At 35.8% G+C, this 131,659-nt stretch overlaps 1 protein-coding gene across 1 annotated transcript; it reads left to right on the top strand.

Moving 5' to 3' along the window:
• The first annotated feature begins 17,782 nt into the window (after positions 1-17,782).
• On the top strand, positions 17,783-117,588 carry PTPRQ (protein tyrosine phosphatase receptor type Q). Its single transcript, XM_054632156.2, has 45 exons — positions 17,783-17,836; positions 18,306-18,417; positions 19,119-19,345; positions 21,383-21,452; positions 23,386-23,585; positions 24,918-25,167; positions 26,301-26,429; positions 27,173-27,319; positions 29,014-29,186; positions 31,540-31,753; positions 33,406-33,558; positions 33,671-33,850; positions 34,661-34,768; positions 37,224-37,505; positions 38,259-38,441; positions 39,114-39,215; positions 41,479-41,599; positions 45,268-45,428; positions 46,990-47,135; positions 54,011-54,164; positions 54,647-54,937; positions 55,189-55,464; positions 56,248-56,399; positions 57,544-57,685; positions 59,312-59,581; positions 69,322-69,654; positions 76,075-76,196; positions 79,907-80,093; positions 82,372-82,616; positions 83,235-83,301; positions 83,880-84,038; positions 85,255-85,477; positions 85,883-85,956; positions 91,347-91,446; positions 92,229-92,357; positions 99,901-99,927; positions 100,582-100,663; positions 104,971-105,061; positions 106,454-106,530; positions 108,937-109,071; positions 109,188-109,313; positions 111,484-111,632; positions 113,450-113,585; positions 116,711-116,834; positions 117,121-117,588. The coding sequence occupies exons 1-45, from the start codon at positions 17,783-17,785 to the stop codon at positions 117,156-117,158; spliced, it is 6,921 nt and encodes a 2,306-aa protein (XP_054488131.2). The 3' UTR covers positions 117,159-117,588.
• The last annotated feature ends 14,071 nt before the right edge of the window (positions 117,589-131,659 follow it).

The raw sequence follows: 131,659 nt of genomic DNA, 5'->3' as shown, positions 1-131,659 counted from the left end.
TCTGAGATTTGGTATAGTGAAAACTTTGTGCTAAGTGTAGAAGCCTGGAAGAAAGCCAGTAATTTTTGTTTTAAAAAATCTGCAACCTGAAATTTAATTTTAATGTTGTTTTGGTAAAATTATTTAAAAATTATTTTACTGTGAAAATAGTAAAACCAAAGGAAACTCTATGTGTAAGAGCAGGAGTGGTAAGTGTCACACCACACATCACAGTGATAGAAAAATTCCTTTTTGCAGACTCTGTTAAATAATGGGCTACACAAAGAATTCAGAGTGGGATAGCATGCAGACTGAGGAAACACAAATCTGTCTAGGTTAGAGAAGCACTGTGACCATCCTGGTTAGTAAAGCACCAGGAATATATGCACTTTACATGTAATAATGTTTTGTTAATATGACTCCAAAGTCACTTCTCAAATTGCTCTAAGTTTTACACTATAGTGATATTCCTTGTAACCACCTGGGTATTTTAGAAATAAGGTAGTATTTGTAAGAGGCTGTCAGAAGCATTATAATTTTTCAAGCTGGAAAGAGTAGTAGAAAGTTGGTTTTTTAAGCTCTGATTACACAGAAAAGAGTCGATTGCCAGTTTGGGATTTGACTGTTAGTCAACTGTTTAATCATTCCATGCATTTTTATGTTTGTGGGAGTCAATCAGTTAAATGAACTAGATGAGAACCATGTTTTAAGAATAACAAGGTGTAATAACAAAATGCTTGTTTTACAAGAACTTCTTTCCTAAATATTTGTACTTAATTAGTGTGTTCAAGTGCTGTCTGAACATGTTTCAATCTGAAATGTCATTGTTGTCACCTGTTCTTATCCTATGAGAACTCTGAATTGTACTTGCACCAAATTGCACTTACCTCTGGAGTTCAAATATCATGGGACATACAGTGCAAGTTGCAGGATTTCTTTAAAATTTGAGATTTCAATTGCAGATTCAATTATTTTTGCTTTCTCATTTGTATTTGAAGCATTAGGAAGTTGAATCTCTGTTTTCAAAAAGAAATTTCAAAATTTCTATTTTTTCTCCAAGAGCCCCAGAACTTGAAATACTTGCTGAAAAGAAGCTGGGGCTATAACCTACTCAGAAGATTTCAGCAGCCTCAGGAAAACTGCCGAGCACTGTGACACTGATAAGAATTAGCAGCACTGTGAGCAGGATTAGTTCTGTAGCATTTGTGTTCTCACAGTTTCTCCTTCTTTAACCCTACTCTGATCTGTATCTGAATTCAAACCCTCTCTAAATGAGGGTGATCACTCTGTGTGATGCAACAGAGGCCCTGGAGGTGCAGGTTAGTGCATGAATGGATGGAGTGCTCTGGTGGCACCCTCATGTCTGTCCTAACATGGTGCAGTTCTTCAGTTAGGAAGTGCAAAAGGTGGCCAAACACTGCTTGCTTTGCTTTCTCTTGCAAGCCTTGCTGCAGAGGTTTGTGGTCTCCTCTGTTTGTCATTAACTCTAGTGTCTAGGAAGAACAGTACATAAAAAAGACAAAAAAGATATGCATTGATCTGTGCAGCATGTTTGAAATGGCAGACTATATGCATAAGTCCTCCTGAAAGACAAGTTCAAGTATTTCATACCATTGAAGATGTTCTTTGCTCTCTTGGGAAGTGAAAAATACCACAATATTTTGTTTCATTTTTTCAACACAACAAATTAATTGAAAAATAGGACTATTCTCAACAAATATAATTTTTCAATTTCTCAGAGAAATTAAAAAAATGGGTTTTTCCTCCATCTCCCCTCTTCTGAGCATCTTTAATAAAAGAATAAACAACAGAAGTCCTAAAATCATGGTGGTACCTCAACTTTTCTCCATTGGAGTACTTAAAGCCTTCACTTAGCCTGGAGGACCACAGACTTGCTATGTCTGAAAGCAGTCATGCTCTTTCAGCTCTGGAGAGTGCCCCAATGCCATGCCTAAATGTTCTGGATTTTGCATGAATCCCCTGGAGATGTTAGAATATGTTAGAATATGTTAGTGCTGTGCAGATTGAAGCTTGTGTCCCACTGGAGGGCTCTGCCTTGAGATGCTGTAAGCAGATTCTGCAAGCATCTTTCCTCCAAAATGTCATGTTGTGCCACCCTAGTGTTTGCTTCCTCTGCTGGAAAAACAGAAAGTACCTCAAAGGTACTTTGAGAAAGGTACTCCTGGAGTGAGGTGAGAATGAGTGTCCTAACAGCTGAGAAATCAGCAAACAGGAGAAGGGGAAGATAGACAGCATTTCCTCAGCTGATTGTGAATCTAGCCGTGATTTTTCAGCTAAATATTTTTGTTTTCAGACTCAATTTATGAGTATTTTTGGCTGAGTGATTTTTTTAAGTGAATACCCCTTTTAGAAAATTATGCATACAAGATTCTTAAGTTATTAGATTAATAATGATTTTTAAAGTCTTGTTTGTACAGATAAAGCATACTCATGTGGCTTATATTATATTATTATCTTGTAATCTTTTGTGATAGAAGGGATGGAATTTTAGATTGGAAACTTTATTAAAAATAGACATATATAATTAACTTGTATAAATTTAGTACATGATTTTTGAATATTTAGGAAAACGCTTGCAATGAGGGAAACCTGAACAATTTATAAATATAATCTAAAAATGTCTGGGTTTTACTTTCATGTATTTCAATCTAGGAAGAAGGTCAGCTTGTGTGGACAGATGGATCTCCTTATCTTCTAAAAGATGGTATCTCATCTCTATCAATGATACCAGAAAATCAAACTGACTGCTATGCCCTTCAGAGAGATCCCACTGGCCCAGACTATTTCTTCACAGGATTTTTCTGCTATGTCCAGCTACCATATATTTGTGAATATGAATGTAACTATATTTTTTAAATATTTTGCATTTATTCTTAAAAGCCTTGCCCTGATTTAATTTATATTTTAAAATACAAATATAAAAATAAAAGGGTTAATGATTTTAAATTTTTTCCATTTTTGATGCTTTTTTTCAGTACCTGTGGTACCAGAAAACTTCATGTTTGATGTGAATGATGTCAAGACAACTGAAGCTGTATTTGTGTGGAGCAGTATGGACATGTGGCTTAAGTCAGGCTTTACACTTATACTTAAGTACTACCTTGATCAGTGGAAACCATACATTCTGAACTTGCCTGTGAATACAACTCAAACAAAAATTGGGCATCTGTCTCCAGGCCTTCACTATAGTTTCTTATTAGCAGCAAGGAACCCAGAAGGAGCACAGACTAGCTTAAATCCAATTCTGAAGGTAGAAACAAGTAAGTTACAAAAATAAATATCTGTAACAACCAGATAACCATATATATTTTATATTTTCCCTTTAATTGCACTGTTTCCTGTATTCTCTGTTTATCAATATTCACTGTCACTGATACACTGTCAAGGTTGCTTTGTTAGATTTGCTGTAATAGTATTTAGCCTGCATGTAAATGTGTATTGTTAGGTTTTCAGGCTCTATTTCAAACAAACAAACAAACAAACAAACAGGTGCACTAAAATACCCCACAGTTATTAATGAAAGGTACGAGAAACTATTTTTGTATTTCTTTTTCTAATCTTATTCAACAGGGCCCTTGCACTCCCAGAAGTTAGAGGCTACATATGTTTCATCTACAGAAATACATTTAAAATGGAAGTCTCCACAGCATTCATACAGCATTTCTTTTCATCACTACCTGGTCAACATATTGGATACTGAAACCAACATCTGGGAACAGTTGCCAGTTGAAAAAAGCAAGACTTCAATAGTCATACAAAATAGAAAACCTTATCATCAGTATCAGTTATATTTACAGAACGTAGCAGAGAAAGGAACTCTAAGTTGCCATGAGAAGCCTATCTTAATCACAACAGGTGATGTGTTGTTTTCTAGTTGTTTTATTTCACTAGACAGTCTAAATTGAAAATATAAGGCATAAAGGTATTTTTAAAACCATGTCAGATTGTGGCTGTTGGGATATTCTTCAGAACCGTCCAAAATTGCGAAAGTACCAATCCTTTTATTTATTTATTCATTTGCCTACTTACAGCACATTAGTATGAACTAAAGAAGCAATATTCTGCTTGGGAAATTCTGATTTATAGTTTGACTCTCTAATTTCAGCAAAGTTAAAACATTACCATGATTTCTCAAATATTTTAGGGCAGACTGTGTCATCTTTTTACTCCATATATATCCAGTGGAATGGAATATGCTTGCAAAATGAGTCCTTATTTGTTATGAGAAAACAGAAAATAGAATCTGCTTTTAACAGCTAGTTGCTTGTGAACTATTTTATGAAATAATTAAATGAAACAGTAGGTTTCATTTTCACAGTAGTTGTGACATTTTAGAAGAAAAAAACAAACAAAGAGACACATTATTGGAAAATGATTGTAAAGTGATATAAGTTTGATGTGTGGTTTTATACTGACACCTTTTTCTTTGATTAAGCTGTCACTCCACCTACAGCTGTTTATATTCACCCAGAGGATGTAGAAGAAGAGAGTGTAATCCTTCACTGGAAGCTGCCACGAGAGTGTCAGGAATCCTACATTCAAGTGAAACCTAGTGCAGGCATCGGTGAAATGAAAAAGTTTTTATTAAGTAATAAAGAAGAACTAAAGGTTGATGACCTAACTCCTGGAATGGCTTATCAAATAGCAGTGGCAAGTGTGAAAAATGGAACTATGAGTGAACTGAAGACCATTCAATGCACTTTAAGTAAGAGATTATTTACGGTGGAAACTACAGACTGCAGTACATATGTTAGTCTCACCATTGTTGCTGTCATCTAATAAATTTTGTAGATCAAGTTGATTTGCTAAATAGCCAAGGATCAAAACTTAAATATGAAATGTAGAGATCCAATCCTAACTTTAACAACAAAGTTAACAATTTTTGCAAAGACAGTGCAGCCTTGGAAAGCTTATTGGTACTAGTGACAGCTGTGATGGAGATCACAGCTGGAAATCTTGCTCCCATTGGCAAAAGAAGCTGGGTGAATCATTGATTTGCATTGAAATGGGAAAATATTGGAAGGGTTGAAAGAGATTATTGATTTTTGGAGGTTCTTTAGTTGTTCTGAGAACTGTGAGAAACAATTGCCCTACCGTTAGTGAGAGGCTGCTAAGAAAGAATTAGAAGTAAAAAAAGCTGAAAATAAAAGTTTTGCATTGTTTCTCAGAGCATCCTTCCCATTGATAGAGAAGGGTTTATTGAAGGGTCTTACTTTATCAAAATGTTGAAATGCTTTTGGTGAGGTATAAATTTTTTGCATATGTGAAAGAACTGGGCAGGATTCACTTATCCATGTAATATATAAAGCCTGCAGCTGTCAGGGTATAGATTCATGAAACACTGCATTGTAATTTCTTTCTAAATGATTATACTATTTTGGAGGGTAATAGTCTTAATTCTTTTCCAGAATTTTTTATATAGGATTATATTTAATACCTCATTCACGGCACAGATGACAAAATTCTAGATAGGAGATTTCACAGCTGTCAGAGCCAACTGTAAGGGAAGAAAACTAAGCACGTCAATGTTGTATCCATCAAATACATCTCATTCTCCATGGTTATCTCCCTGTCCACAACTACAGGGACAACTGTATAGTTTTCCAGTTATCCTGCTTACTTTCTTGGTGCAGTTGTGGTTGAGAAGGAAATTCAAGTAATAAATAGTTAAAAAATCAGGTTGCTTATTGCTTATGGGCAATGACATGCTATGGTAGCTATTAATTTGCACTAAGCAAGAGTATTTCTCAGGGCAGTTGCTTCAGATGCATTATGTTGTTTTCACCTAATTTATTTTCAGCTGGTTTAATAAGTGGCAAATTTTTTTCCTTCTAGAGCCCAAGCCTGTTCAAATTGTAGTTCCTTATGAGCTCTACAGCAATGCTGTGGTACTGTTTGTTCGCATGCCTGATCTCGGAGTATTTGATGGCATATATGTTACAAGTAAAGAAGGACCTAATGCAACATTCATTTTAAAAAGTGATGGTAAAATAACAATTGAGAACCTTACTGCAGGAAGAGAATATGATTTCTGTGTCTCCACAAAAAGTGGAAAAATGTTGAGCTCCTTTTACCATATAAATGGTGTAAAAACATGTGAGTGTTTTAAGTTCTTATAAAATTGCACAATATAAATTCTTTTAAATTTTATTTTTATTTTAGTGGAATAGAAAAGACATGCTATTCAAAAATCATCTTGATATATTTATGTAAGCAATTTTCAGTTGTACTAACTGTTTTTTAAACCATACTATAAGAATCCCTCATAATTTCTAAACTCACTAAATTGTGTTTTTTGTATTGTGTATAACATGTCTAGCATTCATTTCCGTAACTTAGGCTGTATTAAATTATTATCCTTGTGGGAGACAAGATACATTTTGACCACTTATTTTAAACAAGTAGATGAGTATCAAAGGGGTTACTTCTGTGCCTTGAAATTATTAAGTTTATTCCTTCTGGTGCATCTTTAAGCAAATAATAAAAGTGTTCAGGTTCTCCAAGGTAATAAATTCATTCACAAGGACATTAAAAGAATTGTAGAGGACAGGACACCTTCTAGCAAGGCCTTTAAAAACAAAATTTTAATAGAAAATTTAAAAAAGTTAAAAAATATCTGCTGAAAATCTGTGTTTTTACTTTCCTATTTTTTATTGTATTTATACTTCCATAAGTTTTTCTTTTCCCATTTTATAATTTTCCTTTAAAATTCTTTTTCTGCTCTGTTTCTCTCAGATTAGAAATGTTATAAAAGGAAAAGGTAAGATAGGATCTAAAGAAGTAAGAAAGACGAGGAGAATGAGGGCAAGACAGAAAAAATTGTCCCCAAATAAAGAAAACCTTGAAAGCTGATATTTCTTAAAATGAAGTTTTAATAAAAACTTGGGGTTTAATCAATCTTCTGACAGCATTTCCTAAATTTAGTGGGAAGCTGCCTTACAAAACCTTATCTTGTTCTGACTCTTCTGGGGCCTCAAAAATTTGGAAGAAATAAAAATCCTGACACCTCACATGTATACAGCTTTCCCTTAGAAAAAGTGTAAATTTTGGTATATTCCAGACAGAAATGGCTGTGATGGGGATGAAAGAGATGTAGAGGAGAGTGGAAATTCTCCAGTAATGTGATCTGAATTGTACCTAACAAGACTATACTAATAAGGGATTAATTATATTTGTATTGCCTGATCTACCCAGTTTGGCTGAATCTTTTAACAAAATTGAGGTGCATTCTGACCACTATGGTAGTGCTATTGTGGGGATTAACTTCATCCTAACAACTTTCCCACCTAGGAGTGCCAGTTCTGTCCTCAGGGAGAAATGTAATTTCAACCTCAATTAATTTTAAGATAAAAACACAAGCATTTTTTCTTAAATAGTGGCATTACTGTATCTTTTTTCTTTCTCTATCTTTTTTCCTTCTCTATTTTGGAATTGCTGTGTGTCTGCATGCCTGAGATCAGATTTTGCCCTCTGTTAGTCTGTTACTGATTATCTTCCCTTTTATGTCTCCCCAGGAGATATGAGAAGTGTTAGACTGAGCAATGCCTGGGATTGAACAGAGGTGTTTTATGTTCATCTCTAGGTCTGGCAGCTCCCCTGAATGTTCGAGAGGGTGACGTCACTGACACTTCCATCCAGGTCTCCTGGGACCGCGCTGATGGAGATTTCGAGCAGTACGAGGTTACCTGTACTAACTGTGCAAGTGCTTTCAAGGTATGCTCTGTGGAGCACCACATGTGCATACACACCTCAGCTATTTTTCAATCTTCTAATAAGTAATCAGAGGCTGAATAAAGGGCTTTATTTCCCATAAAAAAATTGGATGTGCGGTTTATATACGATAAGCGAATTTCATAAGCAGTTCTGTGTAAACTGTACTTGGTTTTCTAGGTCCAGAAGGTCAAGCAAGAAGCAGCAACATTTTCCAACCTCATTCCTGGTAAGCTGTACAGTTTTGCAATTCGAACAGAGAAGGAAGGTTTCAGAGACAGTGTTTTTGTAACAAAAGACATAGAGACAGGTAAGACCACAAGGTTGTCAAATTCAGTTTGTTTTACTCCATCCATATCTCTTGCTTTCTTCTTAAATTTTATTTTTGTTTCAAACAAAGAAGAGTAACTCAACTACCTTTGTAATTTTCTCCTTATTCTCTTTCATTACTATTTTTCTTATTCTTTGACTGCAAGGGGCCATTAAGAATCTCAATATAGCTCCTGTGTACAATGAGATACTGATATTAACTTCATGTTGATTCAAGCAGCTCTACAGTCCAGTGGCTGGCTACCAATATTAGAGAAAACAATTTTTTTTCTTATACTTCTATTTAATGAATGCTTTAATTTTTCTCTTCTTCTGTGACTTTGAACACACACTTAAATGACCAGAAGTAAATTAGTTTTATTGTGTTTTCTCATTGGCCTCCCCTTACATCACAAGTACGTTTGGGATTTACTACATTAGGTTTTACTTTGGGTTAGGACATTTAATTCTCAGTAGTGTAGTTCTCCTCTATTCCAGTACTTCTGGCTGGTTGACACAGCCTATCAGGCTATTTGATCTGGTATGTTACAGTTTCCTCTAAAAGATCACTAATGTGAAAAAATCAAGTATAGTACATGTGATTGAAAAGGTTCAGCATATGTGATCAAAGATATGTAATGTTTTGCACTTAAGGAACTACTGAGTTTAAACTGGTACAGGAACAATGCAAAATTTTTTAGAGAACAAATCATGGAGAAGCAATTTTGGAGAAAGTAAATGATGTTTCTCTGTCATTTCCTTTTCAAGAACTAAGAACTTGAAATTAGAAAACAGAAAGTAGGAAAGAAGCTAAAGGAGATGGCTGTTTATTAAATTTGTAGATAAATTGCAGAACTTCTTGCTACAAGGCATTTTGTCTGATGATTGTGATCATAGGTTCAAGAGGCAACCAAAGATGTAAAAGAAAAATCTGCTGAGATTTATTACTTTGGTTCCTGAAATCCTTGGGCTGCAAACTGCAGTCTGGGAGACTACTGAAAGGAATTATCAGTCTATGCAACTCTTGCTTTTTCTGCAGGCATATCCTTTTGGCCACTGTTGAATAAAAGATACTGTGCTAGTTGGGACTTAGCTGTCTGCACAGTATGTTACCTCTTCCACTGACATTTCTTTTCGTAAAAATTTGACAATTTGGGAGGAACTCTACATCAGTGATGTCAGAACTGCTCTAAGCAGCATTACAGCCAGCTTGGCTCTGGATTTCCTGGATAACAAAGTCACTGTACATGTTTCTGCAGTGGTAGGGTTCTGTATGTCCTTGAGATAAGGACATACAGAACGTGAGTTCATTTATGTGGAGTTTTTATTGCTTTCTGATGATGAGAGGCCTGTCATAAAGAAATGTCTTTAAGATGTATTTCTGAATCAATGCATTCTGTTTTATTGTCACACAGCACCAAGTGCAGTCAAATATCTGAACTGTAGCAGAGACTCTGAATCAATAACTGTTACCTGGCCCCCAGCCCAAAGCACATTTGATGGATATGTTCTTTCAATAAACAGTAAGGTCTTCAATGAGAAGAAAATGTTACCTTCTGGTGTGAGGTATGATGATTACATTTTAAAAATAACTGACATGAACTCAAAGCATCTGTTTCTCTTGATATTTAAAATGAGTAGCCTGTGCTGTAATTTATATGTTATATGTATTTGATGGCTTAGTTGATATGCATTACTATGCTCATGTATTTTAAGAACCGCATTTTAAATCAAATTGCAATTCTCATATGATGTGTTTATGCAAAGAAGAGCAAACAAAATACTGCATTGAGGTGAGCACCAGCAGAACCTGTGTGCCCCTTTGGATATTTAATTCAATATTTTAAAACTTTCTAGTACTGGAACTTCCTTTGAACCAGAGTATAATGCACCCTATTTAAGCTTTTATAGTGCTAAAATGTTTTTTGACTCACAAGATACACACGTAATGTGTAAATAATATCCATAAAATTATAAATAATTAACATATGAACATACATATCTTTATAGAACCCCAAAGGACATAATCTCTTCTTTTGATCTTTGTAGAATGCACAAATTTGAGCATCTTCCACCAGGCACTGATTTCTTAATCAATATTGTGACAAACAATGGATTAAAAAGAAGTCACCCTACTGTCCTCAAGATTAGCACCTGTAGGTTCAGTTTATTAATGACTTTTCATAGTTTCAGATAATTCAGGTGTTTTCTAAGAAAAGCTATTCCTTATTATATCCATGCATCTTAACAATGACTGAATGAACTCTTTTAAGTTTTTCTTTTCAATCTAAACATCTTTGAAAGTGACTAATTATATAAAAGCTTTTTAAACACAGTTTCCTCTGCATTAAGTGGGACATTGCCACTAACTGCATCAGCAGTAGTGTTAACATGATAAAAATTTTCCATAAAAATTGACAAAGGTTGAATTTATTTCTGATTCTGTTTCTAGTATTGGAGGTGATTTTCATTTATTTGAAATTCTTTTTAAGTACAAAATGAAATCTCTTTCTGGATGGAACCATAAAATAATGAATTAAAACTATACATTCTGTAGATGTCAATTTCCTTAAAATAAATATAGATTATTTTAAATCTAAATTTTACATCCTCAGATCCTGATCCACCATCAGATTTACAAGTGTTTGGACAAGAAGAAAATACAGTCTATTTTTCTTGGAAACTACCAAGAGGAGGATTTGATATGTTTCAGGTGAGATGAGAATGAGAAGAAACAATGAAATTTTTTTCTTGCAATTTCTCAATTAAATTTTCATTCTATCTGTGATGCAAAATCAGTGATAAATATTTATTTTGATAATCCATGTAAGTTTTGGGAGGAAATAATGCTTTTCAAAAAGGTCAGCTAAATATGTACTTCCTATTACCTAACAATTAAAAGAAAATTAAAAAATTACACTTTTAATAGCTCTCAAAAACTGATTTTTCAACTAGTGTGAAGTAAAAAAGATCGCAGGTCAAGGGTTGAATGTAACTGCAATGTAATATTTTTTTCTTAGCTTTTCAAATTTGTAATGCAAATTAATTTAACTGAAGTCAAAAATAAAAAATTCCTTCCTTACAGAAGAATGTAAATGTTTTTATAGAAAGTTAAAGAATAATTATAGTTGTTTTTTTTTTAATATAGTAATTTATTAGACAAAAATGCAAACCTTGAATACTTGCCATACCCTTCTGGCCTTGGGCAGTAAGCAGTTTAGGGATTTCCTGAGTGAAATTAGATATACATAAAGAAAAACAGGGACTATTCCTGATTTTTTTTTGTTATTTATACTTCACAGTTTTGTTATGCCCTGTCTAAAAGAACTAGTACTTCCCTGTTCACCAAACCTTTCATGATTTATAAACTTCAATTTTTTCAATTTCTCATTATTCCTTATTTCAGTTCTCTGTCAATTATGATCCGCAATAGCACCTAAATAGCATGGATCATGTTTTACTATGACATGCAGCCAGTCTCTCTTTTGTATCCTGGCTTTTGCAGTCTGTCTTGTATAACCCTTAACATTTTGTAGCCACTGACCAGCTTATGGTCAACAAAACTTAATATATTGCTGTTTTAACACATCACTTGAATCAATATGGATTTCAATAATCTTTCACAGTTAACTTACTTGAATGGGATATTCTTTGGTATATAGCTCTACCATGAGTCAAAGTACTTTGTTTTAATGATTTACACGTTTTTTACCCTAGTGTTGCTGTGTCCAATTCTTTTCCTTCTGCTCTCCTGTGGCTTCAATTATATCCCTACCTAAACCTGAAATCTTAGTATCCTTAGGATAGTTCCTGGACCTTTCTTCTCTTTTCATTAGTGTAAAGCTGCATTGATCTCAATGGATAAGAGCAGCCAGTTAACCTCTCACACTATTTGCTGGTGCAGCCTGAAGCATATTTACAAATTTAAAAATTAAATTTAATGATCTTGTTCATGTTTTGAACCAGTTCCGATACACTTCTGAATGTGATAATGCTATTTTCGCCACTCTGTGGAAAATAATTGTCATCTGTAATATTGTTCTTTATGTCACTGTGTTATTGTTCAGCATCTCATAGAGCAAGCAGCCACATTAGACAGTGCTTTGTCTGTATAAATGAGCTTATCTTTAAATCTTTAATGAGAAAGGCTTTCGTAGACTGGTTGCTTAGTAAGGTGCACCTGCATAAAAGGGATCGCTTTACTAATCATTTAAAATTAATCATCCCTGCTCACCAACTTTCTATGCAATATATTGTAGTTTGTAAAGTGAAGAGTGCACAAAAGGTACTTTCCACTTTCCTAACTTCTTTATACTAGATGTAAATCTTTAATCTATAGCTTTGCTTCTAGCATCTTGCAGTGCTGTAATTCTAATAAAGTGATGACAGTTTCCAAGATTTTGTTTGTATAAACAGACACTGTACTGGTAAAATAGAGGGGAAATGGATCATTCCCCCCCAGATGAATAGCAGCTAACCCCAGTGCTTTCAGATCACTGCCATGTGTACAACATCCCCTTTCTGCTGGAAGAAATGACTAGTGGCAGGACAGGACTCACTGTGCAGGCAGCTGCAGCCCTACTTGGTCTCAGCATTAAGAGCCATTCCTGAGAAATGTGTGTTGTTTGTTGGAGGTGCTTGTCCAGTGCCCTCCTCTGCAGGGCAGGCATGGTCTGCATCTTGCCTCTCACTAGAGCAGATGGGAACGAGTCTGCAGGAACACTCCTCTAGGTCCACAGAAAGAACTGGTGCAGGAATTTTTTGTTACCTTAGAATTGTCTGGAAGGTCAGAAGGAATCTAGGAGTTAAGCCTAGCCTCTAGGAGTTAAGTCCCCAGATTTCAATGACTTTATATCTCCAACCCTTCTATTCTCTGCAGTGGCTCTTAACAGATGAATTTTCAAGGGATAGCAGTGAACAGAGTTCAGTGACTGATCCTTTGGGAGTCTTTTCAGAATCTCAGCTCTTAACAGTGCATGGGTGTGTTTTTTTGGTTGAATGGTTTTAGGTGTTTGGATTTTTTCCTTTGTTTTTCTATGTTTTGCTTTTTTTGTTTTGTTTTGAGGTTTTTTGCCAGAAAGATACAGAGTTAATTAATTGTACAGTTCATCAGTACAGCTGTGAGACTGAACAGTCAGGTTACACTTTATTGTCCTTCCACTAAGAGCAAAAACCTGTAAGCCTCAACTTCACTTTGCTTACTCCATCGACTTTTTAATATTAAAGTCATTGCTTTCACTTCTGGGCTATTAAGGAATGCTGGAGTTTCATATTGGTGGAACATAATATAAAGCTCCTTGATTCTTTTTGTATTTAAAATGTGGAAAATATTCTAAATGTTTTTATACTAACAGGTAGTTGCAATCTCTGATCATTACCTTTATGAACTTAAATGGTCTAACATAAAGAATTCTTTTGCTTTGATAGCTTTCATATTCTCTGATGAATAATGAAAAGCTGCTTACCAGAACTATTTATGACAGCAGAGCTGTAGTGAAAAATCTGACCCCTGGGACAGAATACATTTTTCAGTTATGGACAGTTAAAGGTTTGGATTCCTCTGTGGCTGTGGAGAAAAAAGTCATCACAAGTAAGGAAATACCTTATAAATTGTCCTTTTGAAAACCAGTAAATGTTCAGAGACATTTACATCATCATTTGTAACTGAAAAAGATCACAGAGCTCCAAATGAGACTTCAACTTTGGGAGGAAAGTTGTGCTTCTTCTTGTGATAGTTGTTTAAATAGGAGCCTTGTATATGACTTGCTGAATTGAGGTTGAGGAGTCTAGATATGCCTGGAAATAGCTCTTTGAAAAAAGCTTCCAGTTCTATGAAAGTGATATCTTGCCAGAATAGCTTCCTATACTTTTATAATTACCTTGAATTTTGTTTGCGATTGTTTCTGTATCTCCTAATTTCTTCCAAGTCCATGGTCTCAGATTATAGTACTACTCCTGTGCAAGGACACAGAATGTTTAAGACAGTAAGAGGAACTGTGCTTCAGAGAGCTTAACAAAGTTCAGAAACCAGTACCTTGCACTCATTTTCTGTCTCTGAGCAAACATGTATTTTCCAATGCTCCTGTGATACAACATAAAAAAGAGGGAAATTTATTTGTGGCATAAATTTAGAAAATATTTACATTGAATTCTGGGCTTCAAAAGAAGATAAAAAGAAGCTAGTTGTAATCAGAAAATTAATCAACTCCCAGATTTATAAATATGTATGTCACAGACCTCCTCTCTTTGATGGATGTTCTATGGCATGTTTGAACTATAACTCCTTAACTCAGTTAATAGTCAAGGAGGCTCTGCACTTAGTTATTCAAAGATAAGTGAATCTCTGAAAAAAAACCAGAACAAGTCCTGCAGATTCTTGTGAATGAAACATGCAGCAGAATATTCATTATCATGTTCCTGAAGATGCTTTTGTTCCTCAGATAAATATTTTCAAGAGGATTGTGGATGGGGCCTGAGTATGCCTAGATTATAGAAAGTATAATTTTATTGGTAAACCCTTAGGATTTTTTTCATGCTGAGTAATAGGCATATGTTAATTAGTATTTTTCATAAAGCTTCAAGCAAGATAAACTAATTATGTGGGGGATTAACTTTTTAGGGGGAATGGAAACATTTTTCTTTCCCAAGCAGCTGTGCTACACAGATATATGGAGGTCTTATTAGTGAATTATCTGTGATTGTAGGAATCTTCATATAATAAAAAATACTATTTAAAAAAGAAAAAAGGGATAATCCCTGAGACTGTGCTATTTACTCTGTCCCTAAGTGAGCAGATGAACAGTTTTCTAAAATTATGTGGCATACAATGTATTTAGAAAACTTCAGAGTGACCAAAATCTCTACTTGTGCTTACAAAGTGTTCCATTCTCATCCCATTGTACCAGTGAGCAATGTTACTGTTCTTAGAGAAGACCTCATAAAGTTGAAATTTTCTTCCATAAATTTCATAATGCACACAGGAGGTACATCCCCAGGTTTTATTTACCTTGTGCAACATAGTGGCACTGTATTCTATATATCCATACAAAGAGTTTTAAAATTTATATACATATTTCATGATGTTTTGAAGTCTCAAAACATTATTTTAGGTAAAAACTATTTATTTTTAAAAGCTGGTTTTGTCTTATTTTTAAGTACTAAGGATTAATCTTACCTTTATTAATCTCAATAATTTTTACCATAGAACCTGCTGGGATATGTGGTCTGATATTAAAAATGGTAACTACTTCCTCTGCAACTGTAATGTGGAATCCAACCAAGACTAACTTCACTTCTTATAAAGCATCTTTATCCAACAACACCTTTATAGAAAAGTTCAGGATTCCAGGAACAGTGACAGACTTCAGTGTTACAGACCTGACAGCTGGGGGCATTTACAATTTCACACTGAGAAGACTAAAAGGAAATATTGAAGGATCTTCTGCTTTCCTTGAATTTGTAACAGGTCTGTATGGTTTCCTGCTTCCTCTGCCAGAGAATGGTACCTGTCCCTAACAGTACATGTTTATCAGTGTTTATCATCTCACTCAAAATTTCAAGAGAGCCTAGGTGTAATAGTTTGCTGTCATCGTGGGCATTACTTACTAAGCATATTACTTGTACCCTATTCAAGCTGCACCTGTCAGAAACAAAATATCTTTAGCTGTGCTGCATTTCTTTTGACCATTTTTAGTATTTTGGATCTTATCCTGCAAAGAGATACACACAAGCTGAATTTTACCTTACAATTATTTCAGTAGTTTTTTTTTTTACAATGGGTGAAGTTAAACGCGTTTAGAAATGTTTGTAGAATTAAGATTTTAGATTGTAAACTACATTCAGAAATTTATTGTGGGTCTGTACAAAAAGGCCTCTATAAGCCTAAAATCCATCTTTAATGGAAGTTGAGATCCATGCAAATAATAAGACTGATGAAAGCAGTAGGACTCAAAACTTATTAGAGTATATTAAAAGGAAGAACTTATGCTCTCAGTTAAACTTGCACAACTCCACATATATTATTAATATTTTTTTTTGTTCTGTTAGTGTTAAAACCATGAGTAAAAAAACCCATACATATAAGACAAATACAGATGGAATGTAAAATCTGAAGTTAGTATTTGGATATATTAATATTTCAGATTATTTGATGAACTGGAGTTATCTGTTTGAAACAATTATGCAACTTTGTATAATCTGTGTAAAGGGTTCATCAAAGATATATAATCTTAGCAGATTTACAGTAAATAAGAAAGGAATGAAAATCTTTCAGAGTTGAAGCTATACATTACTCAGGCTGCACAGTATGATACTAATGTATAAACTACTAGAAGATTTAGTCTGAATCCAGAAGAACCATGTTAGAAAGGCAGACAGAGGACTGAGTGCAAGGGTGAATCTGAAATGAGGCAAAGAGCATCACTGACTGGGCTTGCTCTGAGAGATGAGCATGGGGAAAGCTGATAGTTATATGTGAATTCTAAAGTAGAAAGCAAACAGATGAACATGGCCAGAGATTGTAGAGATGAACAAATTATACAGTATTATATGTAGAAGACATTTTAATGATCTCCTGAAGAATTCAAAATCTTAATTTTTCATTCATTACTGATTATGAGGCTTAGAGTGAATAATACGCTAAATTTAAATACACTAATTTACAGGTGCATTTAAAAGCAGAAGAAAATGTGATGTTGTGACATGAGCAGGTGGATATTTGGCTTTAATAAAAGGAGTAGACTACCCACATTTTAGGATCTTAACTGAGTAGAGTTCATGGAATTACTGGGATTCCAAATACACGAAATGTAAAAAATAGTTACCAGGTCTGTGGCAAGCAGCAGGACAAACACTAGCTATATCTTGAATTTCAACTGTAGCAGTAGTAATGTCAGCAGTAGTGCTAAGTTTAAGGCTGAGGGCAGCAGAAACCCCAGGACTGTGCAGAGATTTTGCTGTTAACTGAACACTGTGCAGAGACACTTGAGCTTGCTCTCTGTGAACGGGCATCCCAGCACAGTTGAGAGGCCATCGACCAAATCCCAGAGGTAGTGTAGCAACCATAGGATCACATGCTGCCATATCCAGACTAATGCTTTTCTATTCAGTTGTAACTACTAATATATTTTAAATGGAGTTATTTAAGTGAATGTCTTTTATTTCACAATTCTCTTGCAGAACCTGCAAAACCAGAAAGTCTTAAATTCTTCAATGTTTCATCATACTATTTTTCACTGTATTGGAGACTACCGTATGGACTTGTAGACAGATTTCATGTGGCTCTTGCTCCTGATCATGCTTCTGTTGTTATCCTAGATCTGGGAGTTAGGGAGTATCAAGTAAGTGCTTTTATTACAGGACTTGCAGGACTGGCTTTCCCTTATGTGCTGTGCTGATGAGGAATTCAAGCTTTCCTCCTTAGCTGTTTAATGCATATATGAATGTGAAAGTATTAATGAATGAAAAATTGGTGGGATGGGAGCAAATTTCAGCACCCACAGTTTGCTGCCTAACAACAGGTAGTGAACTTACTGTTTTTTTAAAGTCTACTAGAAGGACACAGACCGTCATCCAAGGATTCATGAATACTTTAACAAGGGAAGGGCAGAGCTATTGAGTAGTACAGACTCATTAATTGTGTACTTGCCAGGAAGATCTCTGCTTAAATCATTAATGCAGGCAACATTTCACTGCTAAGCCATCAAAAAGATATAGGAGCACTTTTTGATTCTGCTCTCTGGAACATATAATATTAACAGAAATAATGGTTGTTCTGGACGTTTTGCTTTTGTTTTTCATTGGAACTGCAAAGACACAGGTATTTTATATAATTTCTTGCTAAAAAAGTTAATAATTATGTTTACTGAAAAGGATGGGCTAGTTTAAGGGTCAAAAACTTGTTTTTCAGGGATTTTTTTGTTCATTCTTTCAAAAAGGAGTTTTATAATGTTTCATACTTTCTTTGATAATGATAATACAGAAAAACATGTATAGAAACATTGATAGGAGATTCTGGGAGAAAATTAACTATTGATTTTATTGTTCTTCAATATTGAATGTTGCACACATCTTATGAAGGGCAGTTGATAGCAAAATACTGTACCTAACAGATGTAGAAATTTAGTTATGAATTGCTCAAAATTTCCTGTGTTTTTTTTGTGCTTTTTTTTTCTTTTTTTTGTAGGGATATTTTCTGTTTGTTTGTTTTGGGTTTTTTTTTGTGGAGAGAGGGATTCATTTTTGTGATTCTTCATAAAAGGCTTAAATAAAATGATGTCCTATTTTAGGCTGATTTTTCTAATACTCTTCCTGGAACAACATACAATGTTACAGTTTCTGCAGTTTCTTCGTCAGTCTATAGTTCACCTGCAAGTAGAACTGTGACAACAAATGTGACAAGTGAGTTAAAAATTACTGATGAAATTTTGTTCATTTTTTAAACTATGCTTTCTTATATTTGTTATGTGCACAGTAATGTCCAAGAAATTATAATCAGTTTTCAACAGTCATTAAAATTTTTCATCTTCTTTTACTATTTAAAAATACACTGAATTGGAAGGGCTCTATGAGAGCTTAAAAATTTACAGGCTTTTGAAAAATTTTCTGTTCTGTCATGTAATAATATCCAGACTCTGATTTACACCTATAGTGGTACATAAAGAAATGTTCAGAGCTATTTCCAACAAAATGTAGCCAAAGCAGATGTGCTTTTTAAGAGAGCACACTTTAATTGAGTGCTAGAATATGACAGATGTTAAATTGGCAGTAAACTCTGTTTTTTTAATAAAGTTCTTGACCAATACATTTTTTACATTCTTATAGAATAATGTTTCTGGTGTTCCAAAATTGACCTAATAATTTCTAACAGGACTGTAGCAAGAAAAAAGATTTTTATTCAGCAGCACATCAGTTTTCAGTAGTTTTATGAGGCTATGCTGGCAGATGATTTAATTTCTCTGTAGAATCTGTGAATGTGTCTCCACTCGCATGAATCTTAATTAAAAATTGGTTTACATGTGTGTGCTTGTGTGTGTACATATGTGTGTGCGTGTGTGTGCGTGTGTGTGCACATATATAATTTTTTTTAAATTTTTTTTCAGATCCTGGGCCACCTGTGTTCCTTGCAGGTGAAAGAGTGGGTTCTGCTGGGATTTTGCTCTCATGGAACACACCACTCTATCCAAATGGGAGAATTCTATCCTATATTGTTAAATATAAAGAAGTCTGCCCATGGATGCAAACAGCTTATACACAGGTCACAACAAAGCCAGATAGTTTGGAAGTTCTTCTCACCAGTCTTAATCCTGGAACAACTTATGAAATTATGGTAAAGGCCTTATAAACACCTCTCAGTATTTTGAATTCGGATTTATTGTAAATTGTGTGAGTTTATAGTAGGTTCCTGTAGAGTTTGCTGAGGGACCATGTTATTTACTGTTGCCATATAAAAAAATATATTAGCCACATATTTGTTTAGTTGAGTTTATTTGAGTAGTGTTTTTAAAATCTACTTAAAAATGTCCCAGTCAAACGTGCACTGAAATGTACCTGCTTCTAGTGATATTTGAATTAATATATGGCATTATGTGGTAAAACATAAGAAACAAAGGGTAGAATTTTTGCGCACATCTAAATCCTTCTTTATCTTCATTGACATTTAATCTTTCAAATTACTGGTGTACTTTGCATATTACGTGTAGGTTACTAAATCATCTCAGCCAGATCCAAAAAAGCATGTCTTCCATATATAGAACTTGTTTGCACTGAGAATAGGCACTCCTGATCCATCTCTGAACTCTTCAACAATAGATGACTTCAGGTGGGCAGAAATTAACTTCTCCTCTCTTGCCAGTATTTGCCAAGCAATTATTTGTCTGCTTTACTCTTTCATAAGAACCTTGGAGAGGTTCCTCTTTTCAGTACCAAGAATTTAATGAAATTATGTGTTGATTTGCTTCATTCCATTCTGTTGCCTTGAAGCTGCACATATGAGGTAGGGGTTTCCATGTCTGTCTGAATGCTAGTTTTGTTTCTGACCTCTTTCTACAAGAGCTACCTTGAGATGAGGTAATAAAAACAATGTTTAGGTGAGGACATAGTTTAAGATTTATATGGTGTAATTTAAATACTGTCAGAATTTCCCGACTGCATGTCAACCTGTGAAGATCTCAAGTCAATTTCCTCAGCTATTGCAATTACTTCATCAATTTCTAAGGATGTTTCAAGACTGTCCCTGTGAAGTACAAGTAGGTAGGGTTGGCTGTAGTCATGAGGTGGGTGTGCATGTGTTTGGGCGGCTTAGGAAGGAGCTAGCCAGTGACACAGGTTCTTCTTGTCATCCTAGATTGTCTTTGATGCTACCTTGTATTCCTTTACTGTGTTTGTCTGTTGTAGCTTTGTCCTTTTGTTTAATCTTTACAGTGTTTGAAAAGCACACTGTTTAGTGCCAAGAAGTGATTAGAGCAAGTTTCCCTTCCTGGCCTGAGGCCTTCTGTTTTCTTTTGTCCTTTGCTACCCTCTGTGTGCTCACCTCTTACCATCACTGTTGGAATTTTACTCATATTTACCTTTTGTTGTTCCTTTTATTTCTTTTCAAAAAAATAAGTTAGACTTCCTTCCTCTTTCTTGGTAAGTACTGGATGCCATGGCCCATCACTGAGTTGAATTGTCACCAAACCCTATATTGCAGAGCAAATGGGATTGTTGTTTTGTTCACCCTCATAAATTTTACCAAAGTTTTGATATATTGCTCTTCTGTGGGAAGACTTGTCCATGATTGTGAGCACTGAAGCATTTCCATCATAAAGTGCATCTACACTCTCCATGACCTATTGCCTTTCTGCAAAAACTCATGCTTTCCTTGGGGTTCTGCTTTGAGGAAGGTTGACCTGCTCTCACTAGCCTACAGGAGACAGAGAAATAAAAGGCAGCTTATTCTCCTTTTTACCCCTTTGAGTTATAGTAAGTAAAATAGGAGTGCAGAATCTGGAGTAAGTGTATTATGGTAAGAAAAAGGAGTGTCACTGATGTTATTCTTGTTGTATTCTTCTTCTTGCATAAAATACAGACTAATGAAATAGGGATCCACTTTTCATGTGTGGACATTCACATGTGGTTTTCTCAATTTCTTATGCTGTTACATACTTTTTCCCTTTTATTTTTTATATTTAAACATTGAGTATAAATTATACAACACAACTATAAAGGGCATGTTCATCTGTATATTTATTGTGTATATATTTATCTGTATATTTATAGATAAGCTAAAAGCTGTATCTCTGTGTATCCTCAGGATTTTCATATTCCCTGAAACTGTATATACTGTAGATTTTCTAATGTGGATCCTTTCTGTTTTTTCCTGTAGGTTGCTGCTGAGAACAGTGCTGGTATTGGAGTGTTTAGCGATCCTTTCCTTTTCCAGACTGCAGAAAGTGGTAAATTTAATAAAGCTGTCAATTATTTTGATTAAATTTGCTCTAATTTGTTCAAATAGATTTCCATGATGAAATTCATACTTGAAGAAATTCCAATGCATTTAGAACAAAATCCTCATTCTTATTCTGTCACTGAGTGAAAAAGTTTCATTTAGTTCTATTTGCTAACAGCAATTTAGGGTGTGCCCACAGGGGTGTTTGTTGTACACAAAGTCTGTTTTTCTTGGAGTTTTCCTATGCCAGTTTCTAGGTAGGCAGCTTCCAGAAAGCAAGGTCATAGCAGAGCAGAAATACCTATCAAGTGGATTCATCTGTTGTTGCCTGCAACAGTTCTAGGAGACAGACTTTGTTGTGGGATCATCTCTGCCATTGTCTGCTAAGTCAATCTGTATTTGTTTAGTGATGAGTTCTAAGAAGCTCAGCACAGAATGTACTTTATTAAATTTTTCTGTATTTTAAATTGATTCTGAGGGTAAAAAAAATCTGAAATGAAAATTTGATTTGGTGGTTTTGAAGATTAAAACACATAGTCTGAGTTTGCACAATCTTTACTAATTTAGTGTTTGTGGTCTCGCTCGTGCTCCAGGAGCAGTTGTGCCTTGGCTGATGAGCTTGCACCAGTGCACCTGTGAACCAGTCTCAATGGAACACAGAGCTTGTGCTGCCAAGGCAGTGACTGCCCATCTGGGTTTAGGCTGCTTTCTCTTTCTGCAAACTGCAGAGTGAGATATCTTTATTGATGGCAGGAACCATGACTCTGAACAAATAATGCAATAATTTATGAACCAAATAGAAAGAGGAGTAGTAAACTTGCCACATGGATCTATGTGAGATCATTATTCTTTACTATTTGTGTACTATTGCTGGTAAAAAACCTTATTTCTGTGAGCTTTATTATTTACTCATGTTTGACAGAGGACAGCACTATCATTTCTCCATATGAGAACATAAGATTTTTATTTTTGGAATAATTTCTGTCTACATTTTTATTAAACCTAAAATGCTTTACTATAAATGTAATTGGAAGGTTTCTTCAAATTATTGGTGAGTTATGTGTCATTGGTATAACATTTATACTTTTACTTTCCCAACTGTTTTTTTTGTTCTAATTCTTGCTTTGATGGCTAAGGAAAGCCAAACATCTTACTCAACATAAAGATGGGAAATTTAAAGTGAGAAAGTTAACCAAAAGATAAAATTATTTAAATATAAGGGTTGAATTTTGGGAGGAGGGGAAAAGAAGTGAAAGGTGTGGAAGAGATTTAGCAGGACTGAAAGCTAAACCTGCAGAACCTTGCAGAACCTGCTGCTGACTGCCACATGTAGGCAGCACTAAGACAGGGCCACAGGGCTTTAATTCCCAGGAGATTTCAGCATGTAAAATAGCATGTAAAATCTAATTTCAATGCTGCATCTCATTCCTTTGTGCTGTGATTAATACTGATGCTCTGAAAAAGGCCACAGAAACTGTCACCGGTACAAAGAGCAGCATTTATGCAGTAATAGTGAATATTCCAATTTAATTGAGTTACTTAAAGCTATGTGCAGCAGAAAAGATGACACAGGTAAAGTGAAATAAAACACACAGTATTATCAAATGTTCTTAACCAGAAAAAAAAAGAAAAAAAAAGGCAACTTTTTTCTGTTTCTGGGACTGTAGATGACTTTCTTCTAAGAAGAAAATTTCTAAGTTGACCAAACCAATTACTACATATATAATGAGACTGAAACACTTGTATTTCTCAATTAAACCAGACTGAAAAATAGCTAGTTGTAGATCAGCTACATTACATGTGTTTGTGAATGTTTTGTTATGTGTTTGCTTCAGAATTTGGAAGCTAGAAATTGCATTTAAAAAAAAAGAAGTATTTGCTACTTTTCAGTGCTGAGAAGAAAAGTTTATCTCACTGCTTTTGTTTGTTTTGTTTTCAAGCTCCAGGTAAAGTAGTGAATCTCACAGTTGAAGCCTTAAATTCTTCAGCTGTAAATCTGATCTGGTTTCTCCCTCGGCAACCAAATGGAAAGATAACTAGTTTCAAGATTAGTGTGAAACATGCAAGAAGTGGAATTGTAGTGAAAGATGTCTTGGTTAAAGTAGAGGACCTTCTGTCTGGGAGGTTACCAGAATGTAATGTAAGTGCTATAAACCTTCTAAATTAGAAGTAGACTCAACCCACAGAATATAGTTTTACATTTAAAACTTGAGACATAAAAATGTGGAGACTTACTTTTCAGAAAGATTCAAAAACCTTACAGATTTAGTCCCAAGACAGGATAAAATGGATGAAGAAGAGCCTTTCTGTTCAAAATATTTTAAATTGAATACTTTTGCTTGAAAAATTCAGTTTAATCAAAGTAAAAATGTTATGAAAGGTTAAGTTTGGCATCCTTTTAACAGAAAATCATGAAATAGAAAATTTCTGGTTTTTTCAGCTTTCAATTTTTTATCTCAGTGAAGACATATAGTATTGTTAATGTCTTATTTTCTATATAGTATGATATTTTTGATTTAGTGTGATATTTTTGTATTTTAGAAGTATGCTTTATTCTGTGTTGCACATTTCAATATATTTAAAATACTTCTTATACCAAAATAAAAACTGAACATGATTGGCAGAGTGATTTTCAAAAATATGGTTGCAGTCTGAATTGTTCTTATTGTTGAATTCAGACCTGTAACCATTGAATCCTTTTGGAATTTCTAGAAGAAAATTCTCTCTTCTTGAATTTTTTTCTCTTTTTCCTTCTTACTTTGAGCACAGTTTAGCAGTTACTGAAATGTCAAGACGTCAAGTAACCAAACTTTTTTTCCTTTGACCTTTTTTAAAAATTTCTTACACTTAGCGCTTTAACGAAAAGTGCAGTTTTAAATTACACAAGTTAACATAAATTTGGTTTCAGTTTTTATTTGAAAGATCATTTTAGGCATTGCAAATGTTCCTAACACCAGGCTGTTTTAATTCAGCTCTGAGAAAGCAGGCTGCCGCCTACTGAACCGTAAGCATTGGTCACCCAATGCCTGGGAACTTTTCAGAGTTGTCTCCTGACACAATGGATTAAGAAACTCCTGTCTGGTTTTATCCATGATGTGTGCATATATGTATGTTATGCATGTGTGTGCACATACACGCGTACAACATATATGTGATGCAAAAAGACCTCGCTAGGGAACGTTTTTCAAGAGACAGACTGAATGCTGAAAATGGAAACTGGGAATAATTAAATGATTCCTAGAGAGATGTTTCTGTTTAGTCAGATTTGAGTCTTCTTGAATAAGGCAGGAAATTCTAACAGTGTCACTAACAGGATGCACTAGCAAGTCTGCTTAAATTTGGAAGCTGAAGTACAAAAAGGAGAACCAGTTGTTCAGGGTAATTTTTTTCAAAGATGGTCAGCCTTTTTTTACATTTTTTACAATTATTGGTTATAGATGCACTTTATTATGCTTCTTATTTTTACTTATAGGATAAGAGTGAATCTTTTTTGTGGAGTACTACCACTCCTTCAACTACTTTTGGGAAATCCACAAGTCTTTCACAGACTACAGTGAAACCAAGTACAGAGGCAGCAAGTCAGATGAGCTCTGTTTGGAGTGAACCAATCAGCTTTGTTGTAACTAACCTCAGGCCATACACCACCTATCTTTTTGAAGTCTCTGCAGTTACCACTGAAGCAGGCTACATTGACAGTGCAATTGTCCGGACACCAGAATCAGGTATGTTAAATACATATGGCTCTAAAATGGCAATAAAGTTCTCAGATTTGTGTGGAAAACTTCTTTCTGCTGCAAGATACTTCTGTCCTAATCTGTCTTTATCGCTATCATGCTTTTGTATTTTCATGATTACTTAATTTCACCTGATGGAAACAATTGAAAATGCATATATATTTATGTATCTAATAATGTACAGTGAGTGAGAGTTCACTTGTTGTTAGGAGTCAAAGATACCAAGAAACTCAGGACAGATCAAATTTTATGAAAAACTGAGGACAATTTAAGAACTTCTAATAATATAATAATGGTAGAAGAATTGAAAATAAAGATGAAGGGTCATAGCTTTCAGGCATAATATTATAAAAGGATGTGTTTTCTGTACATAGAAATGCACTTGAAGCTTTTTTGCCTTTGTTGAGAAATAAGCAATAATGAGGAAAACTCCTGTACTTTTGTTGCCAATCTGCACCTATTGCAGAAAGTTGTTCAGTGCTGAAGAAATCTTTAAGCACCAGGTGAAGTTGATTTTTGATTACTTGCAATGCACTGAGAAGCTGGAATTGGAAGCAATGGTCCATGAGCAGCACTTTTATAATGGCTTAGGTAGTGGGAGCACTGTTAGCAGAGCTATACAAAAAAAGCATTCCAGAGGAACCGTATTCTGGCTTTCTGTTTGCTAGTACATCATTCTTTTGCTTGACATGATTTGATGTTGCTCAGTTCCCTTTCATACATACAAAATAGATAGCACTGTTCAGATAAAAAGAAATTTTATTTCCTCCTAGAAATGTTCAGTTGAATTGCTTTGATGGAATTTCAATAGCCTTAGTTTGCTGCTCTCTCAAGGGTTAATGAAATTTTGGTCAGCTTCTCTTCTAATGATTTCAGGGCTATTTTCCAGTTTATTTTTCACCTTTGTCTTTTAGAGATTATTTCCATACTATCAACTCTCTTGATACCTTCCCTGAGAATTACCTTAAATCATAAATTAAGTAATTTTAATGATATGCTTTTATGGCTGCCTTTCAGAATATTTCATGTTTATGTTTAAAATGAATTGTCTGTTATGGGGTTCTTGCACATCCTAATATAAAGTATTTTATATTCAAAGACTTTTTCCAATATTGTTTAAGTTCCAGAAGACCCACCACAGAATTTTGCCAAGAGCAACATTACAGCAAAGTCTTTCTCAGTAATGTGGGAGCCACCGACCATAGTAACAGGGAAATTCAGTTACAGAGTTGAGCTCTATGGACCATCTGGTAAGTCAGAGTTGATGTTACAATTTCTTTTGATTTTTTTGTGATTATTTCCTTACACATTCTTCTGGGCCTGCCAATCAAAAATGGATAGTCAAAAGCAGTACTATAGATTCCTTTCTGCTATTATATGTTTTAATGGTTTTTAGATTAATTTTAAGGGAAAAGGAAGAGCATGAAGTTATATTCACATTAGATATTCCTAGGAATGGATAAAATCAACTTCTCCTCATTTTTTCAGGAGATGCACAGGTTAAGCACAGCTGAATTGCTGCGCTCATATATCTAAATCTTCACTTTTTTCTCTTTCTGTTAAAGATTTCTCGAGAATGTTCATTCTCATGCAGTATGCAATCAACACTTTAAGTCTGTTTTAACGTTTTTGCATTTTTTTTAGTCTCAGACATACATAGATACAGAAATTATAGAACTGTCTGTAGTTAAGTAAGACCTAAGCATAAGTTGTATTCTAATGTTTTTATGGGACCACACAGGAAAAGTAAGATACATTTTTAAAAATCTCTTACTCTTAAAACTCACACCTCCTTGAAGTGGCTTGTTTGGTTGATTGGTGGGTTGGTTGGTTTGTTATTTTATTCTCCATATATTCAGCATTATTCCACTAAAGTTGATTCTTGATTAGCCCATCCCTGAACAAATCTGTCCTTTCATTTGTTCATCATACCAGAAAGCAGACATGGTCTGTTTCTCTTTTAGACCTAAAATCTCTTTGTTTTTAATTCCAGGTCATGTTCTGGATAACAGTACAAAAGACCTGAAGTTTGTGTTTAGTAACCTTGTGCCGTTTACAAGCTATGATGTGTACGTCAGTGCTGAGACGAGCGCTGGGGTGGGGCCAAAGACCAACCTCACAGTTTTCACTCCTGCGGATGGTAAGCACAGAGAGGCAAAACAAACGGATTGAACATGATGAAGGGCTTCAGTTGTCCCTTCAGAGCCTTAAAGGTACTTTGCAAAGGAGAGAATGGATGTAAGAGCCCTACAAGAGAGGAAAAGAAATCAGCTGAATATTATTATGACATTTATTTCTTTGTTTTTGTCAAGTTCATACTCTGTCAGTACATTTATCCCCTATCAAAGGCCTTCAGAGATTGTGAAAGAAATGTAGCGTCTTTCTAACAAAAGTTAATTTTAGGTACAGTAATTAAGTTGCAGGGCCCCCTCTGCCCCGTTAGATGGCAGCAAGAGGAAAAGAAAGTGCAGCCGAGATTCCTGCTGCTGGCTCATTCAGCCCCCTGTTCCTTATGAATCTCCCCTTTGACTCATCCTCACCAAATCCAAGATGCCGTCTGTGGTAGAGCCACCCTCAGCAGTGGGACAGGCCCCTGCAGGACATGCAGGGCTTGTCCCAGTACAGCCAAGTGCCTGGTTCTGCCTCTGAGCCCTCGCTCCTGCGGAATTGTGGTCCCAAATGGCCAACTCACCAGGTCAGAATCCTTGGCTGCACGGAAATGCAGATTTAGCTCACATATTTGTGAGATTGTGCAGGACTCTTGGTCAGCATTTGAGGATGCATGGAGGAAAAATTGAGAGTTGGTGTGTAATAGAGAGGCAGTTTCAAGATGGTTATTTCTGTCTTACTTTTATACTGCACAACAAAAATTTAGAAAATCTCTGCCTCAGGGTTTGCTGGCAATGTTTCTTGTCAAGATTTAACACTGGGAGGAAAACCTATCTTTATTTATTTATCATATTCTTTCCTGAATGGCCTTCTTTATGCAGCTCTCAGAGACAATTTCCAGAGATTAGCTACAGGTGCTCATCTTTTGTTGAAATGTACTGACAGAAACCAAAGGGAATTTTAGTGGGTTTGGGGTAGTTTTAGCATAACACAGAGTGTCTTATTTTAATGCCAAATCTAAAAATCCTCCTTATACAAGTCATTTCAAAAAAGTCTTTTATTGACCTGTATTAGGAAAAAAAAATTTATTTTTGTATCAAATCTGAATATCATTCTATTGAATATAAATGCATTTTACCTTTGGTGGTCCTATGGAAGTTACAATATAATTTAGACTGAAATTTTAATGAAAAAATTATATAAACTATATAATTTCTATCTATTATATATATATAGCTATATTTACACACATATCTAAAATATATAATATAAATAAAATTATATAAACCTTTTGTAAAAGGGAAATTAACAAGCTGCATCACATTAATTTTTTCCCACAGCTTTTTTACTTCATTCTTCTATGGCTTTGATGATTTTAGAGCTAACCTTTTATTTTCAAGAATACTTGAAAGTCCATTTAGGAAAATAGCAAAGGTCTCCTTGATTCCAACCAAGTAGACCTCAGTAGAGCAATCCTGGTTTACATCATATTAGTCTCTGACCATACTCATACATGTCTTATGTATTAAAAAAAGTCTGCATATTTTTAGAACTGTAAGTTGTTTGCTAAGAGAATATGTGAAGTAAGTCTCTGCCCTGCGCAGGGTCAACTCAAAAGATAAGGATGTAAAATTGGATTGTCTATTGTACTTTGTATACAGTGCTGAAAAACCTTGTAACAATCCCAAGTGTTTAATGAACTGAAATTTCTTCTTGGATATTTAGTCCCAGGTGCTGTATCAGATTTACAACTAGCAGAAGTGGAAGCCACATATATAAAAATTACTTGGAGAAAGCCACAACAACCAAATGGAATCATTACCCAGTACAGAGTTAAAGTGCATGTGCAGGCAACACTCGCCACTCTGGAAAACACTATTCTTGGGAACAAAAATAAGGTATTATTTTCTTTTTTTTATATATGGATTTTATGTTAGATTAAATTTGCTCTCTGCCTTATCTGACATTTACGGAATGAGCTAGCTCCCACTGATAAGTTGTCAATTTTTTAAAAAGCCATCTTCCTCAGTCCACTCTCTTTCTCTGACTGGTTTTCAAAATTATTCCAGTAATACTGTTCCCACAACATGAAAAATTAAATCATTCTGGTAAAATGATCCAGCTGCTGAAGGCATGAAGCCACAGCCCACAGTCCTTGAGTTCTTTGCAGCCCAGGGTGGCCAGACTGTTAACAGTAAAGAATTGAGTGCCTAGATTGATACACAGCCACTCAGTCAAACCTCCAGAAGACATGGGTACGAACCCTGTGAATTCAGCAGAAGTGTCCAAATGCTAGCTAAGTGTTTTACTAGCAAGGCAGACAGGCTTAGACATTTCTGCCTCCTTTTGTATCCTTAAATTCATGTGTGCGATGCTACATGCTTAACTCCATGCTGTGGTTGCATACTAAGGATATCTGTGCACATCTATGGGATCATATCTCTGAGGGGACTTAGGCTGTCAATCAGTCTAGCTTCTGGATTTAGGGTGCTGATGTGCTTTATGTGCTTAGAGCATCTCTGAGTATGCAGCACAGAACTGCAGACCCCTGGCAAACATTCAGCTCAGGATTTAATTCTTTCTGGGTAGGGCTTTTTGGGCTGAATTTTGGAAACAGGTGCTCAAAGTCTGCATAATTCCTTATTTTTTCAGGCAGTGATGTCTTTCACTGGATCTGGATCTAAGTTTTTGATGTAGGGCTCAAGGAAGGAGTTCATTTTCAAGTTGAATGATATACATTTAATAGAGCCCTGGAGTCAAATGTTAAATAAGGAGCAAGGGGAAAAAAAATTAGGCTAAGGATCCACTCATTAAACCAGACAGGCATCCTTGAAAAAGGAAAGCATATAACTCTGTAATTAAAGATTGTATCATAGTCCAGACACAGAAAATTAAAGTAGTGTGCACAAAAATGTTTTGGTGATGGAATTTCCTAATTTTTGAGTTCTTAGTGCAGTATCATTGCTGCTTTATCATAATTTATAGAATGTAATTTTCTAATTAAAACCCAAAGCAAGTCATAAACAACCTTCCTTTATCTAGAACCGCATTGACCACAGCTTAGAGCAGCCACAGGGCTTGAACTGACAGACCTATTGTGCTAATGGTACTCAGAAACCAATAGCAATAAAAAGCTGTTGTCTTATATGTGGAAAATCCTCAGAACCAAGAAGTATTTCCATGTGGCCTACTATTTTGCTAGAAAATGCTGGTGAAGATGAATCATACACAGTTTTTACCTCCTGGTCCTTAGGTGAGATTGATGCTCTGTCTGTGCCTGTTGCTAATGTACCTCTCGTTAAAGGAGTAAAAATGTGGCTTTGCCCTTTCTCTGCCCAGAGTCCATAGGGAAAGGACTAATGTGTATTAGTTACACCACTGTAAAAACATGTCTTTCTGGCAGTGAGGTGGGCCATATGTGGGAGTGGGGAGTGTTCCAGATGACAGCAGAACAATTCAGAGATGCTCAAGTCCTGGATCTGGTCCCAGATTTTGAAGGGGCACGAAGATCTGGTACTAACACACCATTTTGTACCTATGCTCTAGCCTCTCTCTCTTTTCTGCTTTTGTTTCTTCTCTCTTTGTTGTTCTTGCTCCACTTATATCTGCTGCCATCCCTTTCCAACATTTTTCTTTGCATCTTCTGTCTTACGGGCCCCTATATCACGTTACCTCCCCTACACTCTCCCTTTTCACATATATACACCCTTATTTTTCTTTCCCCTTTATTTCATCAGCTTCTGGTTTTCTCCCTCTCCTCTTATTCCCTCTCAGAGATTTAGTCAGCCTGCTGATCTTTTCCCTGAGGGACAGGAAGGACCATCTGAAGTCCTTGTGTTTTCAATGCCTGCTGCCTTCTTTCAGGACATAGTTAGTACAAATAAAATCTCCCAAGTTCAAATGTGTATCTATTCAATATAGCTCTAAAATTATAGCTGTAAAATTAAAGGCCTTACTTTAAAATAGCCACATTATTATAAAATACGTATTTTAAGAATTGTTTTTAAGAAAAAAAAATTGGTGGTGTTTGATTAAAGAATAACCAGAATGAAATGTTGTAGGCTACTGGCAGCTGAACATTTTTATGACAAAGCTTATATTTCAAAAATTATTCTAAAGATCAATAATGTTTGTATGCTAAAATTTATAGTATTTATCCGCATGTACAAACATACAAGCATCATTTCTATATTATATATAAATTTAATGATGACTAGGTTTGTGATTTATTTTTATATTTCTAATTGATAGTATCTGATTGACTCTTTGGAACCATACACAATAAATGAAAATATCAAACCTTCTTCTACCCCTTGGAATTCAATGGAAGCAGACAATGATTTATATGAAGGCTCAGCTGAAATGTTTTCCAGCATTCAAACAGCTTCCCCAGTAATATTTACAAGTGTATCTGGTGATAATTTCCCTGATATAAATGGAGCTACAGAACTACATTCTGCTTTGGGTAAGATATTTTAGGGTATTTTTCTACCTGCTTCTTTGTGCTGAAGGACCCCCATCACTGTCCCAGATATGATCTTTAGCACATGGTTCAAGCAAATTATAAATGGGTCATTTGCTGGAGTCAGATTTTTTTACTACCAAATAACCTTCTGAAGCAAATGGGAATGCCACACAGGCAGGAACTAGCCCCTTGTCACCCAGCTGACCTTCTTCCTAGTGAAAGGAGCACCCGAGAGCCATCAGCCAAGCTGCATAGACAATCAGTTATTACAGTTGCCAAAGCAGGTGTGATTGTCAGGGATTAACATATCTCCAAGCCCTTCAGAGACCTTGATTTTTCTAAGCCTTTTGACTAATAGGTTTTCAAATGTCAGTGAAGGTAAATAGGTCAAAAAGTTACAACTTTGCTGTATGGGTTACAAACAGGTGGAGATGACCCCATGACATGGTGATGTCATTAGTGAGTACACTTGTTCTGTATTATCAATGGACCACTGTTTCTTTACCAAGTATGGATATTTACAAATCATTAAGCAGCCCGCAGCTGACAGGCAGGGATTTCAAATATCACTCAAAATTTTTACAGTGTTTTGAACAGTGGGGAGAAAATGTAGGTTTTGTGTTTTTAAAATGATTTAAGTCACTGAATTTATCTAAATGCACCAGTATCTAAAACCAGAATTTAATCCTTTATTTTAAATGGCAGTGGATATTTTCTGTGCTATGTTAATCCTGAAGAATCTTTGTCGTACACAGGAAATGTACAGCATTTTAAATGTAAATCTTCTTTTTATGGCCTCATTCAGTTTGAGGTATTGAGTTGCTAAAAGATGTCTGTGCTACTGAAAATTTATTTCAGCCAGTGTCTGTTGCAAACTACCATCCAAGTATTGTTTTATAGGAGTTATTATAGTAGTTAAAGCTGTTGACAGCCAAATTTTCAACAGGGCCTGATGTTTTTTCAATGCCTTTATTTTAATGCCCTTCTCACTGAATTCTGAGCCTGATATTCAGGTATGTGAAGTGCCCACACCTTTTCATGTTGCACTGGCATAATGACTGTTTTTTAGCAGATGGTTTTGGCTAACACAGTTGGATTGTGGCTGACTTCAAACTTTATTTTGAGTGCACCGAACTCTCTTTGTGGGCATGCATGGCTTCATCATTCTACTGACCACAACTCTTCTGGTAAAAATACCAGCATGAAGGGATCTGTGAAGGCAGCCTTTCCAAGTATTGTTGTTCTAGCACCATTGGGAGGGCAAGGAAGATGAAATTTGTCTTTCTTGATTGAAACTATTTAAAACCCCTCAAAATCTCCACCAGTCTAGGAGCCGTTGTTCTGAAATCACTGGAGAGACTAGACCTTATACAAAAGTACCCTTTCCTAGCTTCTAGAGGATTACTCACAAACCTCGCAATTCTACTCATTTCACCTAAGCCAATCTATCTATTGTACACATGAAAAGGGACTCTTCTTTAGGGAGTTAAAAGGTTGAATGCAGACTTTTCTTTTTATTTTTATAATTGACATGTAAATTAGTTCTTTGAGAATAAAATATTTCGAGGTTGCCATGCCAAAGTGAGTTTAGAATGACTAAGAAATAAAATGACTTTACGAGTAAGCAACTATTTCTCTCCATTGACTCATAGATAATCAATATAACATCGACATTTTGGCTGAAGAACTGTCATATGTTATAAAGGGCCTCACACCTTTCACAGATTACACAATTAGTGTGTCTGCTTTCACTGCTGTTGGAGAAGGACCACCATCAGTTCTTACAGTCAGGACAAGTGAACAAGGTAAATTGCAACTGGTATTACCAAAGTTGACATATATAACTTATTTCAGTGAATGTTTGAATTTTTTTGCTTATTTATTTACTTACTGTATGTTCTTGTGGTTTTGTTTAAGTCCCAAGCTCAGTACAAAATATATTTTACAAGAATATTAGCTCCTCCTCTGTCTTGCTGTATTGGGATCCTCCAGCAAATCCTAATGGGAAAATCATTCATTATACTGTTTATGCCATGGAACTGGATACAAAAAGAGCATTTCATGAAATAACTTCAAACAACAGCTTACTTATGACAGGTACAGTGTCATTTAATTTAAAAAATATAAAAATATAAACTTGCAAGTACATTTTACAAACTTATTTTTTCTAATTTTATATTGTAGCCATTTGAAATATATGTGGATCAAATCTCACACATTCACACACATCCACACACACACAACAAAACTGCATATAAAAACAAGGTTGGGACACTACTTAGACTTGTCTGCTGTGGGGGAATATGTAGGGTTTGTGAGGTAGGAGAAGAGGGCTGGTTAAGATAAACAGTAATTTTTTAAATGGTACAAGCAGTAATCTGTGAAATGGATTTCTCCTTGAAATATTTGCCTTAGTCTCCTGTTTCCCCATAGGAAAATATTCCTAAATCATCAAGTCTTTTTCAGATTTGCATTTTTTTTCACAGTATTTATCTGACATCAATAACAATTTTCTTATTTTAAGAAAATAAAAAGGTAGTATTCTTTATAGTAATTGAAGCAAACACATTCCTAATAGAGTTTCACTTATCATTGATGCTAATCAGAATAATGCATACTGACTAAACCCCCATATTTGGATGTTGATATATGCATCCTTTGACATTCTTGATAAATTCTTTAAGCTATTTACAGGAAGCTGGCTGACTTACTTCAAAATCTGCTGATTTAACTGCATGCTTGTTTGACCGTCACCAAATAAACAGTATTGTACATATTCTTTTAGCATGTATCAAAAACTCTCAGAACAGTATCCAGTACTATAGTTTTATAAGTAGCTGTGACAAAATAAGTCAACAGTCTTGCTATGAAGTTAAGAGTCAAGATGTTTTAAATTAATCTTTCCAGGTTTAAAAAAGTACACAGATTATAAAATGAGAGTCACAGCCTCTACCACAGTTGGAGAAAGTGCTTTGTCTGAAGAGAATGAGGTGTTTGTGCGAACCCCTGAGGACGGTAATACACTGTTTGCAATGATTAATTTTCTGTACTGAAGTTTGTGTCTGTTCAAAAAGAAGACTACCACATACAAAAAAGGAACAAAGTGTATAGATAAAACCAGTGTTGAAATTATTAGTCTTCTGTCAGTCAGTGACTTCATTTAGACCATTTTTAGGTAAGTGCTAAAAAAATAATAACGAAAGCTGCGGCATGACCTGCAATCAACTAATTTTAAATGTGATAGACAAATGGAAGGAAAGCTGCCGAACTGAGGTTCCCTCTCTCAAAACAATATGTCCCTAGCACTCATCTAAATAATAATCTTTGTGATTCCATTTTATCGTCTTTTTATCATGTGTAAATTAGGCTGGTTTTGAAGCATATGGGCATTTCAACAATTCAGAGACCATATTTCTATTTGTAGGCAAAGATGCTGATAAAGTGAAGATTTTTTAATGCTGAATATAATAAACAGTTGTTTTTGTATAGGTTTTAATAATTTTAGGACTGCTCAATAATTTTAATGTCAGGTATAATACTACATTATAGAGATTTTTGAATCTTCCTTTCTTACTTGCAAGGCAGTTCCAACCCATGAAGGCACTGGGGCAAGAGCTGGAGTTGTCATTGGCTTCTGCAAAGAAAACATGGGAATTTGACTTGCAGAGCAGAGCCATGAATGTTAGTCTTTTCTTGTTTGCATCAAGTTTGTATTTTCACTGGTTTCAGCAGTTATTTCCAGGTTTACTGAAGTAATCCAGAGGGTGATTGCCCAATTGTCATTTATCCCTCTCATTTTCAAATGTACTATAATACAAGAAATACAATTGAGTGTCAATAAAGGAGAGAAAACAAGTACAAGATTAAAAATCATGGGTATTTATGAAGCTTAGGTGACTTGAATAACCACACAAAATATCAGATTAAATGGTGAAACTTAAAATAGTTGCAAATCTTTTAAAAATTATATTCTCCTATGCTTTCAGTATTTTTATGGAGGAAAGGCATATCACAAGAGAAGAAAATTACTTATATACGTATTTTTCTCTCTGAAAGCTTACAGTCCCTTGCCTGAAAATGTTAAAGAAATTTTTCTTAGTAGAGTTCCTCTGTTCAGAGCCAACAGCCAATTGTTCATTCATTCATAAAAGTGCCATGCAAGGCTTGAGGAAACTACTGAGAAACCCACCAAGAATTCTTACCTTTTTATAAGGCTATCCATAATTGTTTATCTTCTTCTTCTTCTTCTTCTTCTTCTTCTTCCTCTTCTTCCTCTTCTTCTTCTTCTTCTTCTTCCTCTTCTTCTTCTTCTTCTTCTTGTTTAGCTTTCCTAAAGTAATTCAGGCTGAGATTCATGTGTCCTAATTTTAGCCTAGAAACAGAAATTTGTTTGATTCTTGAAAGGAGAGATGCCTCCCAATAAAAGATTCACTACAACTGTCTTAGATAACTTGCATTAGGATGGAAGAAACTAGGCTGTTGCATTTAAATATTTTACCATGCCTGATAAATGGCAAAATACATTTAAATTAAAAATTAAGCGTCTTCACATGGGAAATATTCATATGGGCAGTCTTGTCATCCAGAGAGCAGTGATCTGCTACAGTTAACACTTTCATGTGCTCAGAAATCAGGAATGAAAGTGATTTGTGGGACCTTTTAGGCAAAAAAAAATCATAATGAATTCTGAAATATCTTCAAATGGGTATTTGTACACAAATGGAATCCTATGATCCTGAGTAGGTAGTATATTTTCATATGGATTTTACAGATTATTTCAGGGGTAAAGTGGTGAAGCCTTCAGAGGAATCAAGGTTGACATTCAGAGCTGATTTTATTCATAAGTGCAGCCCACTCATTTCTTCAACACTTCCATGCCTTATTAGCTCAGTGGAGTCACATGAGCTCATACATTGCCAATAGATTTAGCCACACACCATCCTGGACTGGACTTGCTTTGTGCATGGTCTTCACACCAGAGTGTGCAAGATTTACACAGGGTTCTCTAAATGGAATTTAGTTACTGTGCATGCAGGCCCTTTCTTGGTTCAATAGTTGCTTAAGTACTAAGGATGGTTATTTACAAAGAAAGCAGAGGACATTAATCCAAGTTTAAAGAACTGAATATGAGGAAGACAATGAGAGGATTTGAAGGACCAGTCTGCATGAGACTGGTAGAGAAAAGAAATTTTTTTTCTTAAAAAGTGCAGTTTCAGATAGATTTAGAAGTGGATGAGAAAAGAAATTCCAGAAAAGCTAAAGTGTGCTAAGTAATGCAAAAAGATGCCTAATTTTATGGGTAAAAAAGAGACATATCAAAATTAACTAAGGTAAAAAGTGGAAAGGCTTTGAGAAGGAGATTGAGAAAATGAGTGTAGCTCTTTTGCTACAGTTAGGATCCAAAAGGTTTATGATCTCAGCTGCATATTCTATTATTTGAAAAGGTTTTGTTCTGATTTCTGTGTTGCAGAACCAGATTCCCCACCTCAAAACTTAGAATTAATAAATGTAACTGCAACAGAAATAAATCTGAGATGGTTACCACCTGAGCAGCCTAATGGTCTCATAACTCACTACGAAGTTCTGTACAGTGATTCCAACAATTTTTTTATTAAAAATGCCTCATCTGCAAGTATATCACTAAGTGAAATGAAGCCATACACTCTCTACAACATCTCAGTAAGAGCGTTCACCAGACTTGGCTATGGGAATCAGTCATCTTTTCCACTTCTGGTCAGAACTTCTGAAACTGGTGAGTACTTTTTAAAAAATGAAAATTTTTGACAAGAAGTTGCTTTATGATAACCTTTGATGTCCAGGAGATAAGTTTCAATAATTTAAAAAGTATTTTCTTACTTTGCCAGGCAGTGAGTTTGAATCCCATTTTTCTCTTTTCTGTACAAAACAAAAGAGCAAGGCCAGGTGCTTGGTAAGGGATGGGGAGCCAAGAGCCCCAGGGTTCCTGGGCCAGATGAGCAGAGGCCTCACTAGCCAGGACTTGTCTCACCACCCTACTGCAAAGCACATGGAGCAGGCAAGGTGTGGCAGCCAGGGCCAATCTGGAGTGCCAAACACCTCCTGCTGATGCAGCAGGTCTGAGGTCAAGCCAGGAAAGAAATTTCACACAGGTTCAGTGACAATAACCAATGCAGAGAGAGCCCAGTGCCAGTGGGGCAGGCCTGCAGTGGGGGAGCCAAGCTGAGGCTGGGCTGCCGTGTCAGGCAGGGAGGGACTGGATCAGTGCGACCACGGCCAAGTGCAACCATGACAGCGATGAAGATGAATTAAGACAATTTCTATAATTTTTTTTTTAATGACTTTGTTGGTATTGTGTGTGTCTAAGTGGTTTTGATCTTCAAATTCAGCCTCTTTAAAAATGTATTTCATTAAAAAAATAGGATACAAATCCGAATATTTACAATGTGTTTAACTGAAACCAGTTTATAAGAATTCTTTCCAAATCAATGAAACTGACTGAAATCTTCTATTTTTTTTTTTCTTCTAGTTCCTGCTTCTGCACCAGAAAACATAACCTATAGGAACATCTCATCCATGGAAATTGAATTATCATTTTTTCCACCATCCATTCCCAATGGGATCGTACAGACCTACACAATATATCTCGTGAGGACTAATGGGACTGAGCAAAGAGTTATAAACACTACCCTTCTGACACTACGTATTGCAGGCCAGTATATAATGATCTGGAACTTAGGGCAACTGTGAGTTCTTCTGGGAAGTGTGCAACAGACAGAGATGTATTAGTTCATTGGTTGGACCTGATCCTTCTTGTCCTTACAGAAAGTTTTTTGCTCCCTGTCCTGAAAAAATAACTTGTGTCCTGTCATAATGTGGTGAAATGGGCCTTGAATGGTGGAGTCTAACATAAATTTCATTGTATTTTAGATGATTAAAGTACAAGGAACTTCAATATCATTGTAACAAAGGAAACCCTCAAGTCACCTGCATATCTTTCTGATCTTATTCTGGATAAAAAAATTCCTTTTCCACTCACCTTTGAATCTTTTCCTAAATTCTGTCATTATTGCTGAGGTGTGGCACAGGAATTATTGCTGGGAGCTCAGTACCCTCACTGCTACGTTTTCAGACTACAGCCAAGGACAAACTGCAAAGCATTCTAGGAATATGAACTATAAACTGCTAATTAGGGCTTTGACCCTTCTTTTGCCAAGCTTTTGGTGTTCCAAGCTTTCCCAATGCTTATTTCAGTCTCTAATGACACAGATCAGTGTGATAGGCTTATTCACCACTTCAAAAATACTTGCAGTCCATTAAAAAACTAATTTGTTCCATTGAATGGTTGTTTTATTGAATTATTCTTTTTTGTTTGTTTGTTTAGATTTAAATAAATATACAGAATATACTGTAGAAGTGTCTGCTAGTACCACAATGGGAGAGGGTGTTCGTAGTTCACCTCTGCATGTACTAACTGATGAAGATGGTAAGTCAGAACAGAAGTTTCAGTGCATCGTTTTCTACCTGCATTCTTAATTCACTCTTAAACTTCATGCCAGATATTTTTAAGTCTTGTGCATTTTTGTTGGCAGTTATATCTCTCCATTTCTATCTGTACCTATGTATCTACACACAAACATATTTATCTACCTATCCATCTATCTACCAATATATTTATCAGGACAAGCTGTATGAAATGCTGCAATTGCTGTGCCTGGACTTTTGATCTTACCAATATCTTATGAATCTGAAGTATCTTAGTTTACTCATACTATTTTAATCTAATACATGACATGGTAGAATTATTGTATTTGGTTTTTCAGTCATGTGAGAGCTGGGGAAAGGGAAAACCACAAAAAGGCAGTTTGGATGGTCCCGGGACATTTCTGTGGGGTTTCTTGTATTATTGTAAGCAGATGCACGTAAAGGTGCACATAGATAGATATGAAATTATTAATAATATGAAAATGCCCAAAGTCCATCATCTGTAGCACTGGACTTCCAAATTGAGCTGGGGCATGTGCAGGCTGAGGGTAGAACACAGTTGTTGCAAACCCTGCTAATTTTTACAGTGGGTCACAAACCAGCAGAGGAACCTTAAAATTATACTTGAACTATGAGAATACAATGTTGTAGTGCAAAGTTATCATTGGTCACCTTTTGAGTTTCTGCAGGGGAATCCTGAAAAAAAATTCATACCAAAAATCTTAACTTAGGTGCTGTGAATGACATTTTGGAAAAAGCTCTGTCTGTTCCTCTCCTTTGCTTCAGTAGGAAATCTCTGGGACCCTGTCTAAAGGGGCATTGACACAAGCAACTCAACAGCCACACTGTCAGTAAAAAAACTTTGCTCAAGAGTTGTTTTGCTGGAGCAGACCAAAAAGAGCTATATTGGATAAATAAATTTTTTAGAAGAGATTATTTTTATTTAGACCAATGTAGTTTCTATTCTTATTAAAAAAAAATCCCTGAATAAGAATTGTAGAAATAACTAGACATGTCAAAAAGATGACATTCGCCATATGACAGGTCTTTTATTGTGTAATCACTGAGGATAATATAACAAGTAAAACACAAAATATAGCTGTCAACATTTTTCACCAGTAAATACACTCACTGAATGCAGTGAACCTTTGTTCATGAAAAATATAAAATAGTTTCTTCTATAATATAAGGAGTTATAAAACCTTTATGCCAACTTTCAAGATAGTGAAAGGAACAAGAAGTGAAAAACAACAACATTTATAATACACCACATGTTCTGTATTCACAGGAACACAGTGTTCCAAGGTTCAGACCAAATGTTTCATAGATTTGCTAATAGTTATGCTCATATTTTCAATTTTCATGCATGACTACAGCTATGACCTGAATTTTTAGTGCATGATGCTCTTTGGTTTAATTTGAGAAAAACAAATATAATTCTAATATTACTTCATGGAGATGCACAGGGCCATGAATCAAGATGCAGAAAAAGATTCATTTCTCAATAACATGCTGATAATAAAGCAGTATAATTTATGCATGCATTAGCTATTTGTCCTCAGTAAAATTAATAACAACCTTAGAACAAAGACAAACGTGGTCTAACATTTTCATTTATTTACAATGTTTCCCTGCAGAGTTGGGGTCTGGTGTCATCTAGGGATCATCTTAAAATTAATTTTAAGGATCTCAGTCAATGCCTATCTTTTCATTTGCCCTTGTGACACGTTAAATCTATGAATGTGGTCCTTGTTTGATGGAGTGAATAGATTTTACTGCCATCTACTATCCCACAATTTTATCATCTCTCAATGCCATGCTTATCCACTTTTCCACCTTTTGGCACTTTGTATAATTCTTTACAGCACCTTCTTTTCCTCAGGGGAACTATTATGCTGTATTTTACAAGTGTTCATATCTATAAAGCTCCTGCTTTTATTAGAAGGGGAAAAAAATTACAGCAATGTACTTGGGCAGTAGGTGAATCACTGTGACCTGGCCATTGCTCTGTTTTCTCATGAAGTACTTTTTCCATTGAATCACAGAAACAGATGTTATAACAACACCATGCAAAATCTTCTTTTATCGTCTGTCAGAAAAAGGAAAAGAAGCTGTGCCTTAACATTAGCGGATGGATACTGTACCAGTGTGGTACAAGGTTAACTTTCTATCACAAATAATTCAAAGCCTATTTAAGGATGCTGTGTATCCCACCAATCCTAGCTGTTTAACAAGGTGTTGTGTCCTATTCTCTCATTTTACAGCTCCAAGTTCTCCTCCAGAAGCCCTCTCTGTAAAACAGTTGTTGGGTGTCACTGTGAAGTTGTCATGGAAACCTCCGCTGGAGCCAAATGGAATTATTCTCTATTACACAGTTTGTGTCTGGTAAGATTTTTCTGGAAGTACTTCTGAGGATAAATGTTAATCTGTAACCTATCAGGAATGTTAGGTTTTTGTTACACAATATGTTGAATACATGTTTTGGGAGAGCAAATATCCATCCAGCACTTAAAATACTGGACTTCTTTATATGAAAATTCAGACTAGCAAAAAACTGGGGGAACAATTTCAGCATTTCGTAAGCATTTCCAACATCTATTTCCAAAGGTTATGCTATAGTAAATGAACTCAGAATTAAACTAGAGCATAGTGCCTATCTCCATTATATTCTGATTAGGCCTGCTGCAAGGCAGGGTGCAAACCCATGCTGAATTGTCAAGGAGATTTGAAAAAGGCTTAAAATAGAGAAATATTGCCTCCTGTTATAGACAGTGAGTAAGAGCCATGTTTAGAGTTTTCGTATGTGCTATCAATTATGTCTACTGTTATACTTTGTATTTATTACATTGATACCAAACATATTTTTAACAGATACTTTTCATTTATTGTGTTCTAGTTTTTTCTAACTAACCATTTCTATTATTTCTTTTTACTCTTGCAATATTTTTTCACCTTTACACAGGAGTTTTGTTACTTTAAAACTTGCAGCTTCTGTCCTATTCCTTGCAAAACATAGTTTGGTCTAGCAACGTGACATCTCTTCAAAAATCTATAACTTCTCCTAGAAGTGAAAACGTTTTTTATTGATCACTTTTAATATATTGCATTTATGTTTTACCATTTTATTGCCATTGCTAAGGTGCAGGGAGCAAATACTAAAGTGCATAAGACATGAACTAGATGTGCAAATCCTCAGTTTTTATGGGCATACTGCTCTTGAGCTTACATTATTTTACTGTTATTTGGGGAGGGGTTTGGCCTCAGTTACTACTATTTTTTTAAAATGATAATTTCTAGTTAAGTTGATGATAAAGTGAAGAGGAGAAAGCTCTTCTTTCCAGAAAAGTTGAATTTGTCTTTTCTTGTTAGTTCTACTCTATTGGGAATGTCTGTTGCTCTTTAAAGTAATGACTGTCCTCATCCTAGGGAAGAGTTACTTTATGATAAGGGCTATGGTTTGGATGCACACTGTGTTCAAAGACATGAGGTTATGCAACTTTTCATTCTTATGTTCCCTTATAACTTACTGTTTTTATTACTGTAAGAAAAGATTTAGACAGAATTATTTAAAAAAAAGAAACAACTCTTAAATTATCCATATTTCTAAATATTGCAATTAAGCAACCACGCAACTTCTTGCTGTAAGCCTTGCCCATATTCTTTTTGCTCTGTCTTGTCTTTCCTTACTGTGCCATACCTAAATTTAGGCTTTAGGTATCATGTTAAGGCAAGGACATTGGAGAAAAACTCCCTTTGCCTTCACAGGGGTCGTAACTTCACTCCTTCCTTGGCAGGGAGCAAGACATGTGAAGGAAGGAGAGTAATTTTAAGTATTTAAAAGAGTTGTCTATACAGTTTCATCAAATGCCTTGCAGGGGGAGATTTGACAAGGCAAATTGTCATGCCATATGATTGCTGCTCTTGGGAGGTACTCAATATATTTTGGAGGAGACTGTTAATCCCAGTGCTTCTCAATGAAGCAGAAAGAAGGTTGCTACAGTTGTTAAATAAATGTTCCTTCACTTCATTAAATATTTTGCAACAGTTAGAGAGAATTTGGTAAGCTTTCTTTAGCTGATTTGGAGCAAGAATCCACAATCAATAGAATAGAAAGGGTGATGTTTGCAATGTTTTCAGTTATATTTCATGGAATTTGTCAGAGGACAAGGTGGTTTTGGGTGCTAGTAGGTAGTAAAGCAAATTTCTTCTTTCCTTGAGGCCAAAAACTCATACTTCTTAAATGTAATTTTTGAGTATTAAAGGTGCAATTAACAAAATTGCTGAACTTGTATGTATTATCCTTTTCTGCAATTTTTTGTGAGATACTTATTGACTAGGTCTATTTGGAGGTATAGATTTTTAAGACAATATGGTACCTGTCTTTGTCAAGTGGAATTATGCAATTTCTTAGAATCTGTGTTGTCTGCATTTTTGAAAAAAATGTGGTTTAAAACCTTATATTATTTTTCTTCAGTAAAATTTCTTGGCATAACTTATTCTGCTGGGTACTTCCCACTGTCTGTGAAGGCTGCACTCACTTTGATCAGTATTTTCTTATTTTTATTGCAATCTTTGTAGTTTCTAAACAGAAAATTAACTTCCCTTGAAATACTTCAAGTTTTTGCTCTTCTTTCCGTGCCTGGTTGTGGAAATGTTTTTGGCAACTCATATGTAAGAATGCAGTTACTCAGAGTAGAAATGTTCACAACACTAAGCTGTGGATTGTCTTCTTAAATTATAACCAGATACGTATTTCCATACTAAGAATACATTGGGCAAAGATCCAGGAAAAAATGTCTTTCTTTGTATAGAGTTTGATAACTGCAGCTGCAATCTCTTGTAAATTTTAGTGACTATTAAAATTGTCAGAAGTTTGGGAAAAATGTAAATGTTAACCTTCTCTGTTACCAAGAGTGTTTCCCATGTTAAGTGACATTCCACTCAAAATCTGAGGGTTAGGAAGGATTTTTTCTTTCATTCTCATACATTTTCTCATTCCAGTAGTTTTTTAATGTAACCTTACTTCAGATATATTAGATGGTGATCTTTGCTAATGGGACAGTCATTCAGTTATCAAAGGATGAAAGTCTAGTAATTTTGAATCACTTTTTTCTTTTTTTTAGTATTAGAAAACATTGTCATTTGTGAAGAGTTTCATGGTGATTTCTGGAGCAAGATTCTTGGTTTTAATTATCAAATTATCATCTCTGTATGAAATCCTATTAGAGACACAGGACACCTACTCATACAGAAATCTTTGAAGGAATGGAATGTTAGGTTTTTATTTTCCTACTATTTCTTTCTTAAAAGATTATGTTAACTTTACAAGGAATATAACACTTTTTGAATTCAAGTTAGCTCTTTCTGTTCCTTATTTTACTTTCTGATAATCATTTCATACCTATGCTAATACCAGTGTTTTATTAATGTTACATCTTACAGTCTTTCTAGGCGGGTTTTGACCTGACTGGAGTTCCATTCTGATCCTCTGCTACATTCCACCAGAATTAACTCAGCACCAGCTAATTCCTGTTCCATATCATCTTCTATTATTCCATTTATAACTTCAGCCTTCTGACCAATTTCACAGAGTCACAGTAGGGCATGCTCCCTGCTATAATCTTTTTATATTTTGCTATTCCTGTCCAGGGAGACAGTTTAGTTATGCCCTACTGTGTCCTTCCCAAGGGTACCACATAACCATTTGAAAGCAGTTAATAGATAGAAATACTTCTCCTTAATGTTTCATGTATCCATTGTCTTTGTTGATGTAATTAGCAAACATATTTCTGTGGGTTTTTGGGGTGTTATTTTTTGTAAGAAGCAACATGAAGAGCCCTACTGTGATGCCATGGTACAAAAGTTAGCTTTTCACCATAAAAGACAAAAATTTATCCTAGCCTCTTTTAAAAACCTAAATTGTTGTATTTAACACAGTATTACATTTTTCATTTTTGCTATAAATGCTGTAATTATACATATAGAGAGAAATGGTGTGTATATATAGAGAGAAATGGTGTATATATATAATTAATAAAATAATTTTTCTTTAGGAATAAAATGTCAAAGAGGAGTGTAAATGTAACAGAAACATCACTGGAATTCACAGACCTAGAATATAACTGTGAGTATAGTGCTTACCTAACAGCAAGTACAAGATTTGGAGATGGCAACATAAAAAGTGATACTATAACATTCAGAACTTCTGAAGGAGGTAAGCTTATATACAGTATGAACTTTTATTTTCATTCAGCCTTAAAATTCTGTCAGCCTTTTTTATGTTAATAAAGCCACTGAAGTAGAAGTGACATTTGACTTGTAAAGGACAGACATTCTACCTGTCTCTGTGGCTCTGTTTTTGTGTATACATGTATCTATGGCTCTATAAAATTATGATAGGTATTGTTACTAATTTACCGAGAAAAAAAAAATTCTCTTTAGGACAGATAAGATCCAAATTTCTTTCTAAACTTTGAAATAATTCATATTATTTTTGTAATATATTTTAATAGATCCTTGCTTTAAGCAGCTGTGACACAATTTCTGATAGGGAAAATACTTCTTAGAGTATCCCTCTTAAGTCTGAAATATTTTTAATTTGAAAATGAACACTGTCAGTGTATATTCCATTTTAATTATTTTATATTTACAACATGGAAAGTGACTTTTATATGATCATATGATATACTGGAAGTCATTTGGAAGTCATTCAGTTTAAGTTTTGTTTCTGGTTTTCCATCAGTCATATTGCTATAATCTGTTGCAAAACAGGTAGTATGAGTATGCAGGCATACTTTAGAATTGCCCTGCACAGATATCAACAATTCCCCAGTGCACAACCACTGGCAGGATAGCATCTATCTGAGCCAGACCTCCAAAATTTGTATACATCATCAGGTTGTAGATATTCACAGTTGCTGCTGAAACTGGTATGGGAATATAATTTTACTTTATAGGGACAGACTTTAAGGAACTGGTCCTGGGGTTGCCCCTCCAATTAATATTTTAATATTTTACATAAACTAGAGCAGCACAAAGCAAGAGAGATACATAATCATAGTGTTCAGTACTCTACTGCAAGTTCTGTAGAGCACTTTCTTGAATGGTGAGAAATATGGATTTAAATTCTCCTAAGCTGACTTAAGGAATTGAATTTAACTCTCCCACATCACTGTGTTACTGAGAGAAACCATATGCTGCTATTCTTTATAATGAGGAGGAGGGTCTAATGGAATAAGGCTTACAGAGGTCTTGCTGCACATTTAATAGGGTGAGAAAAGAGGAAAAAAGATAAATTATCATACTGTTCAAGCTTAAGTAACTGGTTTACCTACATGAGTTGAGAGCCTAAATTCTGTTTAAAATCAGAGAGAAAAAGGCTTTAAATTTAGCTTTTGTGAAAAAAAATCACTTTTTTTCCCCTACTAACTGTATTTGGAGTATAGACAGGTAACTCAGTCAACTTCTATGTCTACAAATTAGATTTTCTATGTGCACAAAGCAGTAAGTACAGGAAAAATTCTATAAGAAAAATCTTATCTGTTTAAAAATGCAGCTAAATACAAATATGATTGAAAAAGAGTTTTAAAAATTCATTTTATATACAATTTAAGTTCATTGTTTTGTGAAGCAGTTTCTACACCATAATCAGAAATACATTTAATTTGCCATAGTATGTTGTAAAATCTACTATGGTGGATGAACTTCTGGTATTAAGTGTAAAAAACCTTGAGGTACAAAAGCTTTAGGTATGCTAAAATTTAACATTTTTGCAGCACCAAGTGATCCACCGAAAGATGTTACATACAGAAACCTTTCTTCCACATCAATAATGCTATTCTGGTCTCCTCCTCAAAAGCCTAATGGAAATATACAGTACTACTCAGTTTATTTCAAAAACAACTCAGGAATATTCATACAGGTAAGCTTATTTTTATATTCTTTTGTAGAAGTAAATTAAATGTTCTAATAATTACTTAAAGATTAAGTCAGTTTTATAGTATCAATAAATTGGTTTTTCATATTTCCTTCATCATGATGTAGATTTTAAACTTAAAAAGACAGAAGTACATCTGTAATCATATGTTTTACATTGTGCATCTCACTGAGCATTCATATCATATAAGCATTAATGCCAATAGGTTTTTTGTAATATTCCATTATGCAAAGTTTTTATTTATATATATATATGCACACATGCACCTAATATACATACACACTTTGCATATGTTGTGGATAGACTCAAGACCCATTATATGGCACACCCTCAAGAGTGTTTCTTTTAGTCTAATCTATCAATTTCAGTAAATTTCTGTTTCTGTTTTATTTTTAATACATGTTGGTACAGTATTGAAAATATGGAGGTAATGTGGAAGTAGGGAATGCTTTTTTTTCACATTTTTCTTACTCTCAAAGGAAATTACTCTTTAGTATATTGAAGCAAAGATTGTTATTCTGAAGTTAAAGCTTAAAAGACAAAAGCTTGTAAATAATATTTTGGAGATACATTTTCATTTAGTTTTTTTTTTCCTGATGCTGATTTCATCCATAATTATGCACTGCACTTATTAATTGTATATAGTCTTTTTATTCTACTTTCTGTGAATATCTTATAGTACAGAAATATAACAAGAGAAATAATTTTCCTTTACAGTTTTTTGGTCACAAGTTTTACACATATGGAAGAAAAACAAGAAATATAAATTCATTTAGAAAATTATGTATGGAAAACAACCTTGACTGCATAAATTTATGATCAAGATATGTTTAGGGTGAGGTATGCACGTTTTTGAGGATAACTAGAAAAAATATTCACAAATGTTAGACATAGCTGTGAGTGAATAATTGCTGACATACTTCAGTGTATACACGTTTCTGAATTGTGTGCAGGTATGTAGTCACTGGGCTCTGCATTGTTTCAGGTGCAAGCAGGACTGTGCCATGAATTCACATTCTGATGACATTAAAATCAGGGCTCCAGTTCAGATCAAACCCTCTGTTTGCACACACTGCTATGGCAACAGTTTTTTTCTTAAATCTCTTTAAGAGATTTAAGATGTAAAGTGGACAAATTTAAGTGGACAAACTTTACGTCAGTGCATCACCTGAACCTGCCCATCCTATGAAGGACATTTCAAGGAATTTTAGAGGAGGACTATGGACTTGGACTATTCCTGCCTTTAGGAAGGTGTAACTCTGAGATGAATGAGTAAGGCAAAGCTGACACACTGAGAGAGAGAGAGAGAGAGAGAGAGATAGGGAGAGAGAGAGAGACAGATAAAACCCCCCAAGATGTGCCCAGGATTTTGGAAATAAAGGAGGAAGATAGGGAAGATGGAGCACAGTAGCATTGGCCCAGCAAGGTGAGGATCCAGTTTTATTATCATGTGATGTAGTTAGGCCAGGAAAAGATGGTGGCATGAGTGGAATGCTGCTTTGGCATATTATGTGTTGTCAGGACAAAAGTGCTGACAGTAGTTCTGTCAACTACTGCTGACAGTAGTTCTACCTCTGTGTGTGTAACCTACCATTTTCAACCTTTTGACTTTGATTTCTATTCCATCCCTCTGCCCTCAGAAGATAAGTTACAGCTGCTGTTGCATCTGTCTCTTACTGCCCATGGGATATGAGCATTAATCTCTTGAATCATGATCAAATCTTAATCTGTCTACTCCCTTTAACTCCTTCTGCCCTGCACATCCTGTCGGCTCGCTGTTTAGCTTGGCAACTACCAAATCTACATTGCAGTCCTAATCTGTACCTTGGCATTCCTATGGATGCAAGACAGATTTCAAACAGGTGAAAAAAAGCCAACTCATTTCTGTCAGGTATTTTATATTACTCCTTTTACAACAGAGAAATGCATGTGTGAAAGTCAGCCTGATATGTGACTATATATATATATATATATATATATATATATATATATATATATATATGATATATACAGACAGTTGTAAGCTGCATGAGTATGCATACATATAGCTTACAGCTTTCTGTAACTTAGAACTATAACCATGTAATTGCAGGGTCTGCTGCTAAGATTTGTATTGCACATATTTGGAAAGAAAGAATCCTTGGTTGAAATAATCTGTGTCAAGGTCACCATTCTGATTATATTTAACCAAACTGTATTTTCAGTTGGAGAAATTATACAGGAGAATTGAAAAAGTGTGTGATCTTTTCACATTTCACATTTTCACATTGCAGGCAGCCACTCTCTACCAGTCTGCATCTTTGTCAGGACATAATGCCAGAGGTCCAAGTCTTAAAGCATAACTTTTAGATGCCTGAATAAACACCCTTGCTAAAGAATATCAAGCAAATTAATATCTCCCAATGCTCTCATAATCTGAAATAGATACAGAAGTCATACTAAACTATTCTGTTGTCTCAATTTATCACTGTCTGTGCTATTCTGTTGTCTCAATTTATCACTTCTCACACATTCTCAAAATGCTCAGGCATATTAAAACCTAATCAACATAAACCATTGACTATTAATATGTTAAAACTAGGAAGTTAGTAATTGCATAGTGAAGCATTTTGGTTAGGGAAAAAATGCCCAAATACAAAAAAAGACCTGAGATAAAAGATACAGTTTACTCCTTGACATGATGCAGAAATTTGAGTTTTCTGTCAAAAAGGGAAAATTTATGTACCCTCTTCAGTTAGAAAAATAATATATAGTTTCTCTGCTTTACTGGTCTACATGAAAAATAACACTGCAGCTGTCCAGTCAGAAGGCCTGGGATGCTCAGACCCAAGGTTCAAGACCAGAATAGCAGAGGAAATATTTAGTGATGGAGATTAGATTTAAGGATTTTGGTAGATGAGTGGACTGTTTCTATGGAGATGCTGACAGTTGTAAAAGAAAATGTGTCAGAGAGGGAGGAATGGCTGGTAGCCAACTAGAATAAACCATCACCTGCATTAGGCTAGGTTCCAGTTCAGCATTATCTTTCATCTTCTGCTGTCATAGGTCTAGGGAAAATGCTACTTCTTGGTGTATTTACCCTGTCCCAGTGCAGTAAAGATATGACATGTATGCTGACAAAGAGTGCTTCCTTCACAGATGACATGACACTGTACCTCTTCTTCACCTCACTTCTCTGTAACACTGCTGGGTTCCTACAGTTCAAGATTTCACTCTTTGCAATAGCAGCTTTGCAAGTTTTGCTCCATGATGCCTTGCCTGGTGCTTGAAGCAATCATAGTGTCCATATTCTTAGTCCTATCCAGGAAATAAATCAAAGACTCAATGGAAGTAACTCTCATGGCTATGAATCTATGAAAGATATCTTTGGTTTGAATAATGAACTTTCTTATTCAATCTCTATATACTTCTGTTTTGATTAGCAAGAAAGTGGAAAGGTGCTAATTACAAGCATAAATATATGCTTCAATAAATTTCCCCAGTGTAGGAATTTCAGTACAGATGAAAGCTCTCCTGCTCTGACAGACCAGAGAGGGGAACCAGGGGCATGGACTGAAAAAAAGCCTATGATCCTTCTAGCAACAGAATATCTGACCCAAATCATCCAACCTCTGCCTCAAGCCAAGCAAAATGAATATGACTGGATATAGTTCAAAGTGAAATTCAACTTGGTCTACCCTTGGGATCCAGACAAGGGGTGCAAACAATGTACTAGAGTACTTAACAATAAAACATTTTCTTCACCTGTATGACCAAAGTAGGGATAAAAAGGGGAACGTCTCTACGATACACTGCAAATTTTTAAAAAGCTGGTCTCAGAATGGTACAGCAGACAAAAAGGAAATAACTTCCCTTAGGTTTTTAATGGAACAGTGAATATTCCACTCCTTGAAGGATGGTTTGGATAAGACTTCACAGTATCACCACTCTCACCTGATTTCCAGAGTCAAGTAAGTGATCCTCTAACTCAAACAAGAATGCAATACAATGAACCTAAAAAAGAAAACAGAACAGAGGTAAAAGCTTAACAGTGAAGAAGAGCATCACCATGTTTTCCTTATACAGCTAACTACAGCTTTATGCCACTGGAAATGTCTGCCACTTCCTGAGGTGAAGATACTAGTTTCTGCTGACACTTTCATGGCTTGAGTGTATTGCTTACACTTAGCTGCTTTTAATAATCTGATACTTTGCTATGTCAAAACTTCTTTCATGTATGGATGAAGAAAGGGACAGAAGGAAGAATTTCTTCAGCTGTAGCCAAAGATCCTAAGCTGTTTGCTTTCATCTACAGCCACAGTTAATTGTAAAACTTCCTAAAGTGTTCTATCCCCAGGGTACAATTAGTACAAGTTTCATCTTTTCTCAGTTTGTACCCACACAGCTCTTCCTGCTCACTGTTACTCTTAATTATGTGCTCCTTTTTTTCTTGATATTTTGGAATTTTCCTAATATTTTGTCATATCAGTAGTTAGAGATATCTCCTTGGGGTCCTCACAGTAAAGGAACTATGTCTTAAAATAGTTTTTGTTGACCCACCAAAAACCTGTTATTCACGTTGGTTCACTGAGTCCTTAACTGCCAGACAGCTGCCTAAATTGTAAAGGTCTTTTTAAACTAAGAGTTGAATTTTCAGCTGTTCATATCAATAAACTCCCATTAAATCTAGGATCAAAACTTGATGTGGTAGCCTTAAAACTCAGGTAATTATTTAAGATCTTATTTAAAAAAAATCTGATTATTACATGTTGTTATAAATTACTAACTTTTGCTAACAATAATAATAGTAACAAAAAGAGGGTATTAGAATGCTTCCTCTGGGCCAGATGATGTTTTCTGTCATACCCTGCTTGAGTATCAGAGTTTAACTAAATAACTTAGAATCTGATCCACTGTTTCCTGTATCTTAACTTACCAAATATAACACAAAGCTCTTTCCAGGCTTTTTCAGTTAGGTGTGCAGCTAGTATGAAATTCAAACTACTTTTAGAAAATGTCATATAGTAAGGTGGAATTTTTTGTATTTTGACTGATGTTGACTTAATCTATTGGGCAAAACTAACAGTGTGCTTATAGTCATTTAATGAGTGGATACTCACACATTAAATAAAAAAAAATTATACTCCCAATTTGTGCAGCTTCTGTTCTGCATTCCAAACAAAGGCTTAAGTTTTCATTGCCAAACTGTTTACTTATTTATTTTATGTCAGTACTAGTGACTGCAGGTAAAACTAGGTCTTCAAATACAGATATAAAAATCTCAGGGAAATTAATGAGAGTATCACCTATAGTTTTCTGCAAAAATAAAAATATTTTGCCCATACAAAAAATTGGTGAAGTGTTGCATTAGATATATAAATTGATATGTGACAGACATTGGTGACAGACATAAAGATTGCATACTGAACTATCAGTTTGCACAGTATGGATTCAACTGTGTGATAAAGCACATCACGGTGACTTCTTCAATAAGAACTTTCCTTATGAGAAATGTAATCAATTTTTCAGCGTGCAGTTTTAGCATTCCTGTGCTTATATGTGGTATTTCTAAATTTCAATACCCAAATATTTCTGTTGCCTTTCTCTTGCTTTCATAAGTTTGCTCTCACAGCCTCTTTTTTTCAGAAAAAAAATTTCCTTGAAAGCTAACTTGCATTTTAAAGTGGAGGGTGTGGGTTTGATCTAACAGCAAAAATAAGGGGCAGGCCAAATAACTGGAATTCATCAGGGGGTTGGACAAAATCCAGCTCATCCTGAAAATATTTCTGTGTAGAAAAGTTAGGATTTTTTTGGTCCTGAGAAGTGCTGTCCAGGCCATCTGGTCAATGCAGCAATGTGGCTGCTGGAGAGAAATGCTACTGGCTCTTTGAATCAGCACTGAAGATTTGACTTGCTACCCAATGCTTGAGCTGAATATGCTTATGGGCTAAATGACGTCTCAACAATTTTCAAACCATGAACCAAACTGTGTTGGATCATCTAAGTCAGGTTCCTGTAAATCAGTGGATGATTCAACACATTCAACTTCAACTGATTGAACTTATGTGGTATAGCTGAACTTACGTAAATAATGTGCTTTATATTTTGTCTTTTCATCTTCCAAAATTGTTATTTCTAAATAGCAATGGCCTCCTTAGAGGTGCTGATCTGAGCACTAACTTGCCGTTATACTCACAGTATTAATGACATTTTTTTATATAGTTCATAAGACACTGGGACTGGGTTCTGCTGCTATCTTTCAGTAGCACAGAGGAAAAAAAATCTGTTGATGCCTTCAGTTCAACATGAGTCCACTCACTATAGACATTTCCCTAGAGATAATGGCATGGTGTTACTGCAAGGGACAACTAGCAAAAGGAACAGTTTATCAAGGGGTGTGGTTAGATCTCTGCTACTGAAAGATTTAAGTTCAAAATCTACTCTCATAAAAATAGATTAAAGAGACAGATGTCCTTTGATTTGATTAACAATGATCAGCCTAGGCATGTGTGGTTCATGTAATCTATAGACAATTAGCAGATGCTGGTTTATTTTGCTTATTTTCTTGATGAAATATGGATAAACATACTGCAATATTACAGTTTTAATCCCTGAATTGGCATTCAACAATTACAAACAATAGAAGCCAATCATGTACTCTGTAGTACTTACAAGGGGTATAAATAGACATCATAAAATCAAGTATCTCAGAAAAAATCAGTACTCATTAGGAGTCAAAGCACAGGCTTATGTCTTCTGAGTGCTGTGGAGAATCATGTCTGCTGGTGGTGGTGGTGATGGCTAAATGGGGAACTAGAAAGAGAAATCAATGAATAAAAAGCATTTTATGTGGTAACATATTCTTTTATTTCTCTCTTTAGAATTTCACAAGTTATGGTAATGACAGCATTGTCAGTGTAGTGCTGGATGACTTGGCAAAATACAGCCATTATACTTTGTGGTTAACTGCAAGCACAGCATTTGGAGATGGAAACAAAACCAGTGAAAAAATAGATGTGTATACAGATCAGGACAGTAAGTTAATAACTTTTTTAGTGCTCATTGTATATCAGGGCTTTCATTAAATATTTATCAAATATTGTCTAACTTAAAAGTTATTTTACTGTTGGCAAAGTTAAAAAAAGACCATTAAATGTGGTTTTTGATGCTGCAATATTTATCTTTGCAAGGAAGGCATTTTGATCTGAGTCTTTCAAATACTAGAGCACATAGAACATGGAGCACAAGCCTCTGTGGATACGAGCAATAAAATTATTGTCCTAAGCTTTCATTAGGGCTCTTTTCCTAAAGAAATTTAACAGAAATGATTATTCATATATACCTTCAACCATTTTGCTCTTGATATTGAAACACAAATTATTTTTAAAAGTTGTAAAAAATATTGCAACTGACACTTTCAGATTAATTATATTTTGAGCAGTTATTTCTGGTTGGGGTTTGGATGTTTTATTACTGTAATCCATGCATTTAATTTTTTGCATTATTATCTCTCTTAGTCCCAGAAGGTTTTGTTGAAAATCTGATCTATCAAAACATTTCCTCATCTTCTGTAAATGTAAGCTGGCTTCCACCATCCCAGCCAAATGGCTTAGTCTTCTTTCATGTTTCTCTAAGTTTAATGCAACTGGGAACCAGTAAGATATTATCTTTCCTTACTTACAACACAAGCACAATTTTTGATGATCTGGAGAAATACACTGATTACATTCTGAAAATCACACCAGCCACTGATAAAGGATCTTCTGAACAGTATACTCTGAGTCTTCACATAAGAACTGATGAAGATGGTAAGACTTTTTATTAATTCCTAAAGAAATATATTAAAAAACCACTAATAGCTTTCTAAAAGAAAAAAAAAATGTTTATTTTTCTTGTTTCACTTAGTGTTTTTGTAATACAGTGACAAAAACACTAAGTGAAACAAGAAAAATAAAGTGCTGCACATTTCCATTTTAAGTTTGTGAAATAGAATTTTTCATTGTAACTCATATTTTTCTGAGATTATAGTTGTTTTTCTCTTTCTTATTTCTTCATATAGTCCCAGAATCAGCGCCTGTAATGAGAACATTTTCAAATCTCTCAACTACCTCAGTTATGCTTTCATGGGACCCTCCTGTTAAGCCAAATGGTATTATAATACATTATGATTTAAATTTATTTGGGCCAGAAAGGAATAGCTCATTCTCTACCACCAATAATTTTATCATTTTGGAAGATCTTCTGCCATTCACATTGTACAGCATTTATACAGCTGCCAGAACAATAAAAGGATCTGGTCCCTCTGCTGTGCTTCAGTTCTACACAGATGAGTCAGGTGAGCAAATTCAATTGTAAACAACTTCAAAATATCAGCTCTATTACAGCATCTATCTTAGATCTGAGAATCAGACCTGTTGATATGAAGGATTAATTTTCCATTAGTCTGTGAGTGAAGAGCTTTCAAGTGAAGGAAGCACCGCAAGGCAAGTGTTTCCTGAGTGCTCCTCCTCCTGCCACAGTGCACAAGAGGAGGTCACATTCTGCACAGGATTACAAAAATAACCCCATGAAGAAACATCTTTTGCCTTTGGAATGTGTTACAGTTTGCAAAGTGTCAGGGATTTTGAAGCATACAAGAGTACCTTTCTCTTCATCCCCCCTTGTAATTGAAAAATGATAAAACATGGAAATATTTCTGACAAATTCACACAGTTCTCCTGTACATGGACCTCCTCTCCCCTGCATGGTAAATTACACATCTTTTAAATGTATGATGAGTTGTGGTCCATATATGGGTGGAAGAAGCAAAGTGTATTGCATTCCTGTTATATATGTAATATGACTTCTGAGAAATCTCTTAGTTCTGACAGCAGGGATGTTTAAGTGATTAATAGATTTGTTAGATCTCTGAGAAGATCCCTTGCTGACTAAACATGTATTCTGGATTAATGGAATTTGTTTCATGTCAAAGAGTAAGAAAAAAGATTTAAATAGCAATGAAGTACTGTTAGCTTGAGTTCAGATACAAATTTTAACAAAAGTGCCTATGTTCTCCTGCATGTATTGTTTTGCCTGGAGTATTTGTGATTTGGTACTCAATAGCATTTCTCTTTTGCAGTGCCATTAGCTCCACCCCAGAATTTGACCATTATCAACTACACCGCCGATTCTGTGTGGCTAAAATGGGATCCAAGTCCCCGGTCAAATGGTGTTATTATGAGATATAATTTTAAGATTTATCAAAACAACACTGAAAAACTATTTTTTTGGGTATGTTTATAATTAAGAGTGTATAATCTTTTAAAGTATTTTTTCATGCTTTAGGAAAAAAAAGTTATGGCAAATATTTTAAATGCTTGTTATGCTCCTAGAATTATGAAGCTCCTATAAATTCCTATTTGCTAAGACAGTTTATTTTCCTTCCCATACCTGTAATTCAATTTTTCAAATTAAACAGGAAAAATTGTTTGATTTTAATGTGCTTTGAGCTTCTAATGTTTCATTAACAGTGAGATTTATTAATCTTACTTGGTATTTTAGTGTAAGCTTGATGTTAAAAAATGACAGAAGTTAGTTGCTTTGGGGCTATCTTTGTTTAACTATTTAGTACCTTATGGACTTTCAAGATTCAAAAATTTTTACCATCTTAAAAAATGGTAAGATATGTTCAGAGGTCTTCATTAAAAAATCAAAGAATAAGAACTGAGTAAATTGCAACTGAAGTAGATACTATATAAATGTTCAGGGCCAGGCTGGGTAAAGCTCTGAGTACCCAGTCTTATGGAAGGTTTCCTGCTCGCAGTATGGGGGTTGAGACTGCATGGTCTTCAAAGGCACCTTCCAACCCAAACCATTCTATGAATCTATAATTTTATGACATACAAAATTTGAGCAAGGCTTAAATCTGATTGCTTGGGTGGCCTCAAGGAATGTTCCGTGAACTGCAAAGGCAGCAAGCTGAGGTCAGGATTGCATCTCAAGCTTAGAAACTATAGAGTGAACCCTGCTCATCTGAGATGCTTGTAGAAGCTGCAGGAAAAGACAATGCTGCAGTGAGTGAGGTCTGGTGTAATTCCCCATTGTGGGAGGAAATGCTGGCATCATTCCAGTTTCTTCCATAATTCCTGAAAGCCGCTATGAGCATGTGAAAGAGAAACAGTGGATTCTACAGCCAGCTACCTTTGGAAACACATTCTTTGGGTAGTTTCATAGAAACCACCATAGATCTGTAAGGAAGTATAAGGTGCGAGGGGTTGTTGTGAAGTTGGAAATAGTTTTCAGTATTTGAAAGCTACTCAGAGTGGAAGAGGCAAAACTGTGGCTGTAAATTTTCTGTTCATTTCAGTAGTTTCAAGGTGAAGGCTACAATGTTTCTAGAGATGAATTGTGTACTAATAATATTTCCTTCCTTAAGAACATTTCAGGTTCAAACCATGAGGCAAACATTGTTGGATTAGAACCATACAGCCCCTATTTTATCAGTGTCTCTGCGTTTACCAAGCTTGGGAATGGCAATCAGTTCAGTAATGCTGTCCACTTTACAACGATGGAATCAGGTTAGCTAAGACTTTTTCTGAGCTGCAATTCTGACAGTTTTAAATACATTTATATTTGTTTTCCTTGTATGGTTGAACAAAAGTCTTCCTCTTCTCTCCAAACAAAATATAACCTAACACTAACTCATTGTCTCTTGCCTGTGTAGCACTGATTCACATTCCTATTGTAGACTAGGTTTGAAGTCTGATTTCGGAAGTGTAGAATTAAAAATGTCCTCATCTGAAATGAGAGGCTTACATGGCTACTATAAATCTTTTAATAGCAACACAGATAAAGGGAGGAAAATTAGATAGGTATCAGTCTTTGCAGATCAAAGCAATAATTCAGATCCCTGTGAAAATAACTGAAACATTAGCAGTATCAAAAGCAGCTGGATAAAAGATTGGCAAATGAACTGGAATTACATTAGACAAATAGAAATTTTTTAACTTTTTTTTTTCTTTTAAGAACTTATTTTAGGAAGGAAGCTAGCCACTAAAAGTGAAATACATAACATTCACTAAAGACAGCCTGTGGGTTTGTGAAACTGGCTGTTGTGCAAAACCAGTTTTTTTTGCACAACAAAACTTCTTTTCCAGGTCAGAGCAACCCCCCGACTTTGTAAGAGCTGTCAGTGCCAGGGAACAAGCATTGGTTAGGGGGCTCCCAGGTTCCTCTACACTGTTAGCAAAGGGAGCAGACCCCAAAATAAAAAGATCCCATATGATGACTACAGGTCTGCTAAGATCATGTTTCCAGTGAAGACTCTTTCCAGAACCAGTAAAGAAGAGTTTCTGCGGAAGAGTTTTACAGTTTATTGTACCAAAGAGTTACAACACTGTCAGAAATCTGGACCATCACTGAGCTGGTTCAGTTTGGCTGTTGGACTCCTGCAGCTGAATGGGGTGCTCTTCAAAAGCCATGGTCATCCGTCAGTTGTTTCATTTCAGACTGACATTCCATACTTGTCTTACTTTCTTTATTTCTCTTTAACCAATTGTTCATAAATAATTGCTCTATTTTCAAAGTGATTGTAGTATTTTCTACCTTCATTAATTTTTTATGAGTATTTTAAGAAATTTCTTTTGCTTCAACCAGCAAATAGATGGGAAACAATAAGTTGAAAGAACTGATATGAAAGCTCTGAAATCTGCCCAGTGACTTCTGTACAGAGAAATGTAATATATGGCCTGAAAGAAATAAGGCTGACAGATATATAAGAAAACAGATAAATAAGGAACTTCTACTGTTGATGCTGTTGCTATGTATATGTAGTAGGTATATAGAGTTTGTATACTGTGTATGTTATAGTACACTGTGTTTAAAAACACATGGGGGAAATATGAGCAAAAAGTTTTGTTGGGGAAACAAAACTGAAGCCCACAACTAGGAAGAAGCCAGATAGAAAGCCTCTTCTCTCTCAAGTACTAACAGCAGTCATATTCATAGCAGTTGGAAAGGAACCATCTAATGAGGACAAAGTCATAGTTTTGTTCTTTCAATGTGTTTTTTTATTAATTTGTCTGACACTGCAGTGTTTGACTCTTGCTATGAACACTGTGTCTGCTTCTCTAATGATACTGTTGTGTGATTACAGTTTTAGTTGCATGTGCATGTTAATCTTTGGTGCCTGTGTGTCCTTTAAGTGCCAGATGCTGTACAGAACATTCGCTGTATTGCAACGAGTTGGCAATCCATCCTAGTGCAGTGGGACCCTCCTGCTTCTGCCAATGGCATAATTACACATTACATCATAGCAGTCGACGGAAATTCTACAAATCTTTCATCTTCTGGTACACTGCATACTTTCAGAAATCTGCTTTCCAACGCTACTTATCAAATTAAAATAAAAGCTGCAACATCTGCTGGTGAGGGTGAAGAACAGATATGCAATGCCAGTACACTTCCAGAAAAAGGTAAATAATTATTCGAGTTAATTTTTTGCTTAATTTAAATGATGACTATGAAACAAGCAGGCATGGAAAAACTGCTTCAATACAGGCAGTTAAATCATTCTGTTGTTTAAATTTCTTTCTAATAAGGAATGAAGAGAAACAGGGCTTCCTCTTTGTCCTGTTATAGAACACACCTAGTGATGAGAATAAATTGCCATTTTTAAAAGCACAGCAAGAACAACTTTTTCTATGTGAGTTTGAATAGTTATTTCATTCATTTAGGTTTCTGTATAATATCTGCTTTGTTCCTAGAGTATTTATCATATTTGAGACTCTATGTCTGAAAAAATTTTTGGGAGTGAAATTTTTGTTGTTTTGCTTTTGCTAACTGGCAGTGGTATGAATTCAATGGCAATAAAGCTGTTCAGAATTCAGGAAATTGAGAAGAATTTAGCCTCTACAAGCAAACTTTGTAATAACTTTTCATGGGTAGGATTTTTTAAAGGAAGAAGGAAAATTGTGAGCTAAATCCAAAGAAAAATGTAGACAGGTTTTCTGGCATTGAAGTGAAAAATTTTCACCCAAAGTCTGTCTTCCTTTTTCTCTCCACACACACACTTCACACTTCACCTAATCTTGGCAGTGCTTTCACTTGACATGTGGAACATGGAGATGATATTCTATGCAAAATAGAATTAGTTCCATGTGAATAGCTGTGTACCTATCTTCTAAACTGAAAGTGGAGAGGAGCTCAAATCTGAATCCAGGAAGCAAAGGCCTGTTTCAGTCCTCCAGTCAGGGGTGATTGTTACTCTTGGGACTATTTCTTGGGATGTTTTTCTTCTTTGGTGATAGTTAAATATAAAAATTGAAAAAATATATTAAGCAATAAGCATCCAGATAAGATTTCATGTTTCATCTAAATTACAGGAGAAATTATTGAATTTAGTTTAGTTTTGTTTGTTTGTTTGTTTGTTTGTTTGTTTGGGGTTTTTTTTTTGTTTTTTTGTTTGTTTTGTTTTGGTTTTTTGTGTTCTCTTAAGTGAGATCGATTTATGCAATGGAGTTCAGTAGGTCTCTATTTCAGAAAAGCTGGATAATTAGAAAACACAGGGGTGGGATGGAGGAGTGCTACTGTACCCCAGAGGCTTAGAAACCAAACCGAGCTTTTGTAGTACTTTATTACTACATTTTTGAATAACTTTAAATATGAGTCGCAGCACTTGTATATATTTCAACAGAAAGAGAGAATTTTCTCAGATCTGGCAAATAATAAACACAAAACTCTGTGTCAGGAGCAAGGTTTTGGTTCAAATGACAAATGAAGGGGAGCAGCTCAGCTGTGCAGATTTGAGTCAGACATTGAACTTGGAGGAGCTCAGACTTACCCTTACTCTTAGATTCCCTGTTGCTAGCTTCCTGAGTGGCATGCACCTCCTCTGGGTCCCTCCTGTGGATCCCTCCACAAAGCCTTGGTCTTCCATTATGAGCTTTGATTTCCAAATTTCTTAAAATTAGACTTGTGGATGTGAATGTCTGAATGAATCTAGACCACGTCTGTGTTGTCAGCTGGACTACTGCTGCTTTGGTTCCAGATTAAATGGATGAGCTCCAAATGAGGACAAGCCCCTTGCTGGCATATTTTGGCCAGCATTGTGAAAATAGCCAGGGTTGTACTTTGATGACTGCCCCTCCTCATGATACAGTCTATCCCACTAAAGCCTGGCCACATCTGTTATTTGAACTATGATGTGGCATATTCATACACATTTCTGATGAAAATTTTCTACCTAAATTGGCTTCCTTGTCAACAGTTCCCCTACAAATGCTGCCAATTTGTGATCCCTGATAGTCCCCTTCTGTCCAGAACCTTGGCAATTTAAGACTTATGCCCGGTTCATCTGTCCTCTTGTTTGCTCAGAAACTTCTGTTCATCAGCAGGGCTCAAAATCCAATTTTGAAAAGGCAAAGGCATTGTTTAAGTATCAGACATGAGCATACTCTTACTCAACATTTTACAGTGTTGGCTGGAAATAATGTAGTGAGCTGAGCTGCTGTGTTCAATGTTAGATACATGTTCCTGCGTTTCTGGACATTTCTCAAATGCAGTCAGAACACTCAAAGATTTCTTTTACACCATGGCTGCTGAGGAGCCAACTCTCAGAGCCAGAGCAAGACTGAACCTGGACATGGAGTTCAGACTTTGAGATAGCTGCCTAGGAGGGATGTTACCCTCTGGTAACAGAGGAGAACAGGAGATTTCCTTGGATATTGGAGGATGGGGGAAAGGCTTCTAGCAGTGTTAAAGAAGCCTGACACTTCTTTAGAGAATTAACTTTTGAGAAAGTTGATTGTTGGGATTTCTGAGAAATTTGGGAGTGGATATTAATTAGTCCTTGAGGAAAGACTGCGAAAGCTGTGGATTAACCATGGGCTTTAGGGAGAGACTGGTAGTGTCCTATGGTCCATGTTATAAGGAATTGTGCTAGCAGGGGAAAAAAAAAACCCACTTTATTACACTCTTTATTTTGTAACATTTGTTTCATGTGTCTTATCACTAGGAGCTTTCCTAAGTGAAGGATTTATACTATAACACATGTACTTTTTGCCACAAACTCTGCACTGACCCTTTCTTGCTTTGTTGTTGCTTAGTCATATTTACAACAAACTAGTTATTATTAGGACATTTCCTTAGCTGTGTGTTTGCATGAATTGTTTTGTAGTGACTGGATACTAGGAATTGGAGATTCATGGATGGGAATGGAAACAGTTTTATAGCTGTTGTCAGCTTCTTATTTATGGTGGTCTAAGATTAGTCACAGAATATGTAGCCAGCACTGAGTCACTGACAATGCATTTATTTCTGACATAAAGTGAAATCGAATTTGGCTCAGTGTCTCACTGCATAGCATTTGACCTTTAAATTCTTGGCAAGATTGTTTGCCTTTTTTGAGGTAAATTTGTTCATATCTGGGTACAAATAAACATCAATCATGAAACTTAAATTTATGAGGAGATTAGTAGTGTTTTTTGTCTAATCTAGCTCCATTGTCATTGTCCACCTCTGCCAGATTGCAGTATGTTATAAAAGCTCTCAGCTTTGTAGTGATAGTATTAGTTTGTGATTAAATACATTATAAGGGATATGAAAGATACTATACTATTCATATATATGCATAAATGAGTTAGGATTTTATGACTGAATATATATCCTTGGATTATTTTCAAGATAATGCACTTATTAAAATGAAATTTCATTAAGGTTGAAAGAATTTTTAGAAGCAAGAGACAGCCATTAAACAGTAGGAAACTTCTCCAAAAGGCAAACTAAATCTGTGAATATTCAGTTAACTCACAAATCTGGGACAAGTGTAACAGTCATTCAGTTTACAATAAAAACAGAACAATTAAAAAAACACTTGAGGTATGCAAAGCTTGATTAATAAAAAGAAAACTGCTTCTGCTTTAAATATTTTCATTTAGATTTTACTTTATAGACTTTTCACTGTTTTCTGAGAATATTAATCATATTGATTGCAGTACTAAGACACAGAGAGTAATTTCCCCACTTCTCCCCCTTACTGCTAGTCATACCTGATATTATACCTGAACACAGTCTAAGAATAGGTTGAGGCCCCCACTGTACTCGGGTACAGTCCTTACCATTTGTTTTCTGCTAAACAGAGGTGCATTCATGATGACTTGAATTTAAAAGAAATATGGTTATGGCTAGAAATTTGCCCAAGAAGCACTTTTTCATTTAATTTGGTCTTCATTTTCCAGGCCATTAACTTGTAGCTTTACACAGAAGTATGCCTTCTGAATAAAGAAGAGTAGTGCCAAAAGGAATTGGTGATGGGAAAGTTTCTCAGGTCTTTTGGTGTGGAGGTGGCAAACTAGCATAATCTTTTGTTACATGTGCACAAAATGTCTTTACACTCTGCCCTCGAAAGGTTCTGGATTTGTATCTCCAGTATGCAGGTTCCCACTGGAAAATGTGGGCTTTTTTTAATCAAGACCTTTGAGAAGCACAAAGCATAGCAAGAGCTTAAAGCCTTCTTCACATCCAAGGAAATGCTGTTTCCTTCACCATAAATCCTTTTCTCAGGATTTGGCAGTTCATGACAGCTCTGAACTGGAGTTACATGATTTTCCTCATTAAGTAGTGAAGAAAATGACAGATGACCGTGATGCACTGGAAGAATATTTAAACCCATGCCCTCAAGGGGTTCTTAGGGCTGCAAGTAGGATGTGCAGTGCAGATGGTTTGCCCTGGTTATCCTGAGGAATCAGCCTGCTGAAGAGCCACTGTATTGGAAATGGCAGAGCTTCAGTGTCCCCTGTCACTAATGCAGAAAAGGGCGGTGTGTTTCACATGTTCAATCCCTCTGCAAGTTCACATTTTGAAATTGTATTAAAGTAAAATCATCCAGTAAAAATTTCAGAGTGAATTCTTTGAAACATTTCTTTCCAAGATGACTAATTTTTTTCCCAGATGTAATTTTCTTTATGTCATTTGGACTTCTTTACATCTTATGATTGGTTGTCTGGTCCAAATTTAAGTTGATGGCTTTTAGGTTGATGGAAAATCTTCACTAGAAAAATGCAGTATCACTTGGTTGCTGCCAGTGAAATTGTACTGGTGTGATTTTTATAAGAAGGTTGATAAACTAGATGATTCATATAGCTAAGGATAAAGGACTTTTTGTCTTTTTTTGTAGGGACTAGGTCAACTCTGCATTACTATATAAGAAATGGTGGTGACATATATGTACAAAGCTGTCATGGATAGCAACTACAGGTCAAACACAAATGTTTACTGAATAGCAGACTGTTTTAGTTTAATGGAAGGCTGAACATTTAAGAATTGAGTACAGGTAGCTTTTCACTACTCTTTTTTAGTTTAAAGAAGTGCATTTCTCTCTAGATTTGCATGATTTTATTTTTCAGTACTTAGATCCCACAGTTGGACACTGAGTTTTCTAATGTGCTAAGGGCTGAGAAACATGGTCCATAGAGGCTCTTTTAAGACGTGCTCTCAACTGTGCAATTTCCTTTAAAGCATGTCTGATAATGTCAGTCCCAAGTCATGGGAAAAATAGTCTACAGTTTTTTATATTTTTATGTTAGCAAAATAATTTGAGTCCTATTCATGATGTACTTATTCATACTGAGCAGGACTTTGTATCATGATGACTCCTCCTGAAGTTAGCATTCTATACTCAATTAGTATTTAGTATGATCAGGGTTATCAGCTTAACCCATGGAACTCATTTGTGTAACTAAGCTTTAAAAATTTAATGGAGATAGTCAGTAAGAATATTTCTTTTCAGTTATTTCTGTTTTCTGAAGACTTTTTTTGGTGTGTGCCCACTGCTGTCGGTTCTACTTTGTTCTTCACTTTCCTCCTATTGACGCTCTTAATTCCGCCCTACAGACTTCTAGGCTGCCGCAGTCCTTTTCATCCAAACTCCAGCTACAAGCAGCTGTTCTGTAGGCAGGCTTTTTTTTATTAACTTTGTTAGGAACTATGCCATATCATATTACTGTCTTCTCTTCACAGCCTGTGCAGCTGTAGTTGTTGCTTTCTACAAAAGTCTCCACAGAACGCCATAACCTCCCTTTTCTCAGTAGATTTGTGTATGTGTCCTTTGCTGCCCTCAGGTTATCTTTGCATTGTGAATAAGGTGTTTTCTACCAAGTGTTTTTTGTTAGTTTAAACCAGTTCTGCTGGCCAATTTTAACTTGATATGAGTCTTTCCACTCTGCTAGTGCTTTTTCTACCAAGCATTTCCTTTTATTTATGTTATCAATTAAAAACTTACTCCAGAGCAGTCCACCAGCTTTGGAAGGACTGATTCGAATTGTAGCCAGACAAGCATAGGGCTGAGATCTGCCAAACTAATTTCTATTTAGGTGTTTAACTTTCTGTCAACTTCAGTGAGAGTTCAGTCATGTAAATAGGTTTTAGGAGCTTAAAATCCCATGCGGATCTGATTTCAGTTAGTTTGCATTGAAATTTAGGAATCATATGAACAATGGGAGATGAATCTGAAAATACCTCATTCCTCTTCCATTCCAGAAACTGAATTCACCAGCATTTCATGGTTAGCCTCTCTGCCAGCTCCCTGGCTGGCTTTCAAAAGCTGAATTAGAAGCTATTAAATGGAAAATTAGGTGGAGTACATTGCACCAAATGTTTTAGACTTAGAAAAACTCCCTACTCCCAGAGATAGTTGAATTATAGCAAACATAATACAATAGGGAAGGACTGTGAGATATGTGATGAGACTTAAGGGATCCTATGTATGATTCTTGGGAAATTTAAACTTGGAATTAGGACGAGAATTTCCACTAGCCAATCAGAGAACAGTTCTCAGCAATTAGTTTCTTACAATACCACAGCCATAACCTTTCTCATGCCCTTTCTTTCAGAGCACCTTTCTGGAAATTTGGATTAATAATACAATTCCCATTAGGTACATATCAAATTGTCAGTGTATAAGAATCAATAATAAGTCTTTATACAGTTCCAATGTAACCTGAAATAATAATTGAAAAATATGCAGTTTCTGGCTTCCATAATTTTTAGTGTGAACAGTGATCACTTCATCATAGTTAAGTCATGTTTAGAAAATTTAGACAAGCTGCATGATTACTCTAGGAAGCATGGAATGATTTGTTCAAATCAGTACCATCTGTGGAGAGAAAAAGTTGGGGGAATTTTAGTCATTCTTGAGGAATGGAAATCTGATTCTCCATGCTAGAGTAATTGTAATCCTCTTTGTATCTGTAACCCAATAGCATAGCTGTCTTGAAATTGTCTCTGAACACAATCACCAAGTTCAAGAGACACTGTGCCACTGGGTGTCACTGCTCTTCACTGGGGCCCTAGGACCAAACATCTTTGATCTGCTCCAGTTTCAGGTCACATCTTTTCATTTGTTCCAATGAGTGATTACATTTATGTTTGATTTGCCTAGATAAGGAAAGAGACAAAATTAGCTGGATTTTAAACTGACTAACATTTAAGGCTCTGACTCCATTTCAAAAGTCTGTCTAGGGAATGAGAGAGAAAATTTTACTGTGAATTCTGCTGACTGACTCTTGATTTTTGGGTTAAAAATATTTTGTTTATATAGGTCTTCATAAACTGGAAAAAAGATGACAGAAAATAGTTATCCAAGCTTTTGTATCAAAGAAGAAATGCTTGTCTGATTGTCTGCTATCAGGATACCTGCAAGTTTATCTTTTAAAATGGTGGTTTTCATGTAGTGTTACTTACTGGGGTAATCCCAGGTGTTACCTTCAGCCTTGTGAAGATAATATGTATAGGCATCCTCAGCAGTAAGTTGGAAAAAGGACAGATAGAAAGAGAAACATCATTTCTCTGCCCTCCATTCTTCCCCCACTTTCAGTGAGTTTGTCTCTTTTCCAAATACAAGGAAGGCTCATAGAGGCTGGATTTATTAGAATTTTGTTAGTCTGCCAGAGAGCCCACAAATCAAAGCCACCACCATTTTGCCTGATACAATTTCTAGTTCTGTGAAAGCCAAGTGTCTTTTCCTTCTTTACTGCAAAATTGCTAACACTTGGTTATTTTTGATGTCATCATGCATGTTGAAAATAAGGGAACCAGGTATTCTCCTTAAGAAGGAAAGGCCACCATAGTGTCTAGATCATGGGCATTGCTCTTCCTTTGTCTGTGACCAGCTTCTTTAACCTGCTTTGTTTTAGGTGCAGAGACTGCAGTTGTGCTAGCCAGGGCTTAACCAGCTGCACATTTCAGCAAGTGAAAGTATATATTTCCACCTTCCTACTAACACTCAGCAGCTAACCAGTTACTATCTGCTTTATGACAAACCCTAGTATCTGTATTGGAATATAGCCCAATAGTTAGTTTTCTATTCTATCCCACATTTTATCATTATCGTATTTGAGTGTGTAAGAACTCAAATTTTTGCAGTATCTTAACAGATATTAACAGCTTACATTACAACAGAATAGAAGATTTATGGAAGAAAAATACAGGTATTTTCTACTAACCATGTAGTGTTTCTCTGCCTTTATTTTCCATAAAGTCAGTAGTTGAACTAGGACATTTCTTATAATTTACAAAAATAGCTAATACAGCTTATATAGTTTTTATGACAATATTGCAGTTATTTTTTTGAAAGGGGGTAAATTAGGTATTACATCCCCAAATCTGAGCAAGCAAGAATGGTACTGCATGTTTTGATATTTTTTACTACTTTCTGTACTTATATTCATGCTAATAGCAGCAGAGAAAAACAAGTTTAATTTTGATTTGGAGTATGGAGTATGGAGTATGATGATGGAAGTTGTCTTTAGCAAAGATTTTTTTAATATAGTTTGGTTTTGTTCTGTGTCTGGTTAGTGTGTAGCAAGATGGGGGCCTATGGGGCTGTTGCATGTTGGGGTGTTGGGTACTTGTGCATGAGAGCTCAGTGGAAGAACAAGAGATGGCCTATGGTTCTTTGCCTACTCCCTCTCCTGCAGACTCCACCTGCTTTGGGTTCATTTGAAGGGATTTTAATTTCTCAACCTTTTCATCAACACAGCTTTGTCTGATTCAGAATTTATATTTCTTGTAAATATCCATATTTAGTGGAGAAGATTTATCTTATTATATTGTGATACTTTTAATAAACAAATTGTTGCAGACAAAAGCAAACATCAGATATTCCCATAGGGCTGAAAGAAAAGAAAAAGGAGGGTTTTCTCTTCCCCAGTAACGTTGGTCTGGGATCCTTTTCCTCTTTATGTAAGCCTTGGGATTTCTTCAGTTTCAGTTTGAGGATGTATGATGTGTTTTTCTTTTACCAGTGATACCTCTTCCCCCAAAGACTCTAAAGCACTCTTTAAAGCTATGTGCACACAGTGATTTCTGAGCTGATTTTTCTGCACAGTTTTTTGCCATAGAGAGTATTAGTATTATCTTACAGAGTCTTAGAGATAATATTAGCTTTCTCTATGACTATGTGATATAGCACAAAACCATATGTTCAACTGGTCTGTGAAATCTGGGAGTATGCTGCTGACTCAATATAGACAGAGTAAATGTGTGTACATGCATATATATGTACATATATGCACTGCTTCTGTCTCATGGACGTGAATATAACTTCATATAAATAAGTGGAAGCAAAGTTTGTGGGAAGTTTATTTTTTATCTTTTATTCAGCTCTTTCTCTTAATGTTCTTGTAAAGCACTGCTATAATGCCAGACAAACATATCACATGTATTGATACTTCTCATTCAGAAGGTGAAAAAGGAGATTTACAAAACTTACCTTGATGTGTTGTGTGAGGATTTCATATATTAGCAAGAGAGACGGAGATACATGAGTATTTCTAAATAAGGGCTGAAGAACCCCAGTTAGAACGCATAGTAAAACATGCTATGTGTAGCATAGAAAAATAACTGTGTAATATTCCCTCCATTAGCTGAGACAGTGCCCCAAAAGTAGCAATAGAAATGTCACATCTCTCTACACTGGTCCTACATCCCATGTCTGCAAGAATTTTTTTTTTTTTCAAAAGCTATAGTAAACATATGCTACCTAAATATGTACACTGTGATTTATGCCATTGGAAATATTGCTTATTAAACATATTAATTTGAATCTTGGTCTTTAGATATGCTTATTAAAATATGTTTTCAACAGTGGAGAAAAGTTGTATAGTTGCAATCACTTTTCATTCGAATTAAGGTCTCTTACAAGTGTTTTAATCTATAGTTCCTAGTGCACCCAGAGATATTGTTTTTTCCAATGTGCAATCAACAAGTGTGACCTTGCATTGGAGATCACCAAAATCTATCCTTGGCTACTTTCAAAACTACAAGATTACCACACAGCTACAATCCATCCACTGCAGTGACTGGGAGGCTATGGAATGTATTGAATATGAGATGCATCAGTATTTACATGAAAATGTCATGGATGGCTGGATAGAAGACACAGTGTATGAACTGAAAAAATACAGATGGTACAGATTTGCTGTTGCTGCCAGTACAAATGTTGGTTATGGCAGTTCTTCACCTTGGATTTCAACTCAAACCCTTCCTGGCTGTAAGTAAGGATGTCTGCCATGTCTCATAATGCTATAACAATGTGATGTTCATTTAAATAACAAGAACTCTTGTTGAAGTTATTTCTTCATAGACCTATAATACTGGTGAAGTCAATAAGGATTTATAACTACTCTTGACCTACTATATATATATATATATATGTATATATAAATATATATATATAATATAAATTGTGTGGTAGGTATACATACCTAATACTTACTAATATTTCAATGTATTTTGTGTACTCTTTTATATTTACTGCTTAACCAACAGTATTTCAATCCTCATGTAGCTGTACTACATGTGCAGACTTGGTAAGTCTGAATTTTTGCTGGTATGAGTTGATATGCCATTTTTCAATACAATTTCACCTGTGGGGTGTGCCAATGAAAAAAGTATTCTTTTAATTCTTTGACTAAAAGTCTGTTCATTAAGTTGTAAAACTTTCCTGAAATGCTGTTGTGTGTTTTTGGCAATGAAATTTAAGCAATAGTTTCTGAGGGATTAAGATTTCTTTCTAAAACCATATGCACCTACAGAGTTTACTAATCAGAGTAGCCATGAAACATGTACAGGATTGCCTTGACACACATTAGAACTCTCATGCCTCAGCTGAGGATTTAAGTTTCCAAGTAAGAGAAGAGGTAGTTGTCATAAATAAGTCAGCACCAAATATTTGAGAGAAGGGGACATGAAACATAAATTATTTAGGCAGTTGTCATGGGAATATATTATCTTCCCTACCAGTTTGCAGCCATCCTAGGACAGAGAATACCTGAGATCTGGCCTCTGTAGAACAACTGAGAATCACCATGGATAGCCTGACTTAATCACAGCTCTAATCACAGTAATTTCCCCTTTCAAAATAATAATAATAATAATAATAATAATAATAATAATAATAATAATAATAATAATAATAATAATAATAATAATATAGCTACCAGGTACTTCAAGAGCTGTGTACCAAGGACTACTCAGCAGTCCAGATATTTGCCTTGTCCCACTCAGGTTTTTATAATCATGTGATGTGTGGACACTGTGATAGTAAACATCATAACAGCCTGATTTTTTTATAAAGCTCAGAAGTAGTCCTTTGGATTGAGAAGTGCTGGAATCAGCTGCAGAGTCATTCTCATGTGCACTTACTTTCTTTGTCTAGTGACTCATGAGGAAGCTCTGCCTGTAACTCAGTGCAACATTTTAAATTAAGGGAAAGAAAAACCCAACAAACCCAAATGGAGCAGAAAATAGATAACAGAAGTTCTCCACAACTTGAGCAACTCTTGAGCCAGCAGCTCTGGGGAGATTTCGTACTATCAAAATGATAGAACTCAGCTGCTGATGTATGCAAATACTTAAAAAAATTGTTGTGGAGTTAAAAAAAAGTTAGGGATTTAAACTGGAAGGGGAAGCAGATAATGAAAACACATATAATTGCATACAGTTAGGATGCTTTTTATGATTTCCTCTTCAGAGAGTGATGATTTGGTATAAGAGAGACTACTTTCCTATCCAGCCCCACTGAGAAGATGGTAGATCAAAGTATAAACATCTCAATAGACTGCATGAGCCCTTTCTATTCCAATTCAGTGCTATTCTCAGCCACAGGTCCTCTGTGTGTTCTATTAGATAGTTTACAAGTGGTGGGGTAGAAATTATAAAGGTTCCACCAGTTCTTCCAGCCCAGTGTCTGGGGCTGCTGACCTGTATCCGTGGTGATGGAAGTAGGCAGCAATGAATTTCCTGTGACTTAGGCTGGTGACACATCAGGAGATAAGCTGCCTATAAAACACACTGCTGTGGAGTCAAGGCAGAATGGCACTATTCCAAATGTCATGTCTGGGCACTGGTCTTTTTCTGGGGTAATGGCAATCAGCTGAGGAGGAAGAGGAAGACAAAGGTGACATGACACCTCTGAGTAGCCAGCTGGCAGCACTGTCGTGCTTCAGCAGTGCTAGGAGCCTCCATGAGCACTGGCTGATCTTTAGCAAGAGCAGGTTTCTAGGTACCTCATAATTTTCAAAGCCTAGTTTTTAAAATTGCTGTTAAAAATCCCCTCAGTTCTGCTCTTTCTTTTGCAAAGGCTACATAAGCCTATAGCAGGAAAGAGCAATTCAGAATGCACCAAGCAGAATCAGCACTCTGGGCAGCCTTGTAACAGAAAACAGGTGTTGATCTCCCTCTCCTTTCCCTCATGAACAGGGCCAAGCATCCTCTGGATTAGCCTGCTGATACACAGCCAATATACTTGGTCTGTTAGGGCTTAAGAGTGCTTAGCTGCTATGTAAAATACCCTGAGTACTTAGCCCATAAAATCAATGGGAGTTGTGTTTGCACATTTGAGGGCAGAAGTTAGGCACTGTTTCACTTGATTTTCAAGAAGTGCCTCTGTAAGACATTGTTTCTACCAAAGGTAAAGTTACCTTTGTTGTGAAATAATAGCTTAAGGATTTTTTTCTTCATAATTCATTGGGTTCTCAGAAATTTGTGTTTCTCTCAAGCCTAAAGAAAATATTCACCTATCATATTCAGAAGGTTATTTATTATCATATTCAGGAGGAGCATATAAGGTGAAAACTGTTAGACTCATTTCCCAGAATATAAAGAGAAGAAACCTCAAGAGCAGCAGAAATTACATAAAATAATTCCTAAAAGTTTTTTACAAGTTCTGAGGATTTGATTGTTGTGCAAAAGCAGAAATACCTAAAAATTCGGACTATCCAGGGTGTAAGGTGAGGATCTTAGCTGTTTTTTTCAGTTGTTCATTATGAAGAAAAATGTAAGGCTATAGGAATTATTTTCAAGATTCTCTAACTTATTTGCAAGTCTCAAACAAAAAACAATGTCAGTGTTCTGCACTGAGAGTGGTTATAAAGTTACTCTGAAAATACTACGGATTGCTAATGCAGCCCAGTTCTCACATCACACAGACAAACTATTCAGCCTTCCATCCTGCAGATTAATCTCACAGGAATTGTCTTACTGTCTCATAAAGTAGTGTGATGGCACCATTATTACTTAGCTGATTGATTGCCCAAGAGCCAAATCTATTCTACAAGATTAAATATTTCCATCATAACTTAGATTTATATAGTTACCAGCACAGAAGATCACAGTGTTGTATCACAGTAAGGGAAAGGACAAGAAATGTTTTCCATAGCTATGGAAACTTTGTTCCCTCACCCCTACACTTACCCCAAGTTTCACTATTACATTTATGAGGAGAACAAGATTGGCTGAACTTAGGTTTTCTGAGAGAGAAATAATCGTGGAGGGTCAGTGTTAGATGGAAAATGAATGACACAAAATGAACTGGCCTCATTTTGGATCTCATACAGTTACACAATGCAATGCTTTTTGGTCAACTGCCAAGTCCCCTAATGCCAGGATACACTGAGGTACAAAGGAAAATCCCAGATGTTTGAATGTCCCATGAAGGCCAGGACATACAAGCATGGGGCAGAGGGTTATGCTTCTCTTTTCAGTGCCTTCTTTCCCAATCCCTGCTGATACCCAGTTGCTTGGTACTATTAAAGAATGTTTCTGTGTGATGAAAAGTAATGAGATTTCACGTCTTGTTATGTGTTCTTTCTTCTGGAAAGCTTTGCCTGAGAGAATGTGTTTCTCTTTGTTACATTTCCTCAAAAGTAAATGTTTGAAAATAATTATGGGCTAATATAACTGTTCAAAACTACATAAAAATAACCTAGATGGTTAAAAATTAAATAACTGAAGCCCACACTTTATTTTTGCTGGGACAGGGAAAAAAAGGAGCTGATCCTAACCAAACTGGCAAGCATGAATTTCTGTTAGAAAACTGGAGTATTCAGTCTTATTTTTGAAGATTATGCTAAATGATGGGCTATCCAGACTTATCTTCAAACTAACACACTTAACTGCTGCCTTAGCATCAGGACACAGATGGATGGGAAAGATGACCCTGACCTCCATAAGACCCACATTCCTGTGCAAGGATAGAAGCATGATAATCAGGAAATGATGGTTATTAGTTACAGAAAATGCATTATTGTGAAAACCAGGAGAAAAGTGCTTATGAGAGGAAGTGATTGGATTATGGGGGAATGAGAGAATAAGACTAGGTCATTTCTCCAGAGTAAATTGCTGTGATTTATAAGAGAAAGGGGGTAGTGATATCATGGCTTCATACTGACCAGATTCATTTCACAAACAAACCTAAATCAGAATGCGGCAGTCATCCACTGAATCAAACACAGATTAAAAAAAGATGCTTTTTGTAAGACATAATACATGTCAGATACCTTTCATTTTCTGGTTTTCCCCCCAGTTATACAAGTAATTTCAGAAAAAATATTCCTACATTTCAGTATGATTTGGTTAATGTCTGATATTTTACTTTGCATAATGAAAATAAACCATGTATTAATATTTAGATGTACTTTAGACAAGTAACTAAATATAGCATACTCAATCAGAATTTTCTTGCAAATATCTACAAATGCATCAAATATAAACTGCATATGGAAATTAACCATATAAGTAACTGCAGACTGCATAATTTGTAGATGAGATTATGCCTTAAAATTATTTCACACCATCTAATGCATAACTGCAGAGTCCATTCCATTAGTTCTATAAAAAACAATGGAAAATGGTCATTGGAAACTTGGTTCGTATGAAAACTAAGGCCAAGAAGCTGTATGTATATATATATAAATATATATAATTTTATACTGTTTTTCAGAAATTTCCTTTTGCAATAAAGCTGATAAATATCATTGCCATAGTTACTAGAAGCATTGTTTACACTGAAAGGGTGTTTGGTAACAAGCCTGACATGCATTATCTGAAAAACAGAATTTGTGCTTTTTCTAATTTTCAGGGACAATGCTTTCCCTTATTTTGTTTTATCTTTTGTAGCTCCCCACTTAACAGCCAGCCTTCTCTGAGCACTCTCCTCTTTTGCCACCCTTCATGTGCGCTCACAGTTCATTCAGTTACACTCCATTCATTTGTTCCATGCTCTTCAGTATTTCTGGGGACTGCTTCCAATGGTTGAATTTGATCCTGCCTATAAAGTCTTGTATATTCCTGCTAATCCCAGCACGGGAATCTAATTCCTGTATCCAACATCCCAAATTCATTTTAGCACCTTACCTAATCCCAAATATTTCGCTTTTATTCTGCAACGATGGTGCCAAATTTTCACCTCCATAGTGCAAAATTTTATTATTTTCCTCATTAATCTTTCACAGATAACTGCAACAGCTACATACTTCTTTCCATATTCTTTTCTTTTTCCTACCCTGTGCTCTTCCTGAAGAACTAAGTAGCCTCGTACATCCTCCAATTTCTTTCCTCATTTAGCCCTCTTACCTAATGATTAATAGTGGAAAACTACATATTCATGTGTTAATCTTGTTTGAGAAAAGAGACTGCATCTTCTGATTAGCATAGGTACAATCGCTTTAGTAATTTTTTATAAGATACTGCTGACTGATATGGATATTTTTGTGGTAGATTGAAAAGAAGGCACAATGAAGTCAGGTTGTGGAAATACGCACAAATACTTTTTTGTTTTTTACCAGGCTGCTCAGGGATACTTTCCACAGTTGTCTTTTTTTTGTAGTGCATCCAAAAGCAAGGCACCCTGGAGCCAAGTTCTGTGATTATCTACAAATCTGTTGTCATTCTATTCCAAATTTCATTTCCATGAAATTTAAATGGTTATTATGAAAAAATAATACAATTTGCTGAGAATTGCTGAGTTGTTATTATGATTTCATAAATTTCTTTTTCATGAATAAGACATAGCTAGGTTAATTCACATATCACCTCAACAAATGGAAATCTCATTTCTCAATGTGAGCATTCTTGCCCTCTTGCAATTCTTACCACTTCTTTTGTTTGGGTTTTCTGTATTTTCTCAACATGCTAAGAATAAATTGAAAGGAAATGCAGAAAATTACTTCTACTTCTACTTTCTGATACTACTGGAAATTTTTTCTAGCATTCAGAATTTGATGTCTTTTCACAATTTCTTGTTCTTGGAATGATTCATTTGACATAAGCAAATATATTATACTTGACTATTTGTATAAATATTTGCATATATTATGCTTGTGTCATGTGAAATACTTATAAAGAACTTGTAATTAAATAACCGTATAATCTCAATTTGAAATGAAGTCATAGGCAGTCCATACTCTAGAAAAATTGTAGTGGTTATAATGAAAGATGTATTTCTAAATCACATGGTGTGACTTATATATGAGAAAAAGAGAAAAATTATAGTTATTTAAGCAGTGTGTAATCTTAATTGTGAGATAAAGTTTTATTTTCAAACCTCTACTGGCCATTAAAATTATACTGGGTTATTTTTTGTGCACTTTGTTGGCCATGATTCATTCACATACACTTTTTTTTTCTACAGCTCCAGATGGTCCTCCAGAAAATGTGACTGTTTTAGCTACATCTCCTCACAGTATTAATGTCAGCTGGAGTGAACCTGCCATCATTACAGGACCAACGAGCTACCTCATAGATGTTACCTCAGTAAGGCAACCCTGTTTTACTCAGTGCTTATACAGATGGCTGGGGATATCAATACCACAGCAATAGAAATTGCAGAACAGACATAATGGGTTGAAAACCATTTAAGTGTGTCTATTTCCACAGAAATTCCACATAAGAATTAATTGTACATTTATTCATTTATTAATAGCAGATAAAATAATTGGTTCATATTAAAAAAATGTGCTAATAAGAGATCTTGGAGGGAAAAAAGTGTATCTATAAATGCACACAGGAGAATAGTAGTTGAGCTTAGTGGAAGTGGACCTCTTTTTAACCATAATGACTTTTTCTTCTTCAAAGGAAGGAAATGTTCATCACAGTGATTTTACAAACCAGAGTAGAGAGCCTAGCAAAAGGAAATTACTTGCACCAAGTTACACAGCACCAGAGGGCAAACCTGAAAGTCAAGCTAGATTTCCCAATTTGCACTTGGCGCTCTGTCCATCAGATTAGTCCTATTTTGGTAGCGCAGTAATAACACTTCTTTTTCCTTGATCTTTATAACCAAAAAAAGCTGACATAAGAGGAAAACTCTGGTGGCTTTTCTCTTTTCATCCTCTACTGCGCTTACAAAACGCCTTAAACCCACCATTAATAAATCCCATTTCCTGCCCTGTGGCAAGATAGGCATCTTTCTAAGTTCAAGCCCATGAGAAGTAGAATATAAGTTCCATGTTCTGCCAGGAATTATACAGACAGGGCTGTAAGTGAAAATAAGAAGTAGCTTACCAGATGTTACCTAGGCAAAGTTGCTGTTTACAGTTTCAAAAATTTTTAATCATTCAGTTTGATAGTAGGAAAAAAATTTAAAGTCTACTTCAAACTATTTAAGGCCTTTAAACACAAAGTTAAGTTTTCTGAGAAGAGAGTAAGACTATGTGTGTATATTTAATTTTTCTGAATCTGTCATAAGGATTACTGATCTGCTAATATATTAATGCTGAGCTATTTCTGCTATAAAAATGTCTAAGGAGATCAGTAAAAAAATAGCAAATATTTTTAAGCTACTCAGAAAAGTTACAAGAGAGAGTAATGTGTAGTCCTGTAATCTTCTCTTCCTCTAAGTTCATTGTACAACATCCAGAGAAAAATCTGCTCAGTTCTGAACATGCTTAGTGCAGCAGTAGAATGGCAGGATGAAGGATGTATGGCAAGGGGAGGACTTACAGGGATGATTGCTTGGCCCAACGGGTAGGTCACTAAAAACTATATAGCAAGTTTTATTTCCTCTCTAATAAATTAAGAGAAGACTTCTTCCTTGTAAAAAATTCCTGTCATTTTTGACTAAGCATCATTTTAGTGCATCAGGAGGGGAACATTTCATGGTTTTTATAAAACTTTAAAATTAAGTTTTCAAAGCTTGAATTTTTTGGGATTTAATATTTTAACAATTCGCATTGAAACAATTTCCTCTCTGACTGATAATTCCAAAGTTATCAATTATATAATCCCAATCTACACTCTAAAAATATTATAAATAGTATAAATAAAAAATATTATAAATAGTATAAATACTATTATAAATAGTATAAATACCTTATCAATATAAGTTATAATAAAATTCCTGAAGGAAGATAATCTACGGAATGTTCTGTGTGAACTTGCCAGCATTTGAAAAGAACTTAAAAACTGTTTTAAATCTTCAGTTTGGAGGACCAATTTTTACAAAGTGAATTTTTTGGGTTTTTTTCAAGGCGTATTTCAGATAACCAGGTTTATGTTTATGGATTCCCTGTAATTAGATGTTGTCAGTCTAATGACTGGCACTACAGGTGCCAGTTCTGGAGAATGTTAGTAGACAAACCTCTTCCTTCCTAAAGACCAGTAAAGCTGTCCCAATCTTTTTCAGTGAAATTTTTAGTATATATTTTATTGTCCCAGTGGGAAAGTTTTATGAAGACTCCAAATTCCACAAACTTCCAGTATGTGTAATTTTACTTGTTCTTATTCTCAGCTGAGTATCTTTAAATATTTATAAAAATAGCATCATAGAACAGAATAATTCAGATTTCTCCTCTGTTATATACTAAAAGTTAATAAGTAGTATTCATAACTGAATAGGAATATTAGGATTCTGCTTAAATTACTAGGATGTGCCTTGCAGCTTTAAGGATCAGAAAAGATAAAAACTACTCCATTATTTTTCCTCCTAGTCATGTTTTAGTTTGTCGTACTATAATTCTGAATAAGTACTTCTGAATAAAATATTCCTGGAAATAGGTAAGGAAAATGGAACTTAACCATTAAAATTCATGGAGAATAGAAATAAATTTAATGATGTAGTGCTGTGATTGTACTTTAGCTGTTGGATAAATATTTATATGCCAGATTCTTGATAGTCAGAAAGAAGAAAATGTTTCAGCTCTTGATGGCCATCCCAGGAAATGAATGTCTGTGTAATTCATCAGAAAGTTTAGTTCAGGTTAATTCTCAGTGGGGATATATGCCTATCTGTCAAATAAATTGTATGCTTGAGCTGTTCTAATGTTTTATCAGCTGCATTTAATACAGATTTTGTTCAGTGGGAAAACTACTGTACAGCTACCTAATTCTCTTTTCAAATTACACACTGAAGAAACAATAATAAAAACATTATTAACTGAAGCAGTGGGAATATACATAAATACAATTTTGTAATTGATACTTGATGAAACACTAGAAAAGTACCCATTTTTTCCTTTTTCTTGTTTTTGAAGATACCATTAGAAGTGATTAATTGGATATGAAGTTCAATACAGGAGATTTTTCTACAGAACTACAGATTATTTGAGATGTAAAGATGAGAGGTGTCCACAATGTAATTCAACCTGTAGCCTGCTCTAACACAGAAACAAGTGTACCTAAAATATTCCTCAAGAATTATTCGTTGTCTTTTTCACATAATATCCAGTGCTGAAAATTGCTCAGCAACCCTCAATATATTATTTTAGCTTATAACTAAATTCATAGTCATGGTTTTAGTTACATTTTTAGGTATATCAATGCAGATTGTGTATTTTTTAATTCTTGTTGGTTTTTGTGTAAGTAAAATTTCTATTTATATTCTTGTGAGCACTGTAAATAGTGGTTAATCTTCAGTTTATTAACACCTTTTTTATATTTTAAAGTTATTACTAGGTCTCCTATAGTCCACCTATTTTTAGAATGAACCTTAAAGCTTTCCAGGTTTTCTGCTGGGAGGATTAATCCTTCCCAATTCTCTCATAAAAAAAGAGCTTCTATTCATAAATCCAAAGAAGAATTGCACCTTCCACTGTTGTATCAACATTATATATTGCTGCCCAAATTTCTAATTGTATTCCAAACAATCTTCTGATATATAGATGTTCATCTTCTGGATCTTTGCCTAGTTTGATGCCTGTTTCAGGTCACTATAATTGCCTTGGCCCAGTGTCTCCAAATTGGTTCCTGTTTGCTTGGGGTGAGACAGCACCAACCAAAGAGCCCATTCCCTTATCCACAAACTACATGAAGTGCCAGAAAGGCAGCATATGGCTTAGATGGGAGTGTATTCCCCAGCACAGCTTTGTACACTTGGGATCCAGAGACTCCTTGTGAACCCTTCTATATAACTACTTAGGGAAGTGGAAGAATAAAACTTAAATAAGATATTCACGTAATAATTTCCTGCTTTTGCTGTTTCAAGCCTTGTAACAACTTTTTTTTTAATATTTTACTGTTTTTTACAGGTGGATAATGACAACTATAAAGCTCAATTTTTGAAGACAAATGAGGAGGATAAAATCTTAGAAATTTCTGATTTGAAGGCATTTACAAGGTATTCTGTAGTGATCATTGCCTTTACGGGGGATGTTAATGCTGCAGTCCTAGAAGGCAAGCCTAGTTCCCCTGTAATTGTCTCCACTTTTGAAGCAGGTTTGTAATTTTTTTTCTACTTTATACAGATCAAAATTCACAGCTTTTCTTTAATTTGACAAATACGTGAGGACTTTAAACACAATGTGGGCTTTTAATACAGATTTGTTCTCACAATATTTTTTCTTTAATATTTAAAAAGATGTCAGACAACAAAAAAGGGATGGTTATAAATAATATTTACCTTCAGTTATGCTGGATCCTATCTTGCTCCATGTAAAATTTGGCTATGTGGAATACAGCCAACTAGATTACTTCTATGGGCAATGAAGAGAGAGGTTCTATCTATAACTTACTATATATATATGAGATACCTGTCTTAATCAGGGATGACTCCTTTGTGGAGGTACCTGTTAAGAGACTACTGAAAACTTCACACAACATCCTTGGTTTTGGTGCAAAATTTAAACATAAAAAATTAGGTGAAGTGAATCCTACCATTTATAAGAGGTATCTGTGCAGACTTGAGGACATTATCTGTGTATTCTCTGTGGAAGGAAGTTGCTAGTGAAGGCCCATAGGAAACACTGCTTGAGTTAGCTGTTCCACAGATTCTAAACAACCTGGAGTCTGAGCTAGATATTAAGGTGGCAGAAGTAGATGATGCTGTAAAGTTAGTCAGAGAAATAAAACTGAGATTAGATGTTAAAGAAAATTAGACAGCATTTGCATTTGCTTAGAAAGCTATAAATAGTACAAAAATATAAATATGTACATGGGGAAAATTTAGTCCTAACTTTACATACATAGATCATGGTTATGGTCTGTCTACTCTCTTTGCTGTTTTTGAATTGTTGTTCATTGTTTAAACCAGTAATCAAGCAAAGCACTAAACCTATTTTCTCAAGAGGTATTGAAGTTATGTTTCATTCAAACTAATTATCACTTGTGTATAAAACATAATTACCTCATCTCTAGAGGGTCTGCTGCAGAATAACTTTTTAGTTATATACTCAGGTTAGTGTCAGTTTTAAATGTACTACACTGTGACTTTTATTTATCATTTATCTTTCCTTTGATGTATGAAAACCCAAGGTCCCTATTGATATGATACTATATGTATATGTATGTGTATAGATTTGGATTATATAGATATAGATATAGATATAGATATAGATATAGATATAGGTAATCTCCAATGCTTTAAGTAAGATAAATTCTAATGATTTCATTACCTATTTCTATGCCTGGAAGATCATATGCTCTTGTGCTGTAGAAAAAGATGTGGCTATGTGGTAGCTGGGTCTATGCTGAGACAGACAGCATCCTGTGGTATCTTTTCTGGTAGCTCTCTTTCTTATATGAATATGTGATACATTAGGAGGTGCAATAACTTTGGAGAGGAACAGGTTTATTTTTTTCCATCTCATTTCATCTGGTTTGTACAGCTTAGCATATGGCTTTGTTAGGACCAGTTGACACAGACTTACTGCAGAGAAGCCTCAGTAAGCATTTGTTGTCTGGTATAAAAAACCTGGGAAATAGGACAACTGCATCTAAATCCTTGGCTGAGGGAATATGTTTACCTTCCATCGTTTGATTTCACTATTTAGAGGTCACGCCACATACTTGTCTGCTCAGGTACAGCAATAAATATTTAGCTGCCTGGAAAGAATGTTACAGCCTTTTCCTTCAGATAGGGACATTGGGAAAATGATTTATACCTTTGCTGTCTTAAGAAGAAGCTACTGGAATCAGCAGTTGACAAGATACTGCCTCCAGGAAAAATGCATGTTGTGCTTGTGTCTGGGCGTCAGTGGAAAAATTTTCCTAAAGATTTAGTTGTGAAAAGCAGAGACTCTTAGGAGCACAGTGGCTTGCTTATATGTTGGGAGGGAGCTTGCTGTTAACAGAGGAATACTCTGCTGTTTTCAGAAAGGAATACTCACTGACTCTTGCTTCTTGCTTGTCAACTTGTGCAAGGATTTGTCAGCCCCAGATGTGTTTTGAGGTATAATGATGCTTTCAGGCTTTTTAAATAGATAATGAGGAAAAAAATTTCTGAGTAGAGACTACTGAGTTTTACCTAATCATTACTTTAAAAGTTTGTAGCATTCAGTGCCATCATTAAGAAAAGGATTTCGGTAGATATTTGACTTTTTATTGTGTTTATGAATATTTGCACATGCACTAAGAATTAGAGATTTTTTAATTCAACCCAGAAAATATCAATGAAATAATACTGATATGCAAAAAATATAATTTTAATTTTTCAGGTTTTGCTCTAATAGTAATAGTAGTAAACTGATTAAGTGGATCATTGAAATATTTATTTCAGTGCCTGAAGACCCACCTAACAACATAACTTTTCAGAAGATACCAGATGAAGTAACAAAATTCCAAGTAACATTTGTGCCACCATCTGAACCAAATGGAAATATTCAAGTGTATCAAGCTATGGTTTACAATGAAGATGACCCTGCTGCCATCCAGATCCACAACCTTAGTGTCATTAAAAAAAAAGATCAGTCGGTCACTGCCATGATAGAAGGACTAAAAGGAGGACATACCTATAATGTCAGCGTAAGAACTGATACATTTGTTGGGCAAGGGGGGGGAGTATTTCTTTTTCTTTGATATAAGAATGAGATTAGTTTGAAACCTTGGCTGAATATGAGATTTTCATGCCAAGAATGTTAGCTGGGGTGCAAAGAGAGGTAAGTGTGAGGAACAAGGGGAGCAATGAACAGGATGGAGCAAGTGGGAGCAGGATGCATCACTGGTCTGGATGACCAGTTCATGTAGCAAAGCAATTTGTGACACATAGTTACAAGCACAAGACTAAATTTCTCTCTTAATTCCAGTACTGGCATTGCTCACTGGACATGAAAGGTCCAGTTCTGCAAGGGGATCTTGCTAGAAGTATGTGCATGAAGTACTTTGAAATAGTCAGAGGCTGGGACACAAGACAAGGAATGATCATTCTTTGAGTGAACTTACTTACTCCTTTTTTAAGAGTTCCGTCATAAGCAATGAAGTGTTACCACACTTAGGATTTCAAAGCAATATAAAGTAAGTTCTAGCCTAGTGTGAATGACAAAAGGAGTGTTTCAGCTTTTATTGTTGCTACAGATATATCCAGAATTGTCAAATATGAAGCTATTACAATACTCATTAAAACAAATGTTTGGTTTTTTTAAGGTGTATGCAATTAATGGTGCTGGTGCAGGGCCAAAAATTCAATTGAAAATAACCATGGATATCAAAGGTATGTCCCATAAACTATGCTGTATCTGAAATTTCTATAAATTCTGAAGAAATTGCTCTTCCACCTGTGATTACACAGCTGTGTGCCTTGAGCTAGTTTTTAGGGGATGCATAATGTAAGAACAGGAATGTATAATTGATCCCCTTGAATTTTAGTGTTCAGTTTTGCCGATCATTTGCTATTTGTATCAGAAGCATACTGTCAAACACATGCAGACTCATTGAAATAATCATATCAAGTTCAATATTTCAATCACTATCAGCAAACAACTTAGGATATGACATAGGAATAGCTAAGTATGCAGTATCACAGTTGTCAAACAAAGCTATTGATTGATATTAATTGAAAAATTAAAACTCACTCTTTTTATTGTTTTTTCTTTTAATTGAAAATTATATATGTAGGCATTTATCAGAATATCGTTTTTAGAGGCTTAAGACAGTAAGTGAAACATTAAGTTGTCCCTGAAAATATGCTGGAGATTTTTTTTGCATAACTCAGCTGTGTGCCTTAACAACGTACCTCCAGTGAAAATATTGTAAAACAGAACTCTGTGGTATATCTTTTCTTAAAAACAGAACCACCAAGGCCCAAAAAGAAACCAGCACCAGTTTATGATACCAATGGAGCATTACTTGTCACAGCTACTACAATTACAATCAGAATGCCAATATGTTATTACAGTGATGATCATGGCCCTATCAAGAAGATACAAGTTCTTGTTGTGGAAGCTGGAGGTAGCGTTTAATAAATTCCCTTGAAAACTGTTTTCAGGTTCAGGCTGTTTGTCTTTTTAATTTGTTTCTTGGGTTTCAGTAATTGCATTTTGAGAAGACAGACAACAAAGTCACTCTGCTGTGGCAACAGCACTAAGGGCACACAATACACAATACCTGTGGGCTGGGTACTGGATTCTGGGAATGCTTTCCAGTGAAGTGTCTTCCATGGTGTTTGAAGCCACCAATATTATTCAGTCCCTAATTTTATCACTACAGTTCTTTATTTTCTGTTTCCTTGAAAACCACCCCAGCATTTCACATTTGTGAGTATAAATAAATATGAGACTTTTGGGGTTTGGCACGGTTATTCTTCTGTTGCTATTAGTGTTGCCTGTAAAAGAAATGGAAATATCAACTGCAGCCATGTGCAGTTGATATTTCCATTTCATTATGGGGGCAGAGAGTTATATAAATCCCCTCTGCACGCTGTGGGTAAGAATGTTTATTCCCTTGTATGGGCTGATGAACATTTACGTGTGTGAACAGTGCTGTGAAACCTTTTGAGTAATTGCTTACCAATGTGAGTGGGAGTTTTATGATAGGACAGCTCATGGTCACGCTTACTTTACCTAAGAAGGACAGATTCCAGGTATTTAAATATCCTATTTTACTTGGTTTCAAAGTATAGAAGTAAAGTATGCACATTAAGTGAACACAAGTGTCTCACCTTCTTCTGAATTTGAATTTTAGCACTAACACTAATGACATTTAGTTCATAACTATTGCAGTGAAGAGTCTCTTGAACTGAAAGATAAATGAATACCATGCTAAGCCACATTGTGAAGATTTTTCTTATGAGCTGCTGTCTACTATCCACATATGGAAATCTAGTAATTTAATTGTGAAATAATCCTTTGCTAGCTAGCTAGCCATGCTCAGTTTCAAAGTCGAGTGTCTTGTGCAAATGATATCCTCTACAGGCAGAACTGCTATGTGAAATTGCCCCTGAAATTTTCTAGTTGTGATTCAGTTGGCTTACTCAGAGTTAACAAAATATGGATAGTGTGTATAGTAAGGAAATTTGGGTTTAAGTGGAAATTCAGTTATAGGCTTATTTGTGTAAATTGCACCGATAGCATGCTGAGCTCTTAAAAATTAATTTCCTATGTAACTTCTTCAACTGTAGTCTGGTTAGAATGTAAATTGTATCTATTATTTCTGTTCTTGGCAATAGCTCAGCATGATGGGAATGTTACCAAGTGGTATGATGCCTACTTCAACAGACCAAGGCCATATTTTACAAATGAAGGTTTTCCAAACCCACCATGCATAGAAGGAAAAGAAGACCTGGGTGGGAAAGAAGAGATATATGTCATAGGTGCTGATACTACATGTCTGATACCAGGCAGTCAAGACAAAATATGTAATGGCCCACTGAAACCAAGAAGGCAGTATCTGTAAGTACATTTGTCTTCATGTTTGTCCAAGAGAAAGATTTAAGTACAATATAGATTTATGCAAACACTCAAAACATATAGTTAAATTAGAAAAGGAGGAAAACTGATCATCATACGTATCCAATTTTTTTTACAAAATTTTCAAGGAAAAAAAGATGCTTATCGAGTTCTCAAATTAAATAAATCCAAATTTGAGATAAGTAATTCACACTGGGGTTTTTTATACATTTAAGACTTTGACACAGTTCTTGCTGTCTGTCATAATGTCACTTTTGCAGGTGAATAATGATTTAAAAATATGTTATACTAAACTTAAATATATTTTTTTTAGTTTGTAAGTGAAACCATATTTAAGAAAATGCACATCAACTTTATTTCATTACTTCTCCTGGTTTTCTTTCACAGATTTAAGTTCAGAGCAACTAACATTAAAGGGCAGTTTACAGATTCTGACTATTCTGACCCTGTCAAAACATTGGGTAAGAAGGCTGTAATTTACTAAAGTATTTCTCTAAAGTCTACACAATTCCATGGTTTGTTTTTTTTTTTTTTTAATACAGTGGTTTCCACGAAGTCAGTAATCTCTATGTTGTTGGATGTAGTTTAACTAGAATGACTGAAGAAATATATTCATTGCCTTGTAGGTCCTTTTGAGGTAGTCAAGGGATTCTACAGCCTGGACTGTTTAATGAAGAGGTAGTATTGACAGAGTTTGTTTGCAGAGATTCAATTATACCAATAAAAATGTTGCCAGGATAGTTCATCTTGTTTGGCAAACTGCCAGTAGCTGTTCTGTTTGTGCTGTTTCCTTCTGTGTTGGATGTAGAACAAGTACTGGATGCATGACAAATTGACTGGGTGGCCTGGCCCAAAGAATGATGGCTGAATGGAGTTCATCTGGCTGGCAGCTGGTCCCTAGTGGAATTCCCCAGGGCTCAGTATTTGGCCAGTCCTGTTTAATGTCCCTGTTGATGACCTGGCTGAGGGGATCTAGGACACCCTCAGTCAGTTTGCAGGTAACACCAAGGTTGGCAGGAGTGTTGATCTGCTGTAGGGCAGGAAGGCTCTGCAGAGGGCTCTGGACAGGCTGGATCAGTAGGCCAAGGCCAACTGGATGAGGTTCAATAAGGCCAAGTACTGGGTCCTACACTTGGCTCCCAACAACCCCATGCAGTGCTACAGGCTGGGGACAGAATGATGCCCAAGGGATAAAGCAGCTGGGAGTGCTGGTCAACAGCAGCCTAACATAAGCCAGCATGTGCCCAGGTGGCAAGAAAGCCAATGGCATTCTGTCCTGGATCAGCAATAGTGTGGCCAGCAGGAGCAGGTACAAGTATTGTCCCCCTGTACTTGGCACTGATGAGGTCACACCTTCAGTCCTGTGTCCAGTTCAGAGCTCCATAGTACATATTCCAAAAAACATTGAGGTGCTGGAGCATGTTCAGGGAAAGGCAATGGAGCTGATGAAGGGTCTGGAGGACAAGTCCTGTGAGCAGCAGCTGAGGGAGCTGGGGTCATTTAGGCTGGAGAAAGGGAAGCTCAGGAGAGACCTTATCACTCTCTACCTGAAAGAAGGTTGTGGCAAGATAGGTGTCAGTCTCTCCTACCAGGTAACAATCAATAGGACAAGAGGAAATGTGGTGACAGGGGAGGTTTAGATCAGATAAAAGGAAAAATTTCTTTACAGAAATAGTGCTAAGATTTGAGCAGGCTGCCAAGGAAAGTGGTAGTCACCATCACTGGAGGTATTCAAAAGATGTGTAGATGTGGCACTTAGGGACTGGATTTGTGGTGGCCTTGGCAGTGCTGGGTTAGCAGTAGGACTTGATGATCTTAAAGGTCTTTTCAAATATTGATTCTATTATTATATTCCAGTGAACTTAATGGCAGGTCGTTTGAGGGCATTTAGATATAGAAAAAGCTCCCTATGAATTAATAAATTAATATTGTCTAATAGAATCCATCTGGTTCTAAAGTCACTAGCAAATAAGCCAGCAGTTATTTGGTTGGAAATCAAACATAATTCCTTCTTGGCCAAGTTGATATACCCTCAAAACAGGGAATGGCTTCTCTTGTAGCAGATTGCAATAAGATCTGTAAGTTCTTTTAATATATTTGTAAGTCAAAAACTTAGCTCAGCCTTAGCCCTGACTTTCTGAAAATGGATATCAAGACAACTGGATGACTACCCAGAAGAATTTTAGTGGGCACATATTTTTCATTTGGCATTCATCTTCTGTGATATGAGCTCCCTTATTCATCTAATCAATTTTAGGAATTTGTTACATGATCTGATACTGAAGACCCTGAAATGCTAATTCATTACCTGAATATTCTGAAAGGATCTGCTACTATTTCTCCAGACCAGAATGCTTTGGAAAGTGCAACATAAAAGTTGTCTTTACATGTTCTGGGTTTAAAAGTTTTAAGCAAATGAAGCAAATATTTTTACCAGGAAGGGAAAGATAGTGTGTCCAATCAGGGAAAACAAATTTACTGGAAATTAGTCCGACTGTATCCCATCCTCTGGGTAATTTTCCCCTTTCTAACAGAAAAATCTGCAATACTTTGTGGCAGGCAGATAGTGTAATTCATTGCCTTATGTATTGTTACTGAAAACTGGCAACATTTTCTACCTTGTACATGATAAATAAGCAAGATCTGTTTGTATGCTGAATAAAATGTAGTAGGGGAAAAAACCAAAACAGGGACAAATTCCCCAGATATGAGGAGAAATGGGTCTCCTCATACCCATCCAATGCCTTCTGTGCTAAACTTTAACATCAAGCACTCTTTTAAGGCCAGATTACAGCATACTTTTGTCTGGTCTTAGCTTCTAAATTTCAGAGCTTCTAAATTTCAGAGTAATTCCATCTTATATGGAATAGATAATCAAAAGCTCTTTGCATGCTTTCTTACAAGTGTTGGGAAATCAACATCAAGTTGATATATCACAAGTGAGGCAGCTACTGCAGTTGAATGGTCCTGAAGATAGAGCACTCTCTTGACACATGGCATGAGGAACCTTGCCCAAGAGTTTCCCTAGAGAACATGCTTGGTTATAGGAACTTCCAGCTTGCTCTAGAATTATAATTCAGAAAACATGCCAAAAAGTCAGCTTTTATAAATCTTTGCAACCCAATTACTTCTACTGCACTCAAAACATCAACTGCTCTCCAGGATAAATTTATGCTGCCTGAAATCCAAATTGCAATTTGATTTTAAATCACTTAGCTTCTTTAGTAATAATCTCTGACATCTGTAGGTTTCCAACATTATACTTTCATTTTATGAGCTGAAACATTTATTTAAATTCTGGCAGATGTATTCATACCAGTTCAAAAAATCCTACATTACTCTGGTTTCTAAATCTACTGATATAAAAGATCTTTGATTTGAAAAATAAAGCAAGTTAATCTTTTGGTGCAATTTAATATTATGTGTTTGAAACAGAAAAAAATATAGAAAATCTTGAGAAATCATTTTGTGAGACATGTCAGATGCTCTTGTAGATAATAGGAATTTTGTTAGGGAGGAACACATAAGCAGAAGGCATGGAAATATACAGCTGCTGTAATAATGGTTTTTAATTATAGTAAAGGATGCATTTTAATAGGGCGTCCACCCACCCAATCATATTTGTTGTACCACAACCTTCCTCTTGACCCGGAGAGGGGGAGTTTCTTCTTCACAATCCATGACTCTCATTGCAAAGTTACTGTCCATGCTACAATGAAAGGTCAGCATTTTTCCATGAGATAATTAAGCTACAGTGATAAATACTGTTTAAACTTGTAATACATTAAGGCAGCTTGTAACCTTTTCGTAAACTCCGATGGTTTTGTAGATCACTGTGGGGCAACTTGTAGTCCTGTGTAAGTGTACCTTTTCCATGTTAAATATAAAGCTGATGAGACAGGAAATAATCAAAATGGGACTTCCTGACACTGTCTTTTGCATAGAAACTGACCTTATGGTATTTTGTTATTGCAAATTTTCATCAAAATGTATTGAGTGCAGCACTTCAGAATTAAATATCATGATATTCTCTATTTTGTCTCCTTTTCCATGCCCATGATTATCTCTACAGACATGCCTACAGAAATATGTTTAGTCCTCCCTGTTGCAAAGAAGCATGAGAAAATGTGGGGTTTTAATTCTTGGTTGGCATCCTACCAGCAATGTTTTTTTTGATAACATCTGCATTTATTGGACTGATGTTAACTGTACATTTTAACATAGACTTCAATGTTCAGTGCAAGAGGTTTCTTTGGATATTCTTCTCTTCTTTCACATTGCTAATACTTTTGCCCTATCACACTGAAGAGTGGCAGGAACATTTTCATTCCTTTTCTCATTGAAACATTTTTGTATGTACTTGCTTTTCTATTCTATTATCTTAAACTAATATTAAATTTTTTCTTACCTTGTAATGTCCAGTGTTGCATCTAAAATTTTACTAATGCAGTGGAAGGATTGTTTCAGGTGTTTTTCAAACTATACTGAGTTCTGTTGTCTGTCACTTCATACAGGCCTGATTTTGCTTATTCATGTTCGTGTCAGCCTACAACAATCTCACACTTTCTTTTGAAAAATTTCTACCTAGCCTACTGTTTCCTATTCTGTATTATTGTAGCTGATTATTCCTGCCTACATGTAGAGCCATACACTTGTTCTTACAAAAGTTCATCTCACTGTTTTAAGGTGACTTGTTCGGATAAATCAGGATCATTTTGAATTTTATTCACATTCTCTTGTGTACATCAGTCCAGATAATCTGTAATATACTCTCAAATCCAAAAATCATCCAAAAAGCCAAGACTATGGTGTTTCCCAGTGTGTCCTTATGAAGGTGTCATTCCTTGTCTGGGAAATAGTTTCATATGGCAGGAAGCAGTACATTTTCTCCTTCTCCTTGAGGCTAAACAGGAGCTAAGTTTTTCTACAGTGAACCATCAAGTGGAGGTGAATGTCAACAAAAGGGAACAATATGAGCAGTAGAATTCCCTTGCTTTTCTTATTTTCACTGTTGCCTAAGAGAAAAAGAGGGTGAGTTTCATTTGAGGTACAGGATTACAGGAAGGGTGGGAAGTTAAATGAGCCCCAGAAATTTAGCATTATATAAGTTCAGAAAGAGATCTAGAAACTACTAAGCTAAATAGTTTATCAATTTCTGAATGAGCTTTAATTCTCACCTGGAAGGACTGATTAAAATACTAACACCTTTACTTTTCTATCATGGAGGCCTTTATGATTACTTTTGATCTACTACTGGTGGTTATTCCTAACAACATCACCAATTCTCACATAAACCAGGAGCATGAGTTATTGGTCAGTGAGGAAGATTAATCCAGAATGTTCAGATCTCATCATTAGTTCAGTTCTTTCAGCACCCTTAAAATACCTCCAAAAATAGTATGTTTTACTCTGTGTCTGTGAGTGGCAGCTGCAGGTCTCATTGCTTTGGAGTTGTGTCTTCCTTTTCCACTTGAGGAGCTGGAGCAGTCCTGCACAGAGACTGAAGCAGGAGCTGAACTCAGGCCAGTGTTCAGACTGATGTTACTGCAGTATAGACTGACCTTAACCTGTTCAGCAGGTAAAACTGAAAAACACCAGGCAACACCTGCACATACAGCTGTATTAAAATAATGTGTTGGATAGACCAGCAATGCTTAGGAACCCTTACATAAAGTGTTTCTGGTTTTGTTATACTTTTCTTTCTGAAGCAGCTCTTCAACAAACATAAAATTGGTGCAGTTATACAGAGACTGAAAGGGTCTGTCTTTCATTATTCCCTAATTTCATACTGTCAGAAATCTAAAAATTCTGAAGAATCTATGATATTTTAGCTTTCCACTTTCTGTTGCAGGTGAAGGACTGACAGGAAGATCTGTAGAAGTTGTCCTTGCTGTTACTTTGTGTATACTTTCAGTCGTTCTTTTGGTGGCTGCAGTATATGCTTTTGCAAGGTGAGGTTTATATATCCTTGCCATAGCTGGTTTGAAAACACTCAAAAATAGTTTAAAGAAGAGTTGAAACAGTCCTATAAGTGCAACTAATCTGTAATTACAAAATGCTTTGATTTTTGGTTGGGTGGGTGTTTTTTTTTTATGTAGAACTTTAGGGAGAGACTCACAAAGAATTTAGTCCAGTGAGGGTAACCACCATAGATGAAGAAAATACAACTTCTCCAGAGGGTAAATCAGAGTGGTAGCCTTTCTTAACCTTCCAGAGCCACCTTTCTATTGACAGATCAGAGTGTCAGCTGGTTGTAGTTATTATGATGGCTAATACTATCTACAGCTGGGTATGAAGTAAATACTCTCAATTATATTTTCTGTCTTCCTAAAAAATTTATCAGTTAAATACATTGAGTTCGCACATGGGGAACACAAATTGAGTTTTAATTCAAATAGTGAACAAAATATCCATGTAAAGGAGCAGGATGTGTACTTCACACATGGTGCTAGTTTTCTCATTCATCAGTTCTGTTCTTACTCAGCTGCATTATTCAGGCATTAGCAAAGAATTTATGTAGGAAAACTAAAAGAATACATCATGTAGATTCTTTCCTCTGAATTTTAGGCAACATAAATTTGACTAAATTACACTGTTATGAGGGAGACAAAAAAAAAGCCAAGGAAGGATTCTTGGCAACCATTTTTCAGTTTCAGTCTGTCAAATCAAAGCACTGATATATGTTTCCTTAAATATTTTGCATGTGTATTTTTCACTATTATTTTCCATTTAGAATTCGGCAAAAGCAAAAAGAGGGAGGCACATACTCCCCACGAGATGCTGAAATTATTGACACGAAATTCAAACTGGATCAGCTGATCACAGTGGCAGACCTGGAGCTGAAGGATGAGAGATTTACACGGTAAGCATACTCCTTAGGCAAAACAGTAGCCCAGAGGGTCTGTAGCCATGACCCCTTTCTGACCTTTGCTTGTTTGGAAGTGTTTGTGCTGTTCTTATTTACACAGGTCACTGAGATCCTTTTTCAAAGAATGACCTCCATCCTCAAGACACTTCTCACTAGCTTTTAGAAAATCACTTAATCTTAAGCCCTTTTTACAACAAGATAAAAATCTAAGTGCAAATCACTGTTTAATTGTTAGCCAGAGAAGGGTTACATGTTTTAAACACGCAGAATTTCTGAGTGTTTTTAATGGCCCAATTTTTTGTTTAGGCAGCAAAATTGCAGACTCCTAGAAGTCCCTGACAACTAATTCAAGAACAAATCTAACAAAACTAGCTCAAGAGCAAATCTGTCATTGTTAATTGACATTTTGAAAACATTTGTCTTTTTTGAGAAAGGGATTGGCATAACATCTGGGTTTCTGTGGAGCTCAGCACACTGGCTATCCTAACATCCACTCATTTAAGGTGCATGCAGCAATTCACATTTTGTACCTGACAAGAAATCTTATCACAGATATTTATCAGAAGAATTGCTTTTTGACTGCCAGAAATGTTGATATTATTCAACAAATAAATATACAATGGTAATTATAATATAAATATAATGGTGATTATCAATAATAGTGACATCCAACTGTGTTAGAAATATTTGGTGAACATTCTTCACCTGTCTGTATTTTCCCTGCTGTCTCACAGATGAAACACTGTGGTGGGCAGTCTCCTTAAAGATGAGAAGCCTAAAATAGTCTTGCCCTAGTAGCCAAATATCCTACTGTTGCAGACTAGGAATAGCTGGAAGATGAAAGGTTGTATCTGTTGACCTGGGGTTTTTCTGTATGTCTGTGTGTGGTACAGAGTAAGTTGATTGCATGTACAAACCTGTTCAAAATAGAGCACACAAGAATGGCTGCTGGTGACAGATGAGAAAACATACTGGGAATCATCTGGAACTCATTGATGTAAGGGCTGGGGTATGTCCTGTGCGGGGCACTTGCTCAGATAGCAGATTTTAGTACCTGCTAATAACAGTGCAAAGCATCCTCTGAAGGCAGAACCATTGACACTGCACTGCAGTAACTGTGCTTCAGAGAAATTATCTCCATGGATTTTCAAAATTACCTTGTTTCCACATTGTTAGCTGAATAAGAATAGTACTAATGTTGTTTTTGTACTAAAGTGTTAATGGATTTTACTTCCAGATACTCTTCATTTTTCTTTAGACGCAAGGAGATTTTTGTCATCCAGTAAGTTTTTGTATTATTGAAGCAACATGGTGTGTTTTCCATTCTCTTCTCTTAACCTGTGTGTTATCATACTATATCAAATGATATAGCTAATCAGAATGAAGCATCAATCTTTGCAGATATTCTAATGGGAAACAATGGTATTTTTTATCATGAAATCATGTATATTGTTAGTCCCTAATGTTGAATTATAGGGCTCCCACAACTATTTTCAAATAAATCAGGGTAATTTTTAAATGGAAATTATAACACAGTATGGCAATATAGCCCTGGTATAAACCACCTATCCTTGAAACAAAGGCAGTGTAAATGTGACATAAGAAACATGCTGTTTCTTTCCTTTGGAAGTTAGGATATATATACTTAAGAGAAATTTGGTCTTTTCCTCAACTGTCTTTTGTACTCACACTGCAGCTGTTTCATACTATGTCCCTGCAATCTCAGCAACATATCCACACAATCAAATACTTTGTTGGTTTGCAGATACCATTCTGCCACTTTTCTGTCTAAATTATGTGTAAATTTTTACAGTCTCAGTCTCTAAAGGGTAATTGAAAACTATAATATTTCATACTTATGTACATTTCATTATGTGATTTATGCACAGCAAGACCTTTACTGAACAGTACTTCAGCAGTTTTAGTTATATCACCCTTATTTTAATGAGTCAGTCTCACTTTTTGGTTTACAATTTGTCATGTCCTTCCTTCTCTATTTTCCTCTTCCCTCCATCCAACTGTCCTTTAATGGCCAAAAGCAAAGACTTTTTACTTCTGTCATTGTAAGGCACAGAATGCAGCTGTTAAAATTTTGGATTATTATTTTTCAAACTGCAGTGGCACTGAAGCTACAGCAGGCTCCTTGCCCCGATCCTTTGCTGAACATTATGACAAACTGATGAAGTGTAGGCACTAATTGAGAGCTCCTCTGGACAGGATTCATGTTATCTTTTCATCTGGAAGACAGAAAATGTGCCCCAAGGAACTCTCCTAGATAACATACATATAGTAATGAAGGGCAGGATGTGCTTTATCTGTCAAAAATTCTTTAGTTTATTTTGGCTTTTGTTTTTTTAAGCCTCTAAGAATCTTTCACTATGTGTAATATTCTGTTCTGGTAAAGTCAATGACAAGAAGGGACATTTTAGGTGTCTCTAGTGCTGTCTTTAATATAGTTAATCTTTCCTGGTAATGATGAGTTGTAACAGAGAGCTGGCAGAAGCATGGCAGCAGTACCAAGGCAGCTTACTGCAAAACCTAATAACTAAAATGTTTTTGTTTCCTGTTTTTAGACGTCCACAGTTGCACCATAAAACAACTTTTGTACCTGTTGCCTCTGGGGAACAGCTATGCTGAAGTCAGTCACAGTCCCAGTTCTTGACCTGATCATTCTCATGATTTGTGGCTAAAACAGTGACATGTTAGCATGTTTAGTTACAGTATTTAATGCTGAAAACTGCAGTCTAACCTTCACAAATTTCCCATGCATTTGGGATGGGCATCACTGCATCTGCACTACCTACATTGGCTGCATTTAGGCAGCTGTCTCAGCGGTGTTTGCAGTGCTCACTGTGCTGCAGTTTGTGGCATCTTGCAAGTGTATGAGGAGGGCAGAGATGGGCAGAGTTCTTTACCAGACTGGCATGTTTGTGTTTTTCAGGCAGCAGAAAATCAACTGAAATCTGGTCCAGCTTCACCCTGAAAGGGCAATGGAGAGTTTGTTTGAAAATCCTAGGTGAAAACAGAACAATACAGATTTATTCCCTCCACCTATTAATCATTCCATTCAGTGCTCATTTGAAGGGGGTATTTTGGTAACCAGATTTTTTTGTCACTACTCTGACATTATATTATCCAGCTACTATAAATCACTAAAGGCACACACTTGCAGCTGACAGAGTTCATCCACAGAATCAAAATACTCTAGACTGCTCCATGAGATCCCTCTTGCCTGTCTCTCATTCATTGTCTCTTCAGACATTCTCTCACACTTGGTGGATTGCAGCTTATGATCTTGGCTCATATTCTCAGAAAATTTTGCAGCTGGTATCTCACGAGAAAAACAATAAATTGGAAAAAAAATTCTGTTCTGTATGAATATGACTGTAAATACTTTTCATCATTCTTAGACCAAAAATTCAACGGCTTGAAGCTCAGCAAACATTCAGTATAGGTTAATCAAAACATTATATTTTACACATATTTATAAATTTTTTTAATATGAAATATTTTGCATTACAAAAGTCAGTTTGAATAGGAAAAGAGAAATTTAAAAGTGCTGAGCATTCCATTTTGACAATTTTGAAATTTTTTTGTGGGTAATTTTTTTTTTTTGGACCAGGAAATTAAAGGAAAATCCCAGTTCCAGTAGTAGTCTTTTAAAATTATAAAAATAACTTTTAAAAAATTGAAAAACTTCAATGGCTAAAATTACTAATACTATCTAGTACACATACACTTACTCTCAACAAGTCTTTCTTAAGCATTTGATCAATTGGACGTAGTTTCAGATGGCATGTAGGGAATTCTGTCCTGCAGAATTTAGTGGAAAATGAGATCTTCTTTATGAATTCCAAATGCTAACTTTGAATGTTTGGGACATACATTGCATTCCATGATGGTGGAGATGGTGTGAGACAACAGTAAAAACCAACTTCATCCAAAACATACATAGCCCATCCAATCTAAACTGGATTAAACATTGTTTCATTAAACTCACTGATTACACATATACTGGATGCACTCATCACTTGCCTGACTTAGAACAGGTCCACAGGGTCTGCCAAGTCGCTCTTCAAAGCAGACACTAATCTTCTGTGAATAGATTCTATCCCTAAATTTTCAGTGTGCGCCAGATTTGGTGAGATACAAGTTACTCTTCCCTGTTCCAGATGCTTACCTAGGCATCTGGAACTTCTCTGGCACCCTACTTTTGCAGTGGTTTCCACAGCAAGGATGAAGCCATTTAGATCCCTGTCTTTTAAAAATCTGTCCTTGAGAAGTTGAACCTTGTGGTTGATCATTTTAGGCTTTTGTTTCATTCTATGTGAGACAGCTTGTCAAGAAAGTGAGGTCAGAAGAAATATTTCTGCATAACAGACACTGTAGCCCCTGCAAATACCAGGTAATTAGAACTCCTTATGGAAAAGTGTTGTAGAGAAAAGGATTGTCTGATCTCATCTTTCCTATATACTACGCATTCAGTGGGTGTCTATATTTGAGGTAACAGTTTTGCACACACATTTATTTCTATAGACCAGCTTGATACTTTGTGTAGACAGACCTGTCTTCCTTGGAGTAGGAATAGGAATAGGCTTCTGCATTGTCTTTTTCTTTAACAGGTTTCCCTTTAGTAATTAGCTATCAAAAATAGGCTTCCTGAAGTGTGTGCTCCAGGAGAACAAGGTTTGTGAATGTATGTGTCCTGGTTCAATGGAAGAAATGACCATATGTTCTCTTTCCTTAGGCCTTTAATATGTAGGAAGGGTTAAGCTCAATATTGCTCTCAATTAACTTGTTAAAAATTAGTTCCTCTGTTGGTCCTAGGAAGTGTCAGTGCTGCTTATGAGTTAAGCCTTTTGCCTACATAGTAATTTCTGTAGTTTTCTGGTTGGACGAAGTTTTAATTCCCTGTGGATTTCAGATGATTGACCCAGAGAGAAAGCTGAGTCTGTGTGACAATATGTCTTCAGTTATCACTGCCAACACAAATAAATGGCTTCTTTCTAGCTCTATCATATGTAATCTGAGTGGGATTCAGATTTTTGATAGTCTTCAAAAAAACCCCACACATGAAACAATACACTGTTTTAAAAGAAAATCAGATTTAAAGCTATAAAGCATTCTTTATCTTAGAGAATGTTTTTCTTTCCTCATATCAAAGTCAGGCAAGTGGGAATCTGAAATGGTCCAGCTGAAATAGGGACATATTCAACTTCATGGCTTGATTCTGTATTGTGCTCATCAAGATCTAGTGATATTTATATTTTTAAGTTTTGTACAACACACTGGGAAATGTGGAGTACAAGATTACATACAGATTTGTAATCTTGTTCATTTGTTCATTGACAAAATACTGTAAGATTATTACTATGTATTCCAAGTCAAAAGACATAGAAAAAAATACTATTTTTTAAGCCTAAGGATGTTGAAACTGAGAATTGCTGGAAGTCTGAAATTCATCCCTTTTGAAGATCCTTACACAGCAAAGCCAACACCTTTGCCACAGTGAGACAAGTTAGACATTTACTTTCCTGTAAGCACTTTAAAGTAATAATCTTATCTTCTGAGCTGCCAAGCTACTGCTATGTGCACTTGCTACTGACAAAAGTGTGTGTGACAGTTCAGTAGTTCTAAAAATCACTTAAATTCCTACAGATAGGTTAAAATGTCAACCCATAAATCCCTTGCTTCTTAAAAAAAAACTTATAAAACTTATACTGTTGGGTCCATGTACCTTCAGCCCTGAAACACTGAATTACCTACCTGGATTGATTATGCACAGCACAGAAATAATTTTAATTTCCTAATGACCAAACTGCATTTTCTTACTGCAAATTATGTGCAGTAAGCCCCTAATTGTTAAAAATGTGAGAGGAGAGTATTTGAAAAATTATTGGAATGTCAACTGGGACATGACTTTTTTCTGTTGTTCTGTGGTGAAGATAGGTGAATTCAAAGGAAAAAGAAGTTGAACTTGCCTTCAAAATCCACTTATAATTTCGACCCCCCCAAAAGAGCCTACAAATGCTTCTGTTCTAGTCAAAGACAAATATTTATTTGTGTGCAGTACTTTGGTACAGCTATTGAAAGTCCTTATTTTTGTTAGGAAACTTTAGATCTATAATGTTGCCAATATTCCTAGAAGGGAGTTTCATCTGCCACATAATGCAAACAACTTATGTGATACAATGAGCCCAAACTACATGTCTAAACATTCTGAATAAATAGAGTGGCATGCTTTCTTATCTTATTGCCTTCTTTTTCACTCTAAAGCTGTCCTTCAGTTGTCCTTCTTAGTAAACACCTTTACTTCTGTGAATACTTTTAACTCCAGTGAGACTGATCTAGTGAGGCTTTCATAGCCAATTTGCTTTGTTTCAGGATAACTGCTCTAAAAAAGAATGTACCACGAAGGCATTCTTCATAGCTTTGAAATTAACTTTCCTGATGCTTAATAATAAATTATTCAACAATTGTATTCATCTCATTTTATTATCTCAAATAAAATTTAAATAATTAAGAATAATTTCATTAACTATTTTTAAAGCAATTTTTCTTTTTCTACTAAAATTATGGCAGCAATACAGCAGACTTTGTATTATAGAACATTTTTTGTAATACTTTCTGTAAGGATGTGTATTTGGAGGAACAGACACATAAAAGGGGTAGTCAGAGTTTTTTGAAGGAGCAGGTTATCTTTAAAACTGAATTATTACAAACTTTTTTACTTGGTCCTTTAAACAAGCTTTCTGAGTCTGAATGCTCAAAATTTGGTTTCTAAATCCATTCAGAGGCAATTTTGACCAAGTTTCAAGGCCATCTGAAAGTCCTCTGAGTATAGATGCTCATGTTCTATCTTCATGAAAGAAGAAGATAGATCTCTCTGTGCTGTGAGATCAAGTTAAAGATTTAATATGTATCACAGTTTTTGAAATTGACATCTATAGAAGCAGCCATGAACATGTGAAAAATGAAGATAAAACAGGACACTAATTTTTGAAATCTTTAGAAAACAACCACAGCTGCAGCTTCAGTAGAGGCACACCAGTATCATGACTCATCTGTGACTCATTTTAGATATCTGCTTCAAATGAGATGAAATTACACCTATTTCTCTTCATTGATTATAAAAGAAATTTAGAGTGACTGAGAAATAGGCGTCTGTGTTCAGTCAGATTGATCCTACCCTGATGCTCTGAAATGGCCCTTAGGAGACTGACATTGGGTCAAGAATGCAAAATGAAGCATGTCAATGTGTATGAAGTGGTGTGCAGCAAGTATGGGTTTCTCGGGGCCATATGAGCCCAGAGCACTGTAAGTGATCTAAAGAAAATGACAGAAACTGTAACTACGTAATTCATATCTGCTGATACCTGAGATAAAAACTAATAAAGACAATCACCCAAGGTATCTGCATTTGAATCCATAAGGGAAACCAATCTTTAGGTACATGGCATTTAGTCTAGAACCTATTAAAATGCACAACATTGGTTAACTCTCAGCTTGCTACATTTAACAAAGATCTCTATTTCAGGTTGCTTAGTTATAGAAAGTCCATCAAGTAAGTTTACTAAAGATTTTTATGTTATGTGTTCATCGGTGAGTCTCAATGTGTGGTTCCTTCCTCAATGTTAGAAAAAAGCTCCAAGCTGCGTATAAATCATAAAAGCATGACTAATTGCATGGTAACTGGAGAAATGCTTTCTCTCTCTCTGGGGTGAAGCCTGCATGTCTGTGTTTTAGCTTGGGAAGTAATACAGGGTTATTTAAACTCCTCAGGATTTAAAAACCATGTCATTATGAGAATGAGGTCACTGCAATATTTTATATGTCTAAAACCTTGCAATGTGTAAAATGTTTTCTGTCTGACAAAGTATTATGTACCTTAGAATGCAATAATAAATTTACAAATTTACTTTAATGTCAAAACCTCGCTTGAAATGCTGTTACCTATAAAAACAATCACAACCTACAGTACTGTTAACATTAGCAAAATTTAAAATGTGAGGGGAAGAAACAAGGGGATAAAATGTTTCACTTTTAAGTGATTGAAAAGAAATCAAATAAGCATGCTGTAAGCAATTTATAATTTTCTGCCTATAAGTATCATTTGCCATTGAACTGGAAAATATTGTTTATTAATAAACTACAGTTATATAACAAGAATGAGAAAGATATTCCCTATGGGTTTCTAATTCTTCTTCTTTACTTTCAGGCCAATAAGCAAGAAATCCTTTCTACAACACGTTGAAGAGCTTTGCACAAACAATAACCTAAAGTTTCAGGAAGAATTTTCGGTATGTTGCTAGCAGTTGTCACAACATCGCAGGACCTTCAGTCGTTTCATGTGTCACATTTCATGTCCATTTTAAGCAGGCAAGGCCATGAAGGACTCTGGCCTTGATAATCAATACCCAATTACCAGGTTGATTGTTTAGAAAGTAACAGTACACTGATTTGGATTCTGCAGCCTATACTACAACCTGGTCAGAATTATTTACCTTAGTGTCAACCAAAGATGATCTTCTTTAGTCTCCAACATTTCAAGACCACCATATTTATGTTTTTACATATCTAGTGTTGCTTATGTAGGTTACCTAAGAACAAATTATTTAGAGTTTTCTAACATATACACAAATATATTTGACTGCTATAAATATGTTTGTTTTCCTGAGTGGTGATAACTCCAAAAGGAGTTAATATTCATTCTGTAAAATTTTCAGGCCCCAGTCATACTGCCATGAAACTCGGGATTGTTTTTCTTTCATAGATTTTGATGCAGGAAGTCAAAGGTTTGTACATGGTACTTTGGGTTTTGTTCCTCTGCAAGTAATAGGGCATATTTCTTATGCTCTTGAGAATAGCTTCCAAATGAATAACCTCCATTTCTTTACATGAGCAGATGAACACAGCAAGCCTGTCTTTCTGAAAGGGGCCTCATTCTCAAAATATACATTACAGATAATATAATACATGTATAGTTCCAAATTTAAATCTCAAAGTTTTCACTATTTTCATTAAGTAATATTTTACGGCTATCATATTTTTTCTCTTGTTATTTCAGAATCTTTATCATCATTATCTTTCTTAACACATTAATTTATTTGCCCAAAAAAAATTTTTCAGTGTCCAGTGACTTTATTATTTTGGATTTATAAATTTACCATGAATAATTTACCAGTTGGATTAACAAAAATGAAGACTTAACAATTGGCTTTTCTTTTGCTAGGTTATAATATTTCAGTTTCCAGGGAAACACTAACAAAAGTGTATAAATATTAATGGTATTTCCTACAGGTTTTTTTGTTATGCTCATTAGGTAAAATTGGTCTGGATTTAATGATAAAAAGCACCATAAAATTCTCAGAGCAATAAAGTAGAAGTGTTATTTCACTTGACCAAAAAATTATTGTAGTTACATTATGCATGACTGAACAGATGAAAAGTTTTAATATCAGTAACACTTCACATATTAACAGTCATTACTAGAAAGTCTCTAATATTACTTTCTTTATGTGCAAACCACATTGGCTAAGCCTTACTGCATTGTAACAGCTTAAATCTTAAACAATAGTGTTTTATCAAACCACAATCTGCAAGCTGCTTAAAATTTAGAGAAATACAAGGGGCTGAGGTCTCCTTCAAATAATTTATATAGTCAACCTATAATAGACAGTTTTATATGTCATTTAAGTTTTCAGTCTTTTTACTCTCTGACCTTCAGCTGCCATGCTTCAGAGTGTAGTGATATCTTCCCAGATGACTTGTCCAAGGGCAGGCAGAATTTGAAGGTATGTTCGGTCCCTCGAAACGAGTCTATCTATGTTTTTTGTAGCACATGTTCTAACAGATAAACAATAGGATTGGCAGCACACTTGAAATTATATTGGTAATGACAATACTCAAGAACAAGGAGTGCATGCAATAAACAAGCAGACCTCATGATCTGCGTTGTTTTTATCCACATGCATAACTCTACTTTTACATAAATGACTTGACTTGAGGGTCTGCAATATGCGTAGGAAAGATTAGCTGAGATATAAACCCTTGAACATGATGTAAACTCATATCTGAAGCACATAACTTAAGTGGTGAAACTGGAACAAGTTTCCTGTGGAAGCTGTGAATGCCCTATCCCTAGAAGTGGCCAAGCCCAGGTTAGAGGGGGCTTTCAGCAATCAGATCTGGTGGAAGGTTGTGCATGGCAACATGGGATTGGACTAGATTATGTTCATGTCCCTTGCAACTCAAATTGATCTATGGTTCTATGAACAGCATAGTGCTGAGCTTGCTTGGGCTCTCTGTCTGTCTTTGGATGAGTAAATTCAAGATTGCTGGGAACAGAATAGGAGAATATGATAATTTACACTAATAAACTGCTAGTATATTCCCTGTGTTGGATTTGGACTGTTTCACTTAACAGTCTTCTGGACAATTCCAAGATATGCTTTGGTAGACTAGGGATAATTTACAATGGGCAGTTTATGGACAACAAATATGGTTTGGAGTTTTCCAGCATAAATGTGAGTCTTACTATTTCACTTACTCTTGTAATCCCTGGACATTCCCAGTTTCATTTAATTTGCCTGACTGACCAAACTTCAGTGCCAGGACATCTTCAGGGGCCAATCTTGGTTCAATCTTGGTAAACAGCACCTGTGTGTAAATGTGATGAGAAGAGAATCTGGACTTCAGAATGGACCTGGATCCATTTATTTTCAGAAAAGACAAGTTTAAAGAAACCATACAGAGCCAAAGTAACTAATGATGGAGGTCACCTCATCACTATTCAAACTTGCAGCTACTTCCAGCTTTCCAGCTGATTCCTGTGTCTCTCAAATACATTTGGGAACTTATGCTTTTCTAGTAACTGGCAAATTACTGAAACAGAAATACTCGTATAATATTTGATTTATGATAAGTTCTGCTCATGAGTAAAAAACTGAAGTCCTTCAAAGAGTCACCAGTGTCACAAATGTACTACAGTAAACAAAATGCAAATGTTTTATTTCAAAGTTTTATGAGTTTGCAAAGAAATATGGTTTCTGTGACAAGTTGTTACTGAGTCTGGGAACCCAAATACTCTTTCCCTAAATATGAAAATAATAGACAAGACTGAAATCCCTATTAATGCAGAGAATTGGTATGAGGCTTTTGAGCATTTGTTTGGTTATAGAAGCATCCTTATGAAAATAACAAGATCTACTTCTCTATTTCATCTCTACTATAAAGTGCTGTATAATGGTGCTACTTCTACAGTAATTAACTGGCAACCTAAAACTCAGAGGAGGGAGGCAAATGAGGGAAGTTAAAGTTCACGTGACATGGGATTCCATGGCCCAAAACACTATTCAAAATAAGCATTTTGTGTATGTCCTTCCTTCATGAAAATATTCAATGACAGAAGCTTTGTGGGAGAGTTTCAGCTTTCTGAATGAGAGGAATTTTAACATCTCCACCTTTGACTGTGTTTTACACACCAGGATGACAAAATATTTGAATTAACAATGAAAGAAAAGGACTGAAATAAAACAGTCCTGGTTTTCCATTTTTCATTACCGCTCATTTATTTGCTAGGAGATTCCCATTAAATTTTATTCATAAAAGACAGACTGTCTCAAATACCTTGGCAAAAGGTATTATTAATATTATTATTATTAATACTGAGCCTCAGAGTAAGGCTATCTGCCCAACTTTTGGAAGCAGCCCATGCAGACAGTAACTGCTAATATTAAAAGACAAATGTGAAGGGATTTCAGCAAAATTTTGTATTGTTCTCATTCAAAGCAAAAAGTAGACCTCTTAATTTATACCTTAGATAGATAGATAGATAGATATAAAAAACAGACTTGTGAATAACATTTCTCAAACAAAGAAAAATTATATTGAAATTAACAATGTATTTAGAATTCTGGATTTTCTGTATCTTCTATTCTCTTAACACCAAAGTCATCAATTTAACACATTTTCTCCATTAACAAGTTCTGAAATTGTCGCCACTCTTTTAATCAATTTTGTAAATGATACCTGTTAATGCACACAAACATCCCCATCAAATAAGTTCCTCAGCATGAATGATTTATCCATGTCTGTCCTCCAGTAATAGAACAAATGGCCAGTTATGAAGCTGCAGTACAACCCAAAATAGCTCTTCCCACCCCTTTCACAAACAGTCCCAAGAATGATAATTAATTGCCAGTTCTCTCAACTTAATTGAATTCTCATCAGTTCTCATGCTGTACCACAGACACTCCCAAACTACAGGAGTCAGGAAAAGGCATTATTCAACTGAGTCAGTAGGGCACGGTAACCAAGCATGTGACTTCATGAAAAAAATCAGAAAACTACAAAAGGTGATAGACTGACTTTACCCAGGCTTTTAAAGGTGAAAGTTCATGTAAGCTTAATTGTTCAAGTTGACAGCATTGTCTGCAGTGCTGCATCAACTGGGGTTGACGGTGAGGCGGGAAGCTCTGTAATGCTTCCAGCTGTACTTAGAAATGCACTGTTGCAAAATTGTGGAGTTTTTCTACTTACTGGATGATTGTGCCATATTTTAAAGTCAAGTGGAAAAGTTTTCCAACAAACATTTATTCCTTTGCAGGAACTTCCCAAGTTTCTTGAAGACCTTGCTTCAACAGATGCTGATCTGCCTTGGAACAGGTCTAAGAATCGTTTCCCAAACATAAAGCCATGTATGTGTGTTTACTGACCAACTCCTCCATTTTGCTCTTTACTTTCAATAGTGTAACAGATATTTGGAATGCAAGTGTATTTTTGTTTGATCTGTCTTTGAAATAGCAGTACAATCAAGTCCACATTATGAAATCATTTTCTGTCAAGTAATCCGTCTTTACTTTGCGGGTTTTTTTAAAGACAGTTTTATTTGCAAGTAGCTTTCAACTTGCTCTCACAAGCTTTAATATGCAGGTGCAAGAAACTGTAGCCTCAATAGTTTCTTGGCTTTGTAATTCAAGCCATGTAGCAAACTCTTTAAAATTCTTCCTCATTGGTTTTTTTCCCCCCCTTTTTTAAGAAGTAATTTTTTAAACATCTAAAATCCACATGTTTGTGCATTCAGCTACCTCAGGAGTCTGGATATGCTTTCTTGTGGATATGTGTACATGTGCTACAAAGGTTCCACAGAAGATCAGAGTGACTGTATGATAACTTATAAGCCCAGGCTAGATATTATCACAGGAGACAGGAGTCTGTCTCTCTATACTCAACACTGCTTCATTTTTCAGTTAATAAGACAAGAAATGTCATTATTATTTTAGGCATTAGCTGTGATGTGAGATGGAGTGCATAGCATTCCTTGGTTAATAATGCTACATTCTGTGCTATTTACTTTTCAGAGCAGCTGTTCCTGCTATCTGCTGCCTTGTTCAAGACATATTCTAAGTCACAGTCACTAAAAATTTATCTTCATGACAGACAATAAGGCATAAACAGATATGTTTCATAAATATTTAACTTTGTATTCTAATGTTCTTTACTAAGTTGAAGACCAAACACCAAAATTCTGGTGTTACACACATGATATGTTTCTTGGATTTTGTAATTTCTGCGTATGTGCTGTGGAACCAAATCAGAAACCCTAAACATTTTATTTTTTTCTTTTTTTTTAATAATGACTTAACCTTATGCTTAAAAACCCCCAAAACTATATAAAAGTGCCAGAATCTGGCTCAGTGACCTGGGCAGCAAGTAAATGGAAAAAACTCTCAGATCCCTGACCCTTGCCTCTTATTCACACAGAAGTTGTGTGCTAGGACAGCATGGCTTGGAGTACACAGGCTCCTTTTAGGTACAGAATCCTCCCATACATACATCAAATTGGAGGTTTTGGCTCATTCACCACTTAAATTAAAAAGTATTATCTACAGCATGTCTGGAACATTGAAGAAAGACCATACAGTAATGGAAAAAGGTTAAATTACCTTTGTAATTTGTGTTCTACTCCATCAAATATTGTTACTGCTAATAAAAGTATTTTTGATTTCTTAGCACTCCAGGAACACTTTTTACATGTTTTATGGTTTTTGAACCATCTTTTAGTTAACTAGACTTTACTTCCACGATAGATAATAACAACAGAGTAAAGCTGATGCCTGATGCTGGTATTCCTGGATCTGACTACATTAATGCCAGCTATGTGTCTGTAAGTAGAAAGTCTCTCACATTTTTACTGTATTTGTTTTCTGGTAGAAGAGTAAAAAAATAACTTGCAGCAAAAACAGGATTCTAATTTTTCTTTCATTCACTACAGCCACTGTTGCCATGACATTGTTCAAGTGACTCCTATGGCACTAAAAATTGCAAGTTAAAAAAACATATATCCCATTTTCATTGCTGAGGAATGATTTCCAAAAATAATCAAAACTGTGTCAAGCAAGTTTCTTTTTATAAATTATTTCATACCATTTTCATAAAAGGCAACAGTGGAACTCCCACTGAGGTAAATTGTTTAGATAGGTGTTATTTGGTGTCTTGATTCAACAGTTAAAGTTGTTGCATATGAATAGGACAATGCAAAGATAATTGAACTGAAAACTTTCATAGAAATGACTAACAGTTTTGGCATGCTCCTTATTATTTTGTGAAAGTTATGATGGAGGAAAATGAAAGCAGGCTTCTTGAAGAAGAAAGTAATACTGTATTTTTCATCCTCATCTTTCTTCACAGACTTTCCCATTTTCTTATTGTGCGCTCAGTAAATTCTTCATCTATATTTTAATCTCATTTTTGTCCTGTTGAAGCTCAAAGTGTGAATTATAGTCATGCATCAAATCTCTTCTAGCAGTGGCTGGTGATCTCACATGAGTTCGAGATTTGATTTACATTAAAGACTTTTCAAACATGTAGCAAGACATGCAGAGTGTAGTCAAAACAGACAGCACAAAGGAAAGTGGAAATGGTTATTTGCAGGTAACTAAGAGACATTACAGAGAATAAGCAGTAGAGCTAAGATCTTTCTTTGAGCAAACAGTATTTATTCCCACTATGTCTTTGTTCTGAAAGTTAACAGATAGGAAGAACCATGCCACTTGATGCTGGGACTGCACAGAATGCCTAAGGAAAGCAGAGGTATCTTGGAGCATGGTCTAGTCTTGACCCTTTCTGCCACTGACAGGCCAAGCCTTAGGCAGGGAGTACTAACAGCAACTTCCAAAAAGCTGCAGCAAAGGCCAGCTACAGAGTGCTCCCTGCTGAGATTTTGCTTGTGTGCATACATTTTGGATGACCATTCATCAGTGAATAGACAATTCCAATGTTATGGTTTCTCAAGGCTAAAGTTTCGCCCTTTATATGCTCTCACTTTCCATGTTTGTCGATGTATAAATACATAAATGCATATAGCTGTAAACATGCAATATGTATGTGTATTTACATACCTAATTACCTGGGCCTGTTTACATGTGCATGCTTCTCCTCTCCATAAAGAGAGGAAAAGAGAAGTCTTGTACTTAGTTTTAACAAATGGGAACTCTGCCGCTAGTTGACTTTCATTGGTTAAACAAAGTCACTAACTGAACTGTGAGCTTTGCAACCCTGAATTACAGTTTCTCACCTCACTCTTAAACTAAGGAGGATTAACATAGTTTCCCACTGCCACCTGTTCTTTATATTATAGATAGAGTAGGTAACAGGCAGCTGTGAATTATAGGGCTATAATTCCAACAACAAGCTTTGGTGGTGCTATAAACCACTGTGTCAGTTGTTTTGAGCAATAAGCAGAACACTGTGATATTATAAACTGCTGGTTCTACAGCATAAATTTATTGCTATTATTGCTATTGTTGTTATTTTAGACTTTCTGTAGTACATAATAGTTCCTGTAGGTGTACTTCTTTTCTATGAGCAACCAGATCCATGTCAAACCATGCACTCAGAGCATCTATAGATTTTTTTCAATAAACTTCCTTCTTCCTAAGTTTTACACCAGTTTATGAATTAACCAAAGAGCAAAAGCCAACGCTAAAATAAAAGTCAACACCTTCAGTAGGTTTCTTGCAAACCTTTAATTGGAGATCATTTATTTCAATGAGCTTCACCTCGAGGTTATAGCAGATCCCAGACAATCACCAAAGGTCATTAGTGTGTGTATTACTTGCACTGGCTCTCAGACTGCTCCTTAGTTGTTTCCCTGGCCCCACAATTAGCACTATTTGATTCTCCTTTGTTGGCCACCTCTTGATTTAGCTCTTGGTGGCCTCTAGCTGGATCTGCAGTAAGTATAATATGAAGGCTTAGATACTTTTAAATGGGAATTGATGACCTGATGTCCCTGTAATATCTCTGCTAGATGCATTTCTATTACCATGGCACTTCCCACACTATAGTAGAGTATTGGTTGATAACTAGACTACCAAAAAACGCCATTTCTCTTTTAGCTTTCCAAGGCAGCCTGCCATGCAGTGACTATTGAGGCATATGCCAATTCGCTTGGTAGGTCTGACAAGATTTTAGCCTTAGGCATGGCAGATACAGGCACAACTATGAGTCACATACAAACTCTTTTGTTTCCTTGCCAACCATTATGTATTAAACATTTTCTCTTTCTTAGGGCTATTTATGTCCAAACGAGTTTATTGCAACTCAGGGACCATTACCAGGAACAGTGGGTGATTTCTGGAGAATGGTGTGGGAGACAAGAGCTAAAACACTTGTGATGCTCACACAATGTTTTGAAAAAGGACGTGTAAGTTACCAGTGAACCAATTAAAAGCATTTTATATAATTGGAAATTCTGTATGTAGTTTCTGTCAAGATTATACCATGATAATTGTTAATTACTTAGTAATCATCTCTCTGCAGATAAGATGTCATCAGTACTGGCCAGAAGATAATAAACCAGTGACTGTGTTTGGGGATATAGTGATTACTAAATTGATGGAAGATATTCAAATAGACTGGACCATCAGAGATCTAAAAATTGAAAGGGTAAGCCAGTGCTGGAAGTTGATAGAAAAAAAAGTCATCCAACACCTGAAAGAACATCAGATATGCTATGTCCCACTCAACCTCTTCCTCAATATTCTTCTTTTAATCTTTTAGTGCATATGCATTGTACTGCCTGTCCTGTATTTTATTTTCATTCATGTTTTATTTCCTGAGAATTTTTGTCACAAAGAGCTCAGATATTTGTCCAATATGCTATGAAGAGCCTATTAAGGTTACTGAACTTCTGATCTGGTGGGAGGTGAAGTTTCTACTTGGACACATTGGTGTCTGTTCTAGAAAGGAGTAATCTTAAATATTTTGAGATCAGACAAATCCCTTTGAATGTATCCCTCTCAGATTAAAGGACAAGATTCTCTGGTGCACCTGTTTTGCATTGTACCACCAGCCATTGGCCTCCACCCCCAGGAGATTCACCCAATATGAATGAGAATCATCAGTATTACTCCTACTCTTTGTGCTGGGAAGGAGGAGCAGGGGTACAGCAGAGATCTTCACCTTTGTCATGACCCACAACTACAGTTTCCACATGTTGGAAAAATTATAACCCAGCATTAACTTGGAACAGCAGGTGGGCTCAAAAAACAATCTGGGAATAAAGACCCAAAATTAAGTCAGTTTTCTTCTGCACTCCCAAAACTGATCTGTGTTGAAAGTAGTGCAGCAAGATCCTAGGACCTGAATCTGGCTGTGCTAATGCAGGCATTACCATCCTGTGGCATATGCTTGTGACAAAGGGCACACAGCAGGTGGGGGCTGGTCTAGCAATCACCCCATAGGGATATGCTGTGCACATAGTACAGAGAAACTGAACATTTAAAAACGACTGAGGGAAGATAAACCTTGTTTTCTTCTAAAAATAGAACATAAAGAAGCAAGACTGGAAAAAGGACTATTTAGAATAAAAATGAATTCCAGTGAAATGCCAAGTCACTTGTGTTAATGAAGGTGAGGCTGAAAAGAAGATAATCTGAATTGTCTGGGTGATCCATTTACTGTAGCTGAACTACCCTGCACAAGAAGCTATGCCCTTTATAAGCAGGTCATTAAATTTGCTCTATTGCTGGTTTTAAGATTGTACGTCCTTTCACAAATGAGTGAATGCTTGATGATCTTCCAGTGAAGATAAAAAGCATATGTGAAGCAAATAACTCAAAATCATTGCCATTGTGAATTTCTCTTGCATTTTTATGCTGATCAGTTTAAAAATAATAGTTCAACTGCAAAGTAGTTGCTACACATAATTGTTCACCACTGTTCCGTATTTCTTACAATATGAAAGAAGCAAGTGCTTGGTTCAAAAGCAATTTGAAAAAATAGAAACTGGTTCATTACACAACAGTTGATTAAACTGTGGTACTCCTTGCTGCAGGATATTGTGAAGGCTAAAAACTTACAGGGATTAAAAAAAATCTATATAAATTAGTAGAAGAAAATATTGATGAGTACTATTAAATTCCCATTTACTGTCTCTCACTGAGGAAGTTCACAAGTCACAAACTATGAAAAATGGAAAGGATACTCTAAGGAACTCCAGCTACATTGTTGTCATATTTTATAATGCTCCCTAACATTTTTTCTTGACTACTGTTGGAAAGAGCATATTGATGTAGGCAGGCCTTTGGCATGATCCTATTCTTTCATTTTTTACATCCTTCAAAAGTAATCTGGGTATTAGATCATAACCTCTTTTTTGAGGTTACTGTTGCTGCTGCTCTGATTGAGAGAGCATGAAAGAAAATATATCTGTGTTCACCCAATGTATGTGTGTTTGCCTTTACCACATTAGATCAGTCTTAGAGTGGTTGCTTTTTCCTGAACAAATTTGTCATCCCAGCTCACTAAATTTCTAAATGAGCCATAGAAACTTCAACCTGCAATCTACAAATTATTAATATAATGACTAAAGTCAAATGAAGAGTCACTACTGAAAACACTAACATTTCCTGAAAGATGGACTTGATGCCATCCCTCAAAAAATGTGCCAGAAGTTCTGTGCACAGCAAATCATCCCTTCGTGCCAGTAATCTTATAAATATTAGGTGATTCTAACTTTATTTTTTATGTGAAAATATTGAGAAGGTTACATGTACCTTACTGACCCTTCTGTAGCATTTCTTCAGTAAAAACTGCATTGTTATGTATTTTTCAGCATGGAGACTGCATGATGGTGCGGCAGTGTAACTTCACTTCTTGGCCAGAACATGGAGTCCCCGAAACTACTGCACCAATTATCCATTTTGTAAAACTCATCCGTGCAAGTCGAGCGCACGATAACACACCGATGGTGGTGCACTGCAGGTAAGTATATTCACCAAATCATCGTTTGGTAGATTTGAATCTCAAGTGCATAGTGATGCACAGGGAAGTTGCCAGAAGAACATCCATGGAGGCTGAGTGCACAGTAATGATTCTAGGATGGACAGAGGTGAATGTTTCTCTAGAAGTCCTTCTTACTCCTTTCTAGAAGGTAAAACACCAATGTCTATTCTGCCATTTATGGAAATCCATTGACGTGATGTCAGGGAAATAATTGCTCCAAAAATTACCATAAAGTACTGCTGGATTTTTCTCCATTTTTCTCTTTAATCATAAAAAGAGGAATAGCAAATGACATGTATTGGTTTAAATTACTTCTATTATAATTAGAGCTCCTCTCAAGAAGCAAGTATTAAAAAAATATTTTAAATGTATATGTCACATATCATAAGGAAGAAACTCTTTGAAGCCACAGAGAACGACAAATAGAAATAAGGGTTTGCATAGGCCAGATTTCAAACTTGGATGCCTGTAAACAATTAAAACCTATATTTAGGCTCTTAAATAAATGGTCTGGTGGTTAGAGGTGTTCAGCTGTCATAGTTTCCACTGATTTCATTAACACCCTTAAACTTCTGTTTCAAAGAGTAAGTGTGTGGGGAGGCCTAAGTCTTAAGGAAACCAGTGAGTGTGATCTGCATTTTGTGCAGGTCAGTGTTCCCACTGAATGTGTGGGCATGCTCCATAAAACAGATCTGAACTCATAGGTCTGCTACTGAGTCTTTGCCCCATTCTCATTTGGTGTGAGTCTGGAAACAAGTGGAAGGAAAAGACGGCTTTGATGCTACAAATCTTTTCCACTTTATCATGTATGGGAGCTATTATTATTTGTCCTCAGCATCCTATGGGTGCCACCCACAAAGGGTAGTAAAGCCTTGTTTAATATTGCTGTCTTTGATGAACATTTCCCTCTACTGCAAGGGCCAGAGAGACTATGACAGGGGAGAACAACACAGTCTTCATGTTTTCAGGACACTTATATTCTCTGGGGACTCTTTGCCAGGAACCCTATATTCTTTTCAGAAGGGAGATATGTAAAGGGGCCAGCATGGTCCTGATACTCCACTTGTGCTCAAATTCCTGATGGTTATAAAGCATTACTGTGTATTCTCATATCCCGAAAACTCATTCTTTACTTTTTGCTCATTAGGTATTGCAAACTCAAGAATTCTGCTATACATCTCTTGATTATCTGCAGTAACATACCCTGCATTTATTACACCAATTGCAGAGAAGTCTGATAGTAATTTGGAAATAATCCTATTCATTATAAGACCTTGAAATAAAACACTACCTCCCAGCACGTCTTGTACACTCATCCTCCTTTTAAAAGCATTTTCTTTTAAATTTTTTTGCTAGATCCCATGTTATTTTGTCTCAAATACCAAAAGTATTACAGAATCCCAGTGTGATTTCACAAAATCTTGTGTTGTGATTTTTTTTTCTCTCAATTAATGAGCTCTAAAAAACTCACAGAAAAGCTATAAGATCTTTTTTTTTTCCACTCAAACAGGTTTGGGCCATATGAACATATAAATGAGTAATATCTCATTTATCTGATGAAAATGAGAAATCAAAAATTATGAAAATGTGAAATCAAAATTAGAAAATGGCTCAAATTCAGATTTCACTTGATCCAATTCACAAAGAAATTCACAAGATGTAAATACCGAAAAAAAAATTTAGGTTTTGTTTGAAGTTTTTCTTCCTGCAATAAACAATTTATCCAGAATATTCTAAGAAAATGCTGAAAGCATTAACATAAAAGCTTTATTTTATCTTGTTTATCATGTTTGCAGTGCTGGTGTTGGAAGAACAGGTGTTTATATTGCACTTGACCATTTAACCCAACATGTAAATGACCATGATTTTGTGGATATCTACGGACTTGTAGCTGAGCTAAGAAGTGAAAGGATGTGTATGGTACAAAACCTGGTAAGACTTATCCATTCTGTTTTCCTGTTGAAACATTGGTCATCTCTTCACATGAACTACAAAACAAGACTATAAAGCTAATAACAATCTGCTGTATAATACATTTTCTACCAAATCCTGCTTTTATTTATTTTAAGCACTGTGAAAGTAAAGTGTCTGTATCTACCTAAGTGCACTTAGCCAGCAAAGTCTTGACAGATGCTGAAAAGAGTGCTATTTACTTTTAAACCTAAATAATAATTTCTCACTCTCTACTTAATTTGACTTAATTTACTTCTTTAGTGTATTTTTTTTGTGTATGCATATGTGGCCTAGTCCACCAAACTTTAAAATATTCATTTACCATTGAACTCATTATTGATTCCTTGATTCTTTTTCAATCGCTTCAAATAAAATAGTACATATGAATGGATTTAATCACAGATTTCAAATTGTTCAAAATCAGTGGTGGGTTTTGGGTCTAGAAAAAGTTTCTAGCAGACTTATTTTGTATGGACAGTAGTCAGTGAAGGAAGTCAGGAAGATTCCCTTCTGCTGTATCTGGAATTCTGAGTATATGTAAAGAAATAATATTAGAATTTAAAGCTGATCCTAAATGCCCAGTGGAACAGAAAGCAGCTTTGTTTGGATAAGGCTTCTGGCATAAGTCCTGGCCAGGTCTAACCCAGGCCAGCCTGAAACCTTAGTCTACAGCATGACTTACTAACTTCTCAGTATGGATGAGTAATTTCAGGATGAACTTCCACATGGCTGATGGATTTAAATTGATTTTAATATAAGGAGACTTGCTCCATTTGGAATGAAATTCTGCTATTCCAAATCACATCAGAATATGTAAAAAGTGAGTCAGAATACACAAAGCAGTTAATACTTCTTCAGAAGATTTAATGGGATATTCTGGTGATATTCTGACATGATGTATCTTGTAAGGTGCAGTCTGGATACCGTGTGCTCTAAATTTTCCCTTTTGAAGTTTTGATGCAACTAAACAATTGCCAGTACTTTCTTGTGATGATGCATTCTGAGAATACTTTTTGGTTCTTGTTTTACTTTTTTAACTAGAAGTAGAATCATCTAGAAATAAATCAAAGGCTGGAGGGCAATTTAATGGGAGCACTCACAAAATAAAATCTTGAAACAGTGAGACATTCAATAATATCATTTTATGTTTTTAAAACATGCATCATTTTTCTGTATATCTTCATTTGAATGTTTTGGCAGGGGCTAGGAAAAGGTGTGCCAAAATGCAGTATAAGATGATGGTGTCAGAGTTCAGATTTTGTAACAAATCAAGTATCCATCTGTATGCTAGCTGCAAAATTCTGAGATAGCCTGTTCTCTGTCCAGGTCATTTCTAGCTCATATTTGCAAGACTACAAAAGTCAGACCAGCAACAGAACTTGCCCAAAGGGAATCAATCTTGTAAAGTTTTATAGTGGATTCAAAAGTCAAGCTGTTTGAGAGTTCTCTTATAAAACACTGTTGAGTTGCCTATTAATCAGATTTTATGTGATCAGCATAGAAGATATAAAAGAGAGGAGCAATTCCTTCCCAGAACTCAGTATAGAAATCCTTCAGTCAAACTGTCTGTAAGATCTATGAGTAAGATAAATAAAAGCTGATTGCTCTTGGACCTGTATTTTGCTTGTTTATAGCTTCAAAATAATATTCCTTTTGCTAACAAAGTCACAATATGTTACTGTAACCAATGGATGAGAATAGTTAAGACTGTCATTGTTTCTAACTGAGAAAATATCTAGTTAGACATAAATAGCCCAGGTAGCCTCCTTCACTCTCCCCTGGCAAACCCAGAAAGATTTTCATTGCTACATCATCAGAAGTTGCTGTATGACTGCAAGAGATTACAGAGCTTTCAGAGGCTGCGTTCTGAACTGGAATAACCAATCCACTGACATTTAAGACCTTCACTCTAGAAATCCATGTTTGTTCAGAAAACATATCAAAGTTTATCTTCTTGCCAAGTACAAGGGCTGGTTTGAAGTAATGTCATGCATTTATTTCACTGAGAAAGTTATTGAAAGGTGTAATGGTGCTGCATGCTTCAGAGGACCTGTGAAAAGCTGTTTTAATTACCCACAGTTCTGGAGCTGTGGCAGTAACTCTTATCTATATAAGCAAATTTCTCTCATACATCTGAGACACTTGAATTGCAAATTCATGGCTGTTCTGAAACAAAATAGCAATTATTGAGCCAAAAAGTTACATAAATATATTTACCTGTGCAAAAGTCAAGAGTATGATTTTGGTGCAGATATTCCAAATCCATCTCTACAAGGTCCTGGGCAAAATGTTTTAGCTGACCCAGCTTGAGCAGTGGGTAGTTGCACCAGGTAGTCCCAAGAGGTCTCTTCCAATCTGAATGTACCTGGCTTATTTTCTGCATCTACATATACAATACTTCTCCTATGTGAATATATGCTTAATCCATTTATTATATTTCTATCTGTTTTCATTCCTTTATTTCATTCTTACATTGCCTTCCTTTGTTTTCTTCTTTTCAGACTTTATGTCCTTGAAAGTTAGTTGCCCTTTAGTTGTCCTTTAGTTGCCCACTCTTTGTGTTGTCATATGTTAAAAATGAGGCTACAGCTCAGGAAGTATCACTCAAAATACTGGTTAATTTGCTCCTAGCAGTGCTGCAAGCTCCTAGAACATATAGTTTTAGATTTACTTGAACTTCTGCATTTCAGTGCACCCTGCTGGTTTTCTCTATGGTAGAAAGAGGAAAATTTTCTTATCTAGATATTACATTCATGTGATTCAGTTTCTTCAGCCTGCATCTCGTGGCAAAATGTCTTTTCATAGAATAAACATTCACAGAAAATTGTAGAGTACCCTGTTAGTCTCATTAATGGTTAGTCTAATTTCATATATCTTACTGTTCATAAGGATTAATATGTTTTGGCAAATTTAAAGCATTATGTTTCATAATAATTGAAATCAGATCAGGCATATCCAATATGGTCATCAAAGTACTGAGATTGCTGAATTAAACTGCAGTTACTTGGAGATTTTCTAGGTGTTATAGAAAAAGTTAAAAGACTTTTTGGTATTACAGGTAGATTTTTCTTCTAATCAAGCATCTTTAAATTCACATCTTGCAGGCACAATATATATTTTTACATCAATGTGTGTTGGATCTGTTGACAACCAAGGGAAGTGGTCAGCCCTTATGTTTTGTAAATTATTCAGCACTGCAAAAGATGGACTCTCTGGATGCCATGGAAGGTAAGGAGATACAGACTGTGTCCAAATTATTTTTTCACAGCAGGTGCAATGACTTTTCCAGACTAAGAAGCAGCAAAAACATCCTTTGACATGCATTTTTTGCTTTAAAAGTATGAATACCTAGCTTTTTGCTGCTTTTTATTGCCCCTCACAATAATGGTCATTGCTCAAGCTTTCCCCACTTTTTTCCATGCAAGATTTTTAAATTCAGTGAAAAACAATTATCTCCATAAGTTACTATTTGTTTACAAGGTAGGCTAATTTAATATATCTGTTTCTTCTGCAGGTGATGTGGAGCTTGAATGGGAAGAAACAACCATGTAAATACTAGGAGTAAATATTACAGAAAAGGAGATTTTGAAAATCAAAATAATATTTTTCTAAGCACAGGGGCCAAAGCGAATTCCCCTATTTTTTGATTAAAGGAAACACAGATGACTGAGACATCTTTTCTTCTATCAATGTGCCTTCATAAATAAGTTAAAGTATTTTATTCAGAACACTGAGCAATAATGGTTTGGAGTACTTTTGCACAGACTGCACTTCTGGTGTTATATAAATAGTGCATTCAGTATGTATTTAAAGTGTATTTAAACACATTCCTTTTTTCTAAACTCTCTTTGTAAAAGTAAAATGAGCCAAATAGGATGTAAAAAATTAATATTTCCATTGAAGCTACTTTGGTGTGAATTTGCTGTGTTCTGTGTGTTTTGGTTTTAAGTAAAAGCTAAGGTTTCTTTACTCATTCTTGACAGATTGGCTTCAGTGTTGTCAGTTCTTGCAGATTAATTCCAAGACCATCACAATGATCTTTACCTAACTGTATGTTCTTGTGTTTTGAATATTTTTTTTACAAGTGGTAGTACATCAGCTCATGATCCTGAACAGCTGAAGAGTCACCTTCTGACATGGGGAGGATTATTCAGCTTTTACACAGCACACAGTAGCTCTTCAGGGACACTTGGGGCTATTTAAACTATTTTATAATAAGCAGGTTGGGTTTTTTTAAATACATAATGATGATTGCATATGTTCTGTGCAGAAAAAAAAGTGTTTTACATTCCTGCTACTTTTTCAAGCAGACAAAACAAAGTAAAACTATAAATCTATTATCTGTTATAATGAATGCTAGATTGACTTATGTAATAGAATGCTTAGAATTCATTCACCTTTCTTGAATATAACACTATTCAGCATTTTGAAAGGTTGCTCAAAATTTAATATCAATGTATTTTATAACACAGTTGTCAAGTAAAAATGTTTTTGCAACTTTCTGAGATTTGGGAAATCACTGCAGACACTCCAAATTATGGGAGCTAACATCTAGAGATTTAATAAGAGAAAACATCTTCCACTCCCAATGATGATAATATGACGATTATTGTTATTATTGTATATAGATCTGAAACAGGAACGAGAGAAGCAGGAAGCTTGTATTTGAGAAGAAAAGCAAAAGTTAGTAGATTAGGAAGACTAGAGAGATAATTAAACTGTGTGCCCTGGTTTTTCATGGAAGTGGCAGTATTCAATTGATATTATTGTGTGGAAGGGTTGATTGCTATGTTTTTCTCAGGCAAAGAACTGTATCATCATTCTGAATAACAATGAAACTATGACCTTAATATGAGATACGAAACATAACAGCAAAGAGACTTTGGAACTGCCATCTTATATTGTGTTTAGACAGAAGAAATCAAAGCTGTCTTGTAGAGGCTCAGGGAAGTCAGACAAAACTCTTTAGAGCCCTAAAATATGTATGTGAGGGGCTGTTCTTGTGTGCACACACTCTGAGCAGAATAGCCAGTGAACAAAAATTTCCATTTCTTCACTGTAGCTTCCAGACAGAAAATGCTATGCAGAAGGTAATGTGGTATTTTCTCAGAAGTAAACAACGGTGTTTTTAGAAACTGGCAAGAATGGTACAGTGAAGACCCTTTGTAATTTTGCAGAAAGTGCCAAATACCTAAAATGAAAATCAAAAGACAGCATTTAAGGAGGTAGAAGTGGTCTGCAGAGATATTTGGGCAATCTGTCTTTTAGGAAGATCAACGGTATTGTAAACATCACCTGTCAGGCTAAAAAGAAAACAATGCCTTTTAAAGCTTGATAGGGGGAGAGAGAGGTGATGTCCACAGCTGTTCAAGTCTCTGGCAAAGCATTCGGTGCAGCTCTAGTTTCATTTGGTTCCTATGAAACATGTGTTCTTCATTTATTATACATGTACTTAAAAGTATTCTGACAAATTGCTTATAGGGACTTACAGATGTTTTTCATGATTTGTGGTTGTACTTGGTAGCAGTACAGGGAGCACTGTGATAAATTGACATTATAGAGTCATAATCTTGTATAGTCTTATATCCACAATGGTGGAATATCTGCAGGAAAAAGCTAAGCCTTATGCAACTCAGAGATGAACTCTAGAAGTTCTAAATGTGCTTAAGGGTCCTCTGGCTACTTAATGGTGAAGATTCTATACATTCCTTTAGGGGACCTGCCTATGATTACACTGTGGCTTACACTGCATTCAGGAACAAGCTTGCCTGACAGAAAATGGGACTCCCTTTTCTCTATGAAAAGTAATTCAAGTACTTTACTGTACAATTTGACATAACCAATCTGATATATGCCACCTTGATGCATTTTGCATTGTCTCCAGGGTAAAAGATAATATTCAGCATGAACTGGTCACAGTTCATAAGGTACATGGTCAGGGAAAGATGTACCTACAAGCAATTCTCTCCAAGTACTAGTTTTTAGTAGTTTTAACCTTCCTGTGTGTCTGCCAATGCTTTACAGGGATAGAGGAGCATCCATATATCAAGAAATTCCTCCAGACCTCAGTTCAGTTATGAAAGAAGAATTTCCACATAGTGTCCTGTCTTCCATCCCTCCTTCCCTTTGAAATAACCCTTCCCTATGGTGGTGCTACTGACAGCACCACAGAGCTGGAGTCAAGCAGAATTTGTCCAATTGCTATTTAAAAAATATATTTATATATATGAAGCAGCCCATCCCTTCATTTTTAGTGTCACCACTCAATTTTCTACAAGTTCTTGACACTACTAATATAGCAAGAGTGTACTCTGCCAAAATTAGAAATTGAATGAATAAAAATTGGAGAAAAAAATCAGAAATTCTACAGGATTATTGAAATTAGGTCACACTGTATTAAATTATCTGGGAAATTTCTAGAGACTGAGATATCTCCATACAGAGAAGAAGCAATATTTATAGATATGTGTATTTATAGCCAGTTCTGCTGGACAAGAGACTACTGTCAGGGCCCTTAAAATACTGACTTGTTCTGTTCACAAAGGTAACAAAATGAGAGCAGAACATTAAGTTCTTGTTGAATTTTAAGCCCTTCTTATACTATTAAAATAGTTGATAAAAATAATTGTAAGTTCAATTGTGATTTTACTGCATATATGGAGCTATTCAGTAATTTAATTTCTTAACATTATGTGAAAGATTAATAATGTGAATTAATCTGTGTAGTACCATCTATATATTGCTGCAATATGGAGTATGATCATAAGCAGTTACTAAGAGAATCAGTAAAGAACAATGAGTCAATCATATTTCGTACTAAGGTAGCATGGCAGGGAGCTTTCTTGGTTGCATGCAGAAATTGAAAAACAACCTATATGTGGATATGAATTTGCTGAGATCAGGATACAAAGCCCTGTGAAGTCTGTGAACAGAGGAGATTTTTTCTGAAAATAAAATTTGAGAAGTACCTGTTTTAGAGGGCTGCATATGTGTTAAGCATAACACAAGATCATTGTCTGTCCATGGAAATATTCAGTACAAATAGATCCAAAATAATTTTTCTTTTAAGACATGACACATATTTAATTAGCCACTGGTTTAGAGGATATACACATGGCAATAATGAATTCAGGGTTGTTTTATAACTAAGTTATGTGCCCATTCATTACTGCAATGAATTGAATACAATAGACTGTAACTGGAAACCACTGACACATAGCACTGAACATGTCTTTGTTGGTTTTGATTTTAAGGAAATGAGTCAGAGAAAATGTGCTGAAAGGTGATGCTCTGTTTCAACCTTTTCTCTGTGACTGTTGTGTCACCACTATACGGTGTCAAAAGCCCGTTCTCCATGTTCTCTTCTCTAATGTTGTGTTTCTTATCTGTATGTGACTATATTAGAAGGAATTGCAAACAGTAGCATGGGTCATCTGAGTTCCAGTACTGCAGGTAGTGGTCTCACAGGTGTGGTCTTACTGCAAACATTCCCTCTGTCTCTTTCCCATGAGTTGGTTTCCAGATGACATCATGGAATATCAGCTGTGGTTTTGATCTGACTCCTGTTCAATACATTTTCTGCCCTGTCCTCTCTGTGGCTCTGATTACCAGGCAAGTGCAAAGCTACTTCTGTTGTTCCAGAGCTGAGCTATGTTACCACTGGCACATCTTTGCAGCATCAGCTCTGCATACAATTGTAAGGGTAAGCTGATTTCCTGTCCAGAAATTCCTCTTACTACTGCTAAAATAAATTCTGGTATAAATTTTAGAAGTGGTCATTGTTCAGTGGGAGCTGGAGGAAGAAGGGTGGATTCAGTCTTTGATATTTTGCATGGAGATTCACTTTTCCCAATAACTTTTCCCAAACAATGCTGAAGTTATTACTAATTTTGTTTCTTCTCACAGCTCCCTTATCATGTAGGCCCTTTATGAGATTCTATGTAAACAAAACTGAAAATCAATGGCTTTTCACACATTTCATAGATCCCACATCATCAGGCAGCTTGCAATGAAGTTGTGAGTCTGTATTTCAGTTGAAAGACAACATTTAGAAGGTTTCAGATATATTTGGATCGTCTTACTCTGCTTGTTGATTGGTGTTACCAGGGTGATCTTTTTGTAGGATGACAGCTGCACCCAGCTATCTACTGTAATAATGAATAAACTGTTCCAGTACTCCTTACAGTCAGTACTGTGAGAGCTGGGGGAAGTTTTACAAGGTTGTTCCCAAAATATTTTGGAGGAGATGGAGTTCTGTATGATATAAAAAGCATACTTGGATACTGGAAACCTAATATGCAGCTAAAGCTGTACCATTCACAGTTGCATTCCATGAAGCCTGCTGAGCAGGGGGTGTGTCCTGGAGCACACAGAGCACATTTGGGACAATATAACAACCTGAGTAATGCATGGTGCAGGGAACTCTTGCCATCCATGCAGGAATGTACTTAAATAAGATTTACCATAAAATGCTCCTGGTTTACTTGGAAAACACAAATGCAGGTAACACCTATTATGGCAGCTGGTAACATCCTTTGTGATTCAACTTAGTGTGAGGAACAAAGGGCTCTATTTAGTAAATTCTTTCAGTAATCTTAAATATAGAAACAAATACTTTGACACCACAAGTGTAGAACATGGACAGACAGTATATAGACAAGGAAGATTTTCTTCCACTCATGGAAGCACTAGCATAAAACTAATTAAACCTCTACATCCTTCTCTTCCCCTCAGTCTGCTATCTGCATGTGCTCACCAGTTGGGAAAAATATTCATTCACAAAATAACATTAATTCACTTTTAATTTGATTCCTATATGGGTAACCCTTTTCTCAGAATCCAGCACAAAGCAGTTACAGAACTGTGCTTTTTCATGTATCTGCCTTCTGTTTGGATTCACAATAGCTCCATCTAACTAGTTTTGTTACAGAATTCTACTAATTCTCTGCCAGTATTAGAGATACAACACACAGAGTGTGAATCTGGGCTTGCATATTGTGCACAGAATCCTTTACTGAGCTGCACGAACACAATGCTGTACTCCATGCCTGGACAAGGAATCAACCTGAGGAGAGTGGCTGCCTAGCATGTAATCCTACTCCCTTTGAGAACAAGATAGTTATCTGACAATGCACTGTCCCATTCAGGGAGTCTAGAAAATGTTCTCAAAGCTGTCTGACATTTATATGTAGGAGGTTCATCCAAACCTTTCTCTTCTAAAGATGAACAAGAAAATTCAGGTCATGGTCATCATTGTCAGCAACCCATCTTCATTGCTTAGGACATCAAGAAGCAAACCTCTTGTTTAACTGGTATTAATAGTGCTTTTAACTTATAAAGACTTACTGTCTTCTTCATGGTTTGCACTTAAAGTGCACTTAAATTTTGACACATTTCTGTCCTTTGTGTCTTTTTTTTCCCCTCTTTCAAAGTGGGGATTTGGAGATATGACTTTTAAGTAGTTACAGGTTGCCTTAGGAAAATAGTGAGCTGTCTTGATAAAACAGCCACTAGGAGGATTCTTTGATAAAAAATGTTCTATCATAATGGCCAGTTAATTGTAATTCCTAAAAGATACTCCTACACCCTGTCATGTGGACATTATTGTAAGAAAACATAAATATTAAATATCCTGCTCACCAAAAGTGTGACTGAATGGCCAAGAAGGCAGATACATTAATCACTTCTTGATTTTCCCATTTTTTTGCCCTTGCAGTTCCTATTATCCTATCTTGGCACTCCAAATCAGGTTTTGGGGACATATCAGGTTGCTGGTTAATGATGATCAATGCATCAGCTATATTAATTCTGTCAAAATTTAATGAGACAAACATTCCCCTCCTGTATGCTGGTGTGCCCTCTCTAAAACCAGAAGGGAACCCTGGCATCACTACCACTGCCAGCTGACAGTCAGAAGAAGATGGTCCTCTGCTAATGTGGGAGAAAATCTTTTCTTAGTTCTAAATTTTCATGGACTTTGCATGTCTGAAACAGATCATTTAATTTCTGTATAAAATATACCTGTCAAACCTTTTTTCCTAACACTTATGTGTCCTATGTACTTGCATTTGAAAGCTCTGTGGGAAACCAGTTTCTCTCAAAATGTCTTTGTGCACCTTCTGTAACAACTAAAAATACCATCAAAGTAATAAATTCCTTCTCCATCCCAACCAAACAAATGGCCAGAAGATTGTTAAGGGTCACTACAGATGGCATCACTGCAACACAGTGCTTGTGCTTTGCTTAGCTTTCATCATCCCTTCACTTCTCTTGTCTTGACAAGGAAGAACTGTGGTAGGCAGTGGCTCCCAAGATGAAGGGCATTAGCTAAGAGAGGTTTTGCATGGAACAAACTTCATCTTTCTGGAAAGATTCCAAATCTGCACTTCAGGAGTAAAGCAGGTTGTTATCGACCAGGCTTCTTCCTTCTTTTTCAGTGTTTGGGAAAAAAATCTCCCAGCTCTGTGTCTGGAATACTATAAAAATTATGAAAATTACAAGAATTAACTGAAGATCACTTTTTCTAGCTTGTGATCATTGTTACAATATATCACATCCACACGTCCTTTATTATGTAATCATGTACAAGCAGCTACTCAAGCTCTGGGAACTAAAAGCAAATCTAAATCAGTCATGTCAGCTGTGACAAGCTTGTTTTGTGACCATTAAGTCTTGAATCTACAGAAGTAATTGATTCTGATTTTAAAAATAAGCTTTGGGCTCTCATATTATCTGGTTCTCCAAAACCAGGAAGAAAGTTCAACAGTGTTGTTAAGTAGACTTTGTGAAACAAAATTTCTCCAACAGCTGAAAGAAGAAGAAAGCTTCAATTGAGAAAAAACTAACAAAAAGTGTCAAAATGGACAGCTGGTGTCAATTCCAGAAGGATTTAAAACTTAGACATGAGCTTGAAAAAAACATGTCAATTGGGCCAATATCTGTATGAAAAGAACCTTGTACTTAGCAAAAGTACATTGAATGATGTACTTGAAATACATGTATTAAAATGCTTAGGAGAAAAAAATACTGCATTAATTATATACAGAAATACTATATTCTATTGATATCCAGCATCATGTGATGTTTTTCTTTTTCCTGAGAGAGAAATTCCAGATAAATTCCAGATAAATTCCAGATAAATTCCAGTCAGAGTTTGGGGTTTTGATGAACTTGGCTAAGGGGTTCATCTTAAAGGGTTCATCTTTCAAATATGTAAATCTAGGAGCAAGACTTTATGGTGTCATTTCTAAGCAAATACAAATCAAATTAAATTATGTTTTCTATTACAATTTCTATTTTTAAACAAGTCTTGGTAATCTATATAGGATATTTTCAATCACATTTAGGAAATCAATATGGTATATACTGTAGAAGAACTACATACAGTTCTTTCTGGGGAAGGACTGCAATAATAATTTTAGGCTCTGTATTTCAGCAGAGGCAGGCCTTGTGCTGCACACAGGTCACACACAATTCAAATGAAGTTCCATGCCAAAGACATAGCACATGACTGGCAGCAAGGGTCTGCTGGCATTGCTGGGTAATCCAAGCCCTGCCTTTGGGAGGAAGTGAGTCAGGGGAAGCTGCTGAGGCCAACAGCATCAGAATAGCCCAGGCACTCAGCCCAGTCATGTCCCACAATGAAGCAGTGAGTTCACAGGACAACCAAAGCAATCTCCTGCATTCCAGCCCTTCCAAATGAGCGCTCCTCTCCTGCTTCTCTGTGTACCAGAAACACTGGTGGCTGTTGGGCACAGGAAGTTTTCAGTGTACAGACCAGGTAGATTACAATCTGCTTCAGATTTCATGCATGGACCCTTTTTTTTTTTTTGTCTGAAGGTCAAAAAGAAAGGTATTAAGAAAGGAGCAATGATGTAAATAGGAGTGGGGTTGTGTTCAAGAATTTCAAGGACATTTAAATGTTACAGTGCTTAACTCTTGGGCAGAATCCTTAGCTGACAGGTAAGTGGTCAAATTCAAAGCACAGAGAAAACTAGCAACTCAAAAAAGGAATTCTCAGAAATTATGAATGAGACTTAGGAAAAAACAAGGACTGATGATGTAGATAAAAACTGTTGTCTAATTCAACTGGAATTGCCAATTCTGATTTCCCCTTCAAAAAAAAGTCCAGAAGTAAACCGCTAGGCTTTTCTCTTAAGCACTCAAATAATACACTGATTTACTTTCATCCTCTTCTTGATTCAGAACAGGGAACTGTTTATCCTTGTTTATCACATCTCAGGAAATCATCACACCAGGGAATCACACATGCATTATCTGTCTTTTCCCAATAGTGCCATTTTCAAGAATATTCTGATATTCCTTCAGAAAAGGATGTACCCTGAGGGGGGCAGGCTCTTACATGAAATGTGGAAGGAAGCTGTTCAAAACTTGAAGTACAGTAATAAAAAAATTACAGGGGCCTGGTTGGATCTTCTCCCTCCCCGCAAGAGCACTAATATCTTGACTGCTTTTCTTCTTCTACCTTTAATGCTCCTCAGTTATCCCCACGAAAAAAAAGTAGAATTCTTCATAGTAAGGAACAATCATAACATATTGCATAGCAAAATAGGGCAAAAAAAGGAATCTCATTTTCCCATAATCTGCATATTTTGCTTGAAGGCAGTGTCACTTCCAACAGACTTAGATTTGCTGCTTCTCTGCAACCAAGCTTTCTGGGTTTTTCTTTCTATCAGGACACTGACATAAACTGCCTTGTTATAACTAATTGCAGCTATTTGTTTCCATCCACATAAACACCAGTAACAGTTTACTCTGTTCCTCTTTGCAGCAGTGTTTACTGTTTGCTTGATCACTGCCAGCACTTTCCCTTTACTTTTCTGTACTCTTTATTGCCACATTCATTCAACATTTACACAATGTTTCCAAGCACCTCATCATTCTTGTTAGCATTTCATCTTCCCATTCTGTGCTGTCTGTAGTTGTACCAGCTGTATCAGTTTTGTGATGCAGAGCAGTCCCTGAAAATGGATATGGAATTGCAGCTAAGTCCTCCCAGCCTGGAGCAGGAGGGAAGGAGTACCTCATGTGCCTTTAACCTGTTTGTGTGTCCTAGTGGGATGTGTGGGGTTCCTTTCTGAACAGCATGACATATGTTCATCTTACCACTCACTGTAACTATCAGTTTCCTTCTTCTGTAGAATTACCACTTAGCTAGGTACTCGGTTTGGATTTCTGCAGTGATCTTGCCCCCGAAATGCTCATTTTGTGCCATTATCCTCATCGAATTGAGGTCATGAAGAATTTGAAATCTACACAAGTCCTCCAAAAGGTGATAATTCAAGATGTCTCTGTGATATCTGCACACTTGACAAGCATATTTTCAGTTCAACCAGATGAGTTATTAATTAAAACCAAAGTTCCTAGAGGAGCACCCTGGGAAGTCCCGCATTTAAGACTTCTGCTTTGATGAGTTTACAAAGAGTTGAATATGTATATAAGCTTCATTACATAGTCTTCATTTTCATAGTGTTCATATGAAGATGACATGTGAAAATGTAGAAAAAACTTCATTTAAATAATTTCTGCTTAGTCTCCTTATATTCTGCTATATTTCTGCTTATTGCATAACACTTATCATGGCAGGACAAAAAAATCTATTTGGCACAGCTTAGTCCCAATGCCAACTCCATGTTGGCATTATTCGCCCCTTTGTATTCTTAGAGCTGTACACAAATATTGCATAATTTTTCAGCATTTTCACAGAAACTTAGGTTGGACTCCTCATCTACAAGTCCCATTCCTTCTGTTTCTGCTTCACATTTGTCCATCTATACTTCACTGCAAGCTCATTCATCCACCAATTGTTCTCAAAGACGTCAGAAAATGGTAAGATAATTTCAGGCAATTCTCTAATTACACTGAGGCCGAACCAGTTTTAACATGTAAATTAATCTAATAATTTTACCTCTTGGTTTTTTCTGTCCTGTCTTGACTCCTTCTACTTTTGTTATTAGTGCTAATAATTTTGTTAACCAGCTAATTGCACTTCATTTTTTAATAGCATTTTTAATTCATAGAGGCGTTAAGCCCAGCATCATCTCTAAATGGCCTTCTCTCTGTTTAGATCTGCTTTGTTCTCTTGATACTGCAAATCAAACCTTAATAGAAGTTTCCCATTAATTTTTATGAGTTTTGATACTGATTTCTTGATTTGTCCTTTGCCTTTCTGATTCTGTCCTAACATGTCTATGCCTCCCTTTCTTTCCCAGCTTTTTTTTCCTGTGTTTCTTATGACTGCTCTTGCTCAGCTTTAGAACAGAGCATTAGAGCAATTTAGGCTGGAAAGGACCTGTGGAGGTCATCCAACCCAGGTTCAACTTCAGAGTTTGATCAGGTTACTCAGGGCCTTGGTATGTCAGGATGGCCATTTATCTTGTGGCTTCACTAAGAGGCAGTTACAGTCTATCAAGAATGACAAGTCCTGAACTGCCGCATAAGATGCCCTTGGCTAGGTTGTGTTTGAGGGTCAGTCTAGAAAGTGTGTTCTGACTCCATCTGTTCTAGGTCAATATGTCAGCACATGAAAAATAATGCCCCTGGCTGCTCTGCCAAGCCAACAGCGAGTGATTTCTGCATGCATCCAGAAGATCATGTTTAGATACATCTGGGAATTTACTGATGAAAAATGCAGCAAATATACCTTTCTAGACATCTCTAAGGTCTTGCAGCAGCAAGGCCTGAAAGTGCACATGAATTTAGGCACTCAAATTGGGGCACAGGGACATAAATCCCATGTGTGATCAGGCCCTTGATGGCATTAGTGCTAATTGGCATGTGCTAACCTATGCACTCCCTGATGTCTCTTGGCAGCTCTGAGACCCTTCTCGTGGTTAGTCCAAGAAGGATTATCTATCTAGACTTCCCTTTGCTGGCTTGTCCTTTGGGACTTGATCCTGCAAGCCCTATCAGATGTAAGTAATTGCAAAAAATACTTTGGGAGGTGAGACACTTTTGGGATGTTCAGAAGGGGATTAGATAAATTGATGGGCAACATGTCTGTAAACAGATACTAACAGAAGCAGGCAGGGATGTTCTCTGTAACACAGAAAGTTGGAAGAGTCACACTTATCCATTTATTATTTCTGTAAGCTCACTATGTCCAAGAGCAAGGATGTGGATGGTGGGCACAGACTATATGTGACTGGTGTGATGTCTGTGTCATGTTTGCTAAAGGAAGCCATTTGGTTCAGACCAATAGTTGCTATCACATATTAATTCTTATGGCAAAAAGGAATGTAAGGATGGCTGAGACTAGTCCTGTTGGAACCTGGATGTTGGAACCCTGGATGCTGAGAATTTTAAACTTTCTGTGCTGAAAGGCACAGACCCACAAAAAACCACTACAATTGACCTGAGGCTGTGGAGAAGGCTTCTAAAATTGATTAATAGCACTGAGATTATGGAGGTATAGTTGGTTAGAAGTGTGGAATATCACAGGGTGGAAAAAGTTAGAGTTCGGGGTTTTAGAATATAGAAATAAATATGAAGGAAGATAGACATTTTAGGGCAGAGACAGGTTGTTCTTTTTTACCTTCTTCTTCCTTCTTCATGGGTTTGGCTGATATTTTGTAATGGGACAGAAAAGTCCACATTGTGGGCTTCAAGGGATCAGTTCTTGGGTTAAAAGGGAAAATAATCTAGGTGTCATTTCTTAATTAGATAGTTTAGTCTTAAAAGACCTTGTAGCAAGAGATAGTTAGCCATTTTGTGCCTTGCTAATGAAAGGCTGCAGAACTCATCGTTGTGAGGCTGTTTCACTGATAAGAAATAATAAACACCCAAGTCCGACCATGAAATACCATCTCAAGTGCCTTCAATCCCAACCTCGAGAACCCACAAGTCCAGACTGTTCTTCCTAGTACTGCATTTCCTCAGGTACAACAGAGTTAAGGTCAGGAAGATCTGACCTAGGATTGCCACTGTGCTGAACCAATGGTAGCAAACTGGTCAAGCAGTGACATGCAGGACAATGAGAACTTGTCATGTCATATCATGCAATCTCTTTCAGAAATATCTGTTAGGCATTTCCTGTCTTCACCAGAGTCCAGCACAACTGTGTTGGGATCAGCAGTGCGCACTGACAGCTCAAGTAAAAAAGCCATTGGTCTAACTTGGACTCTTCAAATGAAAATAAATTCTGTTATCAGTTACTATAAAGTTGCAAATTAATCACCTAGAATTCACATTTCTGCCCCAGGTATTTTTTATTAAAATAATCTCAAAGTACTTAAAACCAAAAGCTATCACAATCAGACAGCTAATTCCTTCCAAGAACCTGGTACAGTTGATAAGATCACTCTAGATCATGACTTAGTTAGAATTTTTGGGGCATTGGAAAAGTCACATCAAGAAGTTTGACTAACTTTATCTCATTTACAACTCTATATATGTCAGTTTGAGTCACAGGCATTACTATTGTTCTGTGCATGCCTGCAGTTCTTGAATGCTGTAACTAAGGTGACTCAGTGACTTTTTTCAGAAATAAAAACATAGCTATAATTTCTTTTTTATTAGCTAGCTCATGTTGGTCAGGAAAAAGAGAATTATTTGATCACATCAGGCAGTTTCTCTACTGGTTGTAAAATTCTTGCCTGACTTTCAGCTCACGGACATTGTGAGCACATATTTATCTTCTGTCAGAGGATACCAAAAACATCTCAAGAAAGTGACATTGTTTTTTCTAGTCTTGTATTTTCTCCTCTTACTTCAGATACATGACTTCACAAACAGCTTAGAAGTTCCAAAAAATGCTAAGCAAGTCCATTATTAACTAAATTGGGACATAAATACAGTACTGAACAGCTGGAATTCTGGAAAATAGTTTATGTAAAGTGTCACAAAATTCCTGGGACCATGGAAATGTCAAATTTGATATGCTTGACTGAGAAAGCTCCACAATGAGAGGTGATAATCCAAGTCTCTGAGGATTCTTTATTGTTTATAAACTGTTGCTGCTGCCTGTATAACGTCAACTTCAGCAAAGACATATCCTCTGTCTGGAAAGACAGTTTAAATATCAGCACCCATGAGGCATTGATGGTGCTTGAGTGTGCTCACACACTGCTTTTCAGCCACTATAATGAATGATACAATTTGTAAAGATGGTGCCAATTGTGTGATCATTTAATAACTCCTTATTCCATTAAGTACTGGGGCCTAGCATCAGCTGGATCAAGTATATACATACATATATATATATATATATATATATATATATGTATATATATATATCTTTCTCTAAATTGATGTGACTTGAATCCAAATGGAGCAATCCTAGTGATCCAGAACCTTCAGAGGGCTCTCTTCTCCAAAAGAAACTTCAAGTAATTCACTATTTATTGATTCATGGGCAGTCTTTCTTGGCAATTCCTCATTAATGACATTGAAACCTTGGATGCTGATTTTTAATTCTTTTGTACTAATGAAAAGTCATTTCCTTGGGAAAAAAAACTGTAGGAAAAGTGCCTCTAAGGCTTCTCATAATGTCACTTTCTTTACCACAACGTCCTTGAGGGTTGTATATTGTGCAGGGTGGATTTCACAGCTTAAAAGATGACATAAGATTGAATCTCATCTCATTTATACAGTGGGCTTTCTAGAAGTCCAAAGGACTCGGCAGCTCACATTGAACAGAGCATGACTAGGCCACTATGTATGGACCCATCAAAATATAATTAATTTACTATTGGTCATGTGGAGTTTATTTAGGAACTGCTAGTGCACAAAGCTTAAGTAGATTCTATTTCTTAGTTACTATAGTAGTCAATAATACTTTGAAGTAATAACTGTAAAGCTTACATTTCCAGGCAAACACTTGTATTATTCTGCTCTAATACATGAATGTTGGTGACAAATAATGACACTACAGGTTGACAGATACTGTTATTAGCCAGCTGGTTTACACTTCACAAGATTTTTTTCTCACTTTTTCTCTGAGTCTAAGCATAGATATAATTTGACAGTTACCAGTTTCAAAACACAGATCTAAGATTACTTTTTCAGGGATTGTTTATCTAATCAGAATAGATTAT

This window comes from Agelaius phoeniceus, chromosome 5, assembly GCF_051311805.1.
Source record: "Agelaius phoeniceus isolate bAgePho1 chromosome 5, bAgePho1.hap1, whole genome shotgun sequence".
Taxonomy (NCBI): Eukaryota; Metazoa; Chordata; class Aves; order Passeriformes; family Icteridae; genus Agelaius; species Agelaius phoeniceus.
The sequence above is the reverse complement of the archived record's forward strand: the minus strand, read 5'-3'. Positions and strand labels throughout refer to the sequence as shown.

Bases quoted from the DNA above. Each gene is read 5' to 3' on its own strand.
- PTPRQ (XM_054632156.2), top strand. From the start codon at position 17,783: ATGGTTGTTCTGGACGTTTTGCTTTTGTTTTTCATTGGAACTGCAAAG. The intron at 23,586-24,917 runs GTAAGTGCTATA...TTTTACTTATAG, and splicing joins GGAGGTTACCAGAATGTAAT to GATAAGAGTGAATCTTTTTT. The intron at 55,465-56,247 runs GTGAGCAAATTC...TCTCTTTTGCAG, and splicing joins GTTCTACACAGATGAGTCAG to TGCCATTAGCTCCACCCCAG.